The sequence below is a fragment of the Dromaius novaehollandiae genome, chromosome 14 (genome assembly GCF_036370855.1).
Source record: "Dromaius novaehollandiae isolate bDroNov1 chromosome 14, bDroNov1.hap1, whole genome shotgun sequence".
Lineage (NCBI taxonomy): Eukaryota > Metazoa > Chordata > Aves > Casuariiformes > Dromaiidae > Dromaius > Dromaius novaehollandiae.
Window position 1 is genome coordinate 7,617,250 of NC_088111.1, and position 144,179 is coordinate 7,761,428.

The following is a 144,179-nucleotide window of genomic DNA, read 5'->3' on the forward strand; positions in this document are numbered from 1 at the left end:
GCAGAGAATTGTCTTTCACCATCCGTATTTTAGATTGTCGGTAACTTCATTGACTCCTATAAGGACATACGCTCTGCTATGGGGGCTTCAGCAACAGTGCAGGTTCGGGGACTGTTTTGCAGTATACCCCGAAGATAGTAATATCAACATACGCAAAGCCTGGGCAGGAAACTCTTTAAGACAGAACCATCAGTTCATAGTGTGACACTTACTTGATGTAATTTACTGCAATGATCTTTGATTCCTAGGCATGAGTATCAGAATAATGTTGCAGTATTTTTTTTTCATGGAGCAAATAACAAGAATAATTGCATTTAGAGTTTTCATCAACATCTCCATTAATCACATTTTCGCTCTCTCTTTTGAATGCATTCCATTTTCGCAAATTGGAACTTTTTACTGCAGCGAATATAGGATTTAAAAGACAGGGGGATGCTCAACTTCGATAATCAGCAAAGCTTTTAAAGCCATCTGAATGTGTGCCCGAGACAGAAACAGAGTGTCTCAGCACCTGTCAGTGAAAGCTGCAAATATACGACTCCAGCCAAGGAACTGCTTGATTGTGGCCTGTTTTTACACAGAAATATTTAAGCTCTCTTTAAAACAGTATATGAGCTCAGGTTGAAGTGAAGTATCTCTCATTTCTTTTATTCCTTGTGTGTTTGTGTAGCAGTTTAAAGATCCAGTAAAGTTTTCACAACGTTGTATCAGGTGTCTGCCTGAGAGCTGGAGCGTTCTTGTGCGCTCTTATCTGTTGTCAGCCACAACAGCTTTAAAAGTTAACGTCCACTGAAATTGTTCTGCTTTTACTACCACCTAAATCTAATTTCTTCTGATTTATGCCCTTGTAAACCAGGTCAGGACTGATGAAAAACAGGACCTATATATTGAATTCATATAGCACAGGGTGTGGACATGAACATCCAAGAACGCTTGTTCCAGGACACCTTATCACCAGAGAGATGTTGTTTATATAAAATGAAAACTGGCACAAACACTCACACTAAACATGAGTGAAACCAAATGTGTTTTAAACGGGGATCCAAGAATAGGTGTTTCTTTTAAATGCAGGTTCCTCTTTTTTTTTTAATTTTAAAAGAAGTCTTATGCACAGCTGTCAACTTTCAAATCTCATTCATGTCTGGGTTATATCAGAGTTTATTCAGAAGATAGCAGCAGCTGAAAACGTTGGACTTTTGGATTGATGTGTCTCTGAGTTTTTCATGTTTCAGACCCTACATATGCTTTCAAGCCACCTGCACTTTATGTTTTCTTTTGCATGTAGCATTTTAAAAATAGGTATTCTTCAGGAGTCCTATAATTGTATTTCAGTTAGGTTCTGGTAACTAGCTCTTAAGAAAGGTTATTAGGATCTGCTTCTACCTCTGGCCTTTTGAACTTGTCTCCTCCTTTCATGTCTCTCTTCTACTGGCTTAAATTGTAAAGTCAATCATCAGTTTATCTGGTGATTTTTAAGATCTCTGTTTTACTTTAATTTTTCTCATTTGAATAACTTGGAAGATGAGGAAATTTTGTATTGAGACCTAAGAGGAGATGCTGGCAGGAGCAGAAGGCTGATGATTGCTCTTAGGAGGATGTGGGTCACTGAACTCTGGATAATATTTGGACTAGGGCTTGGCGTCGTATCTTCATGGTGCAAAGTGCTCAGTTCATATTGCAGTGCCCATAGGGCTCGTACAGAGGGTGGTGCACACCTGCGGTGTGACAGCTGCTTATTCCTTGGTGGGCAGGCGTCTTCATAATCATGGGAAAAAACACATTTTTTGAATTGTGATTAGGTTTAAGAATAAAGACTGATATTTGGTGGTAGATTTTATAGGGAAGGGGTGAGAGTCAGTGCAACGAGGGTCAGTTTCTTGCACTTGCTTTTCAGGCGGGTGGATACTGCTGGGCCATAGCTGAAACACTACTTTTAGCCTCAGGCTGTGTCTGGAGCTCAAATCGGGGAAGTGAAATAGCCAGCCTTTTTTGGTGGGTCTTGCAGGGCTGTGGGGTTAGGCTGAGAGCTGGAATCGGGAGGAGCTGGATATATCTGTTGCAAGGCTATTTGGTTAGTGTTTGGGCTCTTTGGGCTTTTTCCTTCTGGATCTTTTCTGGCTGAAGATGAAAGCTGGTGCCAGCAGACTAATGCGTCCCAGGTAGCTCTTTGGTGGATACAGACTGCTGAGCTGTGCTCAATGCTAGGGGAAGGACAAGAATTAGGGCTAATGTTCAGGACAACTCGAGATTTTCTGCTAAGTCTTTGAAGGCCCATAAAAGTGAAGGTGAAGCCTGGGACACAGCTGTTAAATGTTCTTCCATCTTATGGATTGATTGGGGATATTGAATATTATGGTAAAAATTATGTTTAGAGTTAATGTTTGGAACACAAAAGTTTAAAAGTTTATTTTTATAAAGATGAGTATGGACAGAGCAGTGATTTATGATAGTTTTGGGATTGGTCGAGACTTGAAGAGGTTAGTTATTCTGGCTCTTTCAGTGCTCTGCAGCACTCCTAAGGCCCTCCTCATCCTAGAGCAATGATTATTTAGTGGGAAGAGGTCTCTGGACCATGTTCAATAAGGATTATATTTGGGTTTAGAGTGAGAGGCTGGAAAAGCAGAGGACCTTGCGGGAAAAATAAGATAGGATGAGGCATGCAGTTGTCACTTTTACTTAGATATTGGACTGCTGGGCTGTGTTTAATTTAAGAGTTAGCGTTTAGATCAGCCACAGCTGAAATGCTAGGTGTGTTGTTGGATATAATAACGCCTGCAGGACTGGGGTAAAGGCTGACAGTGGCCTGGGAAAACAGCATCGGCTTTGTTTTTTGGAAGGCATGGATTGCTGTGATATAATTAATGTTTTCCCACTGTAATGTATGCAAAGGAGTTGCCAAAGAGGAATATCCATGAGCTACTGGCTCCTTTTCAGACGAGTCTATTCAAATTTTTGTTGCTCTTTATATTAAGCCTCCGCGCTTTCCAGTACTACGAGTTGTTGCATGTCCTGCCTCCCTTGCTTCTGAGCTAAAATATTTCCAGCACCTACTCCAGCTAGGCTCCAAAGTGTCCTTGCTATCTCTACATGGCACTACAGCACTGTACCCCTGCCCTGGGCAGCAGCAGCACCCCAAAAAACTGCACATTTGCCACCCACAGCTGGCAAAAAAAAATAGAGACAATCTTCAAAATTGTCTGCTGTCATTCAATAGAAATAGTCTGCAAAATACAATCAAATATGCTGTGGATTTCACTTCCCTGCTAATTTTTGCTTCTTCAGGTCTAACCCCATGCCCTTCCCTCCCCAAGAAATTCATAAGATAACTGTATAAATAAGCCTTTAAATCTTCTTCTACTTCTCTCTTTAACTACATGTTTATACAGAACCATAATGGCAGTCTCACAGATTAGACAATACCTGTCCTTATCGACCTGGTCTGTTGGCTTTAAGTGCTTCTGATCTTGCCTGGCTGGATTTATGTGGTTAGTTCTGTGAGAAATTATTTTGAAATCTGAATTTACATAATGGATGCGAAATGTTATATGTCTCCTGTAAAAGAAAGATCAGGAAGTTTGTCACAAGCCCAGCTATTGCACATTTTAAAAGGTTATAAATCTGCTAGGTATGTGATAAATGCTAGAAGAAACACTGGCTTCCCTGCGGTGGGAGGGAAATTCCTCCCTGGAGGAATTTTATAGGGTTCCCAAAGCTATGCAGTGACTTTCCTGCAAAGATTATTGTGAAACATTTGCATTGGGATCAAGTTGTGTTTTTTCAGCTGGGAATATATCTTGTGATGTTGGAATGCAACCAGCGGCCAACACTGACATTGAATATAGCTACTTTATGAGTCTATCATGAGACATAAGCAATCTGTATACTTTGCTTTGTTTCTCTTTAAAGGTCATTTCATTTGCTTTTGCTCAAGGAGACTATCCTAGAATCCACTAAAAATGAGTTATGGCAAAGATGATGGGAGGTGATTCAGCGCCTCTTCCCAAGGAACACCAGCTTGTAGCCTCTAGACCCTGGGGACTAGGAGCTATAAATCACTTGGGGGCTCCTGGCTGGATGTTTGCCTTCGGGACCAAAGGCCTCCTTTGGTTCCCTGTGTGAGCAGGGATCACTGCAATTCCTTGGGAAATGCTCTCTCTCCTGGGACAGCTAAGGAAGAAAGTTATTGTTGCTCTTTATAATTCTGAGATTCCTTACCCCTCTTAGGGTGTCTGGAGCTGCACGTAGATATGAGAAGGAAACTTCAGCCTAGTAAAGTAACAGAGCTCTGTGCTGGGTTAATGATCGGTGGTCTGAGAGGGAGGCTGGATGTCAGCTCAGGGCAGGGGCAGAGGGTTTGCAAGAAAGACATGGCTGCAGGGAGGACACCCCCCTTGCTTTGCTGACAAAACTTGAACTGGAGTGAATAACGGACAGATTTTCCTTTTCAGAGACTCTTTCAGTGAGAAAGCTGGGAGAGAGAGCGTATTGGCAGCCACTTTTGAAAAGCAACCAAAAATATATGCAGAGGGGTGACGTTCTTCATTGCACAGATGGTAGCAAAGCCTCAAGAGGAGGCAGATAGATGAGTACAAAGGAGAAAATGCAGAGCATCCTCAGGCCCTAGCTAGAGAGGTTCAGAGATGTGCAGTACCGAGGAGTCTTGTTTGCAAGGTGACCCCATCCAGGAGAAGGGTATGATTTCTGCTTTTTTCTTGCTTTGCTGCTGGAGGTACTTGCTGGAGAGACTGTGAGAAATCGCAGGGTTGCAGAAAACACTCACTATAGAGGTTACCTATTTTTAAATAAAGTTATCAGATCTGTGTTTAACTGTTGTATTGTTTCTGTGTCACCTTCTACTACATTCCTTGAAGTGTGCAATTTTCAGATTCTTCCCCGCCTAATAATGGGGGGACAGCGTAGGACAGAGTTCATGCTGCACATCAATGGCAGGAGACAAGTGAAACTGTACTTTTCATTGTTTGTGCTCCTGAGAGTGTTTTAAAAGTCTTTTTGGAGGAGAACAGAGGCTTTGAAATTGTTGCAGATAAACACTTCTCTCCAGAAGAGGCACTGATAATACATTGAAATTTTAACTTTGCGTGCTTCCAAGCTTACCCCATTTAAAGAGCTACGCTGTATCATTCTCTTTGCCTTGCCTGTTCCTTCCAAGAATTTTCAGCTAAACAACTTGAATATTCAAGGATTTGGATGAGCAAAAAAGAAACTTGTTTCTTTTCACGTGAAAATGAAAGGGAAAGTTAAAATGTGCTTTGCATGCTGCTAATACACATTTCAGTAAAACATTACTGGTATGTATGCCTGATTACTTTCCCTCAGAATGATTTTCATAAAACTGTTGATATTAAAATTCAATATACTGTTTTGACTAAGCATCACTGGGGATAGCACAATCTCTCATTATTCCCTTTTCAGCATAGACATAGCTTATAGTATGGATATGCAGATTTTTAATGCAGCGATGAAATTGTAAAATGGAGCTATTTTTTCAGATATCACAGAATTTAGCAGGCCAAGTTAATTATGTCTGGTAGCCGCTTTGTTTTCCCATTATTTTTTTAAAGGCCTGTCCGGTGCCAACTCATACCTTTTATGTCTAATACGAGAAATCGGGAAGCGTTCCCATGAAAAATTGTGTCCACCAGCTTAGAGCTGTGCTTTGTAAATTTAATCTTTAAAGCCACCTCTTCTGTGGGGTAAATGCTCTGTGTTATACACACGGCCTGGCAGGGGAGAGGGAATCAGGGGAAGGCAACAGTGGATAAAGAGGGAAGGGCCAAGCTTCGCCTCCCACCAGCCGGTCTGGTGCGTTTGGAGGAGGCTGACCCACGGTGCAGCAAGTGCGGGGCGGGAGCAGGGGCTGTGCCCGGCTGCCTGTCTTGCTTTCTGCCCAATCCACTTTCCAGTAAAATCTTTGCAAAGCTATAATATGGGGAGGACCTAGGGAGCTGACCTGCCCACTTACGGTCGCTACCTGCCAAGGAGGTGATGCTTGCTGTTCTCCAGGGTGTGAACTGGGTGCACCTGGCATATCCCCAGTGCAAAGCGTGTGTTCTGGGCCACTGCAGTGGCACTGAAGTCCCAGCTAAAGATCTGAACTCATGGCTAATGCCAGAGATCCTACTAGGGATCCTGGATCTAAACTGGATGACAAGTGCACCAGGGGCTGCATTTATCCAGGCTGCTGCTAGTATTTGCACCGTTTTGCATGTGTCAAATGTTGGCACTTTGTTTTTGAGGCCAGAAACTCCCAGGAACCTTTAACAAGGAATTAGTTTTGTTGCTAACAGGGAGGAGTTTGGTTTCTTTGATGAAGCTGCAAACAAGGGAAGAAGCAAGCAGATGCACGCGCTGCTCAGCAGCTCACCAGCCAGCCGGTGTTAGCATTGCAGGCCGGTGTGCAGACCCTACGGGAAACCAGTAGTGCACACAGAGAAAATTGTGAAGCTGTGCTCAACTGGAAGCTGAGAATTTTCCCAGTGAATCATCACTAAATGCCTTTGCCAAACAGCTTTGTGCTAAACTGGGAAGGTTCGCAGTTGTTTGTTAACCATCAGAAGTCTCCATTTCTGAGGTGGAAAATGGTCTCCAGCTATTCACTGCAGTCCATATACAGGTGATTTGAATTAAATTAAGTTATTGTGTCCTGTGTTTAATTGTGCAGCCTTTCAAACTGCCTTTGCTTACAGAGTATTGCAATTCTGCCTGTCTAATGTAGCCCCATATGAAACTGTCAGTACAAAATCTGAGCAGGATTTTTTCATTGTTTTGAGTCTTTTCTTTGTGGTTGCTGGAATTTGGGACCCAAACCCCCTCTGTCATCAAAACCGACCCCTAGCCAACACCTCAGCAAGCTGTTCTGGCAGCTGGGAGGGGGCGTTTCAGCGACTGGCCCAGACTTCCCTAGCTGGAAACCGTGAGCTGCATGCTGAACCTCAGCCGCTGGACCTGGGGGGTCCCGAGACAGCTGGGTAGTGACTCTGCTCTGCAGGGATGGGGCAACCGTGGGGGAAAACCAAGGCAGAGGAGCATCCAGCCCTCACTTGTGTTACAAGACATAAAGCACTAAGGAAGAGAGGGGAGCTTTGGTTGCAGAGGCCAGACCTAAATTTCTGATTTCAAAGATTTAGTCTCTAAGAATAAATATTTAGCAATTCACATAAATGCATTTTTAGATCCTATCCCCCCTCCCCCCCCAGGAAAAGTGTTGCATAATATTGCAAGTATTTGAAGTATCAATTTGCAAAGCTTATGTTTTGAGAGCAATTAGTTTAAAAACCAACTGAACAAAAAGTCCCCAGTTGCCATGTGTGTTTATTCAGAGCTTGCAAAGGTTTGGGAAAAAAAAGCCTTCCCTAATGTAGCAAAAAGTAACATGACTGCAGCAGATCTCATGGATGATTACAGCAGCTTTTAGTGACAAGGGTTAACCAATTTAGTAAGCTGGGTCTGACAGAGCTTTGCAGAATAAGTCTTTCAGTGCTTTAGGACTAAATGCTTCACTTGGATTCTGGGAACTCAAAAGATTGATTTTGTTTGCCTTTTGATTAAGAGAACAGGATTTGGACATGAAAATCCAATTAGATGATTGTTGGGGGTGGGAGGAAGAGAGAGAGCAAGAAGTGAATGGCATACAAATCTGCTGCAAACAGACCTTATTCTGAAATCCGGACTGCATCTCCACTGGCTTTCAATTAATTGTAAAACAGCTGTTCTTTTCTGCCTGTGCGCTGAAACACGAAAATCAGAAAGTTTCAGGATTACCAGGTGATAATAGAACATTCTCAAAAAGAAAACTTAAAAGCATTGAAACTAAATAACAAGAATCTTAAAAAGTGAGAGAAGGCAATATTTTGTTATCTTCTGTATTTCTTGCAGTTAAGTATCTTGAATAGTCTTATGTGCTTTAGTATCAATAAGCCTTGCAGCAAGCCCCATCTGTCTGTCATTCCTAAAATGAGATGTTACCGTTTTGTAGAACCATAAACCACATTGGGAGTTCATCCAAAAAACAGGTGATAAAGTCAAAGTATAATGATCCAAATGCTTTCTAAGGGGAAGACTATTTGAAGCAGCTGTTTCCCTCTATTATTAGAGATAATTATCATGTCACAGTAGCAGAATATCAACTTTTCACATATCTGGTTCACCTGTTTATGGAGTGCTCTCCAACTGCCGACATGCCAGATGCCCCACGCCAACAGCGATGGTGAATAATAAGGCTTTATACAAATAAGGAGATTGCTATGCTGGAGCAGAACAAAAGACCATCTTGCCCATCTGAGAGCTGACAAAGGCCTGGGTGAAATGTTTCGAAGGAGGAAAAAGCTTGTAATAGATTGTCATGAGTCTGTCGGTACTTCATAATTTCCTTCTATGTCCCAACAACAAGATGCTGTCACGATCGGAAGCACGGTGGCCTTTTTTTCCCCAGCAAAACTTGTTTTAGTATTTGTTTCTGCAAATTCTGGTTCGCTGAACAAAAAAGTAACCTGTTTGAATCCTGCTAAGCTATTCAGTCTGATGATAACTTGTGGCAAAAAGTTTCATAGACTTTGTGTCATCGAGGGTAACTTGTACCACGGATACAACAATTGCTATTACTATAGCTGTAATATAGGCTTTGGAGATAGTGGAAAAGACACTTCTATTTTCTTTGAGATCTTTGTGACTATGTGCAAAAAATGACTCCAAGCTGGGATTTCAAGGGTTATCTTACAGCAATAGATAAAAAGGCAGCTGAAATACAGTTTCAGTGGATGAAAGTCAGTGTATATGTGCAGAAATCTTTTCCATTTTTCATGTATCTAGTTAGGATATGAATTAAGTAGAATATTTCAGGAGAGAGACCTGAACATCACTGTGGGTTGTTCAGTTAAAATCTACTGAGCTTGCACTACTTTTCTTTTGAATCAGTTTTTAGGAAAATAGATAGATTTCTCTTTAAGTGTGTCTTCAAAACTTTCTGTGGTTATTGAGTTTGTAACATTATCGCTTATCTGGGGAATGCTAACCATGATAAACAAGGAAATAATCAGGGCCAAATGTGAGTTTTGGCAGTTGTTCTGGATTTTCAACATTTGGTACATTAGGGACACACACAGATCTAAATCCTGGAGGCTCTATAAACATTGTAGTCCAGAAGCTAATGTGTATTCTGAAGCCTTTATTTTCCTTTGTGAATATAACCTGCTTGCCAGTGGTTAGTAGTTGTTCTGATTTCTTCTAGAAATCACTAACTGCAATTAAAGAAACAAACAAAAAAGAAAAAGTAAATTCACCTATAGCAAAGTATGTTAACAAAAAACTAGTTGTTTAAAGGTAATATTTTTCTTTTGCAGCACTAGCAAATTGTCATGTCTCTCTCTCTCTCTCTCTCCCCCTGTGTATATACATACATACATATATATATATGCAGAAAAATGTGTGTGTACATGCATAAGGCTATGTATAAGGGATCCTCACCTTTTTGGGTCAGCTGGGACACGAAACTGTGGTCTGGGTCTGTCCTATCCTGTTAAGTTACACATAGCCTTGCACAGTGTCGTTGCTGAGCCATTTTGTGTGACAACAGGGCAGTTCACCAGGGGACTTGAAAAATTAATCGGCTGAAATCAGTGGTTTTATCCTATCCCTGTTTTGAATAAGGCTGAACGCATCTGGATTGCACTGAAAAGAAGCAGGTCAGACCAAAACTGGCTTAAGCACAAAAGAAGTTATTCTTATCTATTTTAACTTGAACAAGCCTCTGAAACTCTCCTCTGCCCTTGTTTATAAAATAAGGATTGAAATTTGAATTGTGTGAATATATGGTTTTTTGTGTGACGTATCAATAAGTAGTGCTGATACTTCAATACTCTTTCAGGTAAACTGGGGCCAATTATGACTGAGACAAAATATTTATTTTCTTAGACTGCATATTTTTTTGAATACAAAAGGTGTAAAACCAAAAATAAAAGGCCAGTTCCCTCCTAAAGGATAAAGCCAGTATGAACTGAAACCAGAAAATAATACCATTTGGAAAATGCTGAAGGGAAAGTCGTTAGGGAGGAAGTACTACACCGGGAGCACCCAGATGATGCACTCTGTTTTCCCACGTTTCTGAGGAGGGGTCAGAGCCAATATGTGATGAACTTCTCCGGAGGAACTCCGGAATAACGGACCCCCGACTTTCACGCTCTCAGCAGGACCCAGGCGTGTGTGCGCACACACGCTTCTTCTGGCTGTGGCATCTTCCGGGCAGCATCTGGATCCCACTAAAAGCTAATCTCTTTTCGACTTATCTGGAAGACTGTTCTCTAAAGGGGAAAAAAGTATTACACGTAAGAGAGGTATATTTACACAAAGGAAACATTGGAATTAGCTCTTTTTATTGTCATTTGAATGCAGTTAGGAGGCTAGCCTATCTACAAAAAGTCAGCATTACTTTACTAAATCAGCTCTTCATTGATCGTGTCTCGAAGTATTAGGTTCATTTTTATCTTTTCCCCATGTCATCTGTAATGCAAGTCAATAATCCATCGTCTAATTTTTAAAAGACTGCAAATCACTACATTTCTGTTATTTACCAGTCAGCTGAAACTCCCACCCACTACTTATTCCATTCTCTGTGTTTAACTCACAGCTACCCAGCATATATGTCAAAATAGTTCTTCACATTTTCTTTAAACAGCAGCAATTAATTGCTACAATTCTGCACATTCCAAAAAATCCAAGGATGTATAAACTGAGACATATTCACATTTGCTGTGTGTACACGACAGATTGTGCTGACATCTTAGCAAGAGAATTAATTAAATGTTTCTTAAATGTTTTTCAGTATAGAAGGAATATCTAGATTAAAGCTATGCCTTCTAGTCAATATGATGTACTTAATATTTTGTGTGTTCCTTATTGCTATTACTGAAATAATTATATTCAAAACAACCGATTGTAATATTGCTATAAGTGAAATGGGCACCTATGTAATGCCATTATGCTACATTAGTATAATTAAGGCTACAGAAAAAAAAGATCAGTTATAAAATAATCAGATAAATATTCCAAAGTGTGATTTTTACCAATTAGAGTGGATAGGATATTCTAGCAGATGAATTTAGCAGATAAACTGATAATCCAGGTGGGGAAGTGCTTGTATAAATTTGTTGTCATTGAGGCTTATAAATTCCCCATGATGGCACATGGGTTATGTGTTGGATTTGGTCAGTGTCTGCTTAAGTAGTTTATAAATCTCCTAGAGCCCCATCATCACCGGAGGGATCACAAATCACTAGAAGTGCTATTGCCCAGCTCCCGCTACCTGTAAGAGGCAGAGAACTAAATGTCCTTCTCTGACAACCATAAAGCACAGAAATAAATACAATAACGTGTTAAGAAATGCCTGTGAGAGAAGCTAGGGGAGGTGGATACCCACCAGTGAACCTGTGTCCATGGTAGGCCTCCATGGAGCCAACTGCTCTGTGCTCTTACAGCACTGCTGGGCAGCGTAACAAAACCTGTGCATTTTCTGCCGTAGCTATTGCCTGATTTACCCTTATGTAGCTATACATCAGGAGTACGTATTTTTGGAACTAGAGACACCATTCACGTGGTTTCCAGCTCTGTAAAGGGTTTCTCATCATTCGCTTTGATTTCAGTCAGCTGACGGAGAAACCAGCTCTCTGAGAGCGCGAACCTCACTTGCTCAAACTCCTGCACGACTTCATCTCTTTTTCTGTCTCTAATCTCTGGAACACTGTACGCAGAAAGACATTTAGATGATGAAAGGATCCTGTCTTTGGAATTGGCAGTGTATTTAAATAGAAAGAAAGCAGAAAATTAGTTTTTCTCTGGTCTGTTTGTTGTCTGTTTTCTAAGAGATAGTTACATTAAAGGAGTGTATGCCTTAAGGCCTCACATGAGATCAGGGCTTCATTGTGCTGGTCTCTGCAGGTGCCCACAAAAGAGAAATAGTTCCTTTTTTTTCCAAGATAAATAGTCACACAAGGGGGCAGGAGTTAAAAAGAACATGGAGGGATGGAAAAACCTTCCCGTGGGGATGGCGCAGGAGGAGGAGCTGAGGTCGTGGCATGGGTGCTCTTAGCCGCCAACACAGCGAAGGGTGGCAGCGATCGTAAGAGACCTGGGGAAGCTCTGGTTTGGCTGGAGCAAGCTGAGTAGTTGAGTGGGGCTCAGCGAGCAGCACTTGCAGGTCCTCAGCTCTGCGCCTGGGAAGACGATAACCTGGAGCCCTGCTCCGAGCCAATATTGATATGACTTTTGGGCTTTCCTGTGTCCATAATTCCTCTTAGGATTCACATGTTTGCAACCCCTTTTGCAGAAACCAAGAGCCAAGCCCTGTCTTTCAGGGCTGCCAGCAGGAGCCTTGCAGCTCTGAGGGTTGAGGTTGGGTGAAGGTGTTTGGGTTCAGTGGGGTCTCAAGGTATGGAGCCAACGGGGGCTTCCCTCTTAAGGCCGGTCCTGTGCGGCACTGACGTGGCACCACGGGTCTGCAGCCACGGAGCCGGGAGGCCTTTTGACCCTGAAACCAGGGAAGTAGCAGTTAAGATGGGTATATGGGAGGACATTTCTCATACAAACTGGTCCATACCAAGATATATCTAGAAAACAGATTTTTATGGAAAATCACCATTTTCATCAGAAAATTCCTGATGCACTTGCTTTGTGGGATTTAGCTCTCTTAATCAGAATTGCTTGTTCTTCTGGGTGAGTCCAGAAAGTGCTAAACTACTGTTTCATTTTGCTTTTACAGTTTCACCGTAAACCTTTCCAAAAATCCTAAACAATGAAAAAAGCCAACAAGGCAAACCAGCCCTATGTTGTTTTGATTTAAATATTTCTTAACCTAGCAGATTTCCGGCAAGTAGAGTACAGAATCATTCTATTTTAGAAAAGCAGAACAAATCTATGGGCTAAATAATCTCTAATTTATTCCCTCCATTTTTCTTTTAACTGTCTGGGGAAAGTTTTAGATCTTGCGTTTTCTCTGCAATTGAAGGGTCCCATTCAACCATCCAGAAGATATGTATTAAACTGATGGCGATGGATGTACTGGCATTTGCATAAAATAATTGATGTATACAAATTTCAGGATGCAAGTAGAGCTAAAAAACAAAATAATGCAAAATGTCCATTAGATTTTTCCTGGACATAGATATCTGTGAACAGTCAGGCTGTTTATCAGTGAGTTGAGTTTCTCTATTTTACTTGTTATTTAGCTGGGAATGTATGAGCTGGAGTAAAAGAATCTGTTTCCAGTGAGGAATTTGTTTCCTAATGCAAGAGTTCAAATCCTGTCACCCCACTGACCAGCAGACATGATCCAATTAATCTGTTATGTTTATTCAATGTTCAGAATGATTAAAAAGGACAAAAAGAAAAAAAAAGAATCTTCTGGCTTCTTTCAACATGTGAACTCTCTCTCCCACTCTGATATTCAAATAAAGTAACAGCGGATGTTTAAACAGAGATTTCAACCCCAAACACTTCTTGCGTGTTTGTTTAATTAAATTTCTGGAAGGTTACAACTCTCCAGAAAATCTGGACTCTGTTTTAACAGGCCTCTTGAATTCCCTGCTTTCTCTGACCCCTGCAATCTTTGATTCTCTTCAGTTATTTGATTCAGAATAAATAAAGGCCTCAGTCACCCCCGCTGAAGCCAATGCCAGTTGTGCTCTTGAATTTACCAGGGACTGAGCAACACTTGCAGATTTTCCTCTTTATTTCCTCAATCTGAACTTCGCACTGCAGTTCAGAGCAATTCTTCTAAGCATACGCCCGAGGTCTGGAAGGTGGCACTAATCGCGGAGCGCAGCACGGTACAAAGCAAGCGCCCGAGCTTAGGGCCAGACCTAATTTCGGCTCTGCTCTGCTGGGAAAAGTGCAATACCGCCTGCTCCATGCCCGGCGGTGGCTGGGCTGCGGGACAGACCCTCCCCATTTCACATCAGACCTGTGCCCTTGTTTCTTTAATTACTGATTGCTTCTCCAGCCATGGCCCAAGTCCTCAGCACCACCACCACCACCACCAGAGCATTCCCTCTGCATGGAATAACCTGGAGAGGTGACTTGCCCTTACATGCCAGACACCACTTCCAATTATTTTAGTTAAGTTTATCCAGTATTAATAACAAGAGGAAACCCAGACAGAATAATATGTACACCACCACCCCTTTCCCCAAGAATAGGAAGGTCACACTCAAAAACCTTTACGTTAAAGTCTCTGACAGAGGATAAAAAGTCTTGTGACAGCATCTGTGGTGTATCTCAACAGGATTTCGCTGGACTGACTTTTAGGCCCTTAAACATTAAAGGTTGCTATCACATTATATACACATATTTCATGCAATTATCTTTGTAGTTCAACGTAATTAAGTTCACTATCCCTCTATATATTTTTCTTCTCTCTTCATTTGCATGGGGCTTTTCAAACTGTACTGGCTCTCTTCAAAAGCTGCTAATGGTTCCATGGGAAGGGAAACCCTTTTATGTTAAAAACGCATGCATAAATCTTTGTAAATTGTATCTGTTTCCTGCTGTGGTCTGAGCAAACTTTCTCCAGTACAATCTATTAGCATTTTAATAACATTCTCACTCTAGGAAGTCTCCTTGTTTCATTGGCAAAATATATGAAAATATTCTATATTTGCAAAACTCTAATTCATTGTGATTTACCCACCAGATATGACCCACATCAGATGGCAAGTCAGGCCATAGTAAACATTAACAAGAAATAAGTAACTATCAAACTATGTACAAGCCTCTGCTTACAAAACCATGCACCGACACCTCTAAATAGTTTCACAGTTCTCCAGTCTGTACTCATATTTGCACTGTGAACATTGTTAAGTGTTGATGTCTCAATACTTAAAATGCAACTGAACACACCACTATAAGACCATGCGTACATTTGTAACGCTAGTTGGACTTTTTTTTTTATCTCCTGGACAAACGCTCTCCCCAAAATAGTCTTAGTACCAAGTATTTTATACTTGTGAGATGATTTTGATTCTCTGTTGCCCACACAGAGAAAGACTGTGTTCAGTCAGAGATCACCTGGGGAATCACCTCTATCTGATTCCTTCTGGAAATGGATATTAAAAAGGAAGTTCCTCAGTTTTATAAATATAGCTTCACCCTCTGGTACTTTCAGGGGAGGTGTTCCTTGTGCCTGCGCTGCTCCAGCCACGCTCTTCCACACAGAAAGGCAATCAAGAGAGTGGCATTTTCGCATCCAAAGACAAAGCAGGACACGTATTGGTTTTGCTGATGCAAAACAATCTTTAGTAGAAAAAGTAAAGGTTACATTTGTTTCTTGCTGCTACTTTGTTTCAGGCCTATCCATCAATAAAACCAGTTTTTTTGTAATCTGAGCAAGAGAAGGAAATGTGGAAGAGCTAGAAACCCCTTCTGTTTCTCTGCCATCCCATGACACAGAGCCCTATGCATATTATTTGATTTAGAAGATAAATCAAAACTTTGTTTTCCTGTGTCTTTAATTTGTGTGAAAAAAATTAATTTCTATAGAAAAGTACAAACCTTCTCTTACATGCTAATTCCCCAAGCTCAGCTCTGCTGTAGGCTACACTCAACCTTGAATCGATAGCTAAAATAGAAAGGTCCTAAAACCCATCAAAGTAACAAGTTATACTTTACAAAAATGACAAATAACTTTGTCCTAGTAGAACATGGAAACGACTTTACAAGCTAAGCAATAAAAAATGCATTGTTATTGCTTGAGTATATTATAACCCTCATTCAGAAAGAATCTCAGTCTGGTTTGAAATCACTCAGTGCATATGTCGCAGAAAGTCGAGAGACGTTTTATTCTTTATTAATGAAGCATGAAGAAAATGGTACTGATTGTGTTTTCTTAGATATTGCAGCTTCCTTATATGCAATACATTGAGTCTTCTCTAGTTAGACTTTCGTAAATTAAAAGCTTAAGTGGGGCAAGCACCCATGACCGTTGCTATAATAGCATGACATTTTTTTTTTTTTTTTGCACCCAAACATTCCCTGAGGTTTGGCGTGCTCTGTCCTGAGAAGTCATCTGTCTGACAGGTGAATAGGGACAGGAGAAGTCTTGCAAAACTGGAAAGAATGTGGGAAAGCGTAGTGTTTCAGGGCTAAAAAGGCAGTTTCTTCCTTAGCCCCGTGTATAAAAACGTGGTGTCTAGAGGAGCTAGCTGCAGCCCTGGACCTGTCAGAGTGCAAACTCAGCCACTGATGTGTGTCCAAGCAGCTGTGTGGGAAGCCCTCTTCCACCCACGCGCATGACCCGGCGCAGCTCCCGGGCGGCTGCAGAGAGATCTCCTCGCTTTGATGAGTCTCGGTCGCCTTGCTCTGCTCTTTCTCAGACTCTCAGCTCTTCAGGAAGCCGATCATCTCTGTGCAGTGTCTCTTCTCTTTGGCAGAGCCTTGTAGGGCACTCTTTCGTTCATCAAGACCTCTCATTTACTGAAAGGATCCACAAGCCAGATTCTGAGAATTTGGCTTTAAGACTAAAAGCTAGCTCACTAGAAAGCTAGTGGCTTTGCGCTGAAGAAGCCGGCACATTTCCACAGCTACTCCTGACAGTTTTTTGTGGTGTAACACTAAAATAATGAGAGTTTTGACATGATGCAGGTCAGGTCCAGTATTATAGCTGGCAGTTATAATTTGGCAAAAGAAAGCTCTACGGTGTAGTAGTTCAGGGTCCAGTTTCAATATTTAAGAAACATTTGGGGGTGAAGAGGTCTAATTTAATCTCCTCGGGAAGGAGCAACTTTCCTGCTGCAGCTGGTCTCTGAGCTCGGTGGAAGTGCAGAAATTACGGTGCCGGACTGGAAACTGTCCAGCTTTGGGGGTTTGAGCATTGGCTAAACATCAGTTTATATGTGCAGAGCTCAACAAAGGCAGAACAGCAGCCACATTATCTGGAAGGAGACAAAGTCACTTGCTTTCCAGTTTCAGAAATGATAAATGGAGGGTTTGCAAACTGCACTTATCCCAGTGGCAGAGGGGGCAGCCAGCAGTTTTGACGCCGCTGACCGTTGGCAGCACCAGCGACTCTGTCCCCTCTGTCCATGCGTTGACAAAGTGTTTAAATTGTGTACCATTTGTGTGCCTTTCTGTTTAACATGTAATCCCCAGAAGCTTATGCCTGTGTTTATAGTTCGAACTAATGAAAAAGGAAATTAAAATCCTTCTAATTTATCAAAAGAATGAGAATTACATTCAGAAAGGAAAAAAATTAAGAGTTTTCACTCTTTTGGGATTTGAGAAAATTAGTCCTGCTATGTTTTTTCCTGAAGAAATGCAGTATTAGATATATTAACTTAATTCTTTTCTCCTTTCTTTTTTGACGTTCTTAACGCTTTGTATTTAGAAAAAAAGGTGCTATCCACTCTCAAACCAATACTGTATTTGTCTTTTTCTAGTATTTTCAAACTGAGTTTGTTCTGATGAATATTTTTCTCAAGAAGAAAAGCAAGATTCTTATAGATAAAAAGAATCGTTCTATAAAAAGTAACAGAAGTAACACAGCTGACCCATGTGAAAAACCTGCCTAAGCCTGAGTGTATGTGTGAGCAGTGGTGTGTGCCTGTGTATGAGATACATTTTAACATTCTAACTGAACTAGTACTTATTATTTTTAATGCAGACTTTTTTCAGTGTATTGTTGGCTAATATAAATTGCAAATTATTCCCTGAAAAGGATTGAAGTTCAGTTTTCTGAGAGCTTGGTGGTGAATGCCCAGTAGAATTTTTGGACTTTATTATTCCTCTACTTCATGTGTGTTCTCTACATCCTTAATTCAGAGGGCTGTTCCTTTTAGTGCTTATTATATAGATTATATGGCTCTTAGGAGAACAAAGTGTTAGTCTTTGCAAGAGTGTGGCCCTGGTGCTCCTAAAAGACCTGGGCTACCGCTGTGCTTGGGCACCTCTGTGTGCGTCCGTCACAGAGAGCAATCGTCTCCGTGGGTGAGAGAGGGGAGAAAACAGTTGTTTTCTCCCTGCTGAGACACTGACTTATTAAAAGACTCTCCCAAAGGAAATTGGTAGGCAAACTGAAGATGGAGGTCGGTTTTCCTGAGGCCAGGGCTGGTGTCTCGGCCCCGGGGATGGTTGGTGTGACATAGCCCTCACCCTCAGCATTGGCTGCCCTGATGTGGTTGCACCATCAAGTCAGACAGGGAACAGGGTCCTTCCTCCCTTGATACCCAAACATGAGTCTCTTTTGCTTTGTTTTGCTGGAATTTTTGGAAGGAGAGGAGGAATAAAAACAGGTGGTAAAGCAGTTGCGTTGGCCCCCAGTAACAGGGAAATAGCGGCGATGTGCTCGGTGTCACAGCAGGTCTTGCCATGGGGAATGCGTGGGCCAAACCAGCGTGTTTTGCAGATAACACAAGCCTTGGCAGGGCTACTGTTTTTACGAGGTGGATTTCAGGAAGCAGAGCACGGTGATAGGAAAGAGATGAAAAGAATCATAGAAATTTAGTGCATATAATCAAAACTTTTATTTCCTCATCTTAGAGCTCTGAATTTATGACCAGAGCTGACAGGAGGAGGACAGCAGTTCCTGTGCATGAAGTGACCTTTGCAAGCCAAGCTTTGAAAGTTTGGCTTCAAAGGGTATAAAAGAAATTCCCCATTTCTGCTCCTCAGCAGAAGGGCAGGATGTGCTTTGATGAGTAATATTTTCTCAAGAATATATCCTTGAGGAGCTGTGTTTTTAGCATCAGATTATTTTTTAGCAAACTGGTCCTTGGGACCGATAGTTCTTCCCACAGGGCAGCGCAAATGTCCAGGCAGAAGAGGGAACAAGCAGCTGGGATGGGGCTGCCCGGTCAGTGGGAGCAGGACCGTCACCAGCTGTTTGACCACCGCCTTCAGTCCTTGCTGAGATTTTTTTCCCTGCAAGTTTGAGTTCCTTCTTTCTGTTTGCCTAAAATAGGGCATCACTCAAAGTTATAGCCAAGCAACTCAGACCCAGTTCTTATTTCCCCCAAAATGCAAGTTTTGAGTAGGCAGGAATTCTACATAGATTTGTGCTGAATTAAGCCCAGAGTTTCTGCCAGAGGAAAACATGAATGAAGTCAAAACATCACATTTCAAAACAAAGCATTTGGGTCTTTCATTTTGAGGAAACATCCAGAGCGAAGTAAAGCAAGACCAAACCAAAAACCCCACAAAAAACAAAGCTTCATTTTGGGTTCAACATGCAAGTACTTTTAACAAGTGGTGAACAAATCTAATTTGCCTTAGGTCAGCCCAAAACCCACAAAGGTCTTCCCCAATATCTCGGTCTGGCCACTGAATGAAGAAATCAGTTAGAGACACTGCTCGGCTCCAGGTTCTTACTGAAAGGCCCTCCACTATTTCCTTTCAACTCCGCTCATCGACAGGCAAAAGAATATCCTTAAATAAGTCATGGTTATTTCAAACAAACATCCAGGCTTGCTTCAAAGGGTCATAAACTAGGACTTTTGCAAGAGCCTTCACAACATTGTATAAACGTGCTGCATCTTTCCTTTAAATTTCCAGGGCTGTTTCCAAGGGCTCGGGAAGGCCCTTGGCCTGTGCCTACTGCTCACCTCCATTACATGAAGCCCACATGGCTCTGAAAGAGCAGCATCACCTGCAGCTCTCGTGATATTAGAGGTGAGATCCTGTTCCTGGGGCTAACTGCTCCAATATGACTTTCAGAAGTCAAAAGGGGCTACCGTTTTTAATAGACATGCCTAAAAATCAGGCCTGAGATTCAAAAGCCAGGAGTGAGACCCTTGCTCCAATTAAATCAATGGAAATTTGGCACCGAGTTCCTCGGGGTTAGGCGCTCGTCCTTGCTTTCTGCCTTTATGCCGTGCTCTTTTCCTCAAGACAGTGATCAATCAGGCTTCGATGCATTTTAAGCACAAGCTTAAATTTGAACAGATTAGTTCTCCAGCTGAAATAGTTGCATTCAGACGGTGAGAACCTGTCTTTTTAGAAGAAAAGAATAAGCATGGGCAAAGGAAATAATATTTTTATGACTTGCATCATTTTAGTGTTCATGCCATCTTTTTAGACTAGCTTTTAAGGTTTGTGCATCCACATTGCCTTTGTGCCTGTCTGTCTGCCAGTCCTTAGCTAACACGTTTAAACCCACTGGCCAATTTGAGCTGCGTTTGGCAAAGGAATTATGTTGAGTTCCTGCACCTTTTGTGAAAATAGGCAGCTGGCCATGGGGGAGAAACTCTATTAATTCTGGAGAGAGAAAATGGTTAGTAAGTTCACTTTATCCAGCCATAGTCTTGCACCAGTCAGTGTTGGGGAAGACATGGTGAGTTCCTCCGCGTGCAGAGGCCCCCAAGGGACCCAGCACAGCTCATGTAGCAGTCGTTTGCGTCGGTGCTCCCTCCTTTTGGCTGGGAGTGCAGCTTTCCCCGTTTGGGCTGTGCAGAGAGCTAATGCGTCCTTGACTCGCTGCCCGAGCCTGCAGCAGCAGCATTTGTGGACAGGGGATTTGGACAGGGCGAGCTCTTAAAGGCATCACAAACTGGAGGGGGCTGCAAGGTGGTTCCCGCTTGGGAAATGGGTCATCGTCCACCCTTGGTAGGTTTGGTGCCAGCGGTTTGCTTTTAAATACTTGCTGCTTTAAAAAAACAAGAAACCAAGCAGGGCAAATACCTGCATATGCGTTTGAAAAGCTGGGTCGCAGCACGCCCAGGGAGCAGCCACGTGGCAATGCCGGCGTGTGGCCGAGCCTGGAGGATGCTGGCAGGGGGCCGCGTGCAGGGCGCAGCGCAGCCGGTGGTACCTGCGCCCTCGGAGGGGATGCACGTGGAGCGGAGAGTGCATGTGCCGAGGGAAAATGCACCTGCGGGAATAAAAACACATCTGAATAAAGTCTTTAAATTACAAAGAAATGCAGCACTCTGCTTACCTAGAAGTGACATAATAGAACAACAATCATGGACCATATGGGCATTGAAATGGCTATTTTTAGCTTGTATTTACTAATTGCATAGGAGTGAGAAAAGTAAGTGTAATTACGAAGACAAATGTTCTTGGTAAGTGGAATAAGCTTTTCGTGCACAGTGCCTCCTTCAGAGGAAATAGTACATTTATATCTAGCATTTTTCTCAGAACAGAAAAGTAAGCTTACTAAATAGGTAATAATTGGTGTGAAATGGGCAGCCAGTTAGAGCTGAAAGCACTTGTACCCACTTCCCTCTTCATTACATTTTTTGTGTGCAATGTAGATTGCAGAAGTGCAATAGCCTGGCAATTTTCTTGATTAAAAGTGACGTTGTAAATATAGTCAAAGGCAATTTGCATTAGAAACTATTTTTGATAAGAAGGTTGTCATCTGTAATGTTATTAGCCTTTATGAGATGAAAGACAATGAAACCCTAATTTGCATATAATACAGCTTAGTACTTTTTAATAAGGTTTCATGTATTATGCGATCATGGGTTCTGATTTGCACAGATGGATCTAAGAGCTGGGACATTCTCAGAGAAGTAAATATAAGGCTTGTGTTTTAGGCTGGTTTCAGTTTACATTTCAAGAGCTTTCATACAGGCAGGGGGAAGCGCAGCAGAGGCCCCCCAAAAATCCTTCGGCCATACGATTCCCTCAGATTGCCCTCAGATCTCCCACTGGTGTTGCTGTCTCAGCTCCTGGCACAGCAGTTATTGAGCCAAGACGCAGAATTGATGTTGCTGTCCCCAAGGCTATGTTCATGTCAGTGTTTTTTGCTTTGGTAAAAACAAAAAAGAAAAAAGAAAACAACAACCCGAAACAAATTCATGTGCAGGCTTCAGAGATTCAGCTATTCCAGACAGCGGTCCAGGTCCACAGAGTCATCGTAAAGAACTAAATATGTATCATATTTCACTTACTAATATAGAGGCCGAAACAAGGGTCCCATATCTGTGAAAGTGGTATTTGTGAGGCTAAGCATGAAGTCTCTTTATATAACTCCCTTATCAAATTTGCTGTGTTTATTAGTCCAAGGACATTTTTTCCCAACTGCCAGCACTTCTAATCAAATTGGGAAATATTAAAATCATGCAAATGGACCTGACATTGGTACTCAGGGTAGAGAAAGGCATTGCAGAATCCCTCTCTTTCTCTTTCTGCTGGGTTTACTTGACAGAGGTAAAAGGCATAAAACCTTGCTCCCTCCAGGAATATCAGATAATACGGTTCTGGTTTTATACCCTGCAAGTGCACAGCATACATATACATACCCAGCACTTCAGACTTTCACATCAGTAAAGAAAGAACAAATCCAATTTTCCATGGCATAGTATGTTACTTATTCTGGAATTATTTATTGAATTGACTCACGTTGTTCCCTTGCTCTCTGCAAAATCAGCCCGGGAAATTCATTGGATTTAAATATTCAGAAAAAAGGCAAGAAAACACCCCAAAAGAACCCAGTCCTTTATGCTTGAATAAATAAGCCAAAGCCTGAAAGATACCCAAGAAACAAGCCTACAAAGTAAAGACTACTCTTGCACCTTTTCATGACTTTAATCAAACTTCAAAAGAGCCTGTTGCTATTCCCTTTTTTTGTTCTTAAGAGATGCCTGTCTCTGACAATTGGCAGCGATATCCCACTTACGCAGAGCCACGGGGCAGTTTTAATGTTCTCAGTCCCGGATGCGTCTGTGCATATGACCCTGGGCCGTCACCCAGACCCGGCCCTTCGTGTGGCTCCTACCACACGTGAGTTTTTCACAGGCAACTCTTGCAGTGCTCAGGAAAAACGTGTGGTTTCTCAGAGAGGCTGCAGCCCAGAGCACTCTGGGGAGCGCCAGGGAGGGGAGGAGTCCAGCCTCTTAATGGAGGAATAAACTGATTATCCCTGGAGTGCGTAAGTGCTCGGATGAAGATCCCTTTCTGAAATATGTCTATAGAAATTGGTTTGGAAAAATTCCACGTTACAGGGCCTTGTCATCAGCTGCCGTTCTCATTTCTCTTTTATTCCTCCACCCTTTTATTCTTCATGAACTTAGACAGCAGCTTCAGCAAAGAAAAGGAACCTGTGACCCATCACCACCTGCTTGCTTAGACGTGAAAAATAAATGAGTCACAGAGCCTTTCCCTAATTTTCATTGTTCCTCTCTCCTGCACGCACTCATCTCATGTCAGCACTATTGTATGCACGCTGCAGTGGTTGGAGGGGGGATCAGACGCAAGCATGTGTGAATTCAGAAATGAACTTGGTCAGACATGGGGGAATGGAAAATTCAGCAATGCAGGATTAAACAAATAAAAAAGGAGCAAAAGCAGATGATATATTGCAAGGGTAGCAATACCACACTCTAAAAAAGCCCTCCATCTAGCATGAGCAGGAAAAGCATAAATATTACTCAACAGCTGCTGCTGGACTGCAAAGACAATGTCCTAGGAGACTGCAGCATGTGCTCCTCCGCACGCGCTTCCAGCATCACCACCTGCTGTGGTCTGCAAGGCTGCATTAATACCTGAACAGGAGGGAAAACAACTGCTTAGTATGCCCAGATCTGAAGGCACAGAGAGAGGATAATATCCTAGTCATGTCTTTTGGGCAGAGACCAGGAACATGAATCTGCTGCAAAGCCAACATTAGCTCCTCAATTACTGCCCTGGGGGATGTGTCGTCATGTCGGGTGAGCAGAGCAGCCGTCCGCACATCATTGCTCATGGCTGTTAAAAGCCTCACGCTTCACAAGTCGTCCCCAAATTTCTGTTTTATTTTTATCTTGGACTGGCTGATTCCTGTCCCTTATATGACTATTAAAACTGAGGAATGAAAGTGTGAGCTGGAATAAGTGTTGGGAATGCCAAAGTGATACAGGTGGACTAGGAGCCTGGCCATGGGGGAAAAAAACTGGGAGAAGGAAGGTGTTACTGAAGTAAGTGGAATGAAGATGGTGATGAAGAGGGTGTTCACATCCAGAGCATCTGAGTGGCAGCAAAGACGGTGGCATACCATGGACCAGTAACAGAAGACAACTTGGAGAATGGATTCATGGCTGAGCGAGGAAGCTCCTCCGGGGGGTTGTCACTGACGTCAGACAGATGGAGCATGGGATTATTTAGCAGCCAATACATTATTTTGGGAAATTGTGAGGAAAGATGATTGATCCAGGGAAGAGAATTGATTAGAAGGGGATGGAGAAGAGGAAAGACCAGAGTGGAAGATGCTGGATCTCAGAGTCCACCTGAGGAGTACAGGGAGATTTTAAATTAATAGGGTCAGGAAAGGGAAAGAGGTGGGGTAAGAGGAAGGCATGAGAGATGTGGGAGCGGCAAAACCATAGGACCAACAAAAAAGACTACTTGGGAGCAAGAAACAGAAATAGGGAGAATAACTGGTGATAGAAGAAGAAAAGCAAAAAGAAACTACTTAAAAAAAAAAAAGGAAAAACAGTAAATGCATGAACTGGCGTGAAAACCCGGAAGGCAGAAAACAGAGGATGAAGTCTGGAGCAGAGAACAGAGAAGACTTTACCCAAAAGACATGCACATGGGGTAGGAGGATGAGCAGCTCACTACAGCACACTTTTTCATAGCTGTTTGTTTTTATCCTTTAAGGGGAAAAAAAAAAAGCAAAATGGAAAAAAAACCCAGCTTTTAAATGTCATGGCTGTTTAGCACAATGTTTGGGACATAATGTTAAGAAAATACCATGCCCTTGTAAGGGTGTTTGGCAAAATCTCACAGGGACTTACGTAGTGTAGGACAGTGGCTTGACAGTCCTCATGGAGGAGAAAAAAGTTCTTTCATTTTAAATGTAAAAGTGAGAAGCTGGCACAGATTTTTAAGGGTACCTCTTCACTGTGGTGTAATATCTACTTTAAGAAGACCTGAAAAGGTTTATTCAAGGGTTGTGAAAATTATGTTCGCCTTTAAAGGTATTTATATTTATACACTCAAAAATCATTAGTCACTTTAAAAAATCTTGGCTACTTCTTGTATACTACATTCTTCTGTGAGCATTTGCGTATTATGCAAAATATACAGTGTTTCTAAGCCAAGGGATTTCGGTAGAAGTGAAGTGGGTTCTAAAATAAAGCATAATTATAAATAAATATAATTTATTGGACATGTTAGGCTTTCTCTCTTCACTTCCAACCCTTAGTTAAAAAAATCTAAAACATGTCTTGACTCATGCAAAAGGGTTTCTTGCGTTTCCACAGTTCCCAGTTTGTTTTTGCCAGGCAATGGCTCTAGGCATGGAGATCTTTGATCTTTATGGAGCCAGAAGCTTTGACCGGAGCAAATGACCTGACAGCTGCAAACCCGTACCCGCTCTTACTTCATGAATCTACAAGGGACAGTGAGGTCCTTCATGGTGTTTCTGTTTATTCCGTATATAGTGAGGCTCTGTTGATTTTGGAAGTTCCAGTTTATGAAGCTGGGGCATAACAAGATTTTTCTTGTAGCTTAGATCCTCTCTCTCAAAGGATCGTGTCATTTGCACAGGAAACTCTGCAAAAGGAAAGTGTGTCCCAAATTAGGACCTCTCCGGGGAGCAACACTAATCCTTTCCACTAGCTCTCCAGGCTCCAGACAAACTCTACCTGCATCTGATGCTGAAACAAGGGGTTTTTGGTTGTTGTTGTTTTTTTTTTCATCAGCTGAATTATCCTTCTAGTTCATGGACTGAAAACTGGCATAAAATAAATAATATCCAGTAGTACTAGGCAAGAAGTAAAACAAGTAGAAAAATCAAGAAATCGTCTAAATCTAAATCATCCTTCCAACACGCAGGGGCGAGCACATGCTGCAGCCATACTGTGTAGGGGATCTACACCGTCAGGCTTCCTCAGCCTTTGACAAGGCTCTTTCTCATCATTATGGAGATTCGGTTTTAACAGTTACTGTACAGCTCGTGTATATCCCCAGATGAAAACGCAACACCTTTTGATAGGCTTATGATGCAACATGAAAGATAGTCAAAGATAAAGACTGTAACAACCCAGAAATTAGTTTAATGTTGAGCTTGATCCAGATCTCACTGAAACTCGATGTAAGCTTTCTCAGTGAGGTTTGGGTCAGGTCTTTAGTGCTCTCTGTGTATGACTTCTGATTATTTTTCAAAGGTCAGTGTAGCTGAGCATAAATAATGGATAGTCTTGACGCATTGTCTCCCTTTAAATTTGCCTCCAAATCACCTTTTGGGATTTCAAGGCTCTTTTCACTGGCTTGCTCTCTCTATAGCAATAACAGGATAATGCTCCGCTTGCAATTGTAATTTGTGTTGGCGGATAATGAACAGTGAAGTGTTCTTCTGTGAATGACCAGGCGAGACTGATGATATATCTGCTGGAGTGAAAATATAGCATTTAAATATAAGATGAAATGCACCAGATTACAGACTAGCTATAATTCCAGGGGTGTCTGTGTTCTTTGTAACCAGTAGAATAGTACTGGTTATCTTGAAGGCAGGCAATTGTTCCCTAGGTTTTGGAATACCAGTCATTTTCAGATGACTGTGGATCCTTTCTAAGTGCACAGTGTAAGAATAAAAACACAGGCGTTTAAAAACAAGAGATGGGAGCGTTGCACAAGTGAAAGCCATTGCCAATAAAGAGGCATTAGCTGAGCAAATATTACCACCCAACTCTACTTAATTAAATGCTTTACTAAACACATGCAAGTGCTTTTATAGACACTAAATATGCAGGGGAATGCCAACTGACTTACAGGGATTTTATTTAGTATTTCCTGTTTTCTGGGCCAAAATGTCTTAGCAGGGCTGCCTTGCTGCACTTCCTAGAGATCAGCTGAATGTTAATGTTCAGGGTCCCTGATGTTAGACCCCCCCAGGCCCTCAGCAGCACCTCCTCATTGCTGGGGAATCACACTTTCTATGTTTCTGCAGTACTCTGGGGTCGAAGCCTATGGATATATGGCAATTACTCTGTCTCTGATACAACAGGTTCAGTTGTGTATATATATATACGTGTATACATATATATATGTGCATACATGTATATATGTAGCTTAACTTTATTCATATACGTTCTTGCCCTGGGAGTGCTGTAGAGCAGCACTTTCCTTGGAGGGGAACGTCCGGGCTGTTGAGTTTCAGTCCCACCACGCTGCGCCTGGGGACCATCATGCCCCTGTTGGTCTGGATAACCGTGGCACTGCTTTTACCTCGACTCTCCTGGAACATTTCTTGGACACAAGTCCTCTCTTTGGTTTTGTCTCCTGTCTGTTTTTACCTTGTCTCACTCTGTCAGCCCAGCTTCCTCCGACCAGTGCAGCAAGCTGAGCGTCCAGGAACAGTTGCCTTGGACAGGAGCCAACTTTTTTGACTAAGAAAGATCTATTTAAATGGATGTTCATCAGAGTTTAATGACCCTTGTTAGTTCTGTGCCAGGGGCAAGATTGTCTCCTGACACCTCTGTGGGTATTATCGCAGTGAGGAGGGAAAAGACAGCAGGAGAGATTCTCATCCAAAATGGAGTTTACAGCCTGACACGGAGTCCCTGCTATTAATCGTAATTCATCAGTCTACATATAGACAGATTTCCACCTCTCGCATATATCCAACCTGAGAGGTTCAGCAGGTCATTGGTTATTCTTTTCCCTAGAAGAGATTCAGGTTTTATTATGGACATTTATTATTCTTGAGATTTTCTAGCTTTTATTGCAGAGGCATGTAATCAACTTGCATGGTACCTTCTAACTTGCACAATTTGCTCGGGCCACCTAGTTTCAGAGAGCAGGCAGAATGCCTACCCCCAAAACACAGCAACAAATTTGCTCCCAGCAGAGTCTTAACCTGATGGGAGAGTCATTTTTCTGCAGTGACTTCAGTTCTCCTTGGAGTCTGATTAATGCACATTTTGAAAACCTGTAGACGTGCCTGAACAGGCATCAGGAACCTTGGAAAACCCAATCTTTAGTTTTGTGCTCAGTGTGACGTAGCTTTTCTTACTACATGGTCAGGTGGAGAGACTAATTGCTGTCAGAGCTGAACTCATCAGACTTCTGCAAAACGTACAGATCCATACATCGTGTAGCAGTGGAAAATGTTATGCGCCATGTGCAAGCAGTCACAGATCTATCAAGTGTGTCACAGATGTGGCCATCCTTTTGAACTCGTGAACTTTTCAGAGCTATGAATTTTTGTAAATTTACGTATCTACATGCCAGGATCATGGCCTTCAGTGCTTTCTCTTTTGCTTCAGAGGGATGTTCAAAAGGGCATAGGCCTTTAAATGGTCTGTAGGATTTGAGCACCAAAATTACTTTCTTTGAAACTCCAACTTTCCACCTTCTCTGGGTTTCCTTGTACATCTTGGTAAAAGAAAGAAGATGCAACAATTCTTTTTGCTCCTGTCCCTTCTTCTTTTCTTCTTTTTTTTTTTTTTATCAACAGTTGAAAGAGATTTGCTCTGATTAGATTCTCAAGGGTGCTTTATGTTACAAGATTGCTAGATTTAAAACAGCAGATGAATTTTCTGTGCCATTTAATCCCTGTAGAGTTGACATTTTGCTTTTTAATCCTGAATGATTCTTTTTCCCTTCCAAACCTTCGCTGCAGTGACAGTGATCTAACCATTGCGTGTGAACTCCTGGGACTTGTAGGATCGCACACTTGTGTTTTTGGAAAGCTAAATCAATCCTTCATTCTTCAGAAGTGAATACATCCAAATTCCACATAATTAATGGTGGGTGGGATTTTAGGCTGTAATTGTAAAAGCTGAGAAGATCAGGGAGGTTTCTCCTGGGGCAGGACTGCCCCGTCAGCTGAGCACTGCACTTCCTGGTCGGTTGGTGTGAAGTGTTTGCAGAGGATTTGCACTTCAAAAATGATGATGGGGCTTGGTTTAGTCCCAGGACAGTCTAGAAGTACTAACTATTTTAATACCCTGCCCCACATTGGACTCATCTAAGGCCCATGTGCTCTACGTGGTCTTTAATGTAAAGGTAGAGTAGCACCTCGATCTCCCTGGACACAGTCTCTTCCTGGTAACTCCAGAGCTATTCTGTGTTGATGGTCACCCCACAGTCCAAAATCAGTAGAACTGCTCTCGTTGACTGTCTTGAGTGGCTCATGTCTTTGGAGCTTGTGAAGTCCTTTAAGATGTGACAAGTGTCTGTGCAGCTAAATGCCTTGTGGTTCTGAAGTGCTATAGCACTGTCCCCTGGATCCAGACTGCTTCAGGGACGTTTGACTTCTTCAGACAAATGAAGGGCATTGGAAACATCTCCTGCTCCTTGAAGATACAACCCAGAAATTCCACTTAGCTTGAGCACAATATAATGGTGTTGTTATTCTCAGAGATCATCCTCAAAATATGCTTTTTTAATGGTTTGCAAGTACACTCAGAAAAATCACCAAAATGGCTTGGTAATGAGCAGACATTTCTCATCATGCACCAGAATGGAGTAATTTCTCAGTGGTTAAATAGTAGCATTAGAGAGGAGCTACTCTGTGATTTTGTTAGCAGGGTGAATGAATTTCCAAATATATTTATGCAGAGGAAGAGCTATTTCACCATTACTGATAAATAAATGCAAATGTTAGAGTCATAATCTTTTTTAGCCAAATAATGCACAACAATTAACTTTTAAATTATTTATGTTATAAAAGGCAAAACAGCTGCTAGGCGCTGGAGTTTCCATGACTTCAACCCTGGATAATGAAAACTCTCTTTTTCCCAGTTTTGTAGAGTGCATTATTAAAATTTAACTGTTCATTTTTTTGTCTTTTGAACTTTGAAGTCTATTTAAGTAAGGCCATTTGGGAAAAGTTAATTAAATCGGGAAAGTTAGCCAGCATATTTACCATTTCAGGAGACATACCGTATTTTTACAGCAAGAGGTGAATCAAGTTTGCATTTGGAAGAGTAACACATGAAAAGCAGCCCTAAGTGACAACAAAGCATGGAGGCAGAATTCGCTTGGTTATTGCAAGCTAGGTACATGGCTATAGAAATTTATACTTTAATTTCATCTTTAAGATTAGTCAGTCTTTTTGTATATTGATAAATGTCTACGAAAGGCACTTGGGAATGTTTTCATGGGGAAGAGGTAGCATTTTCTGTGCAAGGAAGGAGAGAAGGTTCTTAATAATTCTTAAATTCTTCAGTTAATTTGGTTCTTCAGTTATTTATTTATTATTACTGTGGTTCTTCCATTAAGCATAGAAAAACTGTAACAAGGCTCCAGAATGTCACACAAATTCAGACGAGATTAGGCACTCATCTTTAATTACAGAAGAGTCCCGAGGAGAGGCCTGAACTCTCCGTCTCCAGATGCCTTCAGGTGTGTGACATTGTAGGAGTTCAGAGCAGGTGCCGAAAGAGCCCCAAGAGCCCCTGGAAAGCGCACGCGCGGGCAAGAGGGACGTTGGTGTCCGGGCAGGAGCAGCGTGCCCGGCTTTCCTGGGCAGTCAGCGTTTGCCGTGGCTTCCAAAGGTGGGATCTGGGGCATTTGGAGGGTGACGCGTGGTGGTGGGACTGGGTATCCCAGCCTGGCACCTGCTTTTTCCCCAGCCTGCGAGCACTCGATCACGCGTCTCATAGGCATGGTCCTGCCCGTCGGCAGACTCAGGCCAGGGCTCGCTGCCCACAAGTAACGGGTGCAGTATAAATCTCACACGAGAAATAAGTAACGGGACGGGAATCTTCGACAAGTTGAATTTAGCAGCAGTGCGACAGCCTCGACAGGGGTTTTGTTTGTTGGAGACTTGTTTTATTTTTCCTTCTGTTTTTCATAAGTCTGCTAAATTATTTAGGGTTGAATTTTAAAATTAGAAGAAGAGGCATTAAAAAGCCGATTAATATTTTATGAGGGATTCTGGGATTTCATGGTATCGAAATACACATTGCAGCCTCCCAGACTCCAGGACAGAGGCTCCAGCCCTGCGGTGCTACTTCACCTCTGTGCCCAATCCCGCGCCTAATCCCGAGCCCGGCCACGGCGCGGGAGAGCACTGTGCGTGCCCTTCGCCCCGCCGGGGAGCAGGGAGCCCGCGCAGCCCCAGGGGCGCAGCACGCCGGCCGGAGAAGGACGGCCCGATCAGGTTTGGGTTGTTTTCCTTTTTTGCTTGTGCCTGGGAAACCAGTGTTTAATTCCAGCAGAATTCCAGTGGATTTTGAGACTGTTTTTTAAAGGGCAAATGCAAGATTGTGGGTCAGAGCCTGTTTTACGAACGTGACAGAAGAGGCGAGGGGAGATGCACAAGTAATGCGAGATTATCCGCAACGGCACCGCGGGATCAGCAGAGCTGTGGGACGCTTTGGGGCACTGGGGAAGCAGGAGCCGGGCAGAAACGGGAAGCGTGGGCTGGCGAGGACAGAGTCGGGAAGGGTCTGTGCAAAGGGAGGAGCAGCAGGAATAAAGCAGCAGCCTTTCCCGGGAAGGCTGGCGGGTGTCCTCGAGGGGTCTGCCTGAGCAGGAGGTCTCGCTGCACCTCCGCGGACCCCTTCACAGCCTGCCAGGTCAGAGGAGACCTGCTGCTCGCACCCATCGCTCCAGTCACTCTTTCTGCAGTGTGATTTACCCTTGTCTAACTGTATGTAAAATAAGTCCCGATGACACTTTTTTTTCCCTTTTTTATGAATTAGCAGATCTTGCTGACACAAATCAAAAACTCAACACAATATTCAGCAAGCACATTACCTCTCCTTCTAACATGCTGCATGCTGAGACACTCTTCGTTATTACCTTAAAGTACCAGAAGCTGGAGAAATGCCAACTTTTCCCCTCTGACGGTAACAACAATGACATAGACAGCAATAATTAGCTCTCTGCGACATGACTGGCACGGATGATGCTGTTCTTCAAAGCCCGTTTCGCTTCCTTTAGCTGCTATGCAGGAATCCTTGATAATTAATCAGCTCTCGGTGACACGGCCGCACTAATAAACCCTCAAGAGTTGTGTTTAAAGTGTTGTGCAGATGCACAGAGCTCGGTGTTGTCAAAACGGTCGTGCTGCAGATGGAGCCTGAGCTGGGCAGCGGCATCGCCCTGCCGAGGCCGAAGGAGCTCGGAGAACATACCCATATCGGACAGTCTGCCGTTGCGTGCCATGTCAGTGCAGGTCCTTGCTCTCAGACTTCAGAAGGCACGAGCCCTTTGGGGTTTTGACAGTCTTAGACCATCATAGGTCAGAAGATAGTATTTTCTGGCAAAGAGATCCTACTCTGGTTCACTCCTTTTTTAATGGAGCGAAATTATCACCCCAAAATATGAGCTGAACCTCTTTTTTTGTTTTTGAAGTTTACAAAAAAAATGGCTAGTTTTAATTTCATTTCATTTTTGTGCATGTCTACCTTTCCTGCTTGGTTTTCCAAAGCAAGAGACCCCCAGCTGCATGAGAGGCTGATGCTGGGGGCACCTTCCAGCAGGAAGGTCTCACAGTTGTCTGGGGCTCTGGTCTGCAAGAGTCACCCTTGACCGCTGTTAAACTGGCACAGGGAGCTGTCAGCACTGATTTTGTATTTTGTTTTTCAGGAAGGGAGTCTTAAGAAAACACTAATGAAATTTCTGCTCTGAATGTCTGATTCTGGAAAGAGAGACCACTTTCTTGTGGAGAGATCACTTCACTGGGTGTATGTCCCAGGACAGTCAGACTGTTGCAAACTCATGGGGGTGCGAGAGCCGCCCAAGCTTAACCAAGCATGTCCTTACAATTGCTATGGCTGTTCACTCGATCCTCACTTAACACGCCAACTCAAAGCATTGTTTCACAGCACCATGAAACAAGTCTCTTGACTGTATCACAAGGAGGAGTTATTTATTTTTCATCAGATTAAGTTGCAGTTATAATCTGCACCAGAGAATAATTCATCACTGCATTTTTCTCCTGCTACTGACAAATATTGCAACAAGAGCAGGAAATGGTTTAAAATGTGTCCGTCCTATTGACATGGATTGTAATGAGAACAGAAAGTGGGCCAGCATTAGCTCTAGTAGTGTCGGTAGCAAAAGCCTAAGTGCCAAGGCGTTTTAATTAATTTTGTGCTAATAGACTCTAGGCTGATGCAGCGTTCAGCATGCTCTAGGTGTACGTTATACTCATCAGTTCTATTTTTCCTTTTTGAATAAAAATTAGCAGTAATCCTTCAATTCCATGGAAGCCTTCTGTTGCAGTCCAAAAGTCAATGCAGCATTCAGGCTTCATCTGTACTTTACCATTCCCTTAGGCAGTTGTTTAGATGGCATTTTGAGGAAACTTAAACACCATTAGCATCCCGTGGTCTGCTTTGCCACAGCAGAGCAACTCCAGAGCTGCCTTGGGTAAGGTTTACAACTACTTTGGGGCACCAGGCAGCTGCAACAGCAGGAGCACAATGGCAAATACGATCCTAAAAGTCACAAATTCATAGCAAAGCTTTTTATTTTGATGAATCCTTTTTTTTTTTTTTTTTTTTTAATGTCATCACTTTCCCTATGGAAGAACTGTATTGATTCCTCAGCCGTAGATGGTAGAACGTCCATGTTTGCAAGCGAATGGAGGGGTATCCTGTGGGCATCTTTTTCACTGTGAATCTGAATATTTTATAAGTGCCTGGATCAATCTGGGGAACCCTTAGTATGATCAAATACAGAGCTGGAGGGGAAGCGCAATCTGCAAGTGGTGCTCTGGCAAAATCTCTGGAACTGAAGGTGGTTTCTCTGCTAGGAAACAGTTCTGGAGGAAGTAGCTCAGAATTCAAGGTTGGTTTGGAAAGATTTGGGGATTTGCTTTCTGGCTTATGTTTTAATTGTTGTTTAGCTGTAAACACTCCCTCAACCCAAAGTGGATGGCAAATATCAAAATCAGAATAATTAAATGATTGCAAGTACTAATGAAGTTTCTAAATAAACTAAGACATTCAAATGCAATAGGGTTTAGAACCATCTCATGCCTTTACATCTGTGAGACTGCATCTTAAAAATAAGATACGCTTTTCTCCTAGCTCAGCAATGCCCAGCTTTTTCCAGACTAAGATATTTCTTCTGTCCGGGAAGGAGAGCACAGTAATACTCACCCCACTTAGTAATAGCATATAGCATTTATTAATATAGTACATGTCTAATAGTCACATTACTTTGGCTGTTCTCTATCTCAGCTAGTATTTATTCTAAAAAGACAAGAGGATAACTTTCTGTGTAGGATGGAGGTAGATGCCACAAGGTGATGAGGTGACTTGCAGTATATTCCCATTACTAGATTATATTCATAGCTTTCTCGTGCAAGATCACATACATACAACTAAGCAGTAAATTCAATCCCTTTCTTTTAGTGGGCTTACTTTTAGCTGTGAAGAACACAAGAAAGGGCTCTGGTTAAAAACCTGCCTTCCTGATTCACATTTTTATTCTTTATTAAACATCAAATAAACACCCTTATCTCCAGGACCACAATTTGTCCTTTGGGTACACAATGCCCCAGAACTTGCATTTCCCATGGGAACGTGGGCCTTTCTATCAGCGGAGCTGGGAATAACGTGTGCTGACCGCTCCATGAGCAGATCACTGTCCTGCTCACTGGGCACAGCTGTGGTTTGGGTTAAGGCTTTCTTATCGCTGCTTGAAATGAGCATGAGGAGGGCAGGAGGTTGACTTTGGAAGTTTCTGGTGGTAAATATCTGCAGACTACTATCCCTGTCGAAAGGGATGGATGTTTCAACAGCTACTCAGCCAATTTCACGCTAAAATTAAAGTTGTCAGTCATCAGGTGGCCTGCTCAGTAGATAAGTGATATTACAGTTTCACATACCCAACGTTTTTCCATTGGTCAGAATTTGATGCAGAATCCTTGCTGGCATGCCATTGACACATCAAATGTAACAATTATTGCTAGCATTTTTATTCTCAAGGTTTTTTGGCACATTCAGCTCAGATTCCCATTTGCTTGGTTTAATAGATGTAAACAATCCAATTTTTCATCAGTTCTGCTCAAGAGCTCATCAGTGACTGCATATGGGTGTAATCAAGTAAGCATCGTTTACTCAATTCAAAGCTTAGTTCTTTCATTTCCATCAGTTCCTGCTTCTTTTTAAATTTTCTAGAACAGCTCCACATTTTTTAAATAGTGTTAGTCAGTATTCTTTTGTTTATTTTAATTTTACACACATTATTTTAATTCTTCTATTATTAATGCCTGAGGTGTCCCCCCTCATAATTCCAGTCCACCTACATAATATCTCTGTAGAGCCTCATGGACAGAAATGGTCCCATGCTATGCTGAAATGCTCCATCTTATTTAAACAAAAAAAATCTTGCTCCTAAACAATCCTGAAGAGCTTGTTCGTTATACCATGTCCATTTCATTTGTACTTCAGCTGGTTTGCATGTCATCTTTTATCATTCTGCTGTTCCTCTTTATACACATATAGTGGAGAAGGAAAAAAGATAAATCTGTAGAAACAATGATGAGAGAAATCCTATGAGATGGATGAATTTATCTGATGCCTATTGCCCCCATAATGACAAACAGATTTATTTCCTTACCTTCTTTTCCCCTTGTCCCTGAAGTGTACAGAGCTCCCCTGGGTTAAATAAAAAAGCTGCTTGGTGCCATTGCTGGGGAGTAGAGTACAAAACCATGCAGCTTGCTCGGTGTCAAGACTCCCAACTGACTTGCTCGTTTTCTGTGCCCAGAATTTTATGTGCCTAAATACTCACACTGTGGATCTCAGGGAATCCATCCATGGAAAAATAAATTCAGCCTATTAGGAGAGTACACTACGCTTTTTGGGAACACCTACTTGTAGCTAGTCTTCTGCAGTACACACCTGACATCTTCACCTTATTCAGCTACCGCTCTTCAAAGCAGTCTTTCAAAGGGCAGAAATCTCAGCTTCTGTGCTTGAGGACTGAGGCTTCAAGGCAGAGGGAGTAAAATCCCTCTTGCCGCAGTTAGACATCTCAATGGATATCAGCATTTCTTCCTCCTTTGTGCAGTACCTAGTGCTGTAATGTTATGGTAATCACACTTGTGAAGACAGACTGTACTTTCCATTTAGCACAGTGGCAAAAAGCCATTAGTATGAGGACAGTGGCTGTTTTTTTGACCCCTTTGCCTCTGTGGTCTTTCAAAGCTTTTTAGCTCTGCATCCTGTATTCCCCGTGCCATCACCAATCGCAAAGACCATGAGAAAGAGTATTTGGGCTGTGCAGAGCTAAGAAAGCTGCAGAGTTTTTCCGTTCACACTTTCCTCCCAGCTTACATCTCCAGGAGCGAGCTGTAACCAGAACCAGCACAGGGGGAGGAGGAGATGTGCTGGGGAACTGCCAGTAATCTTACACAGATATTTTCACACACATGTGGATTAGCGCTCTCCTTAACTAGAATTATCATGTCCTCAATATGTTAGCGCAGCCCTTCGTGTGAGTTCCTTTACCTCCTGTGTGCATTACGCTTGCATGTTTGCCGTTGAATGTCTTCTCTTTTGTCACTTCTATGGGCAGTGGCATGCTGTCTTCCAGTTTTTTTCCATTTCTTTGAACTGAGATGTTAAATATTTTTCCCAAAGGCTTTCCTATTTCTTTCAGCCTGCAAAACTCTGGGATCCCGCTCAGCTGAACCCCAGTGCTTTGTCATCTCTTGATAGTATCAATTACAAATTATCTGTTCCACTGCAATGGCAAACTCCTGCAGTCTCATTTCCTTCTTCTTGCCTGGGGCAGTGTCTCCTCTTTACTAAGGTGCTTGAATTTAAGGTACTTGAATTTTTTCTTCCTATACCTGAAGTTAAAAGCTGAGTTAGAAAAAGAGCAACAGTTCCTCTTGTCCTGAAGGATTAGCCTCTTCATTGCCAACTTAGCTCAGCCATTGTTTGTTTGTTTATTTGTTTTACCTCAATTCCTCATTTGATCTTACTATTCATACATTTTCTTTGCAGGGCTGTTGTACAGGAATGCCACTTCACCAGGTTCACCATGTCCACCACGTGCTGGTGGACAGGAAATAATGTTCTTCCCATGGCATTAGAGTTTCCAGCTCCCAAAGATCCTCTCTAGGAATAGTCTGTGTGGGGGAAAAGTACAATAAATACGTGAAAATCAGCAGCACGGGTTCATCCACTGCACACAAGAATAGATATCCACATTTGTTTTAAGATGGAGAAGGAAAGATACCCCACAGCTCATGAGTTTCTGTATTAAGCAAGAGCAGCGCTGTGTCAGTTAGCAGAAGTATAAACTGAGCTTGCACTTTTCAAATCACTCATTTCCACCAGTCAGTCCTAAGGCCCTGATTCAGCAGATACTGATACAGCAGGAGGTTGTCCTTTTCCAGCAGGTTTTACCACCCTCGCAGCAGCGTGGGCCTCTCTAGAGCCACGACACATGTGAGTCACCCGCCTCCATTTCGTTGTTGGGGTAGTGAAAATACCCCAATCTCTTGGACAAACCTTTTTCTTAGAACAATCCCAAAGGGATTTTTACATGAAGAGTTTCTTGTGGGGAACATTACAGCCAAACAGCCATGTGTTACTACGGGGCTCGTCTCAGAGATGTGGCTATATCGTCGTATTATAACCATGTGAGAGAATTTCCTGCAGTGTTGTAAAGGTCAGGTATAAAACCCTGGTTTGCATCTGAAAGTCTGGCTTATTACCTGATAACAAAGCATTTTTTGAGCAATTTATCATTGCAGTGATTTATTAGTTAAATGATTGTAAAGATATCTAATTCAGCCTGAATGCTGAATGAAGGTAAAAAGAACATAGTCTATTGAGTAACATGGTCAAAATCCTTTTTTAAGTAAGATATTCAATATCAGTTATAATATTGGATGAGCTAGTCACATTAAAAAGTGATAATAGAAAACTACCACTCTTATGATATTTATTTTCTTCCCAGTCATTATTTATGCACCTGTTTTCATAGTCTCCAATTATTTGTTTGGTAAGATATTAGTAACTTTAGCTGTAAATTTATCTTACCTTCACAGATTGTTAGGCTTGGATCCAGCAAAGAATAAAAATAGAGCATAATCTATTTATATTAACTTATATCAATAGACTAAGGTAGACTTTTTTCTTCCATTCCTCATTTTTAACTGTGGAAAAATGGTTATTAGTCAGAAGGGTTGATGGACAGCACAACGGAAAGTTGTTATGAATCAACTCTTTGGAAAAAAGTGTGACCTGACCAAAACAGAAGTAGGAAGCATTACGTATCCTGTAAATGGTTTGGTTTTAGTGCTGACTATAAAGAGGAAGTCTGGATTGCAGTCCCTGAGCTAAATCACCACCATGGGCAAAACTGCCCCCAAACTGGTCAAAGACCCTTCCCAAAACACCCTGTGCCGGGTCTCAGGGCTCCTGGGAACAGGCAGGGTAGCGCTGCCGCAAGCGCGTGGGGAAGGCTGCTGCGAGTGAAGGCATTAAATTGCTTGGGGCCAAAAGACGCTCTTGCAACACAGGGCAGTGGTTAAGTGATGTTAAAGAGCATTAACTAATCCATTCAGTTTAGGTTTCTTCTCTGAGTTTCAAATACAGCAGTTTCGAATGGCCTCAATATAACTATGGCAAATGGCAGAATGAACTGTAATCTTCAGCTTGCTTTTTTCACCTGCAGATCCGAAGTGCTTGGAAGTGGCGTGGCCAAAATCGGGAAAGGACCACATAGACTGGTGTAGGTGTCTACACAGGCTGTATGGGAGGGTGGTTCAGAGCACCTAAACCCCTAAGGTGCCCTGCAAAGGAGCCTCTTTCTCCATGGATTGCATAGTTAGCCTCGTAGCTTAATCATCAGAATAGTTTGTCCAGTTGTCCAATAGCCATAGCAATGTGATACTGTGATCTAAAATCTCCTCACGGCTGGCTCGCACCCAGGATTGCTGATCTAAGCAATGGTGACTGCGGTCTCTAAGCTGGGAGGTCAAAATCCAAGAAGCTAAGTGGCAAGAACGATGTCATTTCTGGTAACATCAGGGACCGATAAAACACCTGACCTCTTGCTGCGCAAAGGTTTCCATTGTTTGTGCCCACACACGCGGGAAGGGGAGAAGCTATTTGCTCAGTGCGGTTAACAATTAACATGCACGGCTGATGTCTTTTTGGTTTTGGTTTGTTTAACAAAGAATATCAAGTACAGGGAACTGTTTCCTAATGCCGAGTTAGATCTGTGATTTGATTACGCTGATAGGTGGTGATTTAAAGACCGTTGGTATTAGCAATAATGAGTCGTCGCTAGGAGTTTTGACAAACTTTTCTGCCTCATGAAACTCACTGAGAAACAGGGCTGTTTTCTGCTGGATCTCTCAACCTGAAAAGCCCTTGCTCCCTTTTGATGTTTTTGGAGGGAAAAGTTTCAGGACTGTGAGACACAATGAAAAAAAACGGGGAACTGATTTGTTGTGTTTTGTTTTTAAAGATTGAATCCAAATCAAACATATTTTAATTGACTAAATGAAGCCTTTTGATAGCTACAGACCAAGACTTTATTGTTCAGTTTTTTTTTTTTTATTTGCAAAAACAAGTATTTGTTTTGCCAAAACAAACTGCATCTGGGTTTCGAGAGGAAAGCTGTCTCCTGCCCAGATCTAGCCGCTCTCTCAACCTGACGGGAAGGTTTTCATGCCAAGCTGCTCTCTGACAAACAAGCGTCAGCACCAAATCAAAACTCCAGCTGACTTCAGAGGAGAGGCGCGTACAGCGGGAGACGCGAGTGCTCTCAGTTGAGCGCAGGGTCTCCTCTGCGTTGCGTCAAGCTGTGATTTTACAAGGGCAGCGATGTGCCCGGGCTAGTGCAGCACAGCACAGCAAGTTCCCGAGCAGCTGATCTGTGTCTCTCGCTCTCGAAGATCTCTTCCTGCATAATTTAAGACCTGAGTTAAATTTCGTAAGTAAAAAATACTAAGCAAGCACTGTGATTCTGTTGAAAAAAAATATTCTTCCTGATTGCAACTAAGAGCTCAAATAATTTTTGCCTGAACGCTAGCCTCCTGGGTCGGTGTTTCTGGGCTGTTCCCGTCACAAGCCAATTCTCCCGTTTCTACCTCCTCGCCCCTTCGCAGGGGACGGTGCCGGTGCAGCACAGAGCTTCCTAACCCGGACACCACCGGACGCCTCCTGCCCCCGAGCTGCTCGTGGGCCGCCTGGCACCTACCACGGCCCGCGCGCCCGGCGGCGGGTTCTCCAGCGGGTGCTTGGTTCCCCGTGCGGGGCAGCACCGAGGGAGCACAACGCCAGCGAACCGCCACCACCTCTTCGGGACCTCGCTCTCCCCGGCCAGCGCTGCCCGCTTTCACTTCCTAAAAATCCAGACAAATGCAAGCCAGATGGTTTCGCAACGGATCGCGGTGCTGCAGCGCTGTCGGTTTAATTAGCTCTTTGCTCCAAACTCCAGGTTTCTAATCAAGGTGCTCAGGAGCATACGATTAATAGAAATAAAACGCAGGATGGCGGAGCTGTTTCTAACGAGGATGAGGCAGCGTTCCTCGGACGGGAACCGGACCTGGAGGCCGCCCGTGCAGTTTGAGCAGCCCGCTGCTGGCTGTGCATTTCCAGGCACAAACAGGGGTGAAATCAGCTGGAAAAGGTTGTGTGTTGAGCTGGTCCTCCTACAAATTAATTTAGGGAGAAAATTCCTCCTGTACAAAGCATCAGCATAGGCTGGTACACAACATAAGATTTATTTTTCAGTGTTTTTATTGGATTTAAACAACACAGACCCTGTGTTGGCCCTTTAAGCTATGTCAGTTTTCACCTTTAGTGATTTTAGAGGAAAGACTCCTCGAGGTACATCCCGGGTGATAACGCATCTCTGCAGAGGGACCGACTCCTCCGAGGGGGAATGGCTGGAAGCGCCCGGTTCGTGGTTGCTGACGTACTGCCAACAGTCAGCGAGGTGGGAATGAAGGAGCTGTGATGTCTCCGGCAGCCCCATCACTGTCCGGCTTCTCCTCACAGCTGGTCCAAAACCAAACCGCAGGCAGCGGGACGGGAGCAGCATTCAGGGCAGAGCAGGCTCAGAAATCCCTCCTCACTCACATAGTCATGAGCTGCTCTGTTCAGCCCTCGGTTCCTGCAGTGTGTGTTTGTAGCTGGAAAGGCTTGGACATAAACTACCTCTTCTAAAATCATGGTGGCAGATGGCTGGGTTAGCTGTCTGGAAGTCAGAAGGGGATGAATCATTTGCAATGTGCATTTGACAGATTTTTCCTCTTCTCTCCCCTCATCCTTCCCACCAAAATCCTCCTGAGCAGATGATAACTTCCCTGGAGATGAGTCATTGTACCAAACCCTTGTGCGAACAATTTTGGGGCTGTAGCTCATAGTAAGTAGATCATCGGCAGAATTTGGTGTGCAAGATTGGACCTGTTTTTATTGGATTTCTCAGTCTTGGCCAATACTATGGTGCCCTCACAGGAGAGATAATAAATGCATAAATCAGATATTTAGTGTGAAGAAGCAACTCATATGTTGTTTGAAAACTTAACTTTCTGAAAGTATTTGCTCTTTTTGCTTGAAAAAGGAGTTCATTGCAACACACTTGCTAAGAAGTTTGCAGAAAAACAAAACCACAGAAGATACAAAGGGGGAAACACATATGTTTTAAAATGAGAAAGACTCATTCTTCCAAAAAACGTTTGTATAATATTTGTCTAAGTCTCCAAATATGAGCTTTTTTTTTTCATTTTACTGAGACATATTTGAAGCCCAACTAGACTTGACACAAATTAATATGAAAGCCCTTCCAAAATCTGCCACTAGAGGAGAAACAACATGTTGCTGGATCCAAAACATCCAGAGGGGAATTATGCAAAGAGATTACTCATCACTGAAGCAAAGTCTTAAATTCAAGTTCCTGGCATTGATTTATGTCAGGCCACAACACCAGCATCTCTCCCTGTGCGTGCTCCCTTGTGCAACGGGAAAGGACTTTTGCTCCACTGCAACTATTGCTGGCCAAGACTTGACATATCCAGATCTGATCCATGATTAACTCAGGCCATTTCCTCGTAACACTGAGCACTTCTGAGATAATGTGCTTTCCTCCTTATGAGAGATCAGCTGAAACCCATGAAAGTTTTTATCTGCCTAAAACTTTCCCTTTTTTTGGAATGTATCATTTTCCATCTAGGTATTTGTGTTAGCCATATAGCAGGTGAACTGTTAAGCGTATAGCATATGTGGTGCTGTGAATACGTACAAAAACATGAACTGCAACAAATTGCACAGCACTGATGCAGGGCTTGTCCAGTAATAGCAATACAGGCCAGTGACAGGCAAGATATCAGGCCCTGATTCAAGGAAGAACTGACCATAAGCTCATCTTTCAGCTTTGACTTTAGTTGACCCTATGCATGACAACATCGATTTAGCTGAATAGGAATAAACTTAATACAATTTGAATTCCTCTGTAAATAGAGCTGGTCCAGTATTGCTGTCTGCAACAAACCTACTGTGAACTTCCAAATATTGACTGACAGTGCCAGTTCCTGGAACAAGTAATAAAAGCTGTAATTAAAAAAATGCTTTTACCTTTGTGGTTGCAGAGAAAAGTCTGAAAATGTGACTCTGGGGTATGTGGAAGGCTGAAAAACCACAAAATCAAATGAAAGCAACCACAGAGTGTGTTAGTCTTAAAGATTTCATGACTTTTAAAGGAATCTCTGGATTTTTGGATGGTCAAATTCTTGAAGTTGAGGTTAGCAGCTCCCCAGGTTTGACTGCCTGGTCGTTGGTGTTGGCAGCAAGCTCACATGTATTAAAGTTATATAGAACTACAGAAAAATAAGCAAAAAATAAGTTAGTATGTTGCTGCTATTGATTGTTGCTGAGCTTGAAAACAAAGCTATAAAAGCTATAAAGGAGTTAATCCAATTGACACAGAGGCAACTTTGTGGTCTCTGTTTCAAGGCCTGGAGCAGCTCCCTCGCTGGTAGCTGAGCTGACGCCAACTCGCGCTCTGTCCGGGAAGGGACAGTTTCTCATCTTCACTCTTTCCCATGCTGGTGGCTCTGGTTTAACTGTTGGCACGCTCAGCACCAGCTGCTCCGGGAAGCCTTGTCCGCCCCTGATCCTGGAGGACGGTGCGCTCGGGGCCGGGTGCAGAAACCCAGCGTAGAGCGGGCCGGGCCACCTGGAGAAGCCCTCAGGAGAGCAGGGCTCCTCACGTGCTGGGACGCTTCCCCGCTGGCTCCACCTCGCAGCAGGTACACGCTCCCGTGGGAAAGGGCTCCGCGGAAAAAAGCAAATGGGAAAAACGAAAGAAAGTGAGATACAGAAAAACACAGCAGAGGAAGGAAGCTTGGAGAGGGGGAGAAACGGCAGTGGTTCTGCCAGGAGCCAGCGCCAATTAGAAGGGACCCAATAGCACACAAGGTGCTTAAAAGCAGTGTTTTTGTGCTCTGTCCTGTGTCCTCTAACAGGTATATGAGCAAACAGCAGCTCCTTGGTTCACATTTTCAGTTGTCAGCTGAAGGAGATTTCACTTCATGTTTGTTACTGCCGAAGTGAGATGCTGCAAAGCCGTGGAGCAAAGAGCAATGCTGCTCCTGCTGCCGCCGCACCGACCTTCAGCTCCATGAGCTGCCAAGGAGCGATGCAAGGAGAGGTGAGGACGGGAAAGCCAGGTGGACTAGACACCTCATCACAGCTGTGATCGACCCTCTTCGAACGCAGCTGAGGAAAGAGGCTACGGCTGGGCTGTTCCACATGATTAGTTTGCATTCAGAGATTTCACTGTTTTGGGCATGTGTGTTTTATTTAACAACAAGGAAAAAAAGAAGGTCCTTTGATCTTCTGTGCTGTTGCACCAGCATTTCTGGAGAAAGCGTGGGGCTGGCACCAGTGAGAGACTTTCCGCACACTCTCAGTGTGGGACTGGGATGACAAATGCCTTTCTTTAATACATGGTTGCAGTGGGTTGTTTTGCCTGCTTTTTTGGGGGAAACAGCAGGGAGCTGCTTTTCCCCAGTTACGTGAATAATTGCATTTGTTTCAGCACTTACAAGAAATGGCTAAACGTGTGCGGACGCCATCCTCCCGCTGCACCCACCGACCTGCGTGACCACAGGCACCTTTCCAAGGTCTGCACCTGCAAAACGGCACTCACGGCACGTGCATACTCCAGAGGTCGGCAGCGAGCAGAGCGGATGTCCGGGTTGCACAGCATGGTGGTGCTTTAGGTAAGATAGATATAGCTATTGGTATATCTGAGTTCATCTTGTCCCAGTACCTGCTCAGCTCCATGTGCTGCTGGCCAGTGTGCTGAGCTCGTTCTGCGCTGCACTCTGGCCAAGAGCAAAAAAGTCAATGATAATTTTTAATTATCTTTGGAATAATATCATTGTATCATTGTATCAATATCATAAATATAATTGGAAATTACCATGGAAACCACCATCCCCACACACACACAAAACCAGTTAAAGCCAGGCACATTGTAATTTTTCCTTTGGCAAAAATGATTTGAGGCAAATTTGCGAAACAGTTTCAAACGAAAGAGCTGGTCAAAACTTGGAAAACAAAACAAAGTTTTAGTCTTTTTTTTTCTTCATTCCAAAATACCCCATTCTTAAATGTGTCTGTGATATTTTTTTCCAAAGGATCAAACAAACCAAAACTGTTTCAGCTTGGGGCTGCACAAGGCATCTTTGGCCCCAAATGATGGGTTTTGTTGTTCAGTGTTTCATTTTCCTGAGGCCAGCAACACAATCATTTGGCCTCAGCCACGAAATGCTTTCAATTCTTTGCCATTTGTGGTCTGACAGATCCTCCCTGCCTTCCTCCCCCCTTGGCGTGCCGCGCCGTGGGACCTCCGCGCTGGCGGGGCCCCGGCCTCCACGGCAGCGAGGGCTCGAGGGTGAGCGATCCCAGGGTTTCCCCACCCGGGTCGTCTGCCTCCGACTTGTTCCGCCGGTAGTTCCTCGCCCCCGTGTCGTACGGCGTGGGCCCATTCCACCCGCTAGGACAATGAGAATATTTCTCTTTTCGCCACTGCAGAATGTAGCAACATTTAAGAAAAAAAAACTACTTCTGGGAAAGCATCTGTTCTATTGTTATTTAGGATAGTGGTAATAATAATAATAGCGATGAAAGCAAATATTAATATCCAGACAGGGCCAGTGCCAGGGGCAAGCGATGAGGCTGGAGCAGAGTAGCTGGGGCCCAGCTGCTTAGCCCCGGGTGGGCAGATGCCTGCTCTGCCCGCGCGAGGGTCCGCGGAGCTGTGGGCGAGGGGACAGGCTGGGGGCACCCACCGCCCCCGGCAGTGGGTCCCTCGCGGCACCGTGGCTGGGTCACAGCCATGGGAGCAAAAAGCTCAGTGTCACCTCCCTTGCCTTGAGCTGCTTCCGTTTAGGCGGTGTTTTACACCAAAGGGTTTTATAGACACTCACGCAATAATCCCCGGAGAAGAGAACAACAGAACAGAGGGTGCTTCAGCCGTACAACTTGGCCAGATGTATTTGGGGGATCATTTCATTGAACGCAGGAAGAAACTCGGGTAAAGGAAGGGTTAACTGACTGACCCAAATTAACCTACCAGGCCAGTGGCAAAGCTGAACGCAACATTAAAGTCGTTATTTGTAGAGCCATGAAAGCATATATAAATAAATAGCAGTGTATATATTCCCACTCTGCAGGTATGAAACAGGACGGTCAATCCAAGCTCTTCTGTGTTTGTATAGCAAACTGCAGGTATTACTCTTTTTTTCCTGAAAGAAACACCCAGAAGGATAGGATTCGTTTGTAACACACCATCCAAATCCCAGTGTGCTGGAGGCAGTACAAGTACCCAGACAATATGCGGATATCTGGGCACGTAACGTGCTGCAGGACCGGAGAACAGCGTGGTGGGCGAGAGGGAAGGCAGTTGTGCAATCCCGGGCAGCATGACTTCGTGTGCGATGTGTGAGGCACTTTTTTCCACTTACACCACAAAAAAGTCCCCACAGAGTGCAGGCATGGGCAGGGCAAACAGCTGATCTCTATTTGAAATTTGGGAGTAGCTCTCAGGGGTGGGATTTTGAGAATTTTGACTGTATTTACAGAGGACCACAAGTGCAGAGGGCTCCTGGGAGTTTATCTGGACCGTTTCCTGCAGCTGGGGAGACTTAGCAAGATCAAGTGCACGTGGGCAGGGTAAGAAGTCACAGGCTTAGGTTGCCTCACAGAAAATCTAGGTCAAACATTAGGAGAGACTTTCTGGCAGTGAGGACAGCTGAACATTAGAATAAGTTGCCATGGGAGGTTGTGCACTTACTGGCACTGGAGGCTTTTAAGAACAGTTAAGAAAAATAGCTGTCAGGAATGACGTAGACAGCGTTGATGCTCACTTTGGGAAGAAGGATAAATTAAATGACCTCCCAAGTTCCCTTTCAGCCCAACTTTCTCTGCTTCTGCAGTGTTGCATGGTAGTGGCTGGCAGATAAATTGTAACACTATGAAAATTTCAACAGGGTGCTTTTATTTATTAATTTTTTTTTGGCTGAAGGAGACATTCTGAGTTCTCTCTCCAGTGTAGCATGAAAACAAGCTTCAGTCAGGAAACATCCATGAGCAAATAAATCTCAGAATCATTAAACTGGCAAGCAAAAGGAGCACCCTTTTTTTTTTTTTTTTTTTTTTTTTGGATGAAATAAATTTTCAAGAGGGAAAATAAGGCCTCAAAGAAGCTGCATCAACTCATGAATGTTTATTGTTAAAAAGGAAAGAAACCTAAAGTAAATCAAAAGTTTGTATCTTTAGGGAGAAAAGAAGAGGAGAAAGAGAGGAGGAAAAGTACAGATTTCATTAGAACAACACACTAAAAGAGGAAAAAGACCTAAACAAATTAAATTATACATCTAACAAGCACAAACAGACTTCTACTTTCAAAAGAGATTTAACCCAATTCTTCAAAGAAACAAAACCCAGCAGTAATTAGTAAGTGCTTTTATCTCTTCTGGATTAGAGTATCCAATAAATCTGAATTCCTAGAGGTGATGTTCCTCCTCCCCAAAATATAAATCATTAGAAAATGTTGTGCAATCCTTTTTCTGCTTCAGCCCAATTGGGTCTCACTGAAGTCAGGCTGCTGGGGCTGTGCTTATTCCGCTTACCTGAAAATCAGTTGTGACCAGACCCCAAATATAAAGGTGAGGGAAAGAACTGCAGAAAATGGGGACTTCTCCTTTGATGTTTCTCCCAGTTATGAATTGGGCCTTAAAATCCTCCTGGTCTCCAGGGTTTTGAAACAATACCTAAACTCCATAACTCCTTCCGAAGAATGAAGTGGGTATATAATGTGGGAAGGAAATACATTCAGCAATAAGATGGATTTTCTGCCTGTTTGTGTGAGTGTTTGTGTCTATATGTGCTGTGATCACCTAGCGTGAAATCAGTCACTTGCTGATGATGTGAATGTTGTGCCACAGTCACAGCAAAGCAAAAACACATAGCTGCAGAGTGTAGACCTTTATTTCAGATGGCTTTAAAACCAAAATTCAGTGCTTTCGGGTGGAACAGGCTGCAGATCCCTCTTCTAGTCGTGAGGCCTGGGCACAGCCTGCATTTGCTGCTCATGGGAGTTTTCCTGCTGGTGCCACCGCTCTGCGAATGGTGTGATTTCCTCCTGTCACTTGGGAGCTCATTTTATGGCATAAGAAACACGCTGTAAATCCCTGAACCAAAACTCAGTGCACGTCTCACGCTCACATGCATTCACATGATGAGTATTTTGACATAAGCTTGCCTTTTCTTTATCTGCAAAGGCTGCTTTGTGCCTTTGAGGTTTCTAGAGCGTCCCCTGAGCCTGGCACCAGTGGGAGAAATGGGAGGTCCATAGTCAAGGAGATCTGCGCCAACCATGCCGGTGGCACGAGCCACCCGGCAGCAGCGAGGCTTGACGTCCCCATGCTGTGTGCACCCGGCAGCTGCTTTTTTGTCACATGGCCATATGCAGTGGGGCGAGAAAACCAAGCCAGGGTTGCGTGCGCACACGGCTTTTGCAGTCTGCCTTGCTTCAAGAAGAAGGAAAAAAAATAAAAAAAAGATTAATCACCAGAAATGTAGGTCAGGGTGAAAAAAATACAACCCAGGAAATGTTTCCAAACTCTTTGGAAAAAATGAAGATTAATTCATGTGCTGCTGCCTCCGGCTCTCCAGCCCATACGTGTGATATCAGTGGCCCAAAACCCACATGGTTGTGGAGCAGCCGCGATCAGAAGTTTTCTCCAGCCAGTTCCTCAATTCCAAACATGCTAATCACTCTTCTATGGATTTAGACGTTTCCCTGTGGGCAGCCTTTGGGTTTTTTTTGGTTTTTTTTTTTTTTTTTAGTTCCTGTGTTTCAGGGGACTAAGTTGATCTGTTTCTGTGGAAATGCCTGGTCTCCGAGCTGTCAGCAAGGTTCATATTGGTAGCAGTAATCATGTGCTGGTTGCTGCTTCTTCATTTCCTTTTGTGAACTTACATTCTTCGATGTCTTTCTCAGATTCGAGGCCACAGATCTCTCTAATTGATGTGTTCAAGGAGGAGTAATAAGACACAGCCTTCAGATTAAGCATGGGCAGGGAGATCTGCTGCTGCCCAAGTGGCCATGCCAGTCACGCACGGCTTTCAGCTCTGCCTCGAGGTGGGGACCAGCAACGAGATGGCTCCTGTAGTGCCACTTGCAAGCTTGGCCAGTGAACAGTTCTAGGAGTGTTTTGATGGCTGCCACAGAGCTGTAGCCTAGACCTCGCCTGGAGTCGGGTGCTGTTTCTGAACTGAAACCTTCGCGCTTGCTCCAGCTCCGGGGGACATCCCCAGGTGGCTGCTGCAGCTGCAGTGTCCCGGGCACGGGCACGGGCACGAGCCAGAGCGCTCGCAGGTCCCACACGGCTGGGGATTATCCTCTCCTTTCTCTTTTTGTTCTTCCAAAACTACATCATGTGTGAGTTAGGGTTTGTAGGGTTTTTTTTAGAGCAACACCTGAGCAAGAGGGCTTGCTTTTTACACAGTTCACCGCAGTTATCCCACAAGAAAGCTACATCTCTCTAAGGCCCATCTCTTCCATGAATCTTACGCACTTCTTTCTTTTTTCTAATACTTTTGATTTCTTTTTACTTATTATTAATATTTTGATATTAAAATGAGCTGAAGTCATCTTGAGAAAGGTCAGTATTCTTATTGTTGAGATAAGTTTTGTCATTACTAACAATAGTCATTATTAATAGTATTTTAAATAGTGGTATTTATTATTTATATAGCATTGTATGTGTGCACAGTACTTTCCAAACAGGTAATAATGCTATTATTTTATTGGGATAAAATTCACAAAATCATCAGCCATAATCACTCTCCTCCGTTTAAGACTGAAATAAGTCCTTTGTAAAGCAAGATCATCCTCCAAACTAAAATGAAGGATCACGGTACTTTTCAAGCCAAAGGCACATATAAGGTGAGATATGAATTTGAACTGTCTTCATGGGCCCACTTGATTGTGTAGTGTTTGAGAAGTATATAAAGGAGGGAGACTGAACAAATGAGAAAATACCGCAGAAGGAGATATAGGAAGAACAGGATAAAGCCAAAGACAGAGCCTGGACATGTAATGGGGATGCATCTGTACGTTTTTTCTTTTCAACTCAAAATGCATAACTGATCCAGAAGTAAATAAGTCATTTCCTACTGTACTTTCAGCTCCTTTTCCAGCGGGACTGCCATGCGGATGGCACACGCGCTTGTCTCCACCAGCAAGGCAGAGGCAGCACCGCAGGTCGGATTGCGCGCGCACATCCCACCGATGGAGCCCGGCACGCCGACCCGCTTCGTCGCGTTACCACCACCGGGCCCTGCTGGCTCTCCTGTTCGAACCAGGACCACCACGGCCCCCGGCAGAAGAGGTCGGTTCCCTGCAGCACACAAAGCTCATGCTGAGTCTCTGACACAGGTAGGTTTGTACAGCAGAGCAGCTTCCAGCCAGAGGAGCCCGTGTACCCATAAAAGCAGTATTACCGGCTATCACAAGCTGTTGAGCTTGGTGTAGCTGTCACTCGGGGACGTTCCCTGGCCTGCGCAATGCAAGAATGCCAACCATCACGTCCTTTAGCATTTCTTTGTGTAATTATGGCGTCTGGTATGGAGTGAATGTCTCAAGTGGTGGTGACTTTTTATTATTTATTTGTGCCTCTTCTTCTCTTTAAGTATTGTGGTATCTCTCAGCTGCATATATCAGCCCAAACCGGCACTACTTCTTTACTGATCTTTGTATTTCAGCTCATCATGTTTCATGCATGGAACATGAAAATCAGGTCTCATTTAACTCTGAAGCATAGAACAGGCAAATTAAGAACCATAAACAGAGGGAAGGACATGAAGATGGAAGCAGATTATTAAGGTTTAGTGTTCAGATGTGCTCCCTGGCTTAAGCTACTTTAACTACATTTTAAAATTAAATTGCAGAGAGCCTAAAAAAAAAAAAATCCCCAAAGCCTCTTCTTATTCCTAGGCCAACTTCAGAAATGAAGGAATTTAATTCAGCCCCAGCAAAGGGGAGTGCCACATTGCTGAACTTTACTGGGAGGTCCCTTATTCTGGGGCTGAATTAGGTCTAAGAAACGCAGACCAAGCAGGGTTAAGGGTGCACAAGTCTGCTATTTATCTGAAATTAAGTCCTGGCAAGTGGTCAGCGCTCATAAGCGATGAGATGCCAAGCAGCCCGATGAGGTGCTGCCTCTCTTTGCCCTGTCCCTACAGTGATGATATCGTCTGCAGAAGGCAGCCTCTCTGCGGTGCTGCAGCGTTAGATAATGCTCAGTGGCTGCTGTCACTGCTCTCCCGTAATTACCAGAAACATTGCTTTAAGAAGTTACAACTTCCTGGAATGATGTGAAAAATGAACCGTTTAGAGCACCAGTGAGTAATAGGTAATTGCAGGCTGGAGCATCTTTAATCACTTTCAGCCTTAAGTACATTTTTGAAGAGCATGGCTCATTATTACCTTGCAGATCGTGATGGAGTTCTACATTTCTGGGAGCCTAGATTACAAATGAAAAAATAATTCGGTACACAAGGAGGACTGGCTGGCAATTACAGCATAGCCTGGGCTGCAGAGGCAGAGGTTTAACTCCCAGCTATGTTGAGGGCTTCGTACACAGCTACAGAAGAGCCATGGGGATGTGCTTCTGCAGAAGGACCCCAGTGCTGCAGTGCCTACCATTTTAAGTTCCCTAAAATCCATAATGTCCTGTGAAATCTAATCCCTGACACACATAAATGTGACAGGAGAAAAAGAGTGACCTATGAAAGGCTGTATGTCAGGCTAAGTATGTACTTTAGCCAGCAGAAAATGCAAAGTCTCAGCTCCATCACCACCAGGAGAAAGGTGCCTAACTTCTGGTGGTGATTTTCTGGAAGTCCAGTAATTCCTGGTGTTGATTTACCTCTGCATCTCCTGGGACACAATTTCTGGTCTACAAAATGGAGATAATAAAAATCTTTTATCTTGTGCATAGGAACACACTGATGTGAGCAACTCAGCTGTAGCTGTCGTGCGGTTTATACGTAGCATTGAAAAGCAAGAGGGTGAAATGGGCATTTTGTTTTAGCCGCACGGCACGTTTTGCAGCGCTTGGTTGTGCTCTGTGCCATGGCAATAATGAATCTCAGAGCGGCCAGGACCAGAGCGACTGAACTTCCTTTGCGAAGGTGCTCGGGGTCCCAGGACGAAGCCCTTCCCCCCAAAAGGAGCTCTTCTTTTCTGCCCTTATCCTCCCACACCTCCTGACTGCTCTTTCTCATCCAGACCAAGCATCAGCCAGCACGTTCCCAGCTAAGGCAATATTGCTGCCAGGCACTTAGAAAGCGAAGAAACCACACCACCTTGCTGTGGAGAAGAGGAGAGATGAAGCTGCGTCAGCCACAGCCGGATGCCCTCGTTCCTCGTAGCACTTGCCGAGGAGGCAGGTCTCGCTCACCACGCCGGGTACCGTAGGTACGCTGCGCTCTAACTCCTTGTCCTGAAACCTCTGAAGCTGAATCATGATCCCCACTCTCGCTGTTCATCTGCAGATGCCCTGAACTCATTACCACCACGTCGACGAGGACTTCCCCTCCCTCCCACTCCCACTTAAAGTATTTCCCAGTAGATTTTCCTATTTTGTGCTCGAGACACTTCTCACCGGTAAATGGGGTCGTCTCCCCGCTGCTCTCGGGGTGCGGAAGGTTTGGACGGGAAGCACCACTGCTCTGCTCGCTCCAGCGCGTGGGGATGTGCGTTAGTGCAGCTGAGCTGTGGCCCCGGCACGCCAGCTGGCCTCCGCTGGGCGTCACATACTGCACAGTGGCCTCTCGGGGGCCGAGGGAGGGACAGCAGCCCAAGGACTGGAAGAATTACACACTTTCTAAACAGGACTCTCATTCCTGGAGCAGGGAAGGACAGCGTTTAAAGAACTCCCTGCACCATCAGGAACATGGCCACGTCCATGACTGGCATTTGCACTGGTAATGAGACCATTTCTATTGTAATGAGCTCATTACTAGTTTTTATTGCTATTATATTTTGCATGTTTCACAGACCTGCTTTTTATTTCCACCTTCGCTTTCTACCTTGGCAACTCTCAGGGCAGTCCCAGTGTCAGAGACTGTCAGCACAGATGAATGATTTAACCCCTGCAGAGAGGCTGAGGAGGGGAGGCTGCTCCTAACCGGTCACAGCGGGGTGGATGAGAGGATGGAGTTGTGTCGGAAAACTAATTTGGTGGGGAGTGCCCATGCTGTCCCGAAAGCCAGCGACAACATGGTTTTATGAACACATCTCCCATTCACAAATGTCTATACAACACCAGTCCATTCCTAATAGGAAGTCTGGCATATACAGTATGCTTTTTGTTAACTGTTTCTTCCAAATACTGGTTTGGATCAGAGTTTGTTTCGCTGCCATTTTGCACTATTTTGCTTTAATAAGTTTTGTATATGACAAGGCAAAGAAGTCTTGGCTTTCCAGCAAGGCTCAAGTTCCTGGTGTTGCTTAACTAATATGATTGATTCAACTCCCTTGAGATCCCTTTTTTCTTTCTTGAGCTTCAAAGGTCTGCACAGTGGGGCAGTCCCCAGAGATAGTTCTTGCTGGCTTCCAGTGAACCTGTTGGCTTCGGTTGCTTTGGCCAAGCTCCATCAAAAGTTTGGCTTCAGCTACTTACCATCACCTTTTCCAGCTGGCCTCTCAGGAGCCACTGCCTCAGCTTTAGCTCTTAGTGAACAGCCAATACCTCTGTAAATAACCCTCTACTAACTTTCAGGTTACTTGGCTTCAGTGGTGCATCACAAGCTGCAGCTCAGGCAGAGGATCAAAAGGGGCAACTCCACTAAGACCTTGATGAGGTTTCCAGGAACCTCTGAAGTGGAGTGCGAATGAAACATCACGGGGAATCAGCTGATGGAAAGGCATGTTGATATGTCATATCACTGCCACTAATACGTGTAACCATGCCAGCTTCGGCTGGAGCAGAAAAGCCATTAGGGTTTTAGTTATGGAGCCAGCTGAGCCTTGCTCTGAACTCGTGCCATAGGCTGCAATTCCACTGATTTGATTAACAGGGGATGCACTTATGGATTTACATCCTCTTGCATGTTAGTGGCCATAACACCAGCATGCTTTAACCCCACTAGCCAGATGAGAGATGTCCAGTTGGGGACTGGCTATGTGCCAGACTGGATTCTTCACCAAAATAACATACGATTGTCTTTGACCATAAGGAAGGAAGAAGAATGTTTGTGCTTGCATCTGACTCCAGAGAAGGATCTCCCCAAGTGTGACACCTCCAGCCACACTCTTTTTCTTGTCCATAAAATTCAGACATATTCTGTAAGTCATATTCAGAGTCCAAGAACTGCTTAAGAAAATGAATTGCTGCCAAAGAACACTAATGAAAAAAATACAAGTGTGTGCCCACTTTTTGCTGATGCTCCCAAGCTACGTTTTGAACCTCAGGTATGTTATTTTAAAGATGTAACTTTCTGGCAGGCTCCTTCTGTCTCACTCATTTCCTCTGTGTCCTGTGGCTGCTGAGACGTTGTCACTCTTTCAAGCTCAGGGTTAGGGCTGGCCTGTTTTTAATACTCTATAGACTTTGGTGGCATCTGGCAATACTACTGCCAGCTGTTGCAGAGAAGATAAAGAAGAAAGCCAGACATCAGAGTTTAAAAAAAACATTCAGGGGACTGGGTATGTTCAAAGACTGAGTCTCACAAACGTTGTATACTGAAGAAAAATTTGGATGCAAAACTTCTGTGTGTTTCAGATGAACCTTCTGTTCCCTTATTTGTATTGCTCACCAAGGGCACAGGGCTTAGAAATAGCACAAATGCACAGAGACAGAATTACATGCTGTATCTCCTACAGGAACTGAGAAATTGTTTGAGTTAACCTCATTTCCTTTTTCCAGCATCTTAGAAATGTCTCTGTGTTGTCATTCCTTTGTGGCAGTTCATGCTTCACTGATATTTTATGCTTAATAATGTATGGAGTGAACTGGGACAATTAGCACAAATTTCATTTCTGGCAAGATCAGCTATATACTATCTGCCTTTGGCTGGATGCAGCAAGCAGTGTCTTTTCTGCGGGTGTGTGTGGACGCTTCAGAGATTGTGATGAATCACTGCAGGACTCTGGTGAGACACAAACCAGAAGGAGTTTCTTCCTTAGAGAGCTGTGAGCTGAAATAGCTCCCTTTAAACAAGTCCCATACAACCAAAATCCCGGGTCCCAAAGGGAACTCAAATAGTCCTCCACCTTCACGGAGCTGGTACAAGCTCCATAAGAAACCTTTTTCCTTTCAGCTACTCTCAGCTCTCACCTCTTCTCCCCAAGACCAGTACCCCTCGGTGGGACTCACATCAGCTCATTAGTACCTTGCAAGTCAGTGCTGGATTTCTACAATGCACTACCCAGTGCCAGGGTCCTCGTAAGGTATTCACACATCTTGTCTCTCACTAGAAGACCTTTTTCTTTTCTTTTTTTTTTTTTTTTGAAATGTTACCTTAAGTCCCCCATAGCCCTCTTGGTAACAGCTAAACCACAGAAAACATACAAGAGAAATATATCCAGGTTGTTATTTTTCAGCAGCTGGCAAGTTTTTATATGAGATAGCTACACCTAGAACATCAGTGTTTTGATCCCGGCTGGAATCCAGAAGGATGGGGTGAAAATGTCAAACACAATTTTGCAAGCCATGTGGTGGGTTTGGTAAAAGACACACAAAACCAGGAAATCCATACAGAGGACAGCAGGTTAGCGGATGCTGGTTACGTCCTCCTTTCCACAATTGCTGTGTGTATTTATTACAACTATTACTAAAATTAACTGAGTTATCTAGTCCCTAGGGTTCAATACCTCTCACATTGCAACCTACTTGAAATCTTCTGTGTCACACAGGACACAAGAATGGTGCAGGGGATTAAAGTGTCAGGATTGCCAGCATACAAAATAGTCAAGAATTCCAATAACTTAATGACAGTTGAACTTTATTTTTAGAATGTGACTGACAGGTGATGGTGGAGCAGTGCTGTCCAGTTAGCTCCAATGAACCCAGTAAAAGACCACTGAAGACAGTGACAAAGATGTCGTCGCTGACTGAAGACAATATTCTGGCCCTGTATGGCATTTCTGACATGCAGCAATCAGAGTGTCATCTTTTGCTCATTTTTTTATGGCTCATTTCTCTTTTCTCTTGCCTCTGGCTCTTTTGCCTCCGAGCTTTCCTATGACATAAGGTGGATAAAATGTCAACCCAGGCTAGTTCTGTGATGGTTCGTATTGTGCTGGGTTTTTTTTCTTTGAAAGAATAAAAGCATTTAGTAGAACTAAGGTACAATTCAGTGACTGCATTTGGAGATATCCCAAATACAAAGCTCAGCACCAATATTAGTGAGTGCTAATGGGCACTGTTTGTAAATGACCATTGTGAAGATGAGGGCAAAATACTAAGTCAAATGAAGCTGACAAGAACAACCACATTTTTGCAAACTCAGTGCACCCTTTTCGTACAGTTTGTTTACTTTCCTTTCATCATCAGCCAGGGAATGTTTTGCTTTCTCCTTTATTCCTCTGAACCACAGTTGTGATTCAGCTGTCAGATCAGTTTGCATTTGGGACAGTAGAAAACTGCTGTCCATTAATGGTCACTGGACAGGCCCAACAAGTTATTATTTAGTGGAGGATGGCTTACAGTTTTCATTCACGGCCTGTGCTAGCCTAATTATTGCAATTCTAAGAGAAGCGGTAGTGTATCATATGGGGTCCTAGCTTACATTTGTAAGTTTGCTGCCTTTCTGTCAGTCCTCAGCAATGAAGGGATATTGCAGTACAGCATTTCTCTGGCTTACGTTGCCACCGATGTCAAAGAAGAGCATTCGTGATAGAAATCTTCAGCAAACTGCTGGCCTCATCTCAGGCAGGTTATGTGATATCTGCAATACATAGAGCACTGAACTGCACTGGGCGTGATTGATCTGGATTCTTTATTTGTGCAGAACGATGTGAATTCAGCAATGCTCTTGTTGGTTTGGCCATAGATAATTATATGCATTCAGCTCATGGCTTTTCCTAGAACACATTTAGGAATGGCCTGCAAACCAAATTGAAGTTATTTACCTCCTACAGGTAAGTTTTTTAAAGGTGGCCCTATGCATATGGCCTCTTTGTTTTGCATGCTTAATTCAGCTATCAAAATCAAACATGCCTCAAGTTCCCCCAAACAAAACCACCTCTCCAAATTGCCTCATACTGTGATATTAAGTCACAAAGTAGAATTTCCTAGCTAGCCAACTGTGCTGTTTAATTAGGGAGCCTTTCCAAATCACCTTCAATAGCATCACTGTAACATATGGGTTGAGATTTAGACATACGGTCCAAACACAGAAACAAAGTACACCGTTAATTGTCTGAACACACAGAGAACCACAACACACAGTGCAGTCAGATAGGCAGAGACTAGAACACGTCCTGTTTCGTAGGAACACCATGCAACTGCTCAATTTTGTAGGAACACTATAATTTTTTTTATAATTTAGACATTTATAATGAACAGCAGCATTTTATTGCTGGGAGAGCAATGTTCGGCATTCAGAATTCACCTGCGCTGCTCGCTAACCAATTTCCCTTGGGCTACCCTGGAAATGCAGCACTGTCTTTGAGCTGAGCTCTAGACCACAACGCGCTGAAAGGGGAAGAGGTCCACTTGCCAAAGGCCAGCACTGAGTCTCCACAGTGTTGTTCATGGCCGAGCCGAGTGGCTCAAAGTGAACTTGGGTGACAATCCTACCTGGAGAAATACCGACGGAGGTATGTGATAACTGACAGCTGAAGCCCTGTTAGTCTCCCTGCATCTCCCATTGATTTTCCTTTGGGTTTGCCTTTGCCAAAGGACACAGTTTCTCTAGGAGGTTCCTTCTGCTCAGAATTTCAACTGAATGCTGCCAAGTTGCAAATAATCAGTTTCTTTTCCTGTGCTCACGGCAGACCACATCGTGCAGCACTCTGCACAACACCGTCTGCACTTATTTGTAAACACACCTCGAAAGTGGGTGGTTATATTCAATAAGGAAGAAATACCCTTCAAGCAGAACATTTCCTTTCCTTCTTTATGCATAATACTAACATTTATTTTCTTCCAGTATGGAAGACCAAGAGACTGCGCTTCCTGATTTCACTTTGATATGATAACCTAGCTAACAGTAAGTAATGCCAACGGAGAAGAAGCTGTTACTTTAGTTAAATTAATGACAGTTTGTAGAAAGAACATGCTGCTATCCAGGTAAGCACCAGTCTAGTTTCAGGGATGATTTGTGTGCAAAACAGAGTCAGCTTTGAGATTAAAAAGATATGTATTACTCATTTATATGGGTTGTAGTTATCAAAGGCACAAGAAGGTGTTTCAGTGAGATTTGGATGTCAGTGAATGCATCTGAAAATCTTTATTAATTTGAAAAAGTGTTCAGAGGTGTTAATCAAAGTCAAGAGCCATTCCTTGATATGTATTTGTACAGCTCCTTGGCAAAGAACAAATGTGTTACTAACATAAACTGTTCTTCCTAAAACAGGAAGAGTTCATCAGCGTTTTAACATCAAAGAGTTAATTTTTATTTCAGCATTGTTCATTAGACTCCTTCACTTTAAACTCATACTGGGAATGGATACGAGGTGTTTGTCATGCATCACTGTCGCCTTCTGATGCGACAATCTCCCGTTCGCCTGAGACGGCACGGAGGCTCCCCCAGCCTCCGGGCCAATGAGCACTGACACCAATATGAGGATGCTGCAAATGGCGTTTATTGTACGCATGTATTTGCTTATATACCTACAAGCACACTGCTATCTCTACGTCATATCCTTCCTCTTCCTTCCTCTTTCCGTGCCATCGCGAGATCTTCCGATCGCCGTTCCCTACACATCACGATGTCAGACCCTGAGCAAAAAAAAAATCTGGATTTCGCTTGACACATTTGTTTTGCAAATCCGAGGGTATTCCTTAAAGGTTTTTCCTGCTCCAGCATCGGTGTCTTCAGCTGGCCTAAGCTGAAGACAATAAAAACATCCTAATCTCCAAATCACCAGTTTACTCCATCTCTTTGTTTTCCCTTTGCTATTAAACATAGACAGAAACAGATAACAAAGAAGAAAGCAACACAAGCTGGGAAGTTTGGCCTTTCAAGGAAGATTAAAATTTGTTTATTTGTCTGCAAGGCTGCCAGCCACCCCACATTTAAAACGCTGTGGGAACCCTTGAGACTTGGGGGATAACAATCTTGAATCCCCTTTTGCCCGGAAAACAGACAACAACCACACCACTCCCGCATCTACTGAAAGCTGCAGCGCATTAATGCGGCTCCGGTCCAGGCACGCCGTTAGTGAGACAAATGCTGCTTTGGCTGAAGTATCGCAGAGATTTCCAAAGAGAGAGAGGCACTGAATGGGAGGTTCAGTTCAGCCTCAGTCTCCTGGGCCAGGCGAGGAGAAGGATTTTGCAGTTGGCCTTGAAGAACAGGCCAGGGAAACTCCAGGAGGAACTGAGACTCAAGGAGTAGGAATTCTCTCTTGTCCAGGCAAGACCGAAGCTTTTGCTCAGTTTTATGGGAACAAAACCATTTTATGGGTACAAAACCTCTTTTTTCTTATTGCCCTGGGGATGGAGAAACCAAAATTCCTCTGTCTTTTTGCTTAGAAGATGTTTTTCAGATAAACAGCCTGTCTTTCGCCCTCCTGAAACCACATTGGTGAGCTTCATTTGGCTAAGCATGAGTATATGGTGTACAATGGGGCTCACAGGGAGGTAAAGCAGAGGAAATCCCTCGGGAAAAAAAAGCAGGAGGACGTCATCCTTTACTTCCTTGAATCCAGCACGGTGATTGAGTTCTGCAGCAGGCCACCTCGAGGGTACTGAAAAGAAATTGTTTCCAGGAAATTCCTGCACCAGCGTAGGGAACCTGAAAGTAGGATACCCTGGATATATTTCACCATGTCAGTTAATTGCTGTCAGTTGCTTATCATTGAATTCCAATTTCTTTCCAAAAGCAAATAACGTGGCGTGCACATGAACACATATTTGTTTCCTGCTATGGCACACGCTGAGAAAGTTTTTCTTGAATCAGTTCCTCAACCACAGGAATTCTGCAGTCGTCAACAGATGTATGTTTTAACCTCACATTTCACTCACTTCATTACCCTTCCCCTGCCTTTTCAATCAATGTAAGCCAGGAAAGCCTGGTTGAATATGACTAACATTTTAAATGAAACTGAATGTTTCACATGACTCGTAACTGTGAGCAGCATTTCAGTTCAATCAATGATAGGCCTCCTCCCACTGACTTGTTTCCACAACCTAATTGAATTTTTAACCCTGTAATGCTGATGCTGTGGATTTTGATAAAGGGTATTTTTTGACTGATTTTCTATGCTTGATAGTAGATTTGTTCAGAGAGAAGAAATTTAATCTATAGATCCAAACTGGGATTACTGAAAAGGGCCACCCCCCACACACGCAACTTTGCTCATCCTCACTGTATCTCATTTCTTCTCTACATCAGTAAAGCCTGAATCTGAATATTATTTGTTATATTTAGGCCAGATGACCTTTCTAGTCAGAATCAGGGATTAAGAGTGCATTTCATAAGGCATTATATAAAAATATAACAAAAATTTTGCCATGGCTCAAACTCTGTAAGTCCACTTGAGTATAACAGTAAAACCAGTACCAGAATCTGAAGAGAGGAAAATACCACTGATGCTAGCAAACATTTTTGAATTTTCTTGAGTTTTCTTTCTTGCAAGAGAGTTTCTGTACATGGAAGTGTTGAGATAGTGGATGGCTCCTTTGTGAATTCCAGTATTTTGTAGCAAACACAGTTACTTACAAGCAATAAGAATAACCCCAGCTGTTGTTTGTTGCTAGAAACCTTTTAGGTGGAATAAGGACACATAGTCATTTAATACTTAAGAGGAAGGAACACCTTAAAGTGACTGGTTAATAATCAGTTCCTACCATGAAAATATTTGACCTAGCTACACAATAAGTGAGCAAAAATGAAAAATGGGTAAAGAAATCAGTATTGCTTCATAAATGGAAAAATGAAAGTTCATTCAAAACTGAATAATGTAGCCACAATTATATTGTTTTAAAATAATACCTACTTTAATTATATCAACCTTTTAAAATAATTAAGAATGTGAGAATAATCATTTTTCTTTTCATTTTACTACCCTCTGTGTGTATGTGAAATCTTTTTTTAATCTGGTTTGCTTCCACAGCTTCAACGTCAAAGGTCTTCCTGTTTTATCAAGTTACATTTAATGCCATTTTCTTTTTAATATCTTCAGTGGTCCTAATAACATGTAGTAGCTGATCTTTCTTCAGAAACAGTAAAGGAAGCAAGTACTGTATATTCATAACCTAAAGGTTAGGTAGTCCTTTTGCATTTTAATTTAGCAATAATTAGCAGCTATTTTTCACACATGTATGTAGAACACAAGGAATATCTTTGGCGTTTTTGTCACTGAGTTTCAAGTGACAGCTGCCTAAACCTCAGAAGAAGATGACACATGAACGCAGGAAATGCTGTAGCAAATGAAAGGGTGATTTTAAAATTTCAGTGATATGATAACAACAGACTAAAGCATCTCTGGGATGCTAAAGAGCCCAAAGAGCCCACTGATAGCTGCATACTTGAAAAGGCAATAAGGTTCATCCCACAGAAACCAAATATAAAAACACTAAAATGTTTTGGATTAGTGGAAACAAATCACCCTTTGAGAGAGGAAGGCAGCACATCTTACTGTTCTCAGTGGCTGCCCACTTAGGCCGATTGAACTGACGGCTGCGCCACGGCATGTGCTCCGCTGCGTTTCCAAAGGACAGTGGCCGGAGGTCATCGGCCTGCCTGTTCACAGAGGATCTCAGGTTTGTCAGCAGTATTTCCAGCTGTGAGACCTTTTTTTATTTTTTTATTTTTATTTTTTTCCTTAAATATACCTGCGGGAGGAGGATTAGCACTGCTTATAGCCGGTTCTTTCCTTCCGATACTGATAGAATTGGCTGCGGGAAGGAGCGATGCTGAAAAGCGAATCTGGTCTCCTGCATTCATGGGTGCCCTGCTCTCCGAGCTGCAAGGAGGAAGCCAGGGGAGTAAATGCTTCCAGAACCAGAAAGGTTACCAAAGCAATAGTAAGGAGCCTACACTGTCATTGTGGTTCCCCTGGTCAACCTAGCCTTTGAAGAAGGGATGGAGGTGCTGAATAGGGACTCTGCAAATCTTGACTCAGTTCCCAGGGCCAGCAAGGGCTCTGTGATTCATAGGCAAAATCTCAGTCTCTCTCAGTTCCGTTCCCCACACATAAAACACATTAAGCTCTTTGGAGTACGAGTGACCTCCTTTTTCTTTTTTTTTTTTTTTTTTTTTTTTTTTGTGTGTGTACTTCCTTGTTTTTAAGATATTTTTGAACATTTTACTTTCCTTCAAGGGATGTTTTCTCTTTGAGATGGAGTTGTTTGTTTAATGGCCAAGAGCATTTCATCTCCTCTGTTCAGTCCCCAGAAAAGCTCTCAATAAGAGTCACGATATATCACTTGTAAATGAAAATTTGGGCTGGACCAATACCATTCTCCTTGCTGCAGGGTAGCACCACAACTAAGACATTTTCTCATAAAAGATGTTTTCTCATAATTGTTATGAGGACAGGGGATTGTTTCATTTATGTAAGTGAAATGTGCTGTTAAGTCATCTGATGATATGAGTTGACTGAGGTTTCTATACTTGTGGCAGAATGTCAATATGCCTGAAGTGTCTTACAGTCAGCAGTTTCAGAGGACATATTATTTGCAAAATAGCCTCCACATTATGATCTGGTGACACACAAATCTGCTGCTGCCTAACTTGTAGCACTGGCCTTTCCAAATCCAAAGTTAAATGGATTCTCTCCCGAGAGCTGAATTGCCACGTAATCTGTAGTGCTTCCGAGATGCTTGCTGTTGCTGAGAAAATGGCTCTTATACATATTTCTAGTGAATAGTTTTCCAAGGACCTATATTCAATGCATGATAATACAGTATATTGCAATGTTGTAGCTTCTGGATATTCTGGTAGATTTGTAGCCTTATTCAGCTGAGACCCAGATGCTCACAGACTTACTTGTACAGAGTAGTAATTTGCTATACAAATAGTCCCCCTGAAATCAATAGGAGACCTTGTGCAGGTGTTGTTTAGTATGAGAAAGTATATTCAGACCTCATTAGTTTACACCGATGACTTTAGCAGCAGAGTTACTTTTTAATTTCGGTTTCAGTAAAACTCAGGCCCTTTTCTGCTGGGCAACATGTTGTTTCTTTGTGAAATACAAATACGTGAAAATTACATTTGCGCATGGTGACTTTCCAATACACTTCAGGCTTCCTTATCCCATGTTCATGAACTCTTGCCTGTTCAAATGATAGTACTCGCGATTATTTAATTTCCAATTATTCATACCTGTGGTGAGCTCCTTCGTATATATGACAATATTCCTGCTCCCTCGCAGTGAGCTCTTGGCCAATTTTTGTCTTGGATCATTTCCAATAGGAGGGAAAAATAAGCCAGGTATAATTCCCTAGTGTAACTTTTTTCATTTTTTTTAGAGTGTGCTTACCAATCCCAGTTTCCCTGAGCACACTAGAAACCAGCAGCAGACAGGGCCCTTGCTCAGAAATTCCTCTGCTTGCACTCTCGTATGCCTGGCTTATTTTTGATCTTCCACAATTGCTTTTTTCCTCCTGAAAATTCTGTGGTTTTAAAGGTATGAGGTACCCTGCTGCTGCTGAACGAGATCTGAATAGGCATCTCTCTAAGACATGACGGCAGCTTGTCATTGGCTTTCATTTGCAGTAGAGTACAAAACTGGGGGCAGTGACAAGTATTTATCTAGAAAGGTGGAGGGAAGATCACCCTTTGCTCTGTTGTTTCCCTTACACTCAGCATAGGAAGTGCTAACACAAGTTGCTTTTCTTTAGCAACACTATTGTATTATGCACCAAAATTGTCACGTTAAAATGTTATCACAAGTACCATTCTTGCCATACCTGGACTATCCACTCCTATCAAAGAGCCCTTTCAACACATATCTGCAAACAATCTCAAATGGGACCTTTCCCTGACCTGTTACAAGCAAGTGCACGTCTTGCCTGTCACATACTGGGACTCGCAATTGCCTGGGGTGCGATGCTTCAGAACCACCTTGGCCTATCAGGAAGGCCAGTACCCAGCCGTTCTGCTCTGATAAGCAAGGCCACAGACCTTGTCTAGTAGTCAGGCTGTTTGTAGATGCACTGCATGGACTCAAACCCATGTGTATGCTCAGCTCTCACCAAGATAAAATAGCCTGTGATGAATTCCACAATAAGAGCAGTGAAGAGAAGCTGTGTGAATAGGTTTTAGAGGACCAGATCAAATAATTCTAGAGAGCACTTGAAACAGCCTGTCAAGAAAATGCACTCGTGCATGAGATTCATCAGGTGTTGCTGAAGGCTCACTGGTCTTTCTGTTGCTCAGTGTCACAAACTATTCTCTGCCACTAACTCTTCCGCGTATTTCCAGCAGGCAAAAGATGTCAAAGCAGGCCAGGTGACAAAATCAGCCCCCAGCCCCTTTATTCAATTTGCCACACACAGCTAAGTAATGGACTGCACTCATTCTGTAAGAGTGACTCTTACCTCTTGGTTGAGTTCATGTAATAGAATTATAGTAGCTAAAACAGGGGCAAATAGTACTTCATTGTAAGCCAGGGGTACCAAGAACTGAAAATAGCACACTACTACTGCAACCAGCTCTAGTCATGTACACATCCAAACATACTTAAGGAAACCAGATTAAAATCTTCTTGTTTATTTTACCCTTGTTTATTAGATAAGGCTCACAAGTGTTTGAACTGTTCTATTTATTGTGACTTAGTTCCTTCACCATAGCCTCCAAGTCTGTCTTTATGGATAAAATTACTGGCCTATCTTTCATTTAGGAAAAATGGAACAAATAAGTTTGTTTGCAGCCCTAGGGAGTGGAAACATTAGTAGCTCTCATCCCCCAAGCATATACCACCACCTAACACTCACAAATGTAAATGAAGGTGTTTCATTAACTACTGCATAGCAAGTCGTATTGTGATTTTTCTGCCAAAACGCATGTGAGAGAGAGAAATAGAAAGAAATATTAAAAGGAAGATATAAAGAAGCAGGAAAGCTTAGGGACCAGCCTGAGCAAGTAGTGGTATTGCTGTCTTGCTGGAAGGCTAATCGGGGAGCTTTTTTGGTCGAGTGCTGGCTCAGAAAGGCTTGGTGTTATCCATAAAGATACCTTACCATGTAACTTGAATTCTGCACTACAAATTAGGATTCTGTATGTTATTTACAGGTAAACAGAACCACATCAAAATACCCAACTCCATCATCATTTTTTTCTTCCTACAGAAACAATCAAGTTTTGTCTAACCTTTTGAGTCAAAAAGAAGTAATGTTATTGAATATCTCACCATATCAATTTCCTGTTTTGTTTGATGGGCTGACTATGATTTACAGGATTTCTATATGAGATCCAATTAAATATAGAATTTATAATATTCATGCAGCCTCTTTGCCAAATATACATAGTGCTGATGCAGCAGGGATCTCAAAATATCAACCACCTGCTTGGAAGGAACAGAATTATGAATACATCTCCTTAAACAATATTTCATCATACTCAGAAGCCTAAAGTTAAGCTGTCTACTGCTCTAGAGCCAACACAGCTGCTTTATCGTCTTATTTGGGGGATACTGCTGACTTACAATGCTCAATATCTTTCTTGAAACTCATGACTAAGGGTAAATTCAAGGATTTGGAAGCCTAGGAAGCAGCATCAAGTTTGACATGTAGGCTACTGGCCTTCAGAGGGGATCCACAGTTGTGAACGGCTTGTCCACTCTTCTTATATAATGCACAGGGAACCCAAACCAGTCAGATCAGGGAGCCACCTAAAGATCATACATTCACAGTGTCTGTTGGAAATGGAAAAACTCTGTATATCTCACTGAGGACTGTACGGCAATATCTCCTCCCCTCAGGATCCTCATCCTCAAACCGCTCCAAAAAACTGCTATGGGAGAGAGTCGTCTCTAACTGAGCTGAGGTGAGGTATCAGCTGACAAGCCAAGAACACACCTTCTTCCCTAGGAAAAATGCACTACTCAGAACAATAAAATTAATTTTAATCCTAATGACTTCACCATGAGAGGACTTCAATCTAACAAAATTTATGTTTGCAATTCTTTTTTTCCAGACAGGCTAGTGCTGTGGAAGTGAGACAGATTGAAAGCACTCACAGCTGAGCTTGGAGGACCTGCATACACTCTCAGCACTGAAGTGTGCAGCAAAAATGAAGTCTCAGGATCAGAGTTCGGTTCTGGGTGATAAAAAAATAGAAGCACATTATGATAGTGGCTTTAAGTCCATTTTCCCTGAATGGAGGCAGACCCCTGCTGTGCCCATTCCAGACAGGTGTTAGTCTAATTGGTGCTTTATAGCTTAGATTTTACAGCTTCCCTTAGCAGCAAAGTTCACTGATTAAGTATCCTTCATTAGGAAGCTTTTCCAAATCTCTAATTTAAACCTTTGCTGCATGTGGAGCTAGCCACTCTCCTTCCCCCTTTGGTGACCAGGACAATATTTCAGAGGCACCTTCATTGCAGATGTTTTTTGTATTAGAAGACTATTATCATGGCTCTTTATTTCAAATTCACCACTTTCAGTTTTTATTTATGAAAAGGAAAGTTTTCTTAACCTCTTTACAATGCCCGTTGTACTTCTGGACCCAGGGATGCTTTAACCTTTTCTGTCCCTTTCTCACCGACTGTATTTCAGGATGCTCCTACCGTGCAGTTGGTATCATAAGCTCTCTTAGTCAATAAATGGGACATTGTGATGCCTAGTCAATATTGCTAAATTGTTTAGAGATACTGGGATTAAAAACTTCCCAAGGAATTCAAAGTAGTCATAGTGTGAGCAAGTCTAGAACTGCAAATACAGTCTATTGAGAAATGTCAGTCGTATCAGTAGTAGCTATGCTTTAATGTAGCTACCTACAGCAAATCAACTGCTTGTTTTACCTTTAGCAGGCTTGTCTTACCACTCTGTCTTCAAGTCTTCCTGTTGGGAGCACATTTGCGACTGAGAGCTTTTTCAGCCACATGATGGATTTGTGGGTCCAGCTCTGAAAGACACAGAAGACCTTGAAGGGATGCTACTAGTCACACTTTAAAAACCCTCTGGAACGAATAGGTCAGGTTTGTTTATATTAGAGAAAATCTGTGTTTTTAAGAAGGCAGAGACCACCCTCTTATTGTCAGCAAATACTTGTTAAGGTTTTAACAAACAGGACAAAGAGGAGTTTCTTTCCATCCAGCCTGTTATTGCCTTAAGTGTAAAAATAGAATGAGGGCTGCTTTCATAAATAAAATGTACCATGGACTCGGGATGGGGCAAGAACACAGGAAGAGAACTTCAGATTTCTTTGCAATTACAAACCAATTTGCTTATCTCATCCAGAAACCTCTTACAATCAGCATTTTTATCTCACTACTGTCTCTTCTTACCTTTTGCTTCCAAAATAGTGCTGGAGGCTGACTTCTAGGATCACTCTCCTTGACATGAGATGTCTGCCTTCCCCGTTTGACTGAAGCTCCATTTCAGCGATGCAGAAAATTAATTAGGACATTTTATTTTCTTGGTATGTAGTGCTAAATACTGTTTCTCAGGCTGAAAAAAACATAACTCTGTGAATGAATAAACACAAAATTAGACTCCTTTTTCATGTTCTTCTGATGCTGATAGCAAAAACAACCATGAAGAATCTAGATACATAATCTGCTTTGTTTTAACCCTACTGGAAGAAGCTCTGTGTACCAATTAGAGAGATTACATTGCTCAGAGTGATGCAGAGAACCAGATAATCAGGCGCATACACTAACCAGATGTCACTTAATTAGACAAGGGGAAGCAGTATTCCACAGTGACTAGAAGACAGTCTGTGGTGTGCACATTGGATCATGCGTGTATTTACTCCTTTTATTCCCATAATCACTTCTTCTGTGGTCTTTTCTCCAGCCTTTACTCATCAGTAGTCCTAGTGTGCACAAGCATCTCCGCCACACGCAGTGGAAAGAGCTCCTGCCTGTGTAACAGAGAGACGTTTACCTGGGCCAGTGGCCGCGTGCCCCGAGCAGGCTGCCTCTGTGCAGTATCGACCCAAGGCTCATCGACCTTGGTGCGCAGGCATCAGACATCACCTCATCTGTTCTGCTGATGCACCAGTGAAATATTAAAATGTCAGCAGGGAAAACATGGGTTCGTGTTTTCAGCTTCACTCATTACAAATCTCTACAGGGCGTGTCATGGGAAAGCTGACACTTCACTAAAGATACAGAGAAAAATAAGGCCGAAAAAGAGATTAATAATAATAGAGCAGACTATGTATCACCTCTGCTCAGATATTGTTGTTCAACACCACTTTGGAACTATTATCCATGTTCAGAAGGTTTTCAGAGGCAATATATTTCACCAGATGAAAACCTTTGTGATGCTAATACTCCACTACTGAAAAATAGTTATTTCCACCTATATCTAATACATATATGTTAGAAGCTCAACTTGATCTAATATGAATTCATGCTCAAATGTGCATGTGATGTTTGGATGTAAACATCCTTTTCATTTTATATAATACCACCCCAGTGCTATTGTGTTTTTCCTCATCCTTAGTTATGCATCAACATGATATTTTTCATCTCAGTGGCTGATTTCATAGCTAAAATGCTTGCACTAAAATCCACTGTCTTTAAATTGGGCTAAAGATGTCAAAGTGTATCTATGTATGGTCCAGTTAAATTACTTTGATTGAGATAACTTGATATGAAAGGGCACCTTTTTTTTCCTAAAAAGGAAATTGCTGGCAAGGTCCAAGCAAACAAACAAGAGCCAGCCCCAAACCCTGCTCGCCTGGAAACCCACTGAAGGATCTTGGCCAGGAATTGTTTCAGCCGTGAAACCGAGTACAGAAGTTTTTCATTGCAAGCAGATCAAGGTGCGGCACAAAAGAGAAATTCATCCCTGTTCTGAAGCCCCTTTCTGTTCAATTCAAAATGCATGCCAACTTTTCCCAAGTCATTTTGACCCATACTTTATCCTTGTCTGCTTCAAGACAAGGAAACGAAGCTTAGCCTTCGAACCATTATAGCTGCAATGACTTCAACAGCATGATGACAATTTATTCCGGCAGAAAGTCTTACCCAGCGTCTTTCCTATGCGGTAACTGTAGGATCACGCTTACTGCTAAACAGGGTCTTCCATATCATGTTGTGCTCATATATTGGTATGCTTTCAGCCAGCACAACTCCGTAATTTATTGACTGCAGAGTGATTCCAGAGATGACCATGGTCCCCCAACTCTGCTTCGTATCATATCCAGTAATGGTTATTGCATTTTGAAATCCCCATTAGATACCTTTTCTTAGTGTCTACAGAATAAATGATCATCTGATGTGTTAAGCTCCATGAATAAGCTCAAACTCTCAGAAGGGTAGAGTACTGTTTAGAGAGAAAGCTGTCCAGGGACAGCTTAATCTATGAAAGGATCACTGTAGTGTGGGTATTTTCCTCAATCATAAAGTGCTTTTAAATAAGAAAAGGCTGCGGTAGGGGGAGAGGACTGATATTTGTATTATGTCTTTATAATTGCTTTATTTAATAGCGCAGAAAAAAATAAAATCCAAACCTTTGCATAAAGCCCCATACCACCCTAAGGTAATGGAGGATTAAATGAAGCAGCATTTTTAAAACTTGAAGAGTGCAGTTTTGCTTAATGGCAAAAGCCTTCTGGTCAACAGGAGGATTCCCCATGCACTTCCTTGGGCTTCCAAGCACCTTTGCTTGCACAGCCCATTTTCACACTGCCCCGATGGTCTCCCAAGCCGGTTCCTGCTGCCTACACTCACCACTCTCCACCATCCCCTGCCCAGACATGGGCCTCCTCCCTGTTTTGTGCAAAGGCAGATTAAGCAGAGCGGTAAGAGTTGCGAGAAAATGCATTTCTGTGCAGTAAACACAGCCTGGAGACATCAGTTCCTCTCAGCATTTGATGGCAATTATTTCTGTGTAATAGGCAGTCACCCGGTGACCCTCTCCTTCAGCATGCAGCGCTTCTACTGTCAAGTGTTAATCCCTGTGTTACCTGCTCAGCTGCACACTCATTTAGGAGGGCTAATGACTTACACTGTTCCTTCTCTGCATGATTTCGGTGGACATGTAATTAGAGGTGAATGGAGTCTTCTGAGGTACAGCAACCATGAAAGCCAGGGGCAAAGTCAAAGTATTTGTCTAATTTCACAATCTGCCATTTCAGTGAATGAAACCATGTGGTCAGCTGCGCACAGAGGGGAAGACAGTAGAAAAAGAGAAGCCAAAGAAAAACCAGGATTAAAAAAATATGGTTGTCTGAGATCCACGAAGCTCAGAGATGAAAACGAACGTGTTTCAAAACATTTTTTGTCGGGGTACCTGAGTGCACATTGTAAGGTAAGTGCCAGAGAGGAACCTGCTTTTCTCACACTGATTGAAAATGTACCTAAAGGTGAAAAGTTGTGTTTTAAAGTGCTGGAGATCCTTAATCATTAGCAAAATAAGTGTGGGAGCTGGAAAGCGATAAAAAACATATTTCGAAGGTGAATCGATGAACTTTCCATGTGCCACAGCACTGGCTTAAAAATTTGGGCTTTATTTACGTAAGCCAGCAACATGCGTAGCATCTCAAGAAATATCCTGCAGCTCTTACACCATGTGAGCACGTCCTTTTGAAGTAGTCCAAGCAGCTTTCGTGGTCTGTGCCACACAATGTCACGGGATCAGGTAGCAAAGTTTAATAAGGAGCCATAATCCTGACAGAATTAAGAGGGGAGGGGAAAAAAAAAATCAACAAGAAAATTCCAATGTCCCTATTCAGATTATGGTCAGCCCTCAGAGAACATGTTCCTTAAGCCTGTGTCCAAATGGGCCCTATCATTCAGCTCTGATTTTTTTCATGATGACAGCCAGGATTTTTTCTCTTGTCCAGTTTGGAAAATGGGGTGTAGGTGATGGTCCCCTTTCTTTATAATGTATAGTGCAAAGGTGTCTTACTGGATTATAATAAATGATACCCACTCCCTTTCTCTCAGTTACACAGGAGTGAAATATTTATGAATTTAAATAATACACCTTCATCAGTGCTTTGAATTCATGAGCATAATTTAATTAAAAATTGACAAAACTCAAAATAAAATAATAATTATAAGTATTTTAATTCAGTCTGGGCTTATGATCTAATAATCTATCACAAAGTTATCTAATAAAATTAGAAATATAATTTCATGCTTAGTGAAATAAAAATGAAGCAACTGACTGGCATGCTCCAAAGAAATCCTCCTAACAGTTGCCCTCACCACCCTCCCACCTTGCCTGCATGCTTTAGTCTTCTGCAGCAAGTGTGGGAATATAAATAATTGCTGTGATTGATCAAAATACTTATTTATCAGTTCCTCTAGTAAAGGAGTGACGGGGTACAGCTCTGTGCCAGGTGCCTTGTCTCCATTGCCTTGCAGGTCTGAACTAACTCAGCTGCAACTCTTACTCTGAACCACCTCATACCATTTAATGATACTAAAATTTTAGGCCAGGAAAGTCCTGTTAGTATCATTGAATTTAAATTTCCGTAGACTATAAACTATGGCACTCCCCCTGCTAATTCCTGCATGATGCTCCTAGCTTCTATTTGAAATGCAGCTTGTATTTTGTCGCATCTTGGTTTAAAGACCACAAGCAACAGAGAACCCATCATGTCCCCAAGGAAGCAGTTCCCACAGGGATTTGCCATCATGATCCCAAGCGGGAATCTCATTACTAATACGAGGCCGTTTTATCCTCCCATTCTTTCTCCCCTCAGCTGCAGTGCTTGTAGCCCTGCACAACAGCTCGCCAGTGACGCAGACTGGGCCGAACAGCGGCCGATGAGCCGACAGTTTGGGCTTTGTACCCCGTCCTAGCAGAGGTCTCCCTGTTCCACCCCACCTTCCCTACTGGGCACTTGGCTCCAAATTCAGATGCTCTTGGGTGAGCACACCACAGCCTGCCCTCCGTCAGTGCAACAGCCAAATCCCATTTTACCTGGACGGCGAGCACACACGTAGGAACGTCTCTGTTTTCAGTGCAGCCTAGTCCCCAGGGCACTAGTGGTGACAGCAAGCTCTCTTCTTGGCAACTGCAGTTAAGATGACTACAGGCCACTGATGAGGACATTTGATTTTGGGATCTGCTAGTAATCAAACACAGTGACTGCACACTTCTGGCTACTTTTGAATTCAGCAGCTTGATCACTGATACTGCTATTCACCTTTTGAAATACAAGGGTAGCGTCTCTCACATTTTGACTAGCAATGCACAGTAGCTGTCATCATGAAAAACCTTGTGCACAGTTCCATGGCCCGCAGCTACAAATTGTTAAGCCTGGCTGAAACACTGAAATACTCATTCACTTCATTCTCCTGTACATACTATCCAAGAACCTCAGTAGTGCCCATCCTCGCTTTGCTCCTATTGTGTGGGAGGGAGCTGATAAATCAATGCCTTTTGATCCGAGCACTAATGATCCCAACATTTCCAAGGGGGGGGGGGGGGGGCGGGGGGGAATCCACCAAACTGAGTAATGCTTGCTGTGGCTTGGGTCTGTGCAGTAAATATATATTTTATTTTGCTGGGGTTTGGACATAATTGAATCAAAGTTTGTTGGAAACTTAGCCCAGGCTCACTGAAAGGTTCACATAACCCCAAACCAGGCAGTTTTGCTTGGTTCAGGTTTAATTATGAATGGTTCACTCAGCCACAGTAATGACTCATATTAACTAGCTATCCTATAGATGAGATGTGACACAAGTGTATTTCAGATACACTAAGCATAATTATTTAATGATGAAATAAACTTGATTAGGAAGCCTCTAAGCTATGATACCTTACGGGGTATTTTGCAGTCACTGAATAAATGAACATAATTTACTTCTTGAAAGCTATCTCACTGCTGCTGGTTTTGAAAATTACATGTAGCTAACAAGTTAAGTTTTTCCCCTTACAGAATGCTATATGCTACAATAAAGAGCATATAGAACTCCATGCATTGCCATTCTTAGTGACTATCCAAGCTAAAAATGATAGAACGCACATATCCAGTACCAGTCATGAACCTGACAAATCAAGCTTGTAAGCCTGTGGTGTGATCTGAAAACCTAACAAGCTTCCAGGAGCGAGCTCTGGTTTCAAAAAACTTTTTTCTTCCTGGATTTTTTTTATGAGATGTGCAAGACTGAACAGCATGAGAACAGCATGAGGACGGCTGTGCCATTGAAGGGATGTATTTATATATTATGTAGCTGTGTTGCAATTATGAAATGGATCCATGGATAAAAATCCCTTAAGGGTGGCTATTAATGAGATTGCCTGCTCTCAGTGTATCCAGTAATAAGATTAGGTATGCATTTATCCTGAGCAGAGATAAACCAATGACAAGTTCGTGCCAAGATAAGACAGTCCTGAAAGGCAATTAAACATGGGACATAATGTGCGTGCATATGTCTGTGGGAGGTTGCAGGATGGAAGGCCTTGGTTTTCATCTACAGACGTGCTTCTGGGTTTAACAGGTAGGGAGAAACAAGGACTGCTTTTCACAGTGGTGAGATTAAATTTAGGCTTAAAAATCAAAATATTTGAATTTGGAACTTACAAATAAGCTTTCTAAAATGTGCAGGCTGGCCTTTTTGGCTTTCGCTCCACTAGCGGAAAGCTTGAAAACACCCTTGACAATTAGCAGCTGCCTGGAGAGCCATGACTCCGTCACCACGCTCGGCCTCATTTCACATTAGAGTTCAGAGACCTGCAGCACCTGAACAGCAGCCGGGCTCCTGTACAACTTCTTGCGCTGTGTGAGTTGTGTAAACCAGACCGCGATGCTCTGAGAGAAAAGCCCTCTAGTAGCTCCTGCAGGATTTGCTGCGGGAATGGCTGGGCTGTAGTCAGGGCAGCACGTGCAGGTCGTGAAAGCTTGTACCATGCATTAGACCTAGACTGCTTAGACGGTGCTGGTGGAGTGGCCAAAGCAGGGTATACATAACTGTACACCAGCACATCCAGAAATGTACGTAAAACCAATGTCTGCCTCCAGTAACTGGTATACACAGGGTGCAGAGAGCCCAGAAGCCCTCCTGAAGCTGAATTCTCTGTTGTACATAAATAACTCAAGCTCAAATCAAATTTCAAATTACCAAGCTGATTAAATAGACCTTAAAATCCTGCATCCGCTTGCCACACTTCATATATCCGAACCAGAGCCAATTAGCCAGAGCCTCAGCCTGCACAGCTGAATGCCCCATGTATTGCGTCGGTCATTAGCAGGCAGCAAGTGAAAAAGTGGATGTTGAGAACAGTTATAACCCAATTCCTGGAGTAATCTCTGGGGAAATACTGGACAATGACTGGAGTAAAAAGGGTGAGGACAAAGGCAATAGCTGGCATGAGTGGTGCTCCCTTTGGATTTGCCTGATGAGCACAAGGTCATTCTGCTCACACAAATGAGAGCGGCCTGAAGGCTTCTGCCAGTCCCATCAGCTGCCAAAACCTTTAGACAGCATCGTATGAAGACGGTGGGAGCATTACAATAACGAACTGGAGCATCTGTCTCAGGACATTTGGAAGAATTCTTAAGAGCAACAAGAATAACAATAATTCTTAATAATGGAATATCTTTTAAAAAAAAATCTCATACCTCAAAATACTGGCATTTCAGTGATGTATGTAAGTAAAGGGAATTAGGCAGTTTAGGAAATTTACTCCTCTACCTTTCCTCATTTTTTAAAATATGAAAAATCTTATGATCAGATGAAGTATCAAATATTGATTGCTAAGTAATTTAGTTATCTGTATGTGATTGAGGATGAATAAACAGGCTTCCACTACATATTCACAGACCTTGAAAGGATGGCTGTAGGTTTTTAAAATATCCACAAAATCAGTAGTCTGTCCATTTAGCGGTGAGTGCATACAGTGTGTGCAGAAAATGTGTGCAACTCTTGAATGCAACTGTGTACTTTTAAGAGCCTTCTGTTAATAAGTTTCAAAAAGCATATGGCATCTATTAATAAATATATTTAGCATTTTTCTTCCTGAGTAATTTATTCACAGGTAATTATTTCCTTAACTTAGTCAAAGTGGGCCAGAATCCAGTGCTCATCTGCTGAAGAAAGCTGTCCTAGTTCCTTCGCTGTTGAGTAAAACACGAGGAGCCTTTCGCCAGCCCGGCTCAGCTGAGAGAAGCTGTGCGTGTGGCCAGGCAAAGCCACCCTGTCTCTGCCTGGTGTTAGTGTGGCCTACTCCTTCTCACTCAAAAATAATTCAAAGGCCTTCCTTTCCATTAAGAGCCTTGTTATGAAGTACTAAGCAATTCAGCGAGCAGTAATATTTAGTATGCAATCCAATAAGTATTAACTGGTTTAGCTGCTCCTCCCATCAGGTTGCCTGCTCCCTGCTTGGGCAGCTGGTTGCTCCAAAGTCCGTGCTTTATGGCACACAGGGACACACAGCAGCCAGCAGCGACATAAATTACCATAACAGGCATTTTGAAGAGTCAGTTTTGTCTTGCCTCTTGGGGTGTCACCTTCAGATTTAAAAAAAAAATCATCTCTCTTCTAAATTAATATGAGAGCACTACTAGTTGAGTGCATGACTCTGGGCTCTTTCTGAAAACTCATACTTTTCCTTTTCCTTCTATGTCCTTCCTTCACTGCCCCCCTCCTGTAATCAGGATCCCAAAGTGTGTGCTTTCTGATGAGGATTAAACCATGACCTATGCATGATTGCAGGAAATAAGCCTTTAAAATATGCCTAAGTGCTCTGCTTGTTTGAAGTTACTGATCCTTAAAATAGATGTCTGAAAAAAAATGTGTAATTTCAAATGTTGCTGCAGATATTATTCCAGTATATGTAACAAGGAGACACATCAAGCCAAGTTACATCAGTTATGCTCCATTATATCATGAACTGAGCCAAATGAATCAAAATACACAGTAATACTTCAACTGAAAATGCAAGACTTTTACAGTTCCTTTCCCTAGTCGCCACTTATAAAGCATTAAAATATTCAACTTGATTGTGGGGGGGTTTACTTCAGCCTCTTACCAAAAAGCTTGCTCCTTTTCACTATAAAAAAGTATTTAATGGATTGCGAGAAATAGTGCATGGTTCCCTGTTCATTTTGTCCTCATCACTGATGATTTTACAGCCCAGTAGGATATTCCCAGCTGCTCTTCCCAAAGCCAAAGGGTACTACGCCAGTTAAACGCGCCTCATACAGAAACCCTTCTGTGCTTCCAGCCCCCTTTGCCACCCTGCTCTCCAGCCTTTCTTGCTCTATTTTAGCCTTTAGCAGAGACGCTGATCAGGACAAGCAGTATTTGAGATTTGGTACACCAAGGACTGATATAATCAGCATAAGAATCATCTTTATGTCATTCTCCGGTGCTTTCCTCATTATTCCTAGCATTGTTCCCCTGTTTGACAGCCACTGAGCTTTGAATTGCTTTTGCCTGAGCTATGTGCAATGACTCTTAAGAGCTCTTTCCTAAATAAATCTTTGTAGTGGTCCCACATAGACTAAGAAATCAGCTGAACTCGCATACCGCATGGAGTTGTTTTTACTTCCTCTCTTTCAGCCCAGCGCACAGAGAGGGTCCTGGAAAGCTCCAGAAATCGGGGAGAATGCAGCAAACCCAGCACTTTTGCGGGACACAAAGTTCCCACTTGTTTTGTGACCTTGCAGCTCAGAGAAATTGGTAAAAGGACGGACTCATTTTTTTCGGGGACCTTTTTAATCCCTTTTGAGATATTAGATACCTGGGTCACCAGTGGAAACCTGGTGAAAGAAGTCAATGCCTTAGAAATCGTTCGGTACTGTCTGTCCTTTATAGATCCCTGCATGCTTTGCTAAGCTTTCTGGCAAATCTCTTTCACGGTCATTTGATACATTGAGTGTATTTGAGTATATTGACAGAGGTAGTAGAGTAATATTGCTCCCTCCTTATTAGCCTCTGGAGATAGTTAGAACATCATTTTGTCCTATTTGATCATGTTACTTTAATCCTAACCAAGTCAGGATAAGTTCAGAAGTTTTACCTTAACTGAAGTTCTCAGAGTGCTTATGCCAGAACTTACCCGTGTGCACGCAAGCCTGCGAGAACACCATGCCAGTCATTTTCGCAACAGTGATCAAAGGAAATCACAAATGCCGTGGACTTCAAAGAAAAGGGCAGTGGCCCAGATCTAGTTCTGAGGTGGCCTGCACAAAATTGGTGAGATCTGAACTAAAATGTTGAGAAACAGCTCCCAGTTTGCAGCAGCGGGTATTTAAGGGTGAGCAGAATGAGGGTCGGTGGGGATGTGCCAGTCCCCGGCCATGGCAGGAGGCCTTGCTGCAAGTCCGGTTATGCAGCTGTGCTCCCCTCTGCCCAAGGAAACTTCGGGCCCTGGCGAGCGTTAAATAGCCTGCGTGCTGCAGAGCCCTGACGTCCCACGTCTGCGCAGCTAGTGCCAGCTGAAGAAAGCAAATAACGCAGCCCCAACCTCCCTTTTTTTCCAACTTTGAAGAGAAATGGAGGGGGGAAAAAATTTTAAAAAAGGCCTTTCACTGCACCACCCATCCCAGAAAAAGGGATGGAAGGAGAAGGAACTATCCCAACCTCTTGATCCCTTCCTGGACCTGTGAAATCCTCATCCACCTTCAAAGAGGATGGTTACGTTCCTACCAGGGCTGCAGGGAGATGGCGTGCGGGCACTGCCAGCCCTGCCAGGACAAGGGGATGGTGCCCGCTCTTGCCCTTCCCTTCCACAACCGCGGCCAGGCCCAGCACTCCTCCTCGTCGCCAAACCACCCTGGGGACGAGGGAGTGAGGGCAAAGCGGCCCTGCACTGCGCACCATCGACCGGGGAAACGGTCGGAGCCCGGCAAAGCTACAGCTCCAGGCTGCTGTGGGCAACCTCACACACACACCCAGCAGTAGTTCAAATGCCTTACACCATTTATTTGCCTGTTTTACTTCTGTATGTTATTGAAGTCCACCCTACTAAAGCGTGGCAGCAACAGTCAGAGGTGATTTTTCTGTAGGTGCTTGGGCAAGAGGGCAGGTGGGAGGAATGGATGCGCCTTTCCCATGAGCTGGCATTGGCAAGCTGAGAGGGAAAACTCCAGAGTTTCATTTAATGTAGACACAGCCTCCATTTCTGCACATTGTGGTGCCCGCACGATCATGGAGAAATAAATCTCAGTTAAATTTTTGATGAGTTTTCAGCTGCTTTAAATAATTAATTAGGACCTCTCTCTTTTGAACAAGGGTGTAACTTTTCATGTTTCAAACACTTTCTGCCTTAATCACAAGGGAATTGCTCAAGTTATTCAGGTCACTTCATTTATTTATTTATTTTTAGCATCACTAGTCAAAACAAATTTTGAACCTTTATAGAGGGGAGGGAGAAAGTGGTTTCTTTCTGATCTCACTCAAGGTAAACCCCTGGGGGAAGTACGTGTCTCCTTCCCACTAGCTGAGTAATAGAGATTGATAGGTCAATCAGTTCCAATACAACTTACGGAGTTACAGTGTACGCTCACATCCTAATTTTTGACATTCTCCAAGCCCACGACGTTTCAAAGATGATACTGCAGGATATCACAGGCTAGTTTTGAAAGACAGAGGCAGTAATAAGGATACCCGTTATCCCCTTGTGTAAGTCACAGGAGACTGATCCCCCCCTCCTTGACATGCCGATTATATGACAGCGTAACTACTGAAGGCAGCCATGCTACGCCGTCACGCAACAGCATAGAAAATGAGGTCTTCAAAAATATTCCTTCTGTCCCTTCAGTACGTGTCAAATGGCGCTTGGATGTTGTTTAATGTGGAAACCAGGCTATCCTGTGAGTATATAAAGTGGGCATTAAGTGTATTAAATATTGGATTCAGTCCCTAATGAGGGGCTTTGATCTCCTTTCATAAGACTCAGATGTGAAAATTGGGCTCTGAAAGCAGATTAGTGAAATATCTCTTTGCTAACAACTCCATTCTGCTGTGTCTCAGTAAGTCCTATCCTGTGACCGGCCTCACGTGAAAAACCCTGCAATACCAAATAGGCAGTGGCCAGTTTGCAACTCTAGTTTTCGGCAAAGTGGGAAAAAAAGGACACGCTGGCAAGGCAGTGAAAACTCAGCTTCACGCTGTGCTTCACCACCACACCTCAGAGCCCCTCGGCGGTCACCCCAAGGGCCTGCAGCCCTCAACATCCCCGCTGCAAAAACAGAACTACTCCTAGCACTCTGCCTCACAGACACTGGGAGAAAACCACCGTATCCATAACTGCAAAGGGCCTCAGGGTATTATAGACGCAGGAGCAGACTGCACTCTCAGCTGAATTTCTAACCAAGGCCTGCTGAATCAAGGCCTACTTAGGGCTTTCAAAGTTGTCAATAAATCCAGGATTAACGATTTCAGCCTGTTCCATTTTGTAACTCATTACTGTAGGTACCAAAGCTAGTGAGCTGTTGTAGACTTACATGACTATTTTTTTTTTAATAGATCGTCACTGTAGAAACCTTGGTTACTGCTGTTTAGCTGTTAGCGGAACCAAGTTTCTATATCTGCCGCTTCCACTAATTTGTCCCTCTTTGCTGTGGAAACTGTCCTAACTGCCTAATTTAAAATGCAGACTGCCTGAGAAAGAGCCTCCTGAGAAGTGACGGATCCAGAGAAGTACTACGTGTGCAGGAGAGCACTTTAAATTCAAGAGGGCGTTCTCATGTTTCTGGAATGAGACTGGCATAGCTACATGTTATTAAAGTTGGAGTCTTACAAGATTTTCTTCAGAAAAATGTCCTTTGGTACTATTAGTCTCATCAACCAGTCTCACTGCGTAGCTAGCCATAGATTAAAACTTTTTTTTTAATTTATTTTTTGGCATTATTGCCCATACACATATTTAGCCATAGGTACTAAAAGCATCAGCCATGACCAAGAAGATCAGGGCAACAAAACTGGGTAAAAACTGCCATAGTTTCCCTGTCTCAACAGTTAACTCTCTGCTCCAGCCAAGCATCTGTCCATTAAAAACTAAGTCAGAAGCAACATCTCACAACAGAGGCACCGTGATATTTTCATCTTTTATGAGACTGCTGCACAAAAAAGGTGGTATTTGTGAGCCACTTGCAGGTTAGAGAAGCAGAGAGGGGTGCTGACTGCCACGTGCGCCAAAGAGCTACTTTTCTGCTCCAAGAATCAATCTCGACCTCAGATGTGTCCAACCTGCAGGCAGGCAGCCCCGTGGCCACCCAGCCTTCCCAGCACTACAGACCTGAACGTGGCCTCGGGACTTGCATTCGGCTTTCACCTTCGTATCAGACCCATGTGTGACCTGTGCAAGTCACGGAGGGCACCTGAAACTCCTCCAAGGCTTCCATCTCCCTTGTTGAGATGCCCTAAATATATCTGGGAATCCGGCCCCTAATCTGCCTGTGCAGATTCTCAGTCCTCTTGTCTTTGCCTTTTTTTTGCCTAGTCTGGTGTAAATGTAATCTCTCCGCAGCAGCTGCCAGCTCCCGAGCTATGTGCTCCTGACACAATAGGACCCCCAATGTCATTTAGGAGCAACTGTAATCCAAACAACAAAACCAAACTTTCCAGTTATCTCAGCAACCACATTATCTTCTTCATTCTTTTTCCCAAGCTTAATTTTTATATATCTACATACCATAGGTCATCAAACAGTTCTGTGCTCTCAGGCTGATGTAGATTTAATGCATTGTCATACTTTCTATTTCAATGCCTCTTGAGTGTGATTTATTAAAATGACAGACCACACTACAGTTTGCAATGCAGGGCTAATTCATTCCCACTTTTTAATACAGTTCCTCACATCATTTCCAGCATTTGAGAGAATATGTATTTATTTTAATCACCGTGTGCTGAATATATAATTTTTTTTTCCTAGATGAAATTTCCTTCTAATGGAGGCTGGGTCATGAGAGAGCAATTATTTGAGTTATGTGCACGTTACAGGATAATTTAAAATCAGCTTTCAGGTCAATCTTTTTTAATTATCTATTTTATCAACTGTTTTGACTAGCAGTTTAAATAATTGTGTTTGCCTAATACCTGGAAATGTAATTGCTTTTGAATGGCCTTTATTCTGATCTCAGTGTCAGTCCCTTCCTCCCCATACTGCGCATGTTTGCACCTGTCTGCATGGTGACAGATTTATGGTGACAGCTTGTATAACTTATTTATAAAATGATAAATTATTTTTGAATTTCTTTAAGTTCACAGACTGGAAATATGGAGAAACACCTGCTTACTGCAGTAAGCTGAAGAGGATCTGGTAAGCCAAAGGGAAACTATGCATGCCAGTGAAGAGCACATTTCAAGAGAAACAAATCTGGTGGGCCCTCCTTATGCTGGCCCAGGTTTTAGGGAGGGCTCCATGGATATAATTTTTTAGCTACAGAGTCTCTGTTGCTGGAACAGAGCACAGATGGCTACTGTAGGTGTGGGAACCTCATCTGGGGCCAGTGGGGAGAAAAAGCCTCCTTCTGGGGTCAGAGCAGAGCCAAGTGGAAGTGCCTCGAACAGCTGTTGGACACGAGCTCTCCACCAAGACCAGCTGGAGCTGAGCAAACCCCTCTGCCAACAGGGCACCACTACGCTCCTGTGTCTTCCCCTGCCCTGCAAGAAATACATCCCTCTGTCCTTCAGCTTTTCATCTACCTAAGCACAGACTTCAGCATATGGCCCACTGTTGCTTCTATCCCAACTCTGTATGTGCCAAGCCTGTCAGTGCAATTGCAGTAGGCGTGTCGTTATGAAGCCATCTTGTTAACATAAAAGGATTAGTTCATCAGCAGGCGGTTTCCCTAGGTAATGGAGTCTGGGATGTCCAGCTGACACACTGTACGAGAGCAACGAGATCCTCTAATAGCAATTAGTCCTCATTCCCAGCACTACAAGCAGGAATAAACAAGTGATTTGCCTTGTAAGAGCCATAAGTGGACAGAGCAAATAGCACAGATATAGATTGCACTGAACAACCAGCTAATGGTTACAGAGCAAGCCAACGAAAGGACTATTAAGGAAGCAGAGCACACACAAGGTACGCTCTGACCTGCTGCTGCAGCAGCAGTACCAGGAGCACCAGTTGGGAAAGCCTATGGCAAGGGGTTTCTATGCACATGCGCTCATGAAAAGAGTCACTATAATAGCTAGCCATTTGCTTAAGTGTAAATATGTTGGAATGAGGGTTATCCAAAGCAACCGCTCTCTTTCTTCCTATTCCATTTTTGGTATCTGTAATTTCTTTGGGGTTGGAAAGGATTCCTGGGGCTGTGGCCGCAGCCCCTATTGCCTGCTGTGTGTCCCTGCAGTGCAGCAACAGTAACGCTTGGTTACATGGGTCTGCACGAAGTCTTCTGAGACACGTCCTTCTGATAGACTCCTTACCCATTATGCACCTTTCTCAAAATGTTACTCTTACAGTCACTTTTAGAAGTAATAAAGTAATAGTTACCAGTGACACCCAAAAGGACATTGGTTTGAATTTAGCATTGTGAAATCCTACTCACAGAAGCATCCATTTATCAGAAGGTTGGTAGCCTCTCGGTTGGATGGCAGCTTCTTTTCTCATCTGACGTGTTGGTTTCGTATTATCCAGGCCAGTTCTTGGTTTCATTAGGCAGCCATCTGTAAATTAGCATTCCAGCTCAGATAAACCAACAAACCTGCACAGAAGTCAAAGACCTGTGATTCCTACATCAGCTGGCAACCTGGCCCATACTATTCTGAACTGTATTCAGTCCACCAGGGCGACGGCTATGTTCAAGAGAGGTCTGTGCCAGCTGTGACGATCGTTGCGTACTGGTCGTCCCACTAGGTAGGTGGCAAATCACTGCTTTGACACTAGACCAAATCTGGCCCAGACTTGACTATTTAATGCTTTAACCCTCATAATAAGCAATATATTTGCATATCAATTAATGCTAAATTAGCTGCAGAATTGCTGCTGGATGCAAATGTACATAACACTGACATTTATTTGCCTACTGAGAAAGACTTAATTTTATTTTTGAGAGTGACTAAGATACTGGCATTATGCTTTGTGCTTTTCGAATTGTCTCTAGTTGAAAAATGGACTATCCCTCAAGGTAAATTAAATGAGCCTTTTTCTTTGTGATTTCAATCCTTCCACTAGGAGCCTAGAACTGCATGTAAGTTAGAGATGCACAGGTTGGTCTTTTGAGCATTGATTTCCCAAGAAGCACATAGACAAAGAAAATCCTAATAGGAATAAAACTACACAATTTAGACTACCTATCTGCATTGTCAGAAGAAAAGCAGGTACTTATTGTGTATTCATGACAGAATAAGGCTTGATCAGGCCTTTGGATGATGCACACAGTAGCTACAATTCCAGGAATAAGAAGAGTGAAGGGGAAACATGAATCTGCAGAAAGCACAGTGCCAGGGAGTCTCACCACCTAGAACCCACCCTCTGCCCTCCCCCCAGCTGCCAACATTTTGCCCTTAGAAGGCAAAATTTTGGTTTCATTTAAACCCATTCATCCTGCTTGCATATTTGATCTAATTAAATACAGGAGAGTTCCTGAGGAGGTGGTTCTCATTACACTTGGCAAACACTGAGGTGTTTATCCATCCACACAAAACCTTCCTCCTGGCTTTATCTTTCTCAGTGAAAGAGTGCAATGTATACAGGGTAAACACAGCTTCGTTCTAGCGCAACACCAGAACTGTTTGAGTGTGCTCACCTTTATGTATTGTCCTCACATGGAAGTCCTGAAACAGAAGAGATGCACCACGCCACCGCTGCTACCACAACTTCTGTGCTTGTGTCACCTGCCTTCTCCTCTGCTTCTACATGCTTTTATATTCTGCCTCTATGGTAACGTTTTCTACTTGCAAACATGTGTTCTGCTTGTTCCTGTTGGCATCCTATTTAAAGACCAGTGTGAATGTGCATGTCTATGCACATATTTGTGCTTTTCCATATATTTATGTATGTGACTGTATGTTTGTATTTCACTTGTAATTGTTTCCTTCCGGCTGCAATGCAAAGCTGTAAATATTCCAATTTCTTCTGGCACATACAAGCAGTTGTGATTACAAGCATGCAAGTTTGCAGATAACAGCTGACGCATCCATTTCTGATCACAACTTCAGTGGGAAGCCTGCCTCTCCAAGTCTGTATTTGGAAAGGAAAAATGAGGGTTCTTAATACAAGATAAAACTGCGTGGGTTTGCACTTACCTAGGTACATGTTGAGCTCTGAGACAGGTAAGCTTAATGCTAGGATTGAAGTTGCACATTGCTAAGCTGAATGCTGCAAATACATTTTTAGGTATACCTACATTAGCATCGGGAGGCGTTATTGTTTTTTGAAATAAATTCAAAAAGTTCCAAATAAGTAGACAGAATGACATTGTCATAGTGAAAATACACTCAAATGGTCTAAGAAAGCATATACGCACGTCAATACGATTTCTTTTGCAATCATGCTCTGTCTGCATTTAAATATGTGTTTATACTACTGATCCTCAAATGGTGCAAATCTGAAGAGCACCAAAGATCTCAAATTCCTTCACTCTGCTTTGAAGTGCAGCTGTATCAATATTTCAGTTACTTCTGTACTTCTGCATCTTCATATCAAAAGCAGCACTGTGATTGGAGACGAGTCATTTGTAAAAAGGATTTATTCAATGAACCTTTTTTTCTTGTTCTTGTACTATCCATGAACAGATTGCAGTTTACATGAATTTAGCCCCGGTTTCATTAAAAAAAAAGGCAGCTAAAAAAATAGAAGTACTTAGGAGCTGATATTTCCAATATGATTCAGAACTGGAATGGGAGCACATACTGCAACACTGATACTCCAGTGTTCAATGACTGGATACACAACCTAAAAGAACGGGTAACACAGATGATGGACATTTTAAAACAAATGTTTTCTCCAACATATTTAAAAAGATTTTCCCCATGCACAGCCAGGACATCAAGAGGGAAGCTGTCCCTTGCCTATTTTACATTTCAGCTGTGCTTGATTTAGCTTAACTTCAGCCACTGGATCTGAAACTGCCCCCGGCACTTGGGGGAATCTGTAAGAGCAAACGCAGATTTGCTTAGCTATTTTTTTTTCATTGTTCAAAATCAGGAAAACACACGACTGAAATCAGGCTCCACTGGTTGAAATTAATAACCATTCACGAAGTGCCCTGCATTTCCTGCCCCGCTTAAATCAAAAAGCATGATGGTGAAATGGCTCCCGCATCAGCAGCGTCACATACGCCTCAGCCGCCGGGCTCGAGGGTCTGCGGGTCGGCGTGAAGGACTCCCGAGGCCCCCCTCTCCCCGCCGGTTAGAGCGAGCCCCTGGACGACGGCTGAGCTGGTCGCAGCGGCAAGGCCAGGGCTCTGCCGGGTCTGCCTTCCCGGGCCTTGGCCTGCCTGGCGCCTGTACGTCCATGCACGAGCCCCCGGAGGCCTCTGCCCTGCGCGCAGGGATGCGATGGGGTGGCAGCAAGCACCGGGCGAGCCGGGACCAGCAAACGAACTGCATCGGCAATCCCCCGGCCGCTGTTCCTGCCTTCAGAGCTCCCCTGCGGTGTTTAAAGCCACTTGCCAGGGAAGACTTATGGGGAAATGGAGCCGCAGTTTCTACCCGCTGCTAGCGGGGCAACCTCGTCCCTGCTTGTGCAGCGGGCACGGGGCAAGGCTGCTCTGCTACTCTCCTGCCCCTCAAGTCATGCCGAAAGCTGCGCTGGCAACTGTGCTGCGTGCCATACCCCTCGGACAAGTAATAGCCAGAGTAGGCACAGACAGAGCCATTATGATATATTAAGTCAATACAGCACAGAGTCCTCTGCATTTCTGTCCTGATCTGGAGACATTAATTGCATTTGTAATAGCTCCAGGGGGCTTGCAGACTAAACGCAATTTCAATGAACTATTAGACTTCTTTCTTGGAAAGGACCATTAAGACTGCAGAGCAAGTGCTCAGTGTGAGATGCCATTTGTACAAACTGTGTCACGAACTGTGGAGAGGGACTTGGCGTCTCTGTAGTAAAACCAGTATGTGAGACAGAGTGCAGCAAACAGCCCTTCTGAAACCGCTCCAGATCTTCTCGTTACTGTGCAGTATTCGAGTCAGTGCTCAAAAGTAACAGGGTACACAGACAAGTCCCACTGCAATGAAACAAGACCTTTTTGCAAACTGAGATGGTTTTAACAGAATAGATCTTAATAACCAATGCTGTTCTGTCACAGTGCTATTCAACAATGTTTACTCCATCTCCATAGAACTGACAAAAACCAGGTATCATCCTTTCAGGATTCAATATTCAAACACAAATAACTCAGCTGCTATGAACTTCTTATCATCATCATCAGAAAGCAGTGGCATGGCTTAATCTTCTGCTGATTGAATTCAGTGTTTGGCTTTTAAAACAAGGCCACAATCAGGCCCTTAAGTTCCACCAGCACAGATGACAGGGCAATACTTGCAAAGCAGCTTCAGTTTCTGACCGTTCTCAGGGACACGAGGGTGTGCAGGAAGCAAAAGCATGGAAGTACTGGGGTAAACTGGTATCTGCATCACCACAGCTTTTGCAGTCATTTTGATACTTGTTTTTTTCTGACTTTGAGAACAGATTTAAAGGATGTTTACAAACGTGTGGCTAATTTTCAGACGCTGCCTTGCTACAGACACTGTCCCACCTTTGAAGAGGCATGAAGGAGGTTAGTGTTACAGGGCTGAATGATGCCAGCTGCTTTCATATAAGACACTGGAAGGTGATGCTGCCTGCATAACAAATGAATTGTGAGAAACTGAAATAAGTCGCTGAGATTGTTTTTGAGGCTATGTAATGATACAAGGCTAAAATCATACAGTGTTAGCTTTGTCATGTTAAATATGTTTTATATTATACCTCAGCATATACTTATAATCGTAATTCATTCTTTTCGTTTTCACAGGCAACACGATCTTGAACAAGAGAGATGCTGTAGAACGACACTAGTCACAAATAATATAAACACAATCCTGGATACAGAAAAATAAAGACAAGATTAATTTTTACTTCCATCCCAAACTATAAAGATTGCCAACTTTCTGTACCTAGAGAAATGCAGAACAGGACGTGTAACTTCACCAAGTGTGTAAGGATCTGGGTTCAAATGATGCCATTCCCACCCGTGTGGTACCTCTCCAACACAACGAACAGTCAGGAGATGATAAAATCTGCAGTGAGATCAAAGGCCAGGAGCAGTGCCAATGGCTTTCACTCATGGAAAACACATAACGTTGCTTCCTATTAAAGTGGATCTGGCAGTTTTACAGTTCTGTTTTCTATGCAATTCTAGGTCAAATGAACTGCTTAATGATCTTTTCTCGATCTAATATCAAAACTCGGAGGGTGTGTAAACAGCCTCTCTAGCCATTTCAGAAGTAAGGAGCGGATTTCCCGCACACTGGAGGGCTGGGTGCTCTTCAAGCTGGGCACCCACCAGCCTGTAGCCTGATATTTAAAAAAATTACACACCAACAAAGAGGTCAAATTTCCAATCTTGCTCAATACCCAAAAGATTCCTCTGTTTGAAGACTTAATTGCACCATCAGGTGCAAAGCTCTACTAAAATAATGTGGTTTTGGACACTCTGCCTTTTGCCCAGTTTATATTATCTTTATGAACCATACGAAACATTACTGGCTAGGCGTAACCTGACCTGCACAAGAAGTCCTGGATGCTATGCCTACCTCTCTGCGGGTGCCACTTACACAGATGTATTCGGTGCTACCTCATTATCAGTTTGGTTAGATCTCTTTTCCTAGCGGTATATTTAACATGAAGCAGTAAGCCTACCTGTCTCCTCTGGGTTGGTCATACCCGACACTGTGCTGGCTCAGCTCCGGCTCGGCACTGCGCTTCCCAGCCACGAGCCCTGCTGCAGGATGCGTCAGGGCTGGGCAACACCACGCTGCGGGGCACAGGGCCATCCCGGTGTGTTTGCTGTTGTTTCCTGGCTAGGACAACCCCGTTATTAGGCAAAGCCTGTGGGTGACATCCTTATGTAGATGGGATCTTAATTGCTGACTTAGAGTCCGGGTACAGATCTCCTTCTACGCTGTTGAATCCAAATGAAATAAATCTGAGGAAAGAAGGAAAGGCAGGAAGAACGCACGGCAAAGGGGAGCAGAGCTCACTGCACTGGGATTCACTGCACTGCCTCTGCCACGGCTGCCACAGCCAAGCAAACTCACCTGTGCAGCCTCCGACCACGCTGGCTCTCCCCTGCACGCCCGCCCTGCCGCCCTTTCATTCCACCACCCTTAGTTATGTGCTACCAATTCATATACGACACACATCTCAGAAGACGCATGCGACCGATCCACTGCATTTAGGCACCAGATGGGTTAGGGGAGGGTCGCGATACAGGGGCACAACTGCCCCAAGTGTCTGTGCATCAATGGCATACCGGCCTCTTGATTTCAGAGCTCCCCTTCTTGTCTTTGAATGCACAGGTCACAAGCCAGTGACCGCTCTAGCTTTCTCCTGCCCGCAGTACTTCATGTGTTACAGCCCTTCGCTGCTGTCAGGTGCCAAGCAAAATTCATTTTCTTTTGTAAAAACTAATCTCTTTATAACAGCATTTATACATAAATTAATGAAAGATCAGAATATAAAGATGTTCATTTTTGATTATTTGCCCATTTACAAGAAGTTCAGTTAAAACTCTGTTTAGTTTTATCATTGCTAGACAAAATAAGCGTGACAGGATATTCTAGCCTCTGGATTATGTCGATAACACACAGAAATGTCATTTACATTTTCATTCTTTTCACAGAGCAACAAACCCATGCTTGCAAGCAAATTAAAATTCAGAACTTAATTGGATTTTTATATTCTCTTTAAACAGGTAATACTGTTTTTCTTCTTTTTATTATTGTATCTGAACACTGGATTTCATTTTGAGAGTGTGCCACTGAAGGTGAGAGGCCCTCTATGCTAAATGGTTCATTTAACACCATTAAAATCTACCTTTCTTCAGTGCATTTGAGGATTTAGATTGTTGAATACCAGTATTTCAGTGTTATTATTAAACAAGAGAAAGGCTAGGGAAAATGATTTTCTTGTGCATGTGCATGAACATACATATAAATATGTATCTGCACAAGCACATGCATACACATCTATATATTTGCATGCACACACATACATATTTATACATGTGTCTATATCTATGCACACAAATGTAGAAAGAGTGTTCCAGTAATTTATCTCTGCATACTCACGTTTCTGCCATATCTTGACAAAACATTTTGGAAAAAAAACAGATTTTGAGTCTTTCCCAAAGTCTACTATGGCACGAAAACAATGGAAATCACTCATTATTGCCCTTTCTTTTCTGATTATCATGAGCTTCACTAAAAGATGGGACTGCCTGGTACTACATTTAAGACCCAATCTCTGACGTTGGCCATCCAAGTCCAAGCAGCTTCTCTACAACAGCAGATAACAAAGCACAAGCCTCCCACTGTATGCAAACTGCATGCTTTAGCTGGTGGAAAGAGGTTTATTAAGGCAGAATTAGAAATACCCGAGGGAAAACTTAGCTAAGCTGTTAGTGTTTTCATTGAAGAAGATAGTGAGACGAGGATGCCGACAAGAAACAACATTTGTAAGGGCAAGCAGAGGGCAAAGTCACCCCGAGGAACCCCGTGGTATAGTGCCACTACCGCCTTGTCACATCGGAGAGGAGAATCTCACCACAGTGCTGGGCACCCCGCACTTAAAACCCACAGAAACAATCCCATTTTGTGGCACTGGAATGCAGGGTTTCACTCTTAACATGGTTTTCCGCAGAGCAGTCATTTGCTACCAGAAAAATATGTGAAATTATGAGAATGTGGAACGATGAGGATACCATTTCTTGTCCGGTGCTTCTTCTTTCTCCCTCCAAGCAGCTTCAGCACAGTGGGAGAGGCATGAGGCCATTCCCGTCGGTGGCCCTGGGCAACACAGTTATGCTTTATTCCAAGGTGACAAGGTCTTGCAGCAAATATAGAGCCTACCCAGGCTGGAATATTCCCATCCATCTAATAAACACTTCTTGACCCTGAAGAATTCACTTGAGTGGAAGCTTGACTGCAAAAGCCTCCGTGCTAAGCAAATACACTTGGATTAATCCCAGCTCTCCCTTTATTCCTGTTACTTCTGGTCAATGCAGGTCAAACATCACACCTGCAACTCAAAACCTCCCCACACTGCAGATCTGTACGGGGTGATGTATGAGCAGAAAGCATCTCTGAGTCAGGGCCTAATTATAAAACTGCCAGTACCTTTGGGAATAATTTGACCACAAATGTCAACTAATCAGCAGGGGTAGGAGCATTCTTGCTGAAGTAGAAAATTGTCTACATCAAGTCTCTGCATTCCACATTGCATCTTTTTCAAACGCGTGACTTAAAACTGACCATGGCAGACGTCTTCACATTTATTTTGTGTTTTCCCTGCATCAGTGATGCCAAGTTTCAACCCCTGCCACAGGCTTCCCAAGTGTGTAAATTTAAAATGTGCTTTGCCTCCTCAGGACTGACCTTCCCAGCACAGTATTAGTTGCACTTATTAGTACATCTACCTGAGCGAGACCTACGTGAGTTCAGCGTAGCAAATCTCACACATCAGTTGAGGGTTTGGCCCTCATTTTATAAGCTGTGTTTATAGTGCCTTTATCTTAAAGATCAGGACAGTATAAACCAAGTGTAGACAGGACTGCAACTTGTGCGAGGCTTTGGAGTAACTATTCAAGAATGAACCTTTCCCACACAGATCTACAAGTAAGTAATAAAGAGGCAAACAAGGAATAAAAGTCACCATTTGCTGTTACTTTTTCTCATCGTTTTGTCTGCCTACATCTCGGCATTCCCTGGGAGTTCAGAGGCAAGCATACAGTCTGTCAAAAAGTCATTTTTGTGTTATTTCCACCCAACCTAGAGCAAAAAACTATTAAACGAACACATAATGGGAAAACCTGTTCCCACTAGGATATCAAGTCCAGCTTTGTAGACATCAAAGGTTTGTCTAATTCAAATTTCTTTGGCATAACTGTCAGAATTTGCTCTGCCATGCTTATTTATCTCAGTCATGTGGCACTGTTTTTTCCTCTGATTAGCCCAGCTACGAACCTAGCCAGCCTCACTCAAACACGATTTCCAGTATAAGAGTGTGCGATGCGAGATGCAAGCAGAAACTGCTCTTCTTCAGGCAGCCACACTCTCCGCTGAAACGTTCAGAGGACACGAACATGAAAGGGGCTCACAGAAACAGTCACACAAATTCATTCAGGAATCTGAAAGAATGTTCTCAGAGACTTTTTCACTCTTCTGGGTTTTTTTAATGAAAATGTCTTTTGTTTCAGTAATAGTCAAAGCTCTTTTTAAAGCACAATAACCTGCTATGAAGTTATAAAATAAAACACAGTTTGTAAGAGAATTTTTTTCATTTCTATCTTGTGTGTCTGCTGTGAGATGATGTCCGATCACCCATTTCTGCCAGAAGCATTTTTGATGATAGCTTTTCTTTTGAGTAAACTAAAAAATAAACAGAAGTAAGTACTGGCTTTCTGCATAAAATTCAGATTTTTCTGTTGAATATCAACAATTCCTCCTTCCATCAGGAAACACACGTGAAAGGGAAGGATCTCTTCCTTTCCTTCTTGTCCTCATCTCTCAGAAAAAATAAGCATTTTTCTACGGGAGAAAACACTTGCTCTTTCTATCAGTTCTAGTAAGAGTACTACCCTTCCAAAACACATAATAAATTCACTCACAGTTTACCATCTGCTTATCTGCAGCTGCTTCTTCAGAGGGTAGATGGTTTGCCACTGCCCTATTAACACCATCAACTTGATTCAGACGAATACGATGGGAGCAAATGTGTCCCTAAAAGCATGCAGCAGGCTCGATGGAGGGCTGTACTGCTGCGATCCCACCACGCATACGTACGTCTACAGCAGAGCAGTTGAGGCTCTTCGGTGGTGACTCCCAGGGGTGTGCTGCCACTACAGTCCTGGCCACCAGGTAGGCACGACGGAGCGGACACGGAGACCGCCACGGGGCAGAGGCCAACGGGAAATCACCACCGGCTACAGTGGGGACCCGTACCGTGATTAAAACTCCCAAACCAGCAACGGGAAGGATTTTGAAGGTCTGTTTACATTAAACACATACTTCTCCCATCTTTGCATCTTTCTTAATAATTTTTTTTCAAAATAAAGGCTTATTGAACATATCCAGTATATATTTTTCTAGATGGTGTAAGTACTTAAGACTACGCAAATGATTGGACTGAGTTGTTCAGTGCTCAGCATCATCAAAATACTTATCGTTCTTGCAAAGGGTACCTATCAGCTTTTGTCTGTCCAGCTTAGGTAACTGTATTAATGTGACTAAGAGAAACTCAGATACTTTAGGAAAGGAAGAGGCATTTACCCTCAGCAAACCTCTGCAGGGCAGGCAGATGGTCTTCTCTTTGCAGCTGGCAGGGAGGCAGGCCAGGGACTTACCAAGTCCCACGTAGGGCCGCAGCAGGCCCAAGCACAAAGTGCTTCTCATTGCACAAGCCCACTCCTCCAAAGATTTACGGGCAGGCAGAGCTGCACAGAAGGCAGCATGTCAACAACACCAGCAAAAAAAAAGCCACTGCCAAGGAACTGACTGCAAGACAGCAAAGCTAAAACACTTGGCAATGTCAAGGCAGGACGACAACCCACAGAAAGAGGCATCTCAGCAGCGGTAGGACATTTCCTGAAGAAACCATCCCCCCCAACTCAGCCTGGCGGGCAAAGAGGAATGGTGACAACCTCCGTGCCGGCATGGGCAAGGCAGAACGGGAGGCTCCTGCCGGATTTTGCCAGGGGCCCCTGGAGCGATCTGCGCAGCGACGCAGGGGCGAGAGGGTGAGTCAGCCTTGGCCCTTCTCAGCAACGCTGGGTTTCCTAACTGCAGAACTGCCTGCGGCTCTCACAGGAGCTCCCTTAACCCATGGAATAAGCTCTTGGAAAGCTCAGATGCATGCTTTTCACAGACCTCATGTTACTGAAGTGTTATCAATGATATCTGGCAAAAAAATCCCTGTTTTTCCTACTCTAGTGTGAAAACCAGGTTGTTGAAATACTTTTATTTCTGGGCGGCACACAGCAAAAGGGTGCCAAGAAATAGCACCTTCAAATCACATGATTACTAGTAAAAGGGAACGCCTTCACCAAAAAGTGAAAAACAGAGAAAATGAGAGGAAAAAAACCCCTTACTTTCTCCTGGTAGCTAAAATAAATTTTCTGTCATTAAATTATACTTTTTTCACTAAAACAGATGTCAGCAGAGTGGCCATCAATCTATCCCTTCAAAGAGAGATAGTGAAGTAAGGATGAGGTAAGATCATAGGATTTCTTTGCATAAAGATGTAGTGGAGGTCTTCACTCAATGTGTAAGTTTATAATTTTAAGCTTATTGTTGAAGGAAGCTTAGGGCCTCTGTTTTATCCCAAGAAATCAACCTAACTCGCAGCTTATTCAGTAAAGAAAAATTCAGGTCAAAACCATGGTGCCAAGAAAGCCACTTTTTAAAGCATTAAAGATGCAGAGAAGTGCCCACTGAGATGACACGGAGCACTGTATCGAAACCTCCAGCTGGCCCTCAGTGTTTGAAGTCCTGTGAGGCTAAAAATGGACAGAACGCATGCTATTTTGATGTCCTGGAATAACATAGATCTGACATAAAGTGCACACACACAATACCTTTAACTTCACAAGATCACAGAGTTTTACCTCACTAAGGTCTAAGACTTCAAAATATGGTCCCTACTGAGAAATAAATACATCCGCACCTCTCCAGACAACGGCAGTCTGGATGAAGACCCACAGAGCTGGACGTAAGCTCCTGTGCCGAGTGCTTTCTGCAGGCTAGTGTTCAAAAATAGTGGCCACAGACTGAGGCAGAACATAGACCTGATGAACAAGGGCCTAAATATAGTTATAAACTCTACCGCCCTCATTTTCTCATCTGCCAGCAAGCAGCTTTATGTCATATAATCACACAAGGTACCTGTGAACAGGAACAGAAAACTGGAAGGGAAAGCCAGGCCATTAAGTCCAGTTTCGGCAACACAAGTAACATGCAATAGTCTAGAGTCCCATAGGTTTACCTATTTTGCATCCTTCCTTTTCCCTCCCACCCTGCATCCTCCAAAGCAGAAGATATCACATGGCACCTATAGCACTCTCAGCGCCTTTGGCACAAAGCACTGGATGCCTCAGGAATATGCTGGAGACACCAATGTTCCTCTCCTTTAGACACATGTGACCAGCTGTATTAATGGACCATTAAAATTTGCCACCTCTCTGTTCCTGGTGTGGTGCGTTGTCAGGCGCGTGACATGCTGTAGCTGACAGTACAGCCGCCGGTGACTTTGTTTTTGCTTGCAGAGATCAGTATGATGCCTCACGCCTGAACCCACTTTAAAACTTTCTGCCTGGTGAATAGATTAATTCGTGGCTAAATCTGAAGTCATGGATTTTCCATACTTCATCTCAGTTCTGAAATGGAAGCTCAATATCTATAATGCTTGAGACAGGAAAAATGTGGAACGTGCCCTTTAAAGGGTTTGTTTCTATCCTTCTTTCTGGTTGTCATTTGTTGTCTCACCACCTTGCCGACCCACACAGCATCTTAGCAACATCCCTGGCAGCATGTTATAGGGAGATAATACTAATTAGAGTTATCAAGTCCATCTTGATTTTGACATGATGCTGTACACTGCTGTGCAGACTGCGGCAGAGACATCCCCCCTCCCTTCCACCTCCTGGATGTGGCACAGCTACAAATGTTCCGTTCATATCAAGTTTTAAAGGGAAAGAGAAGGTCACCAGCCGCTTGCAGCACATCTCCTGCTGATCCTGTGCCAAAGCGCTACTGCTTTTCCCCAGGATAAGCCCAGCTCTCTGGTAGATTTGCCAGCTTCCACCTCTTTTCTTAAACTGGATCTCAATACAGTAGCCACACATCCACACCGTTTAGAAGCAGTTCATTTTCTCTTGCACCAACTCTAAAGGCCTTGTCAGGAAGCAGTGAATGAGCTGGAAATTAATCTATAAAACACACTATAGCTGTTCTTTATAATATGGGAATTGACAGGTTGCAATAAATACACTGAAGAGTGTTATGACAATAACTATAGCCTGAAGGGAAAGAAAACTGTAATTTTTCTATTCTGTGGACTTCTGAGACATAGTCTTCCTTTGAAAATGCTGGTTCAGATTTCATTAAGAAAGAATAAGAAACAATGACAAAGTTTCTTCTCTTCCTTTTTGGATATCCAATCAAAACTCTAGCACAATTTTAAAATACAAAAGATTTTTATTTTTGCAACAATTCTGCTATCTAGTTGTGCTCCTTTAATTAGCTATCAGCAGCACTTAATTTATTTCTACTGTATTGTTGCCAGCTTTTTGCATATCTCTCCCAACCTGTGAAAAAAACACAAAAATAGACCTACAAAAATTAATCTTCCTGTTCCCAGTGCAGAGATATTAAAATGGTAATTGCATTCTTTATACCTCTAAAACCTGGTTCTACTTCTAGATACTTATCTGAAAGCCCAATGAAATTGTGTGATAGCTGTTGTTGATGCTACTTACACATTCCTGGAAGTTATTGAGACCCGATAGTCATCAGTACATCGTAAGAACTTCACACAGTGAGGTTGGAGTTCATCAGTGCCTTTGATTTCTGTACTGAAGGGTGATTGTCAGGGCAAATAAACTCCATTTATTAATCCTTAGCATCATACTTACCTTTATTTATTATAGCACAGGAAGAAATCTTGTCACCTCAAAAGTATTATGCTCAGCTTGCAACCAAGCAACTTCTTGCAAAGCCGGAGCTTAGAGACTGTTTCCCAGAGAGACGGTGAAGTGTATTGTCAGATACCACTTCACTGGTTAGGGTAATTCACTGCTCCACAAAACCACCTTCTGCTCTCCCCTTCACCCTCCCTCCCACCCCCCCGGCAAAAAATCCAGAGACTCCTGTGACCTTGTTGTGGCTGGACGCTCACAGCTTGTGAAGATGAGGCCAACTTTGAAACTCTTCCTTCCAAATTCAACTATTTGCTACACACCCAGTGGAAGCCCATTCTTCAAAACAGTATCTCATAATTTGGGAATACTTAATAGAAACAGCACAGAGATTACACATTTTTGTCTCTGACTCAGAGAAATCCTCTAGGTGATGGTTTGGGGGGAGTTTTCCACCACTGAACCCAAAGGTGCATGTGGCTCCTGCAAGGAAGGATGTAAGCAGAAACCAGTTGCCTCCTGGCTCATGCAAGCCCACTGGGAGAGCTGTGAGAAGATAACTGCTGCCCTTTGGTAGAAGGAGGCAGCACCAATTTCAGCCCTGCTGTGCTTCTCTGAGCTACTCTGCAAGCACTGCGATGCTGGGGTCTGACAAAACCACACTCATCCTTATCATTTGGACATCTCATTTTAACATGCCAAAGCCTCCTAAGATAGGAAGAATGGCGTATAATTATTTTGTGACATTATGACATCTAAAACATCTCATGAAACTAGACTTTTTTTTTTTTTTTTTTTTTTTTTGCTTTTAGACCAAGTTAAAAGTTAGGTTAAAGACTTAATTTTCCATAGATCCAAGCATGGAAAGGCTAAGGACTATCACCAGCTTAGCTGGAGGTACCTTTCTGGTTGTGATGCAGAGAGGATCTTCACGAACCAGAAGCAGGCCTGATTATTCATTCCAAAGTCACAACTTGTGATGAAATGCTGAAGCAAAGGTTCTCATTAAAAAAGGGAGAGAATGCACACCTCTTGGGGGGATACGAGTATTTTTGATTCCAGAAAAAGTGATACCAAAGACAGAGGGAAGTGAACAGGTTACACTGTTAAAAGCTTTCATCTACCATTCGGGTTCATTTCAGTGTAGTTTGTCAAGTTCTCACAATGGGCAGCTTCAAATGCCCTAGAGTAATAACAAAAGAAAGCCCATTAAAAGACTCTGATGACGGAAACTATTAAAATTGAATATACTGCTTGCTCTGATGAATTTCCCTACTTTGTTTTTGTAGCAAGTAATATAGTTCCAAGTTGGGGTTTTTCCCCTTTCAATAAAAGCATGAATTACAGTCCTTCTGTAAGTTCACCCTTACTGTCAATTAAATTAAATAAACATTGTCCAAGTGCATTAGGAAGAGGTACAAAACAATTCAATACCAGAGTTAGTTATTGTGGAGGCTTTTTAATGAACATAAATTGATGTAATTAAAATTAAATCGCATTTCTTGAGTAGATGCCCTGTAGCCATTGCTGTAGAACATTATAGCAAAATAAACACTAGGCTAAAGCTACTATCTTTTCACAGACTAAATGGCAGGTTCCTGCTCTCTGGGATTTGTGAAATGAGTAAGGCTGGAGGATACAGCCCACTGTGGCTAAGGGAATGCAAAAGAAGATGATCAAAATTCAGCTTTTTGTTGAATTCAGTTCCCCCTCCCCCCAACATCACCTTCATTTTACAGAAGAAAATGAGGAAATGAAAATGCTTTTTGAGTATTAGTCTATACAGGCTGTCGGTAGCTAGTTGGTAGCTTCTAAGAATTCCGTCTTTGAAGGACGAAGCATATGCTGCAAGCTGTGATATGCCCATACACTGGGACCACATTTAAATCCAGTATGTTAGGCTAAAAAAGCATTTTTCTGTTACAAGACTTTCCTTCCTCTCTTTCTTTGTGTCCCCAGAATAATAATAGTATCACCAACATTACTGACTGTTTAAGGATGGGAGGTATCAGTTACCTTGGGACCAGTGGATGCCAGGTATGTCTACTAATAAGCCATGCAGAGCTGAGGAGAGTAGCAAGCTAAAGGAGCTCAACTGGAATATATTGGATAATTCTAAACTGACCAAAGTTAATCAGAAATCATGAAAGGTATTTCACATTTGAGATGTACACTGTGATGGCGGGGATGGCAGTGATGTTAAGGAGTGCCTACTGTGGAGGTGTGCTCATCCCCAGAGCTCCCACCGCAAACTGTTCTGAGCTCGCCCCTAACAACATTGTCATTGGTAAAAGGTAGTTGGTAGAAGGCTCTACCAACAAAATAGAAGTTATCAGTCACCTCAAACTGCACAATCCAGCTCTTCCGCTCCTTCTGAGATCCCCCCTATAAAGAATGTTTGGCCTTAGAGCAAAGGCAGGGCACAAGAAAAAAAATCCCACATCCATGGCAACACCGCCATTCCTCCTCTCACCTCCGCTTGGGCTGGATTAGGTCCTTACACTGAAGTCCCATTGCCTCTGTCGGGTAAATCCTCCAACTCAGCTTCATCCTTTGGAGTTCTCCTTCACACAGCAAAATTATTCTGGATGAAAAATAGAGAAAGGATATCTTTGTGTGCAAGAGTGCCATTGACAATTAGTGCCTTTGGCATCTGCTCTACAGAGAGAGGAATTTCACTCTGTATGGATAAATAAAGAGCTTAGGTCTCCAGGGCTGTCAGCCTTTAACAAACAATACATGCATGCAACAGTTTAGAAGAGAAAATAAATCAGAACAGCAAAATGAAGGGTCTTTCTTCGTAACACAATGTATGGTTAGCTCCAGGAAAAGAAGGCCCAGCAGCTAACAAATCCCACAAAATTCCCATGCACCCCAGCATTGTCTGTGGCTTTTTGAAAGGTAAAACATGCTTGAATAGATGTCAGTGTTCTTAACAACAGAGACCTGCATGCTTAGAGAAAGGAAGTTATAGCACAATATTTCTCCTGAGGCAGTAGGAACTACTGTTCCTTATAATTGCAAGCATAAGATTTAAAAACATTTCCATAGCCTTGATGATCTGTGTTGCAGACCAGCAGCATACCAATCACTGGCTTAGGCTGCATGGACTACAATGTGCACAATATGTACAGTCTTTAAATCTTGATGCATACATTTTTCCACACTGAAAAGATGGTGGCTTTGATGAAGACGTACAGCTTGAAAGCACAGGAGTTCATTTACAGCATGCTTTTAGGGTGAGACAGTTCTGCTCTTCTTCTGATTCTTTCCTTTTTTTCCCCCTCTCTCTTCTGATTTTTCAAGGTTATTATCTCAGTGCTTCTTCCTTGGTACCAATTCCTCTGAACTTTAGCTCACAATGTCTCACAGCAGGAAGGCACAGAAAGAGGTACCACCAGAAGCCTCCTTCTGGAGAAGCTTCACAATACTGCCTATTATTTAGTGACTTGAAACATAGGCTTAATGGCATACGTCTCTTAAACATCCCCTTCTTTCATTCGTTCACCCCAGGGACCCAAGCCGTGGAGACATATCTCCACTCCCTCTATGCCCCCACCTCCCCACTGCCACGGTGCATGAAAGCAGAGAGGCTGCCGATCTCGACTGCAGCTCTGACTCCCAAAGCTGATGTTCCGCAGATTGAAGCGGTGGGCTCCAAAGCTCAGTTCAGTCGTGTACTCACTTGCCAGAGAAAGCCCTGAAAACGGTTAGAAAAACCCATCTTAAGAACTTATTAAACTTGGGGGCATTTTCCTTGGTCTCCCTTCTCTTCCCCCAAAATCAGATGTGGAATGCACTAGAGAAGACACTTTAGATACTTTGACTATGCTGGGGTGGGGGTTATAATCTTCTTTGCTGACTTCTAGTTTTATCCTTAGTAGAAGACCTCTCACTTTGCAGTTTAAAAAGTCAGCTATCCTTCCTTCCACTCACACAATTCATTCCACAGAGGTGGGTAAATATTAGGGATATACAAATGTAAAGTCATGGGAAGAGTCAGTCCCCACCCTGGTCTCAATAATGATGACAAAAGAGTGGACCGTTCTGCATCCGCATGGCCTTTAGCTTTATGACACTGACGACAGAGTCCTGCAGCCTGACAATGGGGTACACGGCCATCACGTCTTATCGGCAAGCCCTCAAACTGGGCTACCAGCCATTTAAATCTGGCTGTGTTATCTATCGCTTCTTTTGAATCTGTCTTCCAAAAAACACACCAGGTGAAATCCAATACCATGCTCCAACTCACAAATAGCTATTCATTTTCAAGAAATCTTTCACCTGAATCCTTTGTTAGAAACTTCTAAGGAAAACATTGGGTAATAAAAAGAATAGATGGACTGACAAGTTCAACTGTTTGCGCACAATAAACAAAGCATCTGTGGCTTCTGAACACAATAGCTTTGTTTGGATGAACACTGCAATGATTGGAGTCTACCAGTGGTTCAGGATTGCAGGTTACTACCCAGCTTTACTATTAAATTCACTATGTGATGCCCAGCATGTCTCCTTGCCTCTCAGATTTGTTTTCCTTGACACATTTGCTTCCATATCATGTATGTAGATCAGAAGATCCTCAGAAGGAGGACTGTCTTCTTCCATAGACCGGTCTGTCTCTGTGCTCGCCCTAGCACCGCAATCCCTTGTTAGCATAGCATATCTAATTGTTTTAACGTACATACAGTTACTATTAATAGTAGTCATAATATTAGAAATAATTATGGGTTTTATGGTCTCATGGCCCATATAGCAATTTGTTGTAGTTCAGAAATTAGTCATATTAAGGTCGCAATCATAACGGTAGCATTCAGCCCCTGTGATGACTAGACCCAAGCTGCCGGATGTGATGACTAGACCCAAGCTGCCGGATGAGTGCTAACAGTAGAAGCTGTTGTTTACAAGGTGCTGTAGAGAGGCAGTACTGTACTATATAAAAACATATTAACTTAATTGAATTCAAACAGCTTCAATAAGGAAAAGGTGAAAGCATGTCTCTTTTAGGACAGTGTCTAGCTGCCTTTGACAGTTGGCATTCAAAGACAAGATCTCCCTCACTAAATGCAACATGCACACCCAGACAGTCAGGTTATATGCTTGCATCTCTGTAACCTTCATGGGATGTGACATGAGGAAGTGTGTACCAGAAAACTTTCTGCCAAAGTAGAAAATACAGATTTTTTATAAAGCAATCTAAGGCTAGCACAGACTGGAAATAGCAATTTCCACTCTGGATTGCTCTCCACGGGGGGAAAAACGCCTGCAGGCTGTAGGTGGTTCGGCTGGACACACATCTTTCCAGAATTACGTCCTGGAACCCATAGGTGAGCAGAGCAGAGGGGAGCCGGTGAGGCTAGAAAGACAGGGAAGGTGAGATGGGTGCCAGCGGGAACCAGTGCCCTGTTCCCTTCCTTTCCCCTCAGTGCACATCAACGGTGAGGAACCCCAATGGGGCCGCGAGTGCACCAAGCCCTGGAGCTGCTGCTGCACCGAGACAAGCAGAGGCTCAGGAAGGGGCTCAGAGCCAAACCAGCTCCAGAAGGGGAGAGCAGTTTGGCAAAACTCCAGAGCCAAAACACCATAATAATGCAAAAATTATCCACAAAGCAGCTGCCCATTGGGGAGTTTTAGGGTTGCATTGTGGAGCTTTCTCCCATGCCGCCAGGAAGTACAAATAATCTTTTTCTTCAGTGTGAAACCTGCCATTTTCATGCAATCACACGACAATAGGAACCGAAGTGGTCTCCAGACCAGCAGAAATTTCAAGCCTGGCTAGATCACAGGGGAGAACAGCACGTGCCCTGGCACAGGGATGCCAGTGCAGTATTGGCAGAAGGCACCTGGATTCGAGATGAGTCAGATTAGCAGGGGGTGGAGAAAAAATATATTTGTCTACACGCAGCATTGTGCTGGATCTGCTTCAGATCTAAAGGGCTGAGCACCTGCATGAGCTGCAAACCTATGCCCAGGCAAGGGTCAGCTGCAACAAAATCCCCCCTCTCTCCCCCCAGTCTGGGGGTCTTTTGGGTGCTGGTCTGGTATCTCCTCCTGCTGCGGTGCAAGAGGAGGAAGGTTCATTAGGCCTTCCTTCCTTCCACAAAGCTCATCTCGAAATTGCACTAAAGCACTGAGTTGGCCTGATTACACTCACGTTTTTTCTGTCCAGCATAATCCCTCAGCTAATTGCTGTATGGGAGAGGCACCTCTTCTCGATGCCATGAGGCAGTGTTTAGAACATAAATATTTCATAAATGACTGCAGTCTTCTTGAAAATCATCAACGCATTTTTGCAAGCCACACTCAAGGACTGTTGTAAAATAAAAAAGAGCCTTGCTTTCAGGGTCTTGCTTTCCAATCTCAGACTGATCCTGACAGTATTTAAAACATGCAACTACAAACTCATTATGAAGTTTTAATACAAGAGATCTCAAGGATATTTAGCGATTGCTGCTGTTAAGGAACATTTTAAAATAGTTACTTGACTCCCATTACGTCCTACATTAAGGTAACACTTCCCAGGAGTTTATTTGTATTTCAAAGAAGAACACACTGACCATGTTCACAATTTCTAATATATCTACCAGACACAAGGGGGATTATTTACCCATACTTGCATGCAAATATCTCATCTAATTCATTTTGTTCTTTTAAAATCCTGTTTAAATAAAGCTTTTCAGGGAAATGGAGCCTGTTTCAATTTATCTTAGATGAAACTAGGACTATAAATCTCTTCAGTTTCCTTTATTGATCTTAGACAAAATTACAAATATAAATTACAGCTGCTGCAAATTAAATGTTCTAATGACTGTGTTTGAAAGCAAATGCAATAGCATCAATAACACATTAGATAAGACGCAGCAAGAACAGCATAAAGCCACCATTCACTGGTGAAATCAAAAACATTTCTGTGGAAACCCTCAGCCGGGGGTGGTCTCATTCTAGAACCAGATTTCTCTCATATCCCCAATTAATTTATAAATTCAGTTAAACCAGAGCTGTAAGACTTGCAGATGGCTTAACATTCCCATCATGAAAACTCAGGAAAAATCACAATACTTGAAGAGACAATACATATTCCATACAGCCCAACTGGAAGCATGTAAATATAGCTCCAGACTGACTGTCCCAACAGTCGTTGTCTTTCATGATCTCACTAGAAACTTTGGCCAAAGGGTCATGCTCTACAAGGGCAAATATCAAGTGATGCTGCTTCAGGTACGATACATTTCTTATGAAGGATCTTCTGTTTCACAAAGCAGCATAATCATCAGCTTTCTACACAACTGACACTTAGACCCTTATGCACAAAGGTATCTGTTTACCAGGTCATGAAATTGCAAGTGTAATAGCAGTGACTTTGCTGCACTTGATAAAACCGTAAAACATTTCATTTTGCTGCCTACTGAGCTTTAAAAAGAATGACATTGGAAAGGGGACAACATTCCTGTTACCATCAAACTATTCCAGAATCTCTACTTCTCTGCTTGTTATTTGTGAGCGTATAACTTTCCTTCTCTCCAGTCATGCCACTCCTTTCTGGTACAGGCAGCACTGCAAATACCCAGAAAAACCAGTAACTTTTATTCAAGTTTTATATGATCACAAAGCCTATCTCAATATGTGCATCTGTCTGCAGTAGAGGAATTAACATTCCTGCAAATTTAATGAAATAGGAACTCCTATTAACTAGGCAAATAAGCTCCTCTTTATTAGACATCGAAGAATTCACACAGGACAGAGGGAATTGAAATCCAGTATCTTCATCTTGCCACTCACAGAACTAATTGCTTCTAAGCAGAATTCAACTAGTTTGTTAGACATCATCATTTCAGAGTCTAACAAGCACTAAATATGTTGTTATTGCGAGTTTCTTGCTTTTAAATGCCCTAAAGATGGAAAGCTTTGGCTGAAACTGTCTTTGGAAACCAGAAAGACTTTGCACACTGGGCCAAGGCAAGAATCTGCTATCAGCACGTGGCGTTGAATCAGAAGATGGACAGACCTGACAGATCCTCTTACCTTCTGCATTGCCCCACAGATGGTACTTCTCTTTGGTGCTTACAGCAGGCAGACCTTGATGTTATCTTCCCTTGCCATGTAAGCTAAAGGAGGAAAGCAGCAGCTGGAGTCACGGTCTTTGTCCTGCTGCTTGCTCCCTGGGGTCAGCTGAGCTGCCGCTGGAGAATCTGCCACAGATTTAGCTGGTACCGCTGGCATCCTATGCTTTTGGAGGAAGGAGCTGCACTTTTTCTTGAAATAAAAGCATTCAACCAAGTTCCCAAAATCTTTGTGATGATATGGGAAACATTTGCTGTTTTCATGGTAAAATTAGTGTGAATTCCAGTTGTATTCTAAACCTTTTGTCAATAAGGCTGGTAGACCTGGGTCTTAAAGGTGCAAGCACAAGGATTTCTCTGATCAGATAAGGCTGACATCTGATCTGAGACTAGCATTTATGTAAACCAGCATCTGACATTCTGTCTTATCCTCCACTGTACATCAGTTTGTGTAATTTCATTCATGATTTACTTTGACCTTTAGCTGTGTTTGATAGTTTCTCATACCAAACTTGACACTTAATAAAGGAATTTCAAGAAAACATCAGCCAGTAAACTAAATATCTTACAGGAAAGGCAAATTTCATAGTGAACTGATAAAAATGATTGCCTTGCTGACAGCCTGGAAAGATCCCTCCTACTTCATCCTCAAACTGCCCAAAGTGGGACTCTCTTCATTAAAACCATAGTTTAACATTGATTTCTTTTCAAAATAGGCAGGTCATTCATAGGTTTTTTGTTGAGCTATTCTGGGTAATAGCAGGCTACATACCTGGCTTTGGGAAGATTTTTTCCTCTCCATTAATGTTGGTTAGCCTGAGCTACTCTGCGTGTATGCATTCATGCGCGTATGAATTTCAGTGAACATCTTCCAAGGAAACGTTCTGCAGAAATCGTCTGCTGGATGCAAAAGTTCAGCTGAGAGAATTAATAACATCCAGCTGTAAATGTAATCTTAGTGTTAAATACCAGGCAGGCAATTACACAGATCAGGTTAAATACCATCCACAATGGCTATAAGGCTTGGGATGTTTGCTCCTGGTATTGTAACTCAATAGCATAGGGTAGGGAAAAAAAGTGAGCCAGAGAGGAAAGATTTGATCCCTTTAGTGGTACTGGTAGGTGTTGTACTTTAAAGTGTTGCAGTGTGGCAATTAATGTCGCACTTGCAAGGTGTGCGTAGGGCATGGTATCAAAGCCCTGAGATATGTATGGAATGCATGGGAACAACTTCTGAAGTTCCCAGCTTCTGGGTCTCCCCTGGTGACATTGCTATTTATATGCCAAAGCCTGAAGACCCCTCCTGTCGAAAGCACAATGCAGGTAGCTCGCTTGAGCTGGGTTCCAAGAATTCTCCATCAAATGTCTATCCCTGCTTTTGCAGTTCTTCACAGGAGGGAAAAACACAGGCTTTGCATTCAAAACTCTCACAGAGCTTTGCAAGCAAAAGAAAGATGAAAATCTCTTTGATGATGTTTAAATATTTCAGAGAGGTGACCAGACTTTGGAAGCTTAATTACTTTAAGCCATGAGGGGCAAAGAATGAGGGCACTGACAAGGAGAAAGAAAAGGATAAAAAATGAACTTTTTCCAGGACAACAGGATGTTACTATTTATGAACCTGCAAGAGAATTAGAGCTGAAATAATTAGACAGAAAAAGAGATTTTAATTAATGATGGTAATTCCTATGAAAGGAACCAGATTGCCAGCCCTGGAAACAGCCAGTTCTTTTCATCCACAAGGTACATACAACCTCAGTGAGATTATTGCAAAGATCCCTGGCAGTCGGGCATTGCCCCAAGCTGAGCAGCCCAACATCTGAGTGGTCATACCTCTTGGCTTTTGCTGCAGCTGAGCCTTTGTATTGTGAATAGTTATTCACTAAATCAATTCCTTAGTACAAGCAGATCCTTTGACACAGGCCAACTGATCTCTAATGACTTGAGTCAGCTTATAGTGGTGATCAAGAATCACAAGACCTATCGAAATAGATGTTGAGTCCGACAAGTTCAAATGAACACTGGATCAGGGTCCCAAGCTGAGGAAGTCACTGCAAATAGATCACCAGCTCCCTCCAATACCTAAGGAACTACCAAAAAAGGAGAAGAAGAAGAAGAAAAATTCTATGCTTGTCCTGGTCATTCAGCTCAAGTCATTTTGGTTAACTTTCTATTGTCCTGCTTGGAAACAGCAGTCACTTCATCCCGGACCTCACTAGCTCCAAAGCTGTGGAAGCCATAAGACACTGTGACTTGTGAAGCAGAGCAGCTGCAGAGTTTGTTCCTGCATTGGAAGGCCAGAGGCAGGGATTGTTTTTTAGTTGTTCTTAATAAAATTCTAGAATAATGAAATGCTGGCAGAAGCCTTTCACCATCCCCCTCTACACCCTGTTCTCCACCACTTTGCAGCTGGATAGAGAATTTCACCTCCCAGAAGTACTGAGCAGACTAATGGATTTGGGGTACAAGTTCCCAGATAGAAGGAAATCTAGTCTGGCTGATGACTGATAATTTAATTTCTAATTCTCACTGGCTAACCAACCCAGTTGGTTTCAAGCAAATCTGAAAGGTACTACCTTCTTGCAGCTCTCATAACCACTTATGGCATGGAAAACAATGATCTTCACTACTTAGGCCTGATATGAAATAGATTAAGTCACATGTTTTTACTTTATTTTAACGTGAGTATTTCCATTACCTGGGTCAAAGAGCCTGTTCTCGAAAACCTACTGTTATTAATTCAGCAATTATAGCTTTATGGTGGCAGGAAATTCTCGGTGTTTGAGTTGGCACTGGAAAGCTGTAATTCTGAATGGGACATGACATGAATTACTGGATTGCTGTAATTCTTCAGCTTTTCATGCATTTTCACTGCATATATTAAAATACAGCAAGTAATTCACTTTTAATTATGCAAATTCAAAGACAGTAAGACAAGAGATGGATGAGTTTTTAAATGCCTGCTCTGCCTGGCCACCTGGGGTTAGCATAGAAAATCCACCAGCTAATCAGGTAACCTGGCCCCCCAGTTTCCTGGGAGTACACAAAATTACCTCTTCTTAGCATTCAGCACCACTACAAGAGTATACAGTACGAGAAAGAAATTTCCAAGCAAAGGGGAAGCTAGGAAAAGACAGATCTCAGCCTGCCTTTCCAGCTTCTCTGGGTGTTCAAGGACAGCTGATACATAGCTGTCCTCATATCTGACACTGATATAATGCCTCAGTGATATTCAAGCACCTGACTATGTGCTTTCTAATCTGGCAATTTTCCTCCTGGCATTAGGGCTTGCTTTTTCTGGGACAGCATCCTCAGCCACCATTTCTCAAGGAAAAGACAGACTCGCCCCACAGAGATGTTCCAAATAACTTTTAAGCAGACTATTCAAATCAGGACCATCATGTGTTTCACGTTCTGCAACTCTACTGCTGGCTTCTTCACTGCTGTTCAGCAAAGCCCATGGCTACGACCACCTTTTACGTGCATGTGTGCACGCACGAGTCTGTGAGTTCACTGTAAAGCAGAAATAAGTTACACTGCTTTCGAAGACGTTGTTGTTAAATTGTAAGATACCAAGTGCTAGTAATGATGGCTTGTTAAAAGTCTAGTGGCTGTATCTAATAGCTGCAGTGTTCAGTGCTGTAATTACAGAGGCGAGAGATTGCTGAACATGTGTAAGAAAGGAAATAATTGGGGTAGCAGTAATGCAAAAGCTTCTCCAAGCCTAGAGCAATTGTTATTTTGCCCTCCTACTGATATGCTTCTTACCAAGGATACAGTGGTTAGAAACTAACTCTCTTAATGAATGTTCAGTTTAGGTGTTTTCCATCCAGGAACCCCAGGGCTTCACTTCCAGTATGTCCATAGCTTAGGACATGAAGCAAAATTACTCTAACACCTTATTGCCTTGCCCTGAAAAGATGCATCTGTCTCTTTTCCCTGGAAACAACCTGGGAGAACTTTCAAACAAGCAAATTAGCAATGCAAATTTCTAGCAACCTACTGAAAGAAGGCAGCTAAGGATGCTTGCGAAGCACTGCTGTGCAGAGTTCTTCACATTAATTTTCTTCAGCCCTGGTAGAAACTAACATTTTCCCTAATCTCTTCATCTTCTTTTCCCCACCCTGGGATGCCTCATTGCTAATTTCAGTCTTGCTTCTCTAAAGGTGATTTCTCACAGCTTCCTCAGCAGCCAGTCTACTTGCTGGCTTCTCTCATTGCTTTCTGGCCTTCCTATTGCATACAGTTTCAAAGGAAGAACATCTTTCTCCTGAAAGGGAACGGGTGGTTAGAGTGTTTTTTCTGTCATGTCCTTGGCATTGCTTTTAGAAGTCTTGACTCAGATACAGTATCTGCCCTGAAACCCTGGAATTTGGCCTTATTCTCAAGCTTTTTGAAACTCTCAGCTCCATTTTGACATACCTGCTGATCACAGATTTCTAGCCAGAACTGAGTATTACGTTCACCCCACAGCTTCTGTAGAAACCTTACTCATGCATTTTTCATTCCCTGTCTCAGCCACTACTGTTCCTTCTCTTGCAGTTGTGCTGAATTCCTACTCTTCAAGACTGGAGGCCCCTCTCCATCCTTTTTCTCACTTTCTATAGAAACTTCTCTACTGTCACATATCTGGTTTTCATTGTTTTCCCCATTCTGCCTTCCATAAATAGTTTTAGTTATCAACTCTTCTCACCCCGAATGAGGCAACTTATCTGTTTGCCTGCTGTTCTTTTACAGAGCCCTGACTTATTCGGGAAGGTGAGTCACCTCTTTAGACCCTCACCAACATGTCCTATCAACTTATTTCCTAATTCCGTTCTCCTACCCCTGAATGACTTCTTCTCTCTCAGTCTCACCATTGCACAAGGCTTGCTAGATCTGACAATAAGTCTAAACAGTCTGTGTCTCTATGAACACACAGCAAAAAAGGCTCACACAGCTGGAACTAAAGAATTGAGACACTCTCTTCTTACTGCAGGTAGAAGAAGTACCTCCTGTTCATTGAGAGCAGTGGAGCTTGACCTTTTCAACTTCCCAGTCTTGCTAAAGGAAAAGCTGATTTTACATTTATAATCAGAAGGAAATGAAGAACACAAAAGGAGCTGTTAACGGTGCGATTAAGAATTTCTTTAAATTGCAGAATGAAGCACAATTAATATCTTGGCTTGAGGGAGATTAAAGACTTGTGCAGATTCTTCCATTTTAGCCTGAAATCACCATTATGCAGCAATGGCTCTTATAACTCTCTTGAAATTATTTCTGCAATACACGTCTGCTGCCAGTTCTACCAACCAAAGACTGTTTAAAGATCAGCTTGTAATGAGAAGCAGTTTAACCCCATTTACTTTCTTAAAGTCAGTGGTATCACAGAGATCACTTATAACCTTGCATGTTAAGTAAAGCAGTTAATTGCACTACTGTACCAGGTTTAGACATAAAAGGCAGAATTAATAATAGGTTTAAAGAAAAGGCTTAGCATAGGAGTTCTGAATACTGAAAAGGGGCTAGTGTCAGTGAATACTAGCTTGTAAATAGAAAGCAACATTAATATTTGACTTAAAGATAAAACTAAGAATGCTTTTTATTGATCCCAATGACCTATATGCAAGTATATATGAGCTGTTCCAACTACTGAGCCATCTGTATATGGCTAATCAGGCAGCTTATGCCACCGGCAGTGCATAGAGATGGTCAGAACACCAGCAGCACTTTTAGGGTTGCCCACTGCCACGGTTTTTGTGTGTTCTGAGACAACTGAACTTAGCACAGCGAATGCCCTAAGCAGCAGCATCCCCAGGTTCTTTGAGAAATGTGCGATCGCTCAAGACAGCTGTCAACCACTGCAGAAGAGCAGTGTCCTTGCTCTTCACTCCTTCATCATTGTCATGTATTTTGCTGGGGTGAGGAGTACAAGAGCCACCATACTGTGGGGGATAGAAAATAAATATTTTGATGGAAAGGAGTGACAGAACCACCCAGGCTGCCCCTTCACTTAGGGTATGGTTCACTTGAGCAAAGGTGGCTGCCAGACTCGAAACATCCGCCTTTGAGCTTGCCCCAAAGGACTTCCCTTATGATCAGTAAAGACCAAACAGACACTTCAGGACACATGTCATCTCATACAGAGCAGGCATCTGGGGAGCCTGGCTCCAGTGTGGCTGCTACACTCAAACCTCTAGCTGGGGAATATAGGATGGCCCCTGCTGCCTGGCCGCTGGCTATGTACAGAGCCAGGATTGGTGTGAAATAAAAGGGCCCAGGTTAGAAGAGATGTTGGAGGAGCTTAACGGCACTTTCTGCAGAGGGTTGGAGGGAAACAGGCATGCAATGCCTCATTTCCAATGAATATGAGAGGCCTACCTTGCTGATTTCTGAAAATACCATTGTAAGCCTGTTTACATCTTTAGACACTTAATACCTTTTCTAATACCTCTTTATTCTTAATGGTCTTAGTACCTGCTTAGAGCAAGCAGGAGTGGAAGTTGGCAGGGAAAGATTAGAGACTTTCAACTCGTAATTCATTTTCCAGGGTGTTCCTAAGGCATAGCAATTATGCACTCTACCTTATCCAGGGCAGATTGTAAAATGACTGTCTTGTCCTTAAAGGCTAAATCAAAGTAAGCAGAAAGGTAGGTAAATGTTTCCTACACGACGGCTGCCATTTTATAAGAAAACTACTGAACCTAAAATGAAAGGTATCCATAGATACGTAAATAACACATTATTTCTTTACCTTTAATGATCCAAAGCATTGTTTAAACAGTGATGCTATTATAGATTTACTTGTCTGTTTTCTTTCTGAGCACACCAGAACCCTGCTCCTTCTAACAATGAATGCTACAGAAAGCATTAGGCAAGTTAGTGTGAAACTAAAGCATATTTGCACAGCAATAAAAAAGAAAGAAATGGGACGATAATGAGCCACCAAACAGTAACGCAGTCAAGGGTGCTGCTTTGCAGGAGACATGAGTGACTATTCTGTACCCTGAAGTGCCAAATGTAATGAAACACAAGAGCTCACTAAAATGAGAGCAAACATATCAATTCTTCTTGCTTGAGTATGTACAAATATCAAAGCAATTTTGGGTTGTTAACCTCCACAGCTTGATGACGATATGTTCACCATTATTATGTAGCCCTTCCCTCTCTGGAAGCTCTCTGTATATTGGTTTTGATGCTTTACTGAAGCATAATGTATGCCTGAAAGGAGGCTTTACATCAGAAAACACTTAGCAGTTCATAGAGACAAAGATTAAAACAAAAAGATCTACAACTAGGAAGTGAAGTAATCCAACACCATAGATTATTTCTGACAATGCAAACATTTTGTAAAGAGTTACTCAAAATATTCAGATTCCTGTTTTCACATGGATTTCATAGCTCCCCTCTTCCTAAACAGCTTGATAGTTTTCAGTTTATATTCTTCATTTACACTACTCTTTCACCTCTGTGCCCTATCTCTGAAGCTACAGTCGAACTTCATCCATTCTGTCCTTCTCTGCCCTGCTTATAGTCCCAGCAAGGACCTCAGCCAAGACTTGTGGCAAAGATACTTAACTGCCATGAACTCTAAAATTAGACTAATGACTCATTCAAAGAACAGTTAGCAGACAGCAACTGCATTTTTTTGAGAGGCTGGACACATGCCACTAATGGTAACCTTTAGTGAAAGTTGCACTATCCTTCTCTCTTCTGAGCCATCCAAGTTCTCCTCTACTCAGGATTGGGGAAATAACTTGGCTAATGCAAATTCTGTCTTCCTGCACATCGCTAAGGGATGACCTTCCGACAAACCAGACAGTCTGCAGCACCTGCCTGCTGTTATTCCTGCAGAGAAGGAGAAGTGGCACAGTCATGAAGGAAGGCAAAGTATCTCAATGCTCTCCCTGGGGAAGATGTGTATCATGAGGTGGTAATGTACTATAAGATCACAACCAAATTCCAGTCAGCCCTGACTGATGGTACACATGCATTTTTGCCACTTTTGTCTATATATCTATAGCATTACCACGCTGATCCTGAACCTTACTTGTACAGAGCTCCCCCCTTAGCATTCCTCACATAAGGAATATTGCATGAGTTAAGGTGTAAGATCAGGCACTGAATACAGAGAGCTGTCTTACCAAGATGATAAGAACCTTCCTCCTCCGAGGAACTGCTTTCTCAGTTTATTGAATGTTTGGAGAAACAGACATAATGTAATCTGGCTTTGGAAATGTAAGTAGCAAAAAATATCTTTCTTTCTAGACTTGCTAATTATCCATGGAGAACCAAAAACAAAAAAGATGCTTAGAATTCTTCTGCAGATAATTGAGTCATTTAAATAAATATCCCAAAAAACAAACAGCCACTTCTTTACTTGGAGGAGGGGAAAATGCCATATAGCTTAAGGAGCATTTTGTTCAGGAAATCAGCATCTTTCCCCATTTTCCAGCTGACACATTGCATTGCAAGTCTGTCACAGCACATTACCCCTGTGATGTGATGTAATGCAACATTGCTGATGCAACCCAATCTGATGTGTCTAATGTGATACATCAGGTACAATATTTGAGAAAATTTTTCTGAAAACAGCTTCCATAGAAGAGACTCTTTCCCCCTCTTTGTCAATTAAGAAAGTCTTCCCAAAGAATTGCATCACCTGGAGATAATTGCTTTTTCACAGGTAATTAGCAAATACAATTAATTGTGGGAAAGGTTTGCTTTCCAGCAACTCACACAAAGTAATGAGAAAAAAGATGATTATTGCTGACATATAACTGCTTTCCACAGGACCAACATAACCCACCTGAGTAGATGTTATTTACAGGGCTAGGCTGTGCCACAGCCAGGTTGAATGCCCATGCCCTGGACAAGTGAGAATTCAGTGTTCAGAGCTCTGAGCTTACAGATTTTCTTTAGGGCACTGAACTACAGCGATGCCCTGAGGGAAAACGATAGTAAAGTCACCCATTTGCCTGGAGACACAGCAAAAGTCACAAGACAACAGGAAAGAAGTATCAGCCTTAGGAACTCTTCACTTCATAAACTAGCAGGCAGTTAATTTTGCTAATCCATGCAGTAGAGAAATACTACCAAAAATACAATCAAATAAAGATACGTCCATCAGAAGACATCTTGGGAGCCTGAATTCACAGTGGCTTATTCCAGTGTGGTAACTGGGCACTGCAGTTAAATTCACGACTACTTGCAACCTGACTGCACTCGTGTTTCCAAAACCAACATGGAAACTGCTGGATTTTCACATATAGAAGGATTTGGTCGGTGTCATGATGATCAGATGAACAGTAAGAATCACCTGGCACAGGCTTTACACATTGCATTAAAGTGGCAGTGATATTTGTCAGCAGAGGAGATTTCAGCTGGCGTGGATAAAGTGATCCTGGATTAATACCATGCCTCACACTGAACTGCAAGGCACTGAGAGCCCATGTCTCTTTGCTGTATCACTTGACCGCGCCAGCGTAATGAGAGCTGAAATCCCTGCTGACTTTGTTGATAGCAGGTTTTTAGGAGGGCACCAAAAGAGGAGGACGCTTTATATAAGTGTTGGATTTTATCCTTGATATTGCCTCTTCCTTCACTTTTTTGATGCTCCCTTTCCTTTTAGCCACTTGTACCCTGCTCTGCCATAGCCAGCACCACTGCAGATGCCTTGTGGGGTTTTCTTGCTGGAGCTGGGAACGGAGCAGCAGAGGACTGGCACAGAGACAAAATGTCAGGACGTTTCACTCACTGCTTAGACTGATTTTTCAAGTGTAAAATGTAATTCAAATCTCCATAAAAAGCTATTTGCTCCCTAGTCTCAGGATTCTTACACCAAGTTTCGACCGTGAAATCCAATTGGGAAAAAAAAAGAAGCCTTATGCTCCAGGTCTGAAAATCCTGCAAGGGCCTTTAGCTCTTGGACTCAATTGTATCTTAAATGGCATCTCACCAGTTTTGTCTTTCTTGTCTGAAGGTATGGGGCAGTGCCTTGTCTCTAAAAGACAGATTTGCAAAGCTGGGCACGGGCGCACAACCTAAGTGCAGACACTTACTGGTAATTTGTGCCTCCGCTGAGCTATTCTAACTAGAAGATCAAAGCTGACCTTTCTTGATTTTGAAAATATGGCCCAAAATGCACATGGTGACTGTACAAATTCATCTCTGAAACTCAGTGGGTCCCTGCAGCCTCTCAGGGCTGCCAAGGTGGTGCCCAGCTCTGGCCACTTCTGGTATCACAAGCCCGCAAGTGCAGCTGCCATCCCTAAGAGGTATTACTTCCTCGGAGCCCTTCCTAATCCCCCAAGGTGTTCCTCTTTGATTCAGATTAGGATATGGCATGAGCACTGAAAGATTTCATGATTTAGACTTTCTTTTTCACTGTTTTATCTTGTGTCCTAGCACATATGAATTACTTTCCCTTTTTTATAGAGGCTCAGATCTAAAACTGGTTTAAATTACTGAAGGATTAGCAATGGGCCAAGGGATTTTTAAAAGACTTGAAAACTGGTCTCATTTCAGGAAAACATTCAGAAAGTTGCATGTATGTCTGAATTTTCTGAATCTTTTGAATCTGGAAAATTTATCAAAACACTTCTGAAAAGGGATCAGCTGTTTCTGCTGCTAGTTACTAATAAAGATATTTCAGGAATAGCCTTTCTCTCAGGCTTTCAGATATTCTAATATTGAACAGATCAGGAACTGTAAGTGGGGTATAATAATTTCAAAGCATTCCAAATAGCCCTAATTCCAACCCAGAAATAGATAAAACATTTAATGTACACATTTTCTAGCACTGAAATAGCATAGTTTATAGGAAACAATATAATAACAATTTCCATTTATACCTACATTTTGTTCCAGAGCCATGAGTCATAAATATCATAATATTTGGGGTTTCCCACAGGCATAGGGTTAGGTGAAAAATCTTTGAAACAAAATAAGCTTTTATCTCCCATGATTGTGATGTAGAGCTTGAAAATACGATCTGTGTGTATGCTGAAGGCTCAGAAATGAGCCTTGTTATCTATTATATCATTAATTATATTTTATCTTTGTTTTTAATAAGGGCAGGGTTCATTGGTTTTGGAGGCTTGAAGTAGGCAACAGAGTCCAGAAGTGATTTATGTATTACACATGTGAATTGCTCCCTACATACATCCACCGCCACACATCACCTGTCAGCTTGAACATACCCACTGCTTTAGCCAGGTACAGAAGTACAGAATAGAAATTAGAGGCTTTTCTTCCAACGAAAACTTCTTGTTTGATTTCTCAGGATTTTCTCTCATGACTTCTGATACTATTGAGTGTGGCAGCACGCAGCTTATGAAAGGCCTTTTAAAAACTTTCAGCTGTCCCTGATATCACACATTCTTTGCTTTTTGCTTTTGTTAAATCCAGTCCACATGACCCTGTATGCTTGGTGAAATCAGCCACTCCATTTAAAAAGCACAATTTAGCTGCATTTCTCTTGCTAAAGGGCAAACTTCACTTGACATCCTATTTTCTGTTGGAGGAAATGTTGCCATGCAGTGTGCTTTCTGCTTAAGAAGACTTTATTACACCTCAGAGGCTAGGAAACCTCATCTGTATATATTCAGCTACCACACCTATGAGTGGGGAAAAAATCTTTTTTCTACCGATGGATTTTCTTTAGCAGAAGTTCATTGACATGAGAGTTAGCTATCTGTTTCAATATCAGGTAACAGCACCACCTTCTGCCAACAAGTTACCATCTCTTTAGAAAGGTATTACAATAATTTTCTTTTTATTATTTTAATAGCTTTCTCATACAATTCTGATGTAGACAGAAAACTTTAGACCAATATTCTTACGGCTGTGGCTGTAAAACACCCCAAGCTGTCCAGAACAGAGACAGATGAAATAACTGAAATTTAATAAACTTAGTTACAAAAGTATAATGAACCTAAACTGCATGCTCTGCTTCAGTAAAACACATATACATGCTTAAATGCACAGATATTTGAGTAAACCCTCGAACACTTTGCAGAGGCATGGTTTGAAATGCCATTGCAGAACTACCAGCCCAGTTCTCTGAACGCCCTCACAGCATTTTCAATAAGATTTAGGAGTTCAGGCAGGATTTCAGTATCTATGTCATTCTCAAAATAACATTTTGGGTCCTTTTGAGTGGTTATCCTTCGATAAAAGATGCATGACACAAACAACTGTAAAGAAAAATGGAGCACCCAGTAAGCAGAGCACAAAAAGGGCAGATCTCTCATATGGGTATAAATCTAGATTCTCACCATCACCATCACCTTGCCCCGCGCAAGTGAGAGGAACGAGAAGCTCCCTGGTTCCAGATAAGACACTTGCACCTACTCCATGTGTCTATGACGTGCACTGCGCACGTTTGCTCAAATGACTGCTCCTGGCATCCTACATGTACACATACATACACACACACACCTCTTTATATATGTATATGTATGCATACAGGTATACATATAAACATACATCCTACAATGTATAAATCTATAGTGTACGGTCAGGTCTAAAGCTTGTATATCCATTTGATATATTAGTAAGAATCTACCTGAACCTTTGAATTAGAACAGCCCTAGCGCCTCGGGCCAATTCGATGGGTCCTCCGGGCCAGGACCACAAGCTGTCTCTGACCCTTCTTTGCCTGCAGCAGAGCCCCAAAACCCAGGTGCAGCAACTGCCGAGCTGAAGAAAAGGGCAAATGGGGCAGGAGGTAATGCTGAAGAAAGGTTGCAGGATGACTTGTCTCAAAACCAGCAGTCGCTACCTCAACCCTTTCCCATCCTGAGAGCAATAAAGGTAGCAATACTATCTTTCTGCCTCTTCCTCCTTCCCCCAACTCTAGTTTCTCTTCCCATGAGGGGCATGGCCGAGGCCCATCTGGCAGCATTGGGGACGGACAATTCAACTTTGAATACACTACTAGGACGCCTTGAACAAATTCCACTTCTCAACATTACAGAAATGCAAAGTGCTGCAACAATCCAGTGCAAAGTCTTCTCAACCATTTTGATTGAAATAATCAACTTTTTTCCAGTGCTATCAGTGGAAGCAGATGAAGGAATTAGCAACAGGCAAACTCCTGCACCTGCTAGTCATGCAGAAGAATACACTGCAAGATGTGAAGGTCTTTCCAGCACTGTATGAAGCAACATAACTAACATTTGTCCTGTGTTTTTTCTCTTATCCTCTTTCCCAAGGAGAAATGAGAGTAAGGAGGGTTTGCTTATGGATTATAATCATCTAGCCTTATTTATCACATGAGCTGGGAAGTTTTTTTCCACCAAATCTGGCATCAGATTTATAACTTCTGACCAAACTGACAGATATCATTTGGAAACGCAACTCACCAGTATGGACATGGCTAGTGGTGGGAAATACAGCAGTTTGCAGGCAACTTGCTCCACATAATCTCTTGCTATGAGGCTGGTTCCTTGTTTCCAAAATTGATGGGTTTTTTAAGTCTAGGTTCTGGTTTCTCCCACGACACCAGCAGCAGTATCGGTGCACTCAGTGACACTACGCAGGGTGACTGACATCTCGCGTTTACTGCTTCGCCTGCTCCTCACTGACAGCACACCGGAGGAGTGTGTTGCTCTGGATTTATTGCTCACTCATCTGGCTCTATAATAATGTTAGAGAAGCAAGGCCAAGTAATGCATCTTATAATAGAAAACTGTGGCATAGTCCCTGGGAAGTTAATTGAATAGCTTCTGACCGAGCCTTTAAAGAAAACTCACTTCCCTTTTCCTGGGTGTTTTACATCCTTTCCCCGCCCAGTTTCTGTTGAACCCCATACCCCTGCGAGTTACGATTTAGGAAGCTGATGAGGTCTCAGATCTGGTGTAAAACTCGGTGCTCGCTTGTGGTGGGGATATGTAGAGCTGGGTGGATTTACACCAGTGCCCCGAGCTGCAGGGGAGTGGATGCTCCTAAGTCTCCTGTGCATCTCTGAAATGCTCCCACAGAGCTTTAGATGAGAACGCCTCACTTCCAAGTGTGTGCAGAAAGCCAGAGAGATGTCTTTTAGCAGCAGAAAACCTGCAGGGAGGGAACAATCTCCCATCTGACTTTAGATGACTAAAAATTAGTCATCTGTCTAAGGTCTGCGTCTGTGTTCCCTTTATAAGTAACAGGCAATCTCTGACAGCCTTGCCTTCAGCGTTAGATGTCTCATTTTTAGACAGCTGAATTCCAGTGAGAGGAATCTTGCACAACGTATACCGTTACCTCTAAGAGTGAAACTGCGCTTTAATCACAATAAACATCATATCTTCACCATCAAATTGTCTCTCAGTGTGGGAAGCACCCGGAGATGCACTGGGAACCAAGGGACCCAGGAAAAACGGTGTCAGCGGATGCACAGACAAAGAATATCCTGCTGATGAGCCAATCAATTAACGAGCAATTAGGATTGTTTGGCAGGTTGGGGTGTTTTGTTTTTGGTGTTTTACTTATGGTTTTTCCCTCTGATTTTGAAAGAAGTTTGCTTATCTAAGTTTTATAACCACTTAAATGAATCCCAGTTCTGTTCAAACCAATGAAAGCCTTGGTGAGACAGCTGTAATTTTATGTGCATGTGCTTTAGCAAATTAGAGGGTTTAGCCTTAAGGATTCACTTTAGTGTAATCTACTAAAAAGATAAGTAGAGCCAGATGCAGTGTCTTATAAACTGCTGGACAGTTGCAAACGGAACGACAGCACTGAATGCAGCTTTACAGCTTTCCTCATAGGGACTAGATTTCCTGATTCAAAACAGCAACATTTAATATGAACAGCTTTAAATATAATACATTTACAATGCAAAGGAAGAAGGGTGCAAATAGGTAGGAAAAAATAGCCTGAGTAATTGGTAATGATTTTCTCTTGTTCTGTTTGTGCACATCCATGGAGAAAGACAATCTGTAGTACAAACCATTTAACTAAATTAGATTCTAGTTAGCATCTGGGATCCCGTCAATAACAGCCTATATTTCTGAGGAGTCACAGACTGGTGGCAGTAATAGACACATAAAGATTTTAATAGGTAAATAAATTTGTTGTTGCATTTCTCCTGCTACCAGAACACAGTTTAACAGAGTAATTAGTAGTTAGATATCTGACTGTAATGAAGAAATTTTCTAATCATTAAAAATCCTCAAGAAAGAACATTTATGCCATCAGTAATGTTTATTTATTCTGAAGTACATTCACTCAGCTCCAGAAAAAGTTGTCACCTGCTTCCTCACTCCACATAAATCTTTAATAAGAGATTTTCATCACCATTAGAAAGTGATTTTCAGGGTCACCATCAGTTTGTGATCATTTCCTATGTCTATAGCAACTCCAGTTGAGGAAAAAAAGACCCAGGAATAAAATCAGTGCAGTTTGGCTATAAATCCACAAAAGCTGTTTTGTCTAACCATGTCTTTATCTGTTAGTCCCAACTTCTTATTTATAAATCTCCTAACTCTTCTGCGTCCTCATGAGGTCTGTGAATAGAGTAAGTGACTATAATAAATCTTAAGAGATAGGCATTTACCCAGCCTAACCAGATTTTTTATGTTCAGGTTTTTTATGTTCAGGTAACAAGACAGTCAAACTTGTAGTTATCAGCACCACTTCACAGGTGGGACCATCACACACACCCAGCCGAGTTCAGCAAGGAGCTGAACATGTGGACCTACGGCTTGCATGTGTTTGCTCATCTTTAACACATTAGGTGGAGCTGAATCCAAAGCTGGAGACTTGCCAGCATGGCAGAAATTGAACCCAGATCTCTTGACATCAGATCTAGTGCCTTGTTCATGCAAAGCCCTTTCGGCACGCAGTTTGCCACTTCTAAACAGTTTGGGGACCAAATTCCCGTTGAAGTCAGCAGAAGTTAAAAATGAACAAGGACTGGTAACATTGCAACTGTATTTTGAAAATTACTGAGCAAACACATCTGGTGGTGCATCACATTTCGTTTTCAATGGCTGTACTTCAAGCTTTCTCATTACTATTAAGTCTATAACTTCCAAACTGCAAACTTTGCAAACTCAACAAGAGATATGCAAAAAAATTTCAAGCCAAATTCTTTCCGATTCTGAATAATCACTAGCAACAAAGATTTGGCAGGTGGAGGGATAAAAGGATGACAAAGTCACAGAGCAAAGAGAAACCCCACGGACTACCCAGCATGACAGAGCAGGTGACGGGGCAGGCTGGAGAGGACAGGGACACAAGGAGCCACTGTTCAGTGTGCAATCCAGCTGATGAGCAGGCCACAGGAGTTTATTTTTTGCCAGTAAAATAAGCAGACATAATTTGGAACACAATGGAAACATGAAATTCTCATTGAAAAAATTCTTTTCTGCTCCTTGCCAGATGTTGAGAGCTACAGGATTTCACTTTTGTGGTTGCTGGGGAATGGAGCTCATGGGACGTTACTTGTTTCATACGGACAGTGAAGAAGTTCAAGGCTAACTCAAAGGTTCAAGCAGACGCTACAGACAAAACCTGAGCCCAACTCCAGCTCAGCATCTATACTGATGTGCACTCTTCCCAATAGACTGACATCTGGCAAACATCTGAATGAAATGCTGTCAGCATTCATACATTTGTCAAAATGCTTATTTTGTCTTCTTTCCCCCCCAAATCGTCAATAAGATCACATCTTATTGGCCCCTCATTGATTTGTTCCTCTGAAGCAAATGATAGCGTTTCTAAGAAATAAATAAATAACCAAATAAAATAAAGCTGAGAGGCAATCTGCATGTAAATCAGCATTAGTCACTGACATTTGAGACTTGACAGTAAGCCATCTCAGTCCCAGCTGTCCCCACAAAAGCTGATCTCCTTTGTAACACAGGGAACACTGTGAGCAAATGGAGCCAAGGATGAATATAGATAAGACACAAACCCTCCTTCCTTGAAGTTTTTCCTAAAGTTGCTCAGCACTCAGGAGTACTTTTACCTCATGACAGCAGGGATGTCAGTTTTGGGTTTTCACTTTCTTTCCAACCAATGTAGCTCCCTCCAAGTCTCACTGAAGCTGTTCAGAGTACATTTTCTTGCATGTGCAGTTGCAGCCCAGAAGGCTCCTGAAACTGCAGATGCATTCATTATTCCATTCTCTGCATTACGCTCCGCCTATAGTTAGTTATTAGGTTAAACTATGCTTTCTAACTGTCTTTATGAATAATTTCTTTTACTCTCAATATTCTACCATCATTCAGAAAAAAATTAATTGACTAAAAATCAACACAGATCTGTGTTTATAAAGTGAGTATTACTGGAGAGCATGCATGGCTCTGAATAGCACTAGAAACATTTTATCTGGCCAAGCCAAATGGCTTAGCTCTAGCTCTTACCTGTATTTCTACTTAAGACACAGTTTCAGGTATGATTCAGTGTTGCTTCGCCCTGTCTTGTCTATGCCGTTGCAAGGAATTCACATGGCTAGCAAAGCACATGGCGACCTGTGCAGGGAGGGAAATGTTTGGGCATGTTGTATGGCAACTACCCAAAGCCGGGGCAGAATCCTATTGCGGTGAAGTCCCAACTAACGGCACTGTTACACTCCCAAACAGCAACGGGAGATGCTGCACAGTACGAGAACACAACCTTTCCCAACATTTCCCATAATCTATCACACAACAGAGACTATCAGGTGTCTATATACCCAAAAGTAGTTCACTCAAGTGTGCCAGCAATTAAACTGTAGCCTATAATTCCCTTTTCACAGGGAATATTACTCTTCTCCAGGAGATATGGCCTTGACCCTACTATGACTGTTCATGCAGTGAAGTATTTACTGGAAGAACTATCCAGATTTGATCTGGAATCTTTCCCTTTCGGTGTCTTTTTTCCAGTGAAACTGGAGCACTAGTGTGAAGTTCCCACCAAAGAAAGGTTGGGAATGCTGGCACTAGCGTCTCACTGGTGCGGGGCACGGACAGCTGCCAGGGAAGTCTTCGTAGGTCTGCGGTCTATTCTATTTACTTAAGTTTTGGGGTTTTTTTCTTTTCTGTTAAGATTACAGTAAACCACAGAAAGAGAATCCCTGTTCTAACTAAGGATAAAACACCTCCAAACTCCCAAAGACCTAATTATGTGCATAAGTTTCAGCATAATGTAGGTTTAGCATTGCTAAACAGAGCAACGAGGTTATGGAAGAATGAAAATACTGATTTTCTTTGACAGAGACAAGGAGGGTTCAGCTTTGGTTCTTGCAGTGGTGTTTATCAGCTTAACCAAGTCTAATTAGCTTCATACATTGTGGTCAAGTCTAAATACAAATTAAGGAAGAGTCTGATAGACAACCAGGAGCAAAACCAAAGCCTTATAAACACTGGCCCCACATTAATTTTCCCAGCACTTCCTATGCTTGTTTTCACACAAGTAAACAGAGATCAAAGCCCTTCAACCATCAAAAGATAATGAACTCCAAAAGGCTGGGAAAATCTGACCCTTACAGAAAGTTCAGGGAACGCGATGTACTTGCTGAAAGATGGCACCCCTGCCCGTGGCTGGAGGTTCTTGTGTTCTTATTAATCTGCTCTACAAAGTAACCATTCAGGACACAAACGAATGTCATATTCTCAATGTTTTTAACACCATCAGATGGTAACCAGAAAGTAGCACTTACCTTTAATGTGAGGCTCCCAGCTGATGCGTATGAACCCATGCTGGAGTTTACTGCCTTTTGTTAACAAGAAAATCTCTCTTCCCCCAACCCACCCTTTCTCCAAAATCCTGCTGGCACTATACGCTCTATAATGCTTTCTCTAGCAAAACTTCTATATCAAAAAGTCAGTTACTGCAGCCTATGAAGCATTAATGCATCAGCATGCCAAGAAAATGTTAGAACAGGATGGAGACTATCCTGAAAAAATGTGCTATTCCTCCTGTTTTTTCTGCAGTTGTAGCTATACTGTCATATCACGTTAATTCATCAGCCCTTACGAGATAAAGAGGAACTCAGTGAAAAAACATGTTTCTAAAGTGATGAGAAAGAGAGAAAGAAGGGTGTCCTTGCTGTGGACAAGGAAGATGGCTCCAGTTACTCAGTACGCAGCCACAATGGAGAAGGATGCCGAAGGGAAAGAGCAGATGCCGAGAGCCACACAATTATTTTACCCGAGGGGATAAGGCCGAGTCTCACCCGGCGCAAGGCCGGCTGCAGGAGGCATGCAGGAGGCAGGCCCAGCAAACCCTCCCGGCACAGGAACACATCAGGGAATATCAGGGGCTCCTTCCCTGCCCAGATTTCCAGGGTCCTGTGGAAGAAAACGCGGGCCATGGAGGGGCACCGCGTGCCTTCCCAGCGAGGAGTCAGGATGGGCGCGGGGACGCTGCGCCGTTGCCTGCCCTGCAGCAGAACCCGTGGTCAGGACCAACGACCAGAGCAGCTCAGCAGCATGAAGCCACCGGGCTGAAACGCTCAGAGCACGTCATACTTTGTACATTTTACTAGAAAAAAATTATAACATATACAGGAGCAATGTCCTCCCTGAAGCAATCTATATTGCTTGTCAATAATTTTCACATACTACATTTCAAAAGAACATTTTTGTCAACTTTTCCATAATGCCTCCTCATTCCTCCCTCATTTTCAGCTTTATTCATGAGCAGTTTCCACCAGCCACTATTTCCTCAAAGACATTTTTACATCACGGTATTGTTAATTTGCTGCTTGTGTTATGCTGCTATGTCTGATATAACCAGTGCTGCTGGAAAAATAAATTAGATGAAAAAGTATTTCCTCCTAAGCAAGTTCCTTCTAGGCTCTTTGGCTATCAACTCTCTCTCTAGTTCCCGTGTGAAACAAACTGATGCAATAAAGTTACACTTCACCAATTACATAAACTGCTAGTGATCATTTTGCCTTCTGTCATGAGATACCTGCTATGACAGAAATTGTTTCATCTGCATCCAAAATCACCGAACACCCACAAATGAGAGACCTAGCTCAGATCTGCTGGAGATAGTGAGCCTGTCACGCTTTACTGCATTTTGCACCACTCAGAGGGATGTTCCTCACCAGCTGCAAATCCATGACACCGTCATAGGGAACCCTAAGGGAATCTTCTAACAAAGTCTCACTGGTTTTAGTGACTGGTGAATTGCCATATGTTAGAATAACTCCCTCCCCGCTTCTTTTTCTCCTGGGACTTTTCTAAAAGCAGCTATACCTGGCTTACTTTAGCTGCATAATTACCTGGTAATTATCAGATTAGTGGTCCTCCAACTTGCAGCCATGGCTCTAGCCTCCATCATTGCATCTCCTATACCAAGATCCAGGTTAACTGCCCTGCCCAGCCTGCTGTCTTCTCCTACAGTGCCGACACAGTGATGACCGGGGCCTGAAACGTACTGAGTGCAGGAGCCAGGATCCGGCACAGAAACAAAACCTGGGGTGTGCCTTGGCACTTGAGCATTTTGCTAGGATGTCACCACAAAAGATCACTGCGAGAATGGGTTTCCCTTACACCACCTGGCCTGGAGGAAGGTTGTGAAACACTTCATGAGCAACAACATACCTCTTCTGAGTACCAAATACCGCCAAAGAGCAGAGGCTCCTCTGAGGCCCAGGACCCGTCTGCCCTGCCTTGCTTTCGGTTGTGCTTCTGTTTTTAACATGGAGCAAGTGTAACATCCTGGCTGCCTGATTTGATGCAAAGCAAGGCAAAAACCAATCTCACTGTGAACTTCCACTGTAGTTTACGGCCATATATGTTATCTGTAAGCTGTCCTTTTCATTGTTTTTCTCTACAAACTCAAGACAAAAGCCTATCACTTCAGCACCTTGTTCACTCATCTTCTGAGCCACCCGGGTGCTGCACCTTGCCGGGCGCGGACGTAGCTGTCCGTCTTTCTGACCGCACTCCTCAGCTAACGGGAGAGTGACATCAGCACCCACTTCTGGTGCTCAAATGATCAGCAGTAAGAACAAAACGGGCCTTGCGCTGCGTAATCCCCACATGCTGCCGGCACTTCCTTTGCTTAGCGATATGCACGAAACCCCGCTCCTCACTTAGGAACCACCACAAGACTTTGTACGGGAAAAATCAAAAGGATACATTTCTGAAGCTGTCAAATGCAAACTTCACTGATACCCAGCTCTAAGCTGCCTGAATCAAACAGAAGCTTCCTGGCTTAGTTTGGATTGCTTATATCCACAACTTTAACTTTCCCTAATGCTGCTGACATATGTATAATTTTGCCTTTTGAGGCATTATCGGGACGCCTTCAAGTCCTGTCAATGAATCCTGTCACTTCAAAGAAGAACCTCTATATGAGAAAAAGAACAAAAATATTGGGATGGGGAGAACAAGTTAGTTTTGTGCTTACTTTTTGTCCCAAGTGAGCACCTGCCACAGAGCAGCCCTCTCCCCTCCGCCAAGGAAGCGCTTTCTCTTTCTCCGGCCGAGAGAGCACTAACTTCTTCGGCGTTAATGAGCAAAAAATGAGGGGGGAAAAAAAGAAGTTGGCTCCCGAAGGAAAGATGAGTCAGGAAAAGGACATCCAGAAGGGCGAGCGCAGCCCCCGCCGCAGCTCGCCGGCACCAAACCCCACGAGGAGCACAACAGCTGCCAGCAAGGCAAGCAACGAGCCGGGTTTTGATGAAGCGTCTGTTGGAGGGGTTTTTTTTTTAATTCGTTTCAGAACTTGTCATCTGGGTTATGAAGCTGAAACGGAAAGGAACCTTTTCTTTTTTTTTTTTTTAATAGTAACAGCTGCTCCTGCTAGCAAACACCTGCACTACCTGGGGATTTGTGGTTACCTTTGTGGCTGCTGCTACTAGAAGTAATAGCGAATAGTTTGGTAGATTTCCAGCAGGAATTAATTATTTTCACTTAAAAAAAAACCCAAAGATCAGCACGATGGCTTACAAAGGCTTAAGCCTTTGTCTATTTTCACTTGGGTTTTACCTGCCTCTGGCTGATCAGGCCAGAGCTTCGCTGCGCTCTAACGAGCGTTTTTCCAACACGGAGCAGAGCAACCTTCGTTACAGCTTCCGCCGCTTGCTCCTACTTTGTTTCACGGCTCTCCAGCTGCGATCGGGACCTTTACGCCCGACACGACGCTCACCTCACCGCCACGTGTGCCCGCTTCCCTCCTCTCGTAGCTCTCGTAGCCCTCCGGGGCCGGGAGCTCACCGGCCCGCAGCACGGCAACGGGGAGATGCCCAAGGCAGCCGGGGCGCAAGGCGCTGCGCGCACGGTGCACAGGGGGGTCCTGCCGCGCTCGGCGGCCTGCGGCGCAGAGGCGGACGCGGACCCGCGAGGAGAGGGCCAAGGCGGCGCAGCGACCCGAGACTGACCCGCGTGATTCAAAGCCATTCCTGTAAGAAAACTGACAGGCAAACCGCTACCGAGCATTTAGAGGCTTTTTACGGTGCCGAGGGGAAGAGCTGGATTACTTTAAGAGCGGTGGGACCGTGCCTCACCCTGCAGCGCAGAAGCCACCAGAGCCCCGGGCAGAGCGACCTGCGTCGTCCCTGCTCGGACACGGCGTCCTCAAACCGCAGTAATACAGGTGCCCGCTGTGCCACCGCTGTCTCTTTACCTCTTTTGTGGTTTTCATTTTGCTGACAGTGAAATAGAGCAATCCTCACTGCGCTGTTTCCAGCAGACCGCGCTCGGGACCGGTGAGCTGCCGGGAGCTCGGTGCGTGGGGCCCGCTGCCGGCTCGTGAAGGCCACCGCGGGTGAGCGAGGTGAGGAGCCCGTCCCCTCCGCCTGCCCAGCACCTCCTCTCGCAAGGACTGAGAGTCCAAGGACAGGGCTTCCGAAATACTCCAAGAACAGCGAAGCAGTTAACTAGCCAGCACTTGTCCTTTTTTCCTAAGGGCACCTCTATTACTACTATACATCTTGTCCTGGTACGGGAGGGCTGGCTGTCAGGTGAGCGCACTGCTCGATTTCTTCTGGCTCCTTCCAAAATATAATTTAAAAGATGATGGCAGAAAATCCACTGATCACTTCCCAATTTGGAAAATTTCCCACGTACTGATGGTGAGCTATTCCAGTCTTTTCATTTGGGTTTGCAAAGTTTCTATAAGAGGCTTTGATGCAGACAATACCCATTAATGCTGACTGCTGATATATACCGAGAAAGTGAAGGAGATTATATTGTATAAGCCTGCCCATAAATATCGTAGGTTGGTTAGAGCAGCTGTTGGCAATAGTTCAGACACAGAAAAAAAATGCTGCTAATATCCACTGGACATAAATTACCAGTTTAAAACTAGCACCAGTTCATAGATTTAAATGGATTTTTAATGGACTCCAGCCTCGCGATTAAAGCAATAAGAGGATATGATTCCTCTATCCCCAGTGGCATCGTAAGGGCTTCATTGACATGTGCCTTAGTGATTTATGGTTGACTGCCTTAATCAGGGCTCCAAGCACTGTGGGAAAATGCCCAGGCAGCAAGACGGATCATGCAAAAGCGCATGCTAATTTGGTTTCTGGAGCAATATTCACTGCTCAAAGACTGCCCATGCTCAGGCTACCTCTGCCCCAGACTCTGCAGCAAGGTCACTGGGGGCTTTTGCTGGTGACAGTGGAGTTAAGTCATCTCTACATACATCACTGTCACACGTTAATTTTAACCCCAAGATTTCAATAAACTGTCATGTAAGCTGCCCTTCCTTTGGCTTTTTTTGTTTTGTAATTCTATTCATGACAGCATGGCATTATGACTTTTAACACTTTTACAAAGAACAAATACTTGATGTGTAAAATCAGAAGGGAAAGAGGTCAGATATCAATCGCCTTGGTCTCATAAGGTCATTAATGCTGTGCAAAGACAAAGTGAATGTAGGTTACAGTACTAGCACTGTTGCTATCACACACAGAAACCGCCATCAGTAGCACAAAACAAGCCTCACGCCCTCTTAAGCATGGATTTCTTTGCCTGCTTTGTTCAACAGGATTTTTAGATGGTGTTTCCTGCACAAGGGTTGAGGTGAAAGAAAAAACAAAACTACCAATGGCCTCAGTTGTAACAGTCTGGGGTCCTGAGAGACAGAAAGTTTCAAAAGGGCAAAAGCTATGGAGATAGTCTCCGCAGCACCATAAACCATGGAAAATACAAGTAAAATGCATGTGTTGAATTGTTATTGCCTATTGTTATGGGCAGTTTCTCCATTTTATCCGCACACCTGCCTTGAAATGGTTAAATGGAAATACTGGAAAATCCAATGCACCTACTGCAAATGTAGCTTCCCCGGAGTTTATTCTTGTTCCTGATGTTCTGACCATTGAAGTGCAATCATTTCAGAGGATACAGTGTTGTGATTTCTTTCAAAAATCAAAATGATTCCTACAGTGAATCTCTTTTTTTTTTCAGAAGCAGTATGTTTTATCTAGGTTTTGTCCCTCACTGATAAGTTAAACCATATCTTAGATGTCACATTCTGTCACGCTTATCTATGATTTTGTAGCAAGACTGGTTTTTAACTCACAAGCTTTGCTGCTACCTCTATCTTTTTAGGTTGTGACTATGGCAACTGTTCCATAAGTTGCTTCTAAATAACCATAAAATGAAGCAGGGAGTATGGGAAATGCCTTTCAATAATACACCTTAATTTATTCTATAATCACAGAGCACATTAGCCTGGAAGAACCAAGAATGGTTCCATTTTCATCTAGGTGGAAATTTCTAAATCAAAGGCCATTAAGTCAAAATAAACTGCAGCTGATTTCAGAAGGTTGGGGATCAGGAGGACGGAACCAAAGAGAGTGAAACAGCTCCAGTTTTGTTAGAAACCTCTGGACTGGCCACGCCAGAGCAGAGGCTTTTCGTGCCTTCTACACAACTGCATTCTGGAACTAGGGAGTCCTGGTTCTCACCTATAAAATACGTTTTTTCAGTAGACAGTCTCTGAGATGGTACAAACTAGCTTCGATTTTGGTCTTAATCTAAACAGAGACTCTATTTAACCAGATGAAAACTTGACCAACAGCATTCTGCTTAGTGTTTTGCTAACGGGCTCTGCAAATTAAACAGCAATTGTACAAACGTACTCCAAACGTGCAGAATGCTGGACTTGCACAGAAAACAGCTACTAGGTAATTGATACCTAACTAATCGAGAACATTAAAACCAGCTGATGAAACACCCTCTAGAGTTACTGTTCTCCAGAGTTCTGTGACCTTAGCAGTGGGTTTCAGAGGTGATCCAGCTCTGCGCCGTCCGCTACCACAAGACATTAAGTGACATGCTCTGATGTCCTGGCACCAAATGGAGAGCCGAGTCTTACCCTGTGGTTTAAATCAGAGAATACCTACAACAGCACAAGCCCTGACAAAGAAACATAGCTCCACACTTTGCCAGGCTTTAATTCTGTCACGAAGGGGATGCCACTGTATGTACTGCTTAGAAGATTTACATAACTCTTTTTTTCTTTTTTCTTTTTTCTTTTTTTTTTTTTTTTAAGCCAAGAAGTTATACACAGCCACTTAACAGAGACCTGATTTCACATTAACGCTAAGGCGCCTTTAAACAGCCCAAGCAGCGCTAAGGGATTTTCTTGTAACCAATAAGCCTGGAGTCCTTATCTCCCCTCAGGATATCATTTTAAAATTTGTTTGCTTCCCTTTATCTCAGACAGAAAGAAATACTCAGCAAACAATATCCTAACTGAAATTTGAGCACTTGTGAATCAGACAGTATGTTTTACTGTAGTTGTGAAAAATTTCCCTTCCTGACAGTGGGTGTCTTGCGAGACTGGACTGCTCCCTCCTTGTCAACTTTCCTCCTGGTGAGAAAAATGCAAATCAAAATGTTGTGATCTCCCAGAGACAAAGTCTCTGTCACTAATACTTAGTAGGAACGCAAAGAAATTCCAAGAGCTTACTCACGTGGAGAAGTTTCCTTTCCTAGGGCAATATCACGATGCTTATCCCTGCACGTGAATATGTCCATGAGCAAAGGCTGGGGCCCACGGAAACGGCTGGTCAGTCCCCCACCCAACCCTGCACAGGGCTTTCTGCAATCCCGTCCGTAGCATCTGTGCGCTCATAGCATGGATATGTCACCTTGGATTTCTCTCTGGATGGGAAAATAGATGAGAAATATGAGAAAAACCACCCACTTTGTTTTAGCTAATGGTAGTATCATTTATGAGCAAGCTAGAAGCTTGGATTGAAAGGCTGGTTGACAAGTAGCTGATCATCCTCACTTTATCACTACAAGAGAGCACATGAGTTAATATTTCAGGCATGATCTGAGGTGGCAGCGGGTAGGCGAGGTGTTGGAAATGACACTAATGCTATTCTGACAGGCTGTGACTTTCTAAGTGTCTAACTGAAGGGTTAGGCTAAACCACAATGTTAGAACCGACAGTAATGATATTTCTATAGATTGCAACATTAGAAGTTTGGAACTAGTTAGCTAAAACTCTTCCCCTTTGCACAGGCAGTTAATCTAATACACCTGCAATCTTCTGGCAGGTTCACATGTCACAGAAGGAGAGGGATGAGGAAGGAGGATCCGGGGGCCTACCAGCTCCAATGTGTCTGTTTTCAAGGAAACGTGCTAACAAAATTGCAGCTGCAGCAGTAAATAATCTCTGTTTGGAATTGTCTGATATAAAAAATAAGGACTGAAATTATCTTAGAAGTTCGGCACCATACAAACAAGGGATTATAAAAATTGTCTGATAGAGTCTCACTATCTTTTCTTGTCTCCCAGAGACATTCAGATTTCCTTTATTCTGGTCCCAGGTTAAATATAATCAAATTCGACTAAGAACACTTACAGCCTCTAAAAACTCAGCCTAGTGCTTCCTCTAACTATCAGGGCTAGAGAAACACTGAGCTGCAAACTCTTCTTTCCACTTTAGTGGTGAATAATTCATTCTAGCACTAAATCTGAACTCCAAATGCATCAGTAAGGACCTACGAAAATGGCAGAACCCACTGGCCAGTTTCTCAGCAAGTCTCCTTATTCGCATCTGATTTCTAAACACTCATTTTTTGCAACGTGAATCACTGTAAAGCACAACAGCTGGTCCCAACTGGTCCCACACAGCTGCTGCACAAGCAAAAAAATACGGTGCCTCACATTTCCCCCTTCTAAACATCACATCACAACAGCCAAAAATCAGTATAACAGAAAATTTCAGCCACCAAAGCCTCTTACTCCAGCTTCTCAGCAACGTCCATGTGGTTGGTGACGTTTCTCTTGCTGCTGCGGGGCCCCAGGGCTCTCAGGCAGCCGGCCTATTAGTTCTGCTTATACCACGCATCGAGTCGCAGTGTCTTTACAAGCTATTGATATTGCTTGTGTGAGACCCTCTCCCGCAGAAGAGCCAGTTCAGGACTGCCTTCCTCCCTTTTCACAGGCCTGTCCAATGTATTGATCAACCACAGAGAGTTCAAGGCAGAGCGTTTTAAATGTACGTATCCCCACAGCCAACGCTCAACTCTTTTTAGAGTACAGGCAAGCGGAAAAAAAGGTCTGGTCCTGAAAGTGGAATAAAACACAACATAATGAGGTACAGAAATACCTGAAAAGTAGCAAACCCACTGATTAGAGCATGAATCACATCAATAATTTTCCTCTGAGTCCTACAGGACGGGGGTGGTAAGCTGAAGCCACCAGTGTCACAGCAGGGCTTCACCAGCGTGTTCACCACGGCCCGAGGCAAAAGCCAGGGGACTACCCAAAGCCTCTCGCAGAGACACAGAACAGACGCGTGACTTTATGTAACCATAATTCAGAACAAACTCTGTTTTAGAAAACCAACACTTTAAGAATATGAAGCATGTTTGCCACCCAGTAACTGCCTAGAGGTGACTTTCTGAAATACACCACCTCAATGGGCCGAGCACAGCTTTACTGGCTGATCCAGAAACAGCCCAAACTCTGATTCAGTTGCAAACAGCACAGTATTTCATACCACTTCTGACTCAGATTTATTCATGGAGATGAAAAGTAAATTAAAAGCCAGAAACATTTTCCCACTGTTTAGTGAAACTGCGCTTGTGAGGAATCACATCTTTCGGGCATGCGGCGTAAGATCGGTTCTCCAAGCTGCTGCTGTGGGTCTGAACACACAAGGTTTCACGAATTTATGAGGCAAGAGCCACGTGGGACACAAAGAACGGAGCGCCCAGATTCTGCCACAGTCTCTTCAACATCTTGAGGCAAATCAGTTAATCTTTCAGAGGTTTATTTCACCATCAATAAAATGGAGATACTGTTCTTTCGTCCATTTTTACTATAAATCTCTTGTGAGAGGGAACGCAACCTACTATCCACATATATAGTAACTCAAAAAACCCACAGGGACACTAATTAGGTATTTAGATCCTCGTATAATAGCAATGATAACAGATATAAATTTATTATCAAAATCACAGGAAACCTGTACAGTCCCTAAGTATTCCAACAGAGTCTAATAAATAAGTATGAGAGCAGTAGGAACAGTAATTAAAATAAGAAAATGAAACATGAATTCCAAAAGCCAATTTAAATGCAAACTCTTCAAATGTGGTGCACAGAAGCATCCTACAAGGGTCCAGGAGACTGGCAAAGCGGATTAGTAAATACATGCAACTCCGCTGCCATGACCAAAGCATTTCATCTGCTGTGGAAATGCAAAGCCATCTGGAGAGACAAGCTGGAGAGAGCAAAGGTTCTTCAGGCCTTTGCCAAGTTTCTATAAAGTGCAATGAAAACGATGAAACGGAATATGAATCATTTAAAAGCAAAACTATATTAAGAAATAAATAAGCACCCACTCACATTTAAAATGAGGGGATGAGACCAACATAGTTAGTGATTTAGTACGGGTCAGATTAGACTGAGAAATGGATCTGTTTTTTTCTCCCTTTTAAGTATAACCTCTGAAGGGCAGAAAAATACAAACCCCAGCTACTTCCTAAATTCATCCTTGGCTGTTTACTGAGGCAGATTTCCAGTCAAGTTAGTGAGAACTGGAAAATAAAGGGAGAGATTTTCACAAGCATTTAAAAGTATTAGCACCTGCCTCTCTTTGGACTTTCTGTGTAAATCAGGCCATGTCTCGTTTGGACAATTAACCTACATAATTATTCCAGAACAAATCCATGGAGAAATCCAATTTCCTTTATTTTAGATATACTACTTTGCTTTGTGAGGACACCAAAAGAATAAAGCTGATTTGTTCTGGAATAGCATGGCCACCCCATTGGGAGAACGGGGAAACAGCCGATGTCCCGACGCAAGCCGATTCCCCCACGCAGACAAGGCCTGGGTACCTCAGGCGCTCTGGACCATTTCATGGAAACGTCCTGAAAACCGCCACCAGGACTTTGAGATTAACCTTTATCAGCATCCTACCCACTAAGCAGTCATTCCAGGCAGGACTATTTGTTACCAAAAGGTTCAGCAATAAATTGCTGCATTATACAACAAGGAAGCGCCATTTTCGGAGATAAAGGACGCAGCTTTTCAAACCCACGAGATGCCCAAGAGTCGCTGGTACCCAGCCTCCCCCAAAACCAAGCCTGAGCAACCCCAGGCAGTGTGCTGTGCTGTGCTGTGCTCCGACTCGGAAAGCTCAAAACGACCGTCTCTGCAATGCCCACGCCAGGGATTTCACGCCAGTCTCGAAGGGGGAGCGCAGACAAGGCCGGGGCACTGGGACAAGCTTGCGTCTTATCTGCATTCAGATGCAGCTCCTACACAGCCTCGCTCTGCTGACGCTCCTGGGGAGATTCTGCAGCAACAAGACTTTTATCATTCGAAAGTCACAGATCCTTTTTCTCAAATGAAGGCATGACAGAAAGGCTGTATCCAGAAAATAAACTGCAAAGAAAAATTATCACAGCTGCAGGCAGAAGCAGGAAGAGATTCACTCTGTTTCAAGTGAAAACTCCCAGTGCACGGAGGGATGGACAAAAACAGACAGTTGGCTCTAGCTGGGACTCCTTCCCCAAGCAAACTAGCATGGGGAAGGGGAGGATGGCGTGAGGGCTTAGTTTGTGTTAAAAGCAAGTAAACTGCAATAGTCAGCAGGTCTGCAGTGCTGGAAGGAAAAGTCTCAGTGTGCAGCATACAGCAGCGCAGGGAAGACTGACTGCACGAAGAAAACAAAACTTCAGGGGAGACTCCCCTCGCGGAGGGTTTAAACAAGACTCAGAAAGCTGGTGCCAGGCAGCATCTGCTGCGTGCGATGGACGTGCAGGCGCGTGGCACAGCGCGCGAGCCGGCTCCCCCTCCGCACCCCGAGCCGCGGCGTGAGCAGCGGAGGCCGGAGGACGGCGGCGGCCGGCTGCCAGCAGCTGGGAGGCTCAAACTCTCCCCGCACCGCTAACGGCAAAGACTGCGGGCGCAGGGCATAACAACACAGACCAGAACTGCAGAGGGACCGGGGAAGGCAGTGCGCTGGGCGGCGAATGAAAAGCGTGAGATATGGACCAAGGACTCCTTCCCTCCTTTCCACGCCAAGGACCGAGAGATTCAATTTCTCCTCCCGGTAACCTTAATGCAACGGATGTTACACAGGAATCACCAGCTCCAGGATTTAGCACGCTGAATTAGTGAATTTGTTCTTGGTGTGCATCTGAAATGCATTTGGTGAAAAGAAATGTGGAGGGAGATGTGCTCAAAATAAGTATGTCCGATATATCCCTCATGCTTATAAACCGCGCGGGAGCCGGAGGCTTTGTCTGAGAGCTCTGCTCTATCCCCAGCATTTACGCTGGATCAGCCAATATCAGTTACTGAAAAACAAAAGGCTGTTATAGTCCTTAAAAACTAACATCATATATTTACTAATACAAAAGTGTTAATAATTCATTCTGTGGGAAGTTCCCCCCCCCGCCCTCCTTTGGCTTGAGACCCATTTATATCTTGGGGGCTGCTTCTCAACTTTTTAAGCTCACAAGAACATACTGATGTTTGTGTTTCATTGCTAAAATGCTGATTTGAAATTTTTGAAAGTGCTCCTTCCCAAAGAAATTGAAATAGGCTTTTGACACAATCAAAACACCTAATCCCTTGTTTTGTTTATAAAAAGACACATCATCAAAATTGATTTTCCAAATATTGGGGGGGAATGGTTTTGTAACTGAAATAGTCTTTCTGATGGAAATGTTCTGAGCAGCTACAAACCTCTCATTTATTTTCTACTTTCTTTCCTACATGGAAAAGAAAAGTGTGTAATCCACAACAGAGCACAAAAATCTTCAGAGGACCAGCTCTTTCACAACGGCATTCTTTGAAAGTACATTGCTTTCTCTCTCATGCTGGATTTTTAGCACAGTCTGTAAAACCATGGCCTTTCCCAGTAGAAAACACAACAGGGCTCTGCAGAAAAACTGACCGAAGAGACTTTTCTGCTCAGTGGATTTGAACTCCCGGGGGAAATGGATAAGCAAGCTCTCAACATGAATCGGAAGGGCTTTGCTGATGCATACGGGAGTCTCTTAAAGACATTTCAGAATATTTTTTGACATAAAACCCCAAAAATGTGCTCCTAACATAGAAATATTTCAACAGCTCTTCAAACTTGAGTTTAAATTGGCCACAACACAGAGTCACTACTTTCTCTTCTGCTAAATCCCTGGCTCCATCCTACCCACAAATCACTGCCATCCAGAGCGGTGGGGAAAGCAAACACCTCTCTCATTTTCTACCAACCTTCATTTTTATCAAGTCATCTGCTCAATTCTCATGTCTTTCGCCTGGTCTGTCTTACAGAGCTGTTGAGCCCTGTTCGGCAGCTGGACTCTAGAGCCATCAACACAAGGATTCACCTTTTTGCATTGATTTCTGAACCAGCCGGCAGGTAAAGAGGTTGAGAAGGAGCGCCCAGTGGGTTTGCTTTCCCTATTAACAGATTTCCCTCTTCAGGGGAGCAATGTTTTTTACAGAAATACTGCAGATCCTGCCCCTTGTTTCTTGTGCTTTTTTAAACGAGAGCGCATGAAGAACGTCGGTGCCCTTTCCTGTAGCCTGGTGTTAGACACAGGAGGGATAAGCAACCCTGCAAAGCGGGGCAAGATGTGAAACTGCTGGATGTGAATGGCAACAGGCTATTATTGCTCCTTTTCAGTTTTATCATGAAGTCAAACATTACTAGTAATAAAGCTAAAAATATAACTAGGTAAGAAGTTCCCAGTTACTAAGCATCTGAGATAATAACGTGGTCTTTAAGCTCTTCGTAGAATAAATAAGTGCTATTAATCTACTTTTATACATGGGGAAAGTGAGCCAGAGGGAGAAGGGATTTACCACACAGAACTCAGAAAGCCACTGGCAGCCAGGAATCCCAAATCCCACTCGGTTTTCTATAGCCTTCCCTAGGAACACAGAAGTGAAGGGGAATATTTGAAGGACACCTTACGTAGACACTAAAATACACTACAAGCATATAGGGAGGAAGACTGCCTTATCTTTCCATGAAGCCACTTCCTAATAAATTGACCCCTTTTTGCTCATTTTTACTTTCCCTCTCCTAATCACAGAAACTCTGTCTTTGAAATTGAGGATATCAGGAGCTGGGAGAAAATGGTTTCTCTTCCTCAACTGTGTTGTGCAGTTTTGCCCCTTTAGACTTCAAACAAGCCAAAAAAATTCTCTAAATGATTTTTATTATGGCTGGTACAGAAACACCCATATATATCACACTCCAGGCTCAGCCTTATTCCTGACTGTCCTGACAAGAATGCTGATGCAGCTGGAAGCTGACTCAGCAGGTCCCAAATCTTGGGATGCTGGGGAATTACTAAAAATTAAAAATCCATATCAGGAAGGGATTTCAGAGATTTTTTTTTCCTCTTCATATAGGGAATCTAAGAAATTTGCATTGCAAAACACCTCTTCCTACAGAATAGGATTGTGTAAACTCAGCAAAATTGTATGAGAACATAGAACTTTTCTGCTGATTATGCCGGAAAAGCGTCACTTTTCCTGGGTTCCCGAAAGTAATTAGTAAACAGAATAGTGATTTTTAAGTATATTTTTCTGCTTGGCTGCTGAACCGCAGGCACTGTCTCTCCGCTATAAAGTCTGTTCCTGGAGACTCTCAGGAGTGCGTTTTGAGAGCTCTTCCCCAAGCAGCTGCTTCGTGCTCAGCGCACGGGGTAGCCTGATCACAAAGAGCCACCTGCTCCACAGCAACTCCTCGAGAACTTCTTGTCCTTTTCTTTCCCAATCAATATCCAGATCTTTAGCTGGAGTCAATTACAGAGATGTACAAATATGTAACAGCTGAAGATATGGCTCCCATCTTTCCATACATCTTTCAAAGAGATCCCAGGATACTATCCCTTCTTGGTTTGAACTCTAGTCTGTATTAGAGCTGATCTTCAGGGTGAGCTACAGCCTGTCAAATCAAAAAAGCATCCACTCCTCTAAAGAGCTGAGTGCTTCTTTGAAAGCATTAAGTTCCTTTTATGGCACTTATAACAGACTTAGCATGTCTCAGAGTGAGGTACCCTCACTCAAGACTAAGTGCCTGACACAACTGAAAAGGGTGCTACACAATTAGATAGTAAGCAAAGTCAGAATACACGTCTGCTTTTGCAGATGTCATCATAGCAGAGCAAGTCCTTTGACACTCCATCCCTATATCAGCTTATGAAACCCATTCAGAACAGTACAGCCTCAATCCGGCACACGTTAACCATGGCTAAACTCTTTTTTTTCCCAGAATTTGGCCTTTTATGAGAATTACGCTCCCTGTCTTTATGACATAGCTATAATTTCCTCTGATTTAGCTATTTTAAACCCATTCCAAACCTCTAAAAATTTGAGGATTAAAAAACACCCAAGGAAAAAAACAATGTGATTCTGAGAATACAAAACCACCCTTCACAAACATTCCAACAGAGCTACATACAAATTAATGCCATAATATACTTCAGCCAACAAATGCAAACGAGGAACAATTTATTTTATGCTGCTGTAAGTGCTATCAACCAATTAAAATGGTACTTGTGAAATACAGGTCACATCGAAATAGTATTTGCAAAATAGAGGTCACATTTTAGCACTTGAATGCCTAGCCTCAAGGTCACAGAACACAAAGTACACTTTTAATTAGCAATTAAAGTTACAAAACTATTGTTTTTTGCTTAACAGCTGTGTTTGCACATGCTGAACCAGTACCTGGTATCAGGCTGTACTGTCTTGTTTGGTAACAGCCTCTAGAGCAGTTATGTTTTGGAGGCAAGTCAAAACCTATTAAAAAGAGTTAGTCAGGCCTATGTATTATTTCAGGATGGCCTCTCCTGATGGGAGACTAATTGGTTTGCGGTAAGAAAAGAGCCAGCACCAGTAGGTATTGTATATATGACCCAGTTTGTTTTGGATGCACAACACAGAATTCAGATTAACATTTATAAAGTAAGAATACAATTCCCTAAAAGAAGATTTTGAAAGAGCTGGCTGCTTTCTACCACCCAGTGCGTTAACAAAAAGCAGGCACTCAAAAAGCTTTCCCAATCCGCCTACAGAGTCCTATAGGCTGCTTTAACGCCCGGGAGATCTCTGAACAGTCCCTGTCAGGTACCTGTACCATGCAGTATATGATGCAGATACCCCTCACGCCGTCTCCCAAGTGCACCTGCTATGGGCAGCGTACTGTAAGCGGTCGTTACAGCTACAACCTCCTGCAAGGCAGCTGGCACGTATTTAAGAGGAATCTAACGTAGCTGTCTGAGGAGGGTGAGTTGATTTAGGCTGCCAGACTTGCAGAAATACTGATGCCATCTTTCACCACGGCACTGAACCGAGACAGGGCTGCCAGAGATGTGCAAAACAAGCAATGTTTATGTTTGTAAGGGAACGCCTGTGCCTGATTTTTGTCTCATAGGCTAGCTGGAGATGTATGTGAATTTGTGGATATTAGAGTTTTTAGGGGTGTAATTGCCCTCCACTTGGCATATGCATGGGAAGCATTTGTAGGGGCAATTCTGATATTCATCTTGGATATAACCCCATAAAACTGTGTGACAATGATGTGCCTACACGGCTGAGGTTCAGACCCCCACCAGCAACGCCTGCCTCATGGAGCACTCCCCTCTGATCACTGCATTCCCTATACAACATCTCTGCCTAGCTCTGAAATCAGTTGTTGGAATAAGCAGGTTTTTGCACTTCCACTTGGCATTTCTACTAATTCAGAGCTGTAGTGAGTAGCTTACATGCCCAAAATAAGCCCTCATACCCTCTCTGTAACCTCTGCTCACTCACAGCATGCTGTATAAGCAGAGCTCTAGGTGACTAAAAAAGGCTATGAAAAGAAGGGGGAGGAAAAAAGAGAAGCAGACAGTAGCTCCCAGCTCCCAGCAAGCTGCTGCTGTCCTTCCTCCCTCGGCTTTCTGTAGCTCTAGCCTCAAGGGAGACATGGCAACAGTCTCACAGGTAGCTGCAAAAATGAAAGGACAAGAAATAATGAGTTCAAATTGCAGCAAGGGAGATTTAAGTTAGACAGTAAGAATATCCTCCTAATAGTAAGGGATAATCAAGCTCTCAAACAGGTTGCTTATAGAAGCTGAAGACACTGCGTCACTGGAGGTTTCTGGAAGAGGTGAGACGCTCCCTGTCATGCCGAGGTCAGCTACCCCGAGCCTGTCCTGGGGCTGCGAGACGGGCTACGTGACCTCTCGAAGTTCCTTCCTGCCTTATCATCCAGTGATTAAGAGACTTAAGTACAACCTCAAAATCCAGCAATTTGGCTACAAAACACAACTTTAATTTCTGTTCCTTTCTTTTCCTTTCAAGACAGCCTGCCTCCCCAGCTCACCACTGTGGACACCTCAGACAACAGTAAGAGTCAGAACAGTATCAGTTCAGCCTTTAACAGAAAAAGAAAAGGTGAAAGTTCGCAAGATTTTCCTTCTTGGTTTCCACTCGCAGAAAATCCCTGCAGGTTTGCTGGACTTTTCTGGTTCAATCACTCTCTCTCTGCTATACCTTGGAGTAGCTACACATGACCTTTGCTACTGATGGTGCTTCTCCTAATACGTGATACCATCACAAGTTTCAAAGTACAGTTTAACATCAATGCCAGCTTCTAACTACAGAAAAATGATGATGCTATTAAATGGCATCCCAGGACAGCTACTTACTTGTGCCATTTCAGGGTTGGGACAGAAACCAAGGAAGTTAACTCTTTCACTCTACACTAAAACAAAGCAGAACAGGCCAGAACTGTGGCATTGTTTAATCCATTACTCCTCAGGAATCAAAAAGGCCAGCACATAGAAAGGGCACAACCAAAGCGGGGCATGTGGGAACAGTGCTTCTGTCCTTCTGTGCTAGTGTCAGGGAAGAGTCAGAGCCTAGGAAGCAGCTACAGAGCACGAGGAAGAATAAACACCGTAAGTGGCACACCTCTGCTGATAAAGGGATGTCTGAAAGCACTCGGACGTTTGCTGGCACCCAGACACTACAGTCTGACAAGAACAAGGCTGAAGAAGCTTTACCAGGGCTGTGGGACAGACTGCCACCAGCTCTACTTGCTATTCAGACAGGCAGGAGTAGCCATTAGCTTGACAGAGAGGTGGTACATGATTAGGATACTATAGGCTATACCTCTGTGTGTGTGTGTGTGTGTGTAATATGTATACAGGTATTTGTTAGTTGCTGCACTACAGCATTTATTCTCTCAGAAAAGCTTGTCATGAACCATACACAGTCTAGGAAATTCACAGTGGAAGACAAACTCCTGAATACTTAAAACCAGCAGCTCTCTGGCAATCCCATATTCTTCTGCGGCATTTGAATATGAATCATTTTGGTGTTGTATCAAGCCCTTAATGTTCTTTTAATGCGGAGTTTCTCATCTGAATTTCACTGGGACTTATTAAATGCAAGGTTTTTCTTTTCCTATCTCATATCGACATGATTACTGTAACTATGTATAATTATGTGCATAGGGTAAATATGCTAATTGTATAATTGCAACATTCAAGTCAATCCGTGCAAACAGAGACTGTTGTCGGGGCAGGCAGGACACATACTGGTAGGTGTAACAGAACTAGAGGCACTCTTCACATTTCCTATTGTAAATATTTAGAAAGAAATCAGAGTATAACTTACTTATCTTCCAGGTAGCCCTTCCATTCAGAGGACAAATGGTGAGCCCTGCTGTCACGAAAATGAAAGTTAACAGCGCACCAATGATAACTGCACAGTATCTTTGTCCAGTGGTACCATTTGTATGCCAGAAGCAGGACAACTCAAAGGTTAAATTGGGTCTACTTACTGAACTTATCAAATCTGCAGAATGCAGCTTGCAACGTCAAATATGATCAGTTATTACCTGTCCCTGTGAACAAGGCCTATTAGGGAAAACAAAACCAAAATCGTACTTGAGTATTCACAGGGAGACAAAGATAGGGGCACAAACCTCTCTACATTACGGTGCTTTATTTTCTTTGAGGCAAAAGAAAACACCTAAAGGAAAAGGTTCCGATTCTGTTTGTACCAAAGACTTACTGCATGATGCTGGACTAATCACTTCATGTCCTTTGTTTCCTTTTTGCCCCCTGTGTTTAGATCGACATCTGTCATCATGCATTTGAACTTCAGCCAATAGATTGGGATGTTGTACTCACTTGGGTATCTCAGTGCTGTCATGAGTTTCATTCACACAACATTAAAAAAAGAAGTTGAGATTTGTCTGATAAAGATAGACATGACCTTCAGAGGGGGAAGGGAGGGAAAAGAGATTTATATTTGTCTGTAGAAAGTGACAGGATTCAGCTGGGAGTGAATTTCCAGTTGACTAAAAAACAAAACAAAACTGAACCCCAAACATCTGACCCTTCAGAAGGGACTAATACTGGCAATGATGCTGTCAACAACTGCACTGCCACCGGGGGCTGTTGGAACATGACGCAATAACAAAACTACTCAGGCTCAAGCACAGTATTAAAATAACGATGACTCCCATGAAAGCGTTCATTTATGAGCCAGTGGGAGATAGGGAGGATAGAGCACAGCTTAGCATCCAGCCTGTTACCAGGACTATGGATCTGCCTTCGTTCTGACACAGTGGGAATACTGTCAATGGTCCTTAAGGTTAAAAGGGATCCATGCCTAGTTTGTATACAGAACAGCCATTACTAGCTGTATTTCACCATTCTGTGCATGTAATGAGCAGCAGACCCTATAGCAGACCCTATACATGAACTCTTTTCATGTATTAGATGTGCAGATTCAGTGTGAAAGTCTTGCATTTCCCAAAGATCCTGAATTTTGCTTGAGTAAAGGTCAAAATCAGGACAAAAGATGTAGGGCCTGACTCAACAAAGCTCTTCGATGTCTGTGCATCCCTCTCCAGCTACAGCAGTTGGTACAGAATATAACATTACCCTGAGGAACCTGGTTATTGGTGACATTTCATCCTGAGGCACTTAACTTCAAACATCTTTGATTTTCGAAGGTGTTGAAGACTGAAGTAACAGGTCCTAATGAGTGTTATAAATCAGACCTAAGTCATCCTAAATCGCCTGTATCTTGTCAGGGCATTTTAGACTGTTGGTTCCCACTGCGATTCGTTGTCATGTTGCTAGTCAGTGATACAGATGTTCCAATCCACTTAATACGGATATATTATACAAGTGCAACACACAAGATCTGAATATGTTCTTAAACTGTCACTTACATTGGGCCACCCACAAACAAATCTTTATGCTCTACCAATTTCCCTGAGACTTGAAATATTACACATCAGAGATAGGTCATTATAATCCCTGGGAGCAAAGCCAAATGCTCTTATTCAAAACATACATTATGTACTAAATAAACCACGGATCCTTCTGTGTGGTTGGCCTATTTTCACAACACTTGGCTCACAAAGGCCCCCAAAGAGAGCGGAGAGAGAAACTGCCTGATGACCTCTTCTGCTGATGGCCCCTGTTGCTCATCTCAACTCTATTTGATAGAACACAGCACATTCTTTTAAATATTTTATCCACTCAGTGATCATGGGTGAAAGAAAGGACTAACAAGAAATGACAAGTGAAATAACTACATTTCCAGACCTGACAACACTCTTTATTTTTAATTTTACCAGTGTTGTGGATAGACATTAAGGTACAACTTTGGCAAGATATTAAATGAGTGAGTCTGAGGTCTGAATTATATTCTACCCACCCTGACGTGAGAGTTCATTTGGAAACAGGAGGAAAGGAAAGCAAACAGGTCAAGAATTCTGTTTTCTTACATGGCACTGAATGCTCTTTTTCTGTGTGAATTAACTCTTACAAAAATGCATGCTTTTCTTTATGCTTGATTCAGGTGTCTCTGTAAAGAGACAGATGAGGCTGATGATAGGAAAAGATATCTAACTAGATTAAACAAGTTAAAGTGAAATTTCCCAAGAAACTTTTTCCAGGAACAGTTTTGTACTCAGTGTCTGAAATACCTCAATGCAGTACTTTAAGTGAATAGTCTGATGGATGTTTCTATAGAAATTAATTATAAAAGCCTTCATATCATATTGCCTCAATATTAAGATTATAATTCCTCCTACAATATTTTTCCAATTCTATCATTTCTTTAGACTCTCATACTAGGCAGAGTTAAAAACTTCCATAACAATTAAAATGAGAAGAAAGAATAAGATGAAGATTTTCTTTTTCTTTTCTTTTTTTTTTTTTTTTTTTTTTTTTTTGTAGGAAAATTTTGCATGTGAAATGCTTCAGGTTCCCATGGTTAAAAAGCAAGTTTACCATCAAAGTGGGTCAGTGTAGATGAAATATTCTGAGTCTGTCTGCGTAAGGCTAGTATTATAAGACAAATACTCAGGTGATGTTAAGCATCCCCTCCTCGATCCTTCTCAGGAAGCTTGGCCAAAGCTGTGGCTAGAGTTGAGTGATGAATTATTGTTGCATTTTAAGCAGTGTTTGGATAGTTTTGAAAGCTGATTTCTCCTTGATTTGGAAGAATCATGCAATTCGTTGCAAGAGGGGCTAGAGCCCTGACCACAAAGCAGCCTGCATGGCAGAGAGAAAGCACCTGGAGGTCAGCAGTCCTGCAGCGCTCGGCAGGGCCAGCTGAGCAGCTCCAAGCGGGGCAGACAGCCAAACTGACGGAAAGAGCAGCAATTTATCAGGACATCACCAAAATCTGGTGCTTGCTATGGAGTATTTCACTTGCAATTAATGGGCAGAGGCAGACCAAAGGAAAAAAAGTTTCTGGTTTCCTCAGACTTGTTTACTGACCGGTTCCAGAAAGACTGTGTCCCTGAGCAGCTTCATGTAGCCATAAGCAGACGGCTGACTGGGCCCAAAAAACCGAAAGAATGAAGATATCTTATATTGCTGGTGGGTCAAACAGGTCTTAACACTCTCCTCTCTGCTCCTGCCCCAAGCGGAGTTTAGGCTGCGTACAGAAGAGCAGCTGTGCAAATACCAGCAGATGAAGCATCGCTTCAGAATGCCCCGATTCTCTCTCCTTGCGACTGAATGGCTGTTCTAGAAAAGAGCAGAGATCCTAGTGCTTTGCAGATGGCCCAAATCCGAGATTTCTTATAATAGAGTATGTTCCTTGAAATCAATTGTCTGTCAGCAGCCTCAGTCATGCTCACTATTAAGTATTTGTTGTGCTGCAGTCTAACACAGAATTATCCCCTGCGGGAAGCAAAGCTGGTATAAACAGCACCCTGGCACACACACACAAGTCTTAGCCTGCTGAGCTACAACATAAAAGAAAAAAAAGAAAAAGACTTCTGGACTATGAAGCCAACAAATTAACGTAACAACAAGAAAGTATGA

General features: G+C 43.0%; 3 long non-coding RNA genes across 4 annotated transcripts; 1 reads left to right on the forward strand and 2 right to left on the reverse strand.

Annotated features, from left to right (window-relative positions):
• Nucleotides 1-39,162: 39,162 nt before the first annotated feature.
• LOC135329927 (uncharacterized) lies at nucleotides 39,163-56,357 on the forward strand. The gene is made up of 5 exons (XR_010391597.1): nucleotides 39,163-39,789; nucleotides 43,325-43,509; nucleotides 43,900-44,083; nucleotides 49,563-49,812; nucleotides 51,667-56,357. It is a non-coding gene; the product is annotated as an uncharacterized LOC135329927 (long non-coding RNA).
• Nucleotides 56,358-58,169: 1,812 nt separating this feature from the next.
• Nucleotides 58,170-66,570, reverse strand: LOC112992823 (uncharacterized). Its single transcript, XR_003261618.2, has 2 exons — nucleotides 66,520-66,570; nucleotides 58,170-59,345 (listed from the first exon to the last, which is right to left on the reverse strand). It is a non-coding gene; the product is annotated as an uncharacterized LOC112992823 (long non-coding RNA).
• A 540-nt stretch (nucleotides 66,571-67,110) lies between these two features.
• LOC112992822 (uncharacterized) lies at nucleotides 67,111-117,025 on the reverse strand. 2 transcript variants are annotated; one of them, XR_003261616.2, is made up of 5 exons: nucleotides 116,833-117,025; nucleotides 97,903-98,013; nucleotides 83,334-83,767; nucleotides 82,134-82,251; nucleotides 67,111-67,185 (listed from the first exon to the last, which is right to left on the reverse strand). It is a non-coding gene; the product is annotated as an uncharacterized LOC112992822 (long non-coding RNA). The 2 variants fall into 2 exon arrangements; XR_003261617.2 differs by lacking the exon at nucleotides 67,111-67,185 and adding an exon at nucleotides 67,519-67,823.
• Nucleotides 117,026-144,179: the final 27,154 nt, after the last annotated feature.